This window comes from Petromyzon marinus, chromosome 47 (assembly GCF_048934315.1).
Source record: "Petromyzon marinus isolate PM22_M1 ecotype Great Lakes invasive population chromosome 47, UKy_Petmar_22M1.pri1.0, whole genome shotgun sequence".
Classification (NCBI taxonomy): Eukaryota; Metazoa; Chordata; class Hyperoartia; order Petromyzontiformes; family Petromyzontidae; genus Petromyzon; species Petromyzon marinus.
This window is the reverse complement of record NC_133713.1, coordinates 11,287,701-11,397,258: the sequence shown is the minus strand read 5'-3', so window position 1 is coordinate 11,397,258 and position 109,558 is coordinate 11,287,701. Positions and strand designations below refer to the sequence as shown.

Here is a 109,558-nt window from a genome sequence, read left to right as displayed (position 1 = left end):
GAAAGGCGTAATGGGGCAGAAATGCCGGCTATAAAGACTTCGGTGAACGGCAATGAATCCAGGGAATAATATAGGAATGGGGTTCCAACCCCCACATTGACGTGTCTTAATACATGTGTGCCTGTGAATAAGCATTGTACATTTCACCCTGCGTTCGATGTATACCACACACGTGTTTTATGCTGAATTGCTGGTTTGACTGGGAAGTTGAGTTTAGGTTGGATCTATCACAGCCAAACTTCCCCAAGGCAATACTTGGCACAGATAAAAGCATGATGAGGGTGAATGTGCGTGTGGGGAGTGGTAATGCAGTTGTTTGCTTCCTGTGAAACCTGAAGTAGGTTCCTGGTGGTGGGCAACACCAGTGGCAACCTCGTCCCGAATCTGTCTTAATGCCTCCCCTAGGTCGACTTGGAATTAAATTAACAGCTGGGGTAACTCAGTGTGGTCCCGGTATGCACTGCTTCATCTTATGTCATGTTAACTTGAATGGGTACTCGCTAACAGCACGCCAGCAGCCTTTAGAGCTACACTATTTTTATATAAACTGTATAATGTGGGGTGGTATGGCCAATGCCATAACCATGCATCTCTCTCCCCACTGCTATTGTTCACACACTGCACCAGAATACTTATTTTTAAGGTTGAGCCGACTTAGGGGATGTCATAATAGGGGTTTTTCACCTTTTTTCTGGCAACAAAACTGAAAACTTTTACAAGGAATCATGTGTGCATTAACTCCCGTGTGTGCGGGTGTCGCTCCCGCGCACCTACGTGGGGAGCGGTGGCCGTGTGGTTAGCGAGCTGCGTGACTAACGCAGCTCGCTAAACGAGTTCGATTTCTGCTCACGCCTAACACGGCTGACGATTATCTTGACTGGGCCTGGGCCCCCCCTGAGTCTGATGCGATGTGTAAACATCGCCACTGGGTGGACAAAGGCGGTCGGGCGTGGTGTTGGCCACGCAATCCGCTCGTGTACCTTGTCAACCTTCAAAGGTCCTCGCTAACAACAGCATTTGCCCCAACAGTCTGTTAAGGTGGAATCTTTGTCCCGTACACCGACATGAGTATACCGCACACGCATACAGCCGTGCGTGGCTCCTGCAAAGCGACATGCTTTGGAGAGTGTTTGCTGAACATCCACGCTCCTTAATGAGTTGACATTCTGCCCCCAGTCGCCGCCAGTGAGAAATAAATAAATTCAATGTCTGACTTGTTGGGCCAAGTCATGTGAGGCTAATGAGTTTACATTTCACATTAGTGGAGCAACCAATACCGCGCCAACAATTTTATTACCTAAAACACGAAAAGCAGAAACACATTTTTTCCTTCTAACTTTATAATCGGCTGCAATTTTTTTTCCATTCCCATATATAGTAAGTAGCATGTTACCACCGAAGGCTCGGTAAACAAGTAAACATAGATTTAAAAAAATGTTTACCATTGCAGGGTTTCATAGATATGTGAAAAACATCATGAGCACTGATCTATCTACTCCTGGATGGAAACCTCCCCACGTTGACAACCGGCTCGCGATCTTGAGATGCCATCTTCTCACGACTGAACGCATCACTCCATTTCCGTCGTGGTCTTTCTCACTTCTTTGGCTGCTATTCTCGCTCATCTGCCCTTATTCCCTCGGGCGGGCGCGCATGCAAGTGTATGCGCGCGTGCTCGTGTCTATTCAGCGTGTACACGCCGTGTGTTCTGTGCCTGTTGTGTGCGCGTCTGCGTCTTCGCATCACAGAGCCCAGGGAGGAGCGGTCGTCTTGTCCTGTGTGCATCTGTGAACGACCCCGCGACTCAATTCGCAGGCTCCGGGGATGCCCCGCACGTCTCATCTCCACTTTGCTCTGTCCCGCGCTCACCCCAGTTCAGTCCTTCACCACCCAGCGCCACCTCCTCCATACTTACCAACCCATCCCAACCGATTTTGGCTGCTGCCCATGTTTAAACTCTCTTGCTGCCCATGTTTAAACTCTCTAGCTGCCCATGTTTAAACTCTCTTGCTGCCCATGTTTAAACTCTCTTGCTGCCCATGTTTAAACTCTCTTGCTGTCCATGTTTAAACTCTCTTGCTGCCCATGTTTAAACTCTCTTGCTGCCCATGTTTAAACTCTCTTGCTGCCCATGTTTAAACTCTCTTGCTGCCCATGTTTAAACTCTCTTGCTGCCCATGTTTAAACTCTCTTGCTGCCCATGTTTAAACTCTCTTGCTGCCCATGTTTAAACTCTCTTGCTGCCCATGTTTAAACTCTCTAGCTGCCCATGTTTAAACTCTCTAGCTGCCCATGTTTAAACTCTCTTGCTGCCCATGTTTAAACTCTCTTGCTGCCCATGTTTAAACTCTCTTGCTGCCCATGTTTAAACTCTCTTGCTGCCCATGTTTAAACTCTCTAGCTGCCCAAACTCTCTTGCTGTCCATGTTTAAACTCTCTAGCTGTCCATGTTTAAACTCTCTTGCTGCCCATGTTTAAACTCTCTAGCTGTCCATGTTTAAACTCTCTTGCTGCCCATGTTTAAACTCTCTAGCTGCCCATGTTTAAACTCTCTTGCTGCCCATGTTTAAACTCTCTAGCTGTCCATGTTTAAACTCTCTAGCTGTCCATGTTTAAACTCTCTTGCTGCCCATGTTTAAACTCTCTTGCTGTCCATGTTTAAACTCTCTTGCTGCCCATGTTTAAACTCTCTTGCTGCCCATGTTTAAACTCTCTTGCTGCCCATGTTTAAACTCTCGTGCTGCCCATGTTTAAACTCTCTTGCTGCCCATGTTTAAACTCTCTTGCTGCCCATGTTTAAACTCTCTTGCTGCCCATGTTTAAACTCTCTTGCTGCCCATGTTTAAACTCTCTAGCTGCCCATGTTTAAACTCTCTTGCTGCCCATGTTTAAACTCTCTTGCTGCCCATGTTTAAACTCTCTTGCTGCCCATGTTTAAACTCTCTTGCTGCCCATGTTTAAACTCTCTTGCTGCCCATGTTTAAACTCTCTAGCTGCCCATGTTTAAACTCTCTTGCTGCCCATGTTTAAACTCTCTAGCTGCCCATGTTTAAACTCTCTAGCTGCCCATGTTTAAACTCTCTTGCTGCCCATGTTTAAACTCTCTTGCTGCCCATGTTTTAAACTCTCTTGCTGCCCATGTTTAAACTCTCTTGCTGCCCATGTTTAAACTCTCTAGCTGCCCATGTTTAAACTCTCTAGCTGCCCATGTTTAAACTCTCTTGCTGCCCATGTTTAAACTCTCTTGCTGCCCATGTTTAAACTCTCTTGCTGCCCATGTTTAAACTCTCTAGCTGCCCAAACTCTCTTGCTGTCCATGTTTAAACTCTCTAGCTGTCCATGTTTAAACTCTCTTGCTGCCCATGTTTAAACTCTCTAGCTGTCCATGTTTAAACTCTCTTGCTGCCCATGTTTAAACTCTCTAGCTGTCCATGTTTAAACTTTCTTGCTGCCCATGTTTAAACTCTCTAGCTGTCCATGTTTAAACTCTCTAGCTGTCCATGTTTAAACTCTCTTGCTGCCCATGTTTAAACTCTCTAGCTGCCCATGTTTAAACTCTCTAGCTGTCCATGTTTAAACTCTCTAGCTGTCCATGTTTAAACTCTCTTGCTGCCCATGTTTAAACTCTCTTGCTGCCCATGTTTAAACTCTCTAGCTGCCCATGTTTAAACTCTCTTGCTGCCCATGTTTAAACTCTCTTGCTGCCCATGTTTAAACTCTCTTGCTGTCCATGTTTAAACTCTCTTGCTGCATCATACCCCTTCTTTGTTTTATTGGGAGGCCCATTGAGCTCGGCAGCAACTGTTTTTTTTACAGGGCTACCCATAGATTTTTTTTCTCAAGAGATAATCGTGCCGCTTAATCACATTTGGAAATATTTCCTTGACACATGTCGCTCCCTGCCAAGCAAGTAACTGCATAGCAATATAACTGGGCGCTCTTCTCGTTCGGTTTATGTTGTTAAACCTGGTGCGAACGCAAACGAGACCAGAATGAGTCTCGTTTGTAAGTGACCTGAACCACCAAATGACAGAAGCAGTAGCACATTGCCGCTTGTTTCACTGTGAAGGATTCTGCTGCTGTGGTGAAGGTTCTATTAAATCTCCCAGCGTGGCAATTCACGTAATGGTGCAGGATTTTTTCGTTATCTCTCACCCCCCCGCCCCTGCCTCTGTCCACCCAGCAGTATAAATGTGTGGCACCACAATTAGTCGATCCGCGGGTCACGTGTGCCGGGGTAAAGTGTGGATACTCCATCTCTTCCAGGACGTCTGGTCAGATTCGAGTAGGCCAAGATAACCTCTTGTGGAAGCCATTGCAGGGCTGCACGTGTACAGCGTTCTATCATTGTGAAAACGATAGCAAAAAAGGTTTAAAATTTGTCATGTTTTATCTTTTTAAAGACTGCATTTCGTAGCCAGAATGCGGTAATTGGGCGTGGGCTGGAACGTAGGAATTAAATTTCCCGCGTTAAGTTCCAGTTAATATATTTTATTTGAGTCATTGTTTTTTCCTTAGATATTTTACTTTCATCCATTATTTGTAGTTATATATTTTGCTTAAAAAAGATTCCACAAGGAGCATGATCCCTGGGCAAGTGCCGATGGGGCATCTCGTCTACAAAAAGGTTGTCAAGTTGCGCTCCTCCTCCCGGGTTGAACCCTCCTCCCTGCGTCACTCAACTCGCCCACTCACCAAACATCCCTCGTCGCACTCACTCCTCTCCCACTCCACCGCATTTTCCACTCGAAAAGAACGTTTTCAAATTCCGCAACGTTTATTCGTGTCAACATTTGTATCTCCGAGTGAAACGTGTTTCTTTCCTTCCCTCATTTCTTCTGTTTGTGTTTGCTCCAATGACGGCTGCCTCCATTTAGCTCCATGCAGCTCATTTGACGAGTGAGAATTGTTAGCTCCCCAGTGATTGCGTCTAATATTCGCGCAAAGGTTGGTCTTTCGCTATTAAACTAAACTTTTTTATTTTACCGGGCAAGGCCCACATAATGGCCTACTCATTGCGATTGGCATTTGTTGGCTTGATGTTACGAGCTCACACCACCGTAAAAAAACAACATTGTTTAAAGTGAGTACCTCCCTCTGAAATAAGTGTGGAGCTGAGTCAGTGGCCCGGAGCCAGTGATAGAAATTCCACATCCCCACGGAGCGGGCGAGTCTCTGCATATAATATCCACCGTTCACTTTCCAGCAAGTGGTACAAATTGTACTGACCATGGATGGATGATGGGCTGAGTTGATTCCTAACCGGTGTACACACTGCTATCAACAACACAGCGGGATGTTTATTTTGTGCAAACTATTTTTGAACTTTTAAATTTACATAAACAATCACTTCTGGCTGTTTCTGGGTAACCAGCAGCGTGTACAAACGTTAGATTACGAATGTACCTCGCTCAAACTGTTCCATGGGGAATATGTACTTGCGCCAAAAATATTTAAAATAAATACTTTTAGCTAAAAGGTAAAACACGTATCATAAAATGTAGCGAACACATTCATGCTTGGATTGTTTCCAAAGAGGTGGTGTTTCTAAAAGGGATTGCTTTTAATAATAACGGCCAGCAGAAAAAGTCAATATAATTTGCACATGCATGAAATAACTGGAAGCGTATAAAACTATATTTGGCAACTTCTAGAGAAATTGCTTGCGACTTTACGTGCTATTTGATCGTTGTCCGGAGAAAATATTAACAATGAATGAATTGAACGCGACTGTTGTGTCCGCTTTGTATCCAGGTAACATGCTGACGTTGGGACAACGCCCTGCGTCAACGGTGCCTCGGCGCTTCGTGCACGGTCCATGAACCAGCTCGGCCCGTAAACTCCGTACGCGGTTAAAGCCTGACATCGACACTTGTGTCCCTTGAAACAGAAACACGGGGAGGGGGGGGTGGGGCGCGAAAGGCGGCCAAATGAGTATAAATTCATGTTAATGGATAGTAGAATTACCCTCATTGTTTTCATGTATAGATGTCATTTTTTTTCTCTCCAAAACCAAGACCACATGTTACTTTCGGAGCGTGTTATATCCGTGTCTCGGCAACGCCGTGCTTTGTTGACGGGGGGACGCCTTCGCCCGATGAGGCTTCATCGCCCCCTCTCTAGCTTAAGCTGCCGTGAAGTGGAGCCAATTCCAGTTTGCATTCCCACCGGATCATAGCCAGGATTCCCACGAAGGTGCACGTGGGTGGCTGGGTTGAAGGGGAGCACCCAAAGGCAAATCGAGGTGTTCACACAGCGAGTGTTGCACGGTACGACTGGCGGAGCCGTGAAGCGCGTGTGTCAACATCGCACGAATAAATGTTTGGGTTTGATGTCAAAGCCAGCGTAGGCTTTGATTAATGGCTGCGGAGACCTTGCTGCGTGTCTCGCGTTTCACTTGGCTTGCGAACGTTTTCGTCATTGGCACAAAAGCTGACACGGAGGCGCCCAGGGTTCGGAATGTGGCGGCGTTCAATGATCGCCGCTTCTGTCGTCCTCGCCGAGGAGGTCGCTTCCGCCGTCGTCGTCGTCGTCGTCGTCAGCACCACAGCTGCGGTTCCCAATTGTCACTGCCACCACCGGCAATCGTCATTCTTGTCGTCGTCGTCATCGTCATCATCGTCATCAGCGATCTTCCATCAACCATCACCAACAGCCACACTCAGCAATTATCACGACTATTAATCACCACCATCATTAATTGTCCTTATATAGCATGATAAAGAGCGCTATAAGCCAAGGCAGCAGTATGACCAATTGCATCAAATAGATCATGGTTGTGTCTTCAAACGGATCTTTAAAGCCATATTCCAGACTAACCACTACCCCTCTGTGTACGATTAATTTAATTACCACCAAAAAAGCCTCATGTGAAGCAAGTAAAACTAATTAACTTTGAAGGGTGGTGATGGAATGAATGGGAATGTTTTGGAACACCCCAGTATGCTTCATCTGTAGTTGATGACAAATGCATCACATGGCATCTCATGTTGAGTCCGCCTAGAGACCGATCCCTCAAACACAACTCGGGACAGGTCTGCCAATGCACAGTCCTCGGAACAATTGGAGTCTGCCGAGCAGCAGCTAAATTGACAGCTCATTGCCACGCGTTCGAATCGCACGCGCATACAAATCGTACGCGCATTTGTCTTGACACATTGGACCTATTGAAAACATTGAAAACGAAGCTTTCTAACCCTAATCCCTGCGCGCGCGGTGCGCGTCCTAAGCGAGCCCCACGACGCACGCGAGAGACCCCCTGGACACGACCCTGCCGTGACCCCCGCGGCCTCCGCACTCGTGCTTGAGCGGGGCGAGCGCTCGCAGGAGTTCGTCGGCGCGGACCGGCGCCCCGCACAGCTTGGCCGCTCCGCACTCGCCCACGCGCGCCCGAGAGGCCTTCTGCCGGAACTTCTTCCATCGACCTGCGGCGAAGGCGGCGGCAAAGGGCAGAGGGCGCACCTCGTCAGAGTCGATGATCCGGCTGCGTACGGCGCGGACAAAGTTCAACGCGCGTGCTGATCTGTGCCGTTCGCGGTCCGGGAGCCCACGCCGGATGCTTCACTTGCCGCCGTGCCACCTGGGGTGGCGTCACCGCAGTGGTTACTATTCATGTACGTGGACGACAAACGGTGAATTATGTGATAACCGTTTGAAATGTGCGAGGTCGCCCGATGATTCGCTTGTATTGGTCGCCCGTATGAACGGAGTGGTGCGACCGAAGTTTTGCTACCTTTAATGGAATGGAACCAATTTCTGCTCTGGCAAATCAACTGTAAGACCTTCCGCCACTCCACATAGCCAAAGTAAACCGTCACGTGTTCATGCGTTTAATAACACGAATTAGTATTGTTGAAGGCTCGCTCACCGGTAAGTTTGATCATTCTCAGAACCTGCAGTGGCAGTTGGATGAGACATTTTGCTTTAAACTGCGTCAAACATCATTGGGATTAAATCCAGGAAGCCAGAATAACCGTGTCACTTGACCCCACTCCTTCAATCGGTGTGATGATCTCACAGGAAGAACCAATCCGATATAAACTAAATATTAGCCATGACATGAATGTATTCAAATGTTATCATTTATCTAAGACAATTGTTAACATTTCTATGCATTATTATAACTTTTATGAATGTACTCGCCTGTAACAGAATAGCATTTGGTTTACTGAAGCTTAAACTAGCTTTTAGAAATGTTAGGATAGTTGATTATTGACTATAACACCACTGCTCCAGTGACAGCAGTGGCGACAAAAGACCACGATCACAGAAAGGATGACATCAGCTGTAGCGGTGGTACTGAGGCGGTGACACCACGTGCGCTCACCATGGGGTCCTCTGACTTCATCCCAAATACTCGTGCAGTCCGAATGCACGCAATGATCAGTTACAGGCATGCGGCTCACAATACGAGAGCATGTATGACGATAACACAGCATTATCATTGTAGGCTGTGTTTGGGGATTATGTAATACCGTTTTCAATAAATAAATACATTGAGGGAGCTCTCTGTTCCATCACCCGAAATAAAACACATTAGCTGGTGGGCCTTTTGAAAACAGATTTTCCAGCAGACAGCATAACGAAATGAGATACCGGATAAGATCAGCTCATGTAAAGGAGGGAGATGGATTGTGGCATCGCAGGGCTGCGAAGGGACGGTGACGACGTGGAGAGGCCTTCGTGCAGTTTTGTTTGTACAATGGCCGATGAAAATGATGACTACATATCGGTACTACACAGTCAACGAAGAGACGGGGATCTGGAAGGTTGGGCAGACCAGTGGGGCTCTCACTGTGCGTGGTGCGTGCGAGCAGACGCAGCGTCACTCCGGTGGCTTGTCGATAGTCGCCCTCAAACTTCTGCTTCTCCATCGGCTCCACGTTCATGTCCAGGATGATGCCTACGTGTGAACGATGCAGGGATACAGACGACGGGAAGAGAGAGAGAGATACATTATTTGTTTCGATGTCCTATTTGTCAAAGCTGTCTGACTAAAATCACCCAGCATGCACCTGATACTAGGTGCATGACAACAGTACCACTGCAGTTTTAACGAATTTTAAAATTATTCCACAATGAAGGTCCCAAGACTAATATTCATGAGGATCCTGCTTTTGGATTACTAACCAGTTCGTTGAATATATATTTTTCAAAATAATAATTAAATAAACGGCTGCTGTATGTCAATCCGTGACTGAAGGTTTTTACTGCGTCAGTCGTGGGGGGTTGTTTGACCATTCCGGTCAGTCCGGGTCGGTGAAAGTGGTGCCCAGGACCAGTTCACAGTTCATTCACCATGTGATGTTAGCCATGGATGTGAACTCGGGTCGCCGGATTCATAGCACCACCGTGCACTACCTGCTGAACCACCACTGCACCTCCGAGTATTTTTTTTACAATGTAGAAAAGTGTAAAACCCACACACACGAGTGGATGTCAGAGGGAGGCCACGACATATAAAATGAGCATTGCATCTTTTAAAAAACACAGGCCATGTGCACCAGGCTAAGGAAATGCGTTTAATTTACAAAGTCAACACTTTGTAGATGAATGGTTTAAAAGACCACTTTTAAAACAAAATATGCCAAAATTCAATCAGGCGGTCGCTGGTTTGTTATTTTTATGGAAAATGCCGCTGTTAAATTTTAATTAAATTACCTTGAGAGGAAATCAAATGGCACATGAATCGGAAACTTTGGCAGCAATTAAACTGTGTCCAAGCCCATTATATTTATGTTTAGCAGAAGTAATTTGAAAATTACTTAAGCGAGCTTGTCCTTGGAAATGTTACCAATGATCTGTGCGGTTTATGTAATGTAAACGTAATGTGAATAGGCATTTGACATGTCATTGGGACACAACGTCGCATATTTAAAATGTGAAACAAATGCACAAATGACAAATAACTAAACCAAGTTCCCCCCGTAGCCTTTTGGCACAAGTGTTGTTAGTGACAGCCTATTAAGGCCAGACATCCCTACAAATAAACAATCACAATCAGACACGTACACTTCTTCCACCCTGCACCAGACACTGTTTTATAATAACATTTATTTGGGGAAGCCTCACTGAGTTTTAGCACACGCATTTTCGGAAGAGTCCCGCATTGCAATGGTTTTGTCATTTTTTTTTATGTGGGAGGAAAATCAGTACCTGGAGCACAAATCCACACTTTCTGTACTGCCCACACCAGAGGCGAGCAGGATAGCAATCTCGCACTACTTGCCTGATCTCTGCGTGATCCACCGACCCTGCCACTTATTGAAAGTGCTGGATTAGAGCCGCGCGTTCTGCCTCGCTCGCTATTTATTGCCGCCACCGCCACCACGTGCAGTTCATCACCGAGATTCACTGCGGAGGTGCTTTCGCACGGCTCCGCCACGCGCCGATGGTATTTCACCACGGCAAGAGTGCCATTTCCCACACCGCAGCTCCTTCTCGCGTCAGCGATCATTTTCCTTCGTTTTTCATTTTTTTTGCTAAGCCGTTGCTTTCCACGTGTCGTAAAATTTATGAGCGTGATATTGCGAGCACTGCACATCTGGCAGACCATTTGTGGTTGCTCTTTCAGCACGGCTTTCACTTTTTTTCCTCGCAATTTTGGTTGCGGTTTGAGAGAATTTTGTGAAGGCTGGATGCTGTGTTACAGCAGCATCATCAACGACCGGTGGTTTCACGATGCACACAAATATTCATATTTTAATTTCTAATTTCATTCGCATACTTTAAGATAACGCAGTGTACGATGTGATCCCTAAGTCAGTCAGCCTCTTGACATGCTGGCAATTGGCCAGAATGTCAGCCTATTATATGTACTTTTCAAAGGCAGCAATAATACAGGAACATGGCGAGTTTTTTTTTGCATATGTGAGCACCACTCCTAATGTAGTCTCTGAATGTTCTCGTAAATCTATCGTCTCTGCGGGTCGTAACACCCATCAAATTCACGGAAACACAGCAACAAATCCACGCACCGTTCTGCGTCGTAAGGATCACGACGTCAACGTCTCTGTCGGCATCAGGAACGACCGCAAACTTCCTGAGCCGCGGCGGCGGCGGCGGCGGTTGCGGCGGTTGCGGCGGCTGCGGCGATCGGCTCCCCGCGTCCCCTTTACCGGCCCCGGCCTCTCGCGGCCCAACGCGGGGCGTTGCGCTCGTCACCTCGTACACCGCCCGGTCGCCCACGTCCACGCCGCAGCCCGCGCCGGACCGATGATCCCTGTCCGAGTCCCTCTCCTCCCCGCCTGGCTCTGTAACGATGGAGCGGCATTCGTGGGGGAGAGGCCTGCGTGTGTGTGTGGCTCTGGGGGGCAGTGGCGTGGTGGTTGGCACATTGGACCAAGAGCCGGGCAAGCCGAGTTTGATTATCACTCGCGGCTAATATCAGTGATGATTATCTGAATCGGTGTTGCGTGTGTATGTGGCTGTGCATAACGGTAGCATAGTGATTAGCACACTGTGTTGTGAATCCGGTCACTCAAGTTCGATTCTCGCTCCTGGCTAACATGAGTGACCAATACCTTGACTGGGGTGTGCGTGCGAGTGGCTGTTCACGAAAATAGTGCACTGCCCAGTGAACCTGGTACTGGCCACATGAATCCATCAAGCACCGTGCCGGCCTTCATAGGTGCCCACTAAGAGTACTTGTCCAAACAGCCCGAAAAGACTGCAAGGGGGATCTTTGTTTCGTTTGGCTGGCCCGCGTGGCTTGGAAGCACTGTGTTCCAGCTCACATTGTCCAGGTGTAGGTGACAAGTACAAAGTTTTAACCATGTTCCTAACATTTTTGTTGGCCTTGAAGTGGAAAGAAATCACACAGTCAGGTGACACAGCGGTGTTGAGCGCAAGGCACACAATGTGAAGGTTCTAGATTTGAAGCTTTCGTGACTGCAAGGAGCCATACACTTTGGTTCTATAATAAACAAAAATCACGACGTTTCGGCCACAACACAAGTGGCCTTCTTCAGGTGAAGGAACAGAACTGTCGGGACGACAGCACTTCAATGACCGCTGCTAAGATTCGCAGCGTCTTTTAAGCTCGGTGGGAGGAGCAGGGCGCCTTGACAAAGGAGTTTACATATCAAAAATAGCTGTGTTAAAGGTGTACTGTCCCCTGACGATATCCTTGTCAGCTTCGATGTGGTCTCCCTGTTCACCAAGGTCCCGGTACCTGATACCATTGAAATAATTGAAAATTTGGTACAACATGGACTAGACCCCGATACACCTGCGCTGGTTAGACACTGCCTCACCAATACATACTTTACTTGGAATGGCACCTTCTACAAACAAAATGAGGGTACCCCCATGGGTTCTCCCTTATCACCAGTGATAGCCAATGTTTTCATGGATAAATTTGAATCAGACGCCATCCAGACTTCCACCCTCAGACCTTCCCTGTGGAAGAAATATGTGGATGACACTTTCGTCATTTGGCCACATGGCCTCCCAGCTTTGAACCTTTTCCTACACCACAGCACTTCAATGACCGCTTAGCAGCGGTCATTGAAGTGCTGTCGTCCCGACAGTTCTGTTCCTTCACCTGAAGAAGGCTACTTGTGTTGTGGCCGAAACGGCGTGATTTTTGTTTATTTTTTACCTACGTGACTTTACCGAATAGAACTAAAGAATGTGAAGGTTGCCCGTTCAAATCCCACTTGGGGGTCAACACAGCCCTGTTGCAAGGCGTTGAATGGTCCCCCCCTGTCCTATCCCCCCCACCCCCACGCCATTCATAGCTCCGTGCCTGGGCCGCTCCAGCCCGTGGGCCTCTATGCAAGTGCACTGCCTGCGACACTCGCGATGAGCTACGCCGCGAGGTCCGTTCATCATCCCTTTATACCTTTCACCCCTCTGAGACTGATGACAACGAATGGCGACTTCGTGGTCGAGGGTTTCTAAATGGTTGTCCTATGGAACGTGGAATTGATAGCACTGCTTTAAGGCCAAGAGCAGGAGATGAGCAACACCCCATGTTCAATTGAGCAGTAAACCACTGTACTCTCACATGTTGACTGACACCACAGCAGGCAACGATTGCTGCTCTGGCCAATCGCAAAGGCTCCAGGTGACCAGGTGACTCACAGCGATGAAACCTTGGCTTGGGCATTGAGCCGGCACCAATGAGACCCTGTCCGTGGGTTTCGGTCACCACCTGTGATCAAACTGAATTCTTAAGTGAAGTGAGTTCAGGGTCTCGGCCCGGGTCACCAGTGACTGCACAAAACTGAGAATTAACAAGGAAGAAAAACGATGCATATGCATGGGTCCGTGCGATGCTCTCCATCATGCATGTGCCCTGGGAAGTATTTAATTAGCGATGACACATGTATGTTGTGAGCCGCACGACGAGATGTCGCAGGGCGTGTGACATGAGATGATGTCACGTGTAACGACTTCATCGGGAGGTGAGGCACGCCTTGACCCTTACAGCGCAAGCCACGAGGCGAATCGTTACATCACTAATTTTTGAGTCCCAAGTTTTGTGCAACACCTTTGATACATTTGACCACTTCTCTTTGGAACAAGTCCATAATAGGAAACAACCTCGTCCTAAAATGTTGTTCGTGTTGGTGTTTATTTATAAGCGCTATCATGACCTCCATTCAGACGGATGGATAGACTGGATGCACGGACGATCTCAACCTTGACTTGGAAAGCGTAAAATGAAGCCAAAAATAATTAACTGAGGCCATTTCCTATCTTGCCCCTTCTATCTATATTCAAATTGGAATAGCGACATCCCTTCTGATATTCTAATGTACTCATAGGGTTGTTAGAATTGTTTATTTGCATTCCCGGTAACCGCCGGTTGGCTGCACATTCAGAAATGCCTGGAGCAAAAAAACACATTTTCTACTTTTGCAACGGAGAAATGAAGGTGACTGCCACAGCGGTGGTCTGCACACCGGACTTGGAGTGCAGAGGTCGCCGTTTCGATTCCATCTACCGGCACAGCAGTTGAAATAATGGGGGCCACGTTTCTTCAATCAATTCACGACCAAAATTCTTAGGAAAACCGGCGATTGATTCTAAAAACGGTTAACGGTGACCGTTCAATGTGGCTGCTATCGATTTCCATGCGATAATAATATACTTCGTTGAGCTATCATTTGTGATGGCCAGGTCTGACACCTGCTGTATATTTGGAGTTTTCATGTTCTCCCCGTGGTTGCGTGGATTTTTCTTCAGGTCCTCCGGGTGTTCCCTGCCACATTTAGAAACGTGCATTTGGAGTATTTGGCTGCTAGAAATTTCCACGTGATAAGCCACCTCATTGAGCTATCATTTGTGGCCAGGTAGCTTCGGCAAATAAGCAGTATATAGCTCAGTGTGTATATGTATATTAAAAAAAAAAACGTTCACCATTCTCCCTGTGCACCCACCTTGCGGGCACACCTTGCAGCAGCGGCCACGCATCTTGCGCGGCGCCGGGCAGGGCATCTGGTCGTCGCGTGGGCAGTGCGTGCGGTGGCACTCCGGGCGCCCGTCGCGGCAGGTGCACGACACGCATTCGACGGGGCCCAGCGGGGCCACGCTGGGCTGCCACCACTCCCCGTGCGAGTACAGCCGCCCGTGGTACGAGCACGCTGCGTCGCGCGTAACAGAGCAACACGCCGAGAGCAGAAGGTTTAAAAACAAAAATTTACCCACCCGCCAATTTTCATCATCATCATCATCATCTCTCAGGATTTATACTGCGCCTCTCATGCAGCACTTCTTGAGATGCCCTGCAACAGGGGCACCCCCCGGTGGTAGTTGTCCCTGCGAGGCTCAAGATGAATGCAGCACTGGCCAGCAAGTGGGCATGAGGCTGCCAGTAGGGGGTCATGTTGCTATGTGGCTTTACAATGACGTGATCCGTGAACAATTTTATCAAATTTGTACAACGACGCCGGCACACATTGCCTACTCTCTTTTTGTTAACGTCGCGGAAATCTTTAACGTCCACTTGGAAGCAGAAAGCACGTAGTAATTTATGGTCAATACACCCGCAGTATTAACTGGGGTGGCCTCTGGGCTCGAACTGCGAACCTCTGCAACGGTGTCAATGACCACTCCCAGTTGTGCTGCCGGTGGGCCGAGCTCAACACGGGGAACGCGAACGAGAGCTTGTGCTGTTGCTGCCACGTGCGAGTGGATCACGGGCGCAGTTGTTTCACGCAACGTGCTGCACATCTAGAAAGCGGCTTGATTTTCCGGCCGTGGGTAACATTAGTCGCCGGTGGGCACTTAACCTGCCGTGCGCCTCTTCTCTGGTCACCTTGGAATAATTCGCGTATACGGTGCGGTTCCTTTTATACTTCTGTGCCGGGGAGACGTGGGCGGCCGGACGTGGTGCTGGCCACACGCCGGCCCTCATCGCTCGCCCGCGCAGCAGCACCCGCCCCGACGGTCCGCCCCGGCTATCGGAAGGACGGACCTCTGCCTCTGGCTTAGATCGGCGCAAGCGAGCGGGTCACCTTTGCCGGGTCGGCCCCTGCTCATGTTGAACGAGACGCTGGCGCGAGCGGGGAGCAGCGAGTCGCGGAGCGGGCGCGCGTGTCTCCCCGCGGCCACGGCGGCGGCGGCGGCGGCGCTGGCGGGGCGCCCTCCCAGAGACCCCCCTCCTCCCCTCCCACGCGGCCTCCGCTCCTCACCGCTGGGGCCCCCGCACGAGTGCCTCTGTGGTGAATCGCAGCGCCCCCCCCACCCACCACACACAGCCGCGCTGTGCTATGAGCGCTGCTTCGTTGGGGTTGTGTGTGTGTGTGCGTGCTGTGTTTAGAGTCGTAGTGTAGCGGTTAGCGCTACGCTGCGCTACAAACCCGGGGACCCGGGTTCGATTCCCGCTCACGGCCAACACCGGTGACGATTATCAGAACCGGTCCCGGGCATCCCCTAGGTCGACTCAGCCTAAAATTAGTACCTGGTGCGGTACGTAAACAGCACTTGCCCCAATAGGCTATACGGGGGATCTTTGTCTCTGTTTGCTTTGCTATGGTAAGACTTATCCTTGCCATAGGAATGTGGAATGTTGACCACTGTCTCAGTGGTCAACATTCAGTTTCATTTATTAGGATAAATCCTAATAAATGAAACTGAAAACTGAAGCGGATGGGCAAGGGAGTCACTGTGACACCGCAATTTTGCGATCACATTCAATTGACTCAGGATTGGAAGTGGCCGAGTGTCTCCATGTGGGCTCATGATGGCCGTATCAAATTCGCCAAAGGTGCGGCATGTGGGATGTTTGGTTGAACCCCTGAGGCTGAGAGACACGGTGTACCCCGGGGTGCTTACAATAGCTGTGCCGGATGTGCTGTGCCAGTACCGCTAATGTCCTGGTTGTGTCAGAGAAACTTAGCCAGCAACACCAGTGCCCAGCTAGCTGAGGCTAAGCTCAGGATTATGAAGCGAAGCGAATTTCGTGTCATCAAAATACATTACAACAAATAATTGTTTTAGTTTGTGTTTTAACTTGAGCCAGGCGTGGTAGTGCACACCCTGTAATCCAGCACTTCAGAGGATAGGGTCGGGGGATCACGCAGATTATGAATTTCTCAATCCTGAATTTCTCAATCCTACTGAGCTGGAAGGTGACCAGGATGGGGCAGTACATCTGTGTGGACCTGTGAGCGGTTATCCCCTCGTATGCTCAATGGATGTTCTTGAAATACTCCAGTTTTTCCTTCCGCACATAAAACCGTCCTTCGTGAAACTGACTCAACATCGCAATGCAGGATCCTCCTGAAAAAGAATGCTGACACACAATGAGGCTTTTATGCATTACAAATAATCCATTATTATTATTATTCAATTCATCTGAATAGCTTAGCTGTAGAGGGTTGAGTCAGAGTTTTTATTTCCTTCTTGCGGCAATTACTATGCTGTGGATATCACCAACGCAGGCTGCTCTAAGTGATTTACGGAAATTCCACATTGCCGTGGCAGGAGACCACCTTATCCTTACGATATAGACTGTGATGGGTAAAATTAAAAGTGGTCGTTGAGGAGTGGGCCTGGGGAGGACACGTCGTGACAAGGGATGATGGTGGGAGGTGGTGGAGAGTAACGACGGAGTGGCAGCCCAAGGATGGAAGACGCTCGCGTGGACTCCCGCCGGTGAGATGGAGCGGCGATGGAACCGGCTGACGCGCAGGCGCTAGGCGCATCGTTACAACTCAGGACCGTGAAAGAAATGGCGACAGCCTGGGGAGGCCTTCATCCAGCGTTGGATATATCATGGATGGCTGATGATGACTATAACGATGAAGTGAACGGGAGTTTTAATGTTAGTGGAATGCGTGATTGTCGTGCGTGCTTGTCGTGCGTGATTGTCGTGCGTGATTGTCGTGCGTGATTGGCGTGCGTGATTGTCGTGCGTGACTGTCGTGCGTGGCGTCCGTACGGCCTCTCTGTGCGACTGTCTCATTGGAGTTGTCTCCGCCTTAGTTTGTTCCAGGTCCCCTCTCTCGCTCTCCTGCATCTCCGTCTCACTCGTGTGTTCTGTAATACACATAATGAAGGTGACGGGGTCTTAGTTTAAATACACCACCACCACCATCATCATTATTGTCATCATCACGCTCATCATCATAAGCACCGTCACCACCACTCTCATCATCATCATTGTCACCATCACGCTCATCATCATGGTCACCGTAACCATCACTCTCATCATCATCGTCACCATCACTCTCATCATCTGCGTCACCATCACTCTCATCATCACCGTCACCATCATTCTCATCATCTTCGTCACCATCACTCTCATCATCATCGTCACCATGACTCTCATCATCATCGTCACCATCATTCTCATCATAATCGCCACCATCACTCTCATCATCATCGTCACCATCACTCTCATCATCATCATCACCATCACGCTCATCATCATCGTCACCACCACTCTCATCATCATCGCCACCATCACTCTCATCATCATCGTCACCATCATTCTCATCATCATCGCCACCATCACTCTCATCATCTTCGTCACCATCACGCTCATTATCATCGTCACCGTAATCATCACTCTCATCATCACCATCACCATCACTCTCATCATCATCGTCACCATCACTCTCATCATCGTCACCATCACTCTCATCATCGTCACCATCACTCTCATCACCGTCACCATCATTCTCATCATCATCGTCACCATCACTCTCATCATCTGCGTCACCATTACTCTCATCATCACCGTCACCATCATTCTCATCATCATCGCCACCATCACTCTCATCATCATCGTCACCATCATTCTCATCATCATCGCCACCATCACTCTCATCATCTTCGTCAGCCATCACGCTCATTATCATCGTCACCGTAATCATCACTGTCATCATCACCGTCACCATCACTCTCATCATCATCGTCACCATCACTCTCATCATCGTCACCATCACTCTCATCATCTTCGTCACCATCACGCTCATCATCATCATCACCACCGTAACCATCACTCTCATCATCATCGTCACCATCACTCTCATCATCACCGTCACCATCACTCTCATCATCATCGTCACCATCACTCTCATCATCACCGTCACCATCACTCTCATCATCATCGTCACCATCACTCTCATCATCACCGTCACCATCATTCTCATCATCACCGTCACCATCATTCTCATCATCACCGTCACCATCACTCTCATCATCATCGTCACCATCACTCTCATCATCACCGTCACCATCATTCTCATCATCATCGTCACCATCACTCTCATCATCATCGTCACCAACACTCTCATCATCATCGTCACCATCATTCTCATAGTCATCGTCACCATCACTCTCATCATCATCGTCACCATCACTCTCATCATCACCGTCACCATCATTCCCATCATCATTGTCACCATCATTCTCATCATCATCGTCACCATCACTCTCATCATCATCGTCACCATCATTCTCATCATCATCGTCACCACCACTCTCATCATCATCGTCACCATCACTTTCATCATCTTCGTCACCATCACGCTCATCATCATCGTCACCACCACTCTCATCATCATCGTCACCATCACTCTCATCATCATCGTCACCATCACTCTCATCATCTTCGTCACCATCGCGCTCATCATCATCGTCACCATGAGCATCATCAGCATTGTTTTTTTATCGTCAGCAGCACGACCACAGTAATTACAGCAAACGTCATAATAAACATCTTCGTGATCACCACCACCGCCATCAACACCACAGTCATCATCATGATAACTGTCATCACAAACGATCACATTTATTGTTATGAACAGCCCTCATCATTATCACCACCGTCTCCACCATCACCTCCATCATCATCAGCAATACCACAATCATCGTCATGTTATGGTCACTGATGTTGGCTGTGAATGGAAATCAAACTCGGGTCATTCTGTGCGTCATCCACGATACGACCGCTCCACTACACGGCCGCTGGCTTGTCAGGGTATGGGAATGAGTCTTGCTGAGGTTGTGAGAGGTCCCTGAACAGGCAACTGGCAGTGTTACATAACAACAACAACCGCCATTCGTCACTAAGTGGTGGTGACGTTACCACGGCGCTTGTGCCAGGCTATGTGCACGTTAAGGCCACGTGAAGTGTCGAACGGCCACTGGCAGGAGGTCACGGGACAGACCCAGGTGCCATGGGTTGACTGACTGAGATGAGTGGCTGATGCACCACCTGTGCCCCCTACTGTGTCAACCTGCTGTGCTTTAGCCACCCGGCGCTCCGCTCGTTGTTGTGAGCGCCGCTCCTCCGCCCTCCGTTGTTGTTGGAGGGCGACTGCCTCAAACTGCCTAGTAGCAGCAGCGTCCTTCACGAGCGTCCTCCACAATGTCACACACACACACACACGTGCACGTGCACACACCTTTGCAGACAGGACAGCAGCGCTGCGTGCCCATCACTTGCGCGGTGCAGTTGAGCGGCTGGCACGTCTTCAGGGCGCAGTACACGCTGCCCTCCTGCACACACAGGCATGGCACAATGGCATGCCGGACAACGCCATCTCATTCTGTAGAAGCACTGGGAGGTGCGTGCTTTGAAATGCGCCGAGAGGCAGAATGAGAAACACATGGATCGGAGAGCGTGCACAGGGCAGAGAGGTCGTGTTGACGGTCCAGCAAAGTCGCTTCGGTTTGGGCTGGAAAACGTCGCGGAAATTGACGATGCGACTGACGGCGGGAGAGTCACGTGCCTGAGAGGACGTCCACCGCGGACACTGAGAGTCTCATCTCGTGTGCGGTGGTGAATCCCGTCACCGAAAGCGACAGCTCTGGAGGCCTTCGTGCATTGGTAGATGGAGCGCGGCCCTCGATAATGGCGAATTATTTCAAATATACCGCAATTTGCAACGTCAAAGTGTCTCCACGCCTCGGCGGGCATTGGGCAGTTCTCATCTGCGTGGCCCGACTCCGACTGTGGGAGTTCCATGCTTCCTCTGGACGGGTGGTGCAATAATAGACAAGGGGGGGGGGGGGTGGGGGGCATGAATGGACGAGAAAGGGCATTGCTCACCGAGCAGCCGCACTGCACGCACTGGTTGGGCAGGCGGGCGGGGAAGAGCGCCACGCCTCCCGGGAAGAGCGCGCCGTGCTGGTGCGTGGCTCCCTGGTACTCGCACGTTCGTCCGCTCGCTCGCCCGTCCTCCCTGCGTGGCTCCTCCGACTCTGCACCCCGCGATTCGAGGCCGGCGGCGGGGGGGGGGGGGGGTCGTCGTGGTGGTGAGAGACAGAGAGAGAGAGAGAGGGGGGAGACAGGGACAATATTACTGTTTCATATTTTTATTTACAAATTGCCGTTCTTCAAGGATTTCATCAAAAGACATCAGCAGATACTCAGCATGAGAATACCTCGTGCAACTAAAAACGAAGAATAAGGTGAAATAATAAAATAAATGTTAAAAGCCATTTGCTTAATCAGCTAAAAATTGCACAAATGGACGTGTACAGATACTATTTTAATACGAACTCTAAAAATGTCCACAGACTCTGAGTAGATCCTGAAATCTCATGCAGGAGAGTTCCAGAGTCTGGGGGCCACACGGGCAAAAACTCGACCGGAGCCTTGACCTAGGAACGCAGATGGGGTTAGGGAGGTGTTGTTGTCTGTGTAAACGTGTGTGCGTGTGAGACTAAGATCACCCGTGTAGCCTACACAGAATGATTAGGTAAGTGCCTTTAGCGAGTACTGCTCAAAGCTACGTGGAAGCAGCACTCGTGATACGAACCAGTTTACCGGAGTTCAAATCCCAACCACGGTTAATATCAGTGCCGAGTAATCTCTGAACTGGTCCTGAGCTTCCCCTAGGTTCACTAAGCCTTAAATCAGTATTTGCCGTCTAAACATCGGCGCTTGTGTGCCAAAGCTGTTGTGGTTCGCAGCACACCACCCCCTGCACGCCAGGCTAACCCTCACAGATGCTTGCTAGCGGCACTTACACAAAGCTACCCGCGGGACATTTGTCTTTGTGCGAGACATTCACATCCAATGAGGTGGTGCTGATTGTGATGAATCGTAACTCGTTCTAAGGCGCTTGGTCTCATTATGAACTTCAATTCTCCAACAAGTTTGACCCTCCCGTGACCCCGAGAAACCCGACCAATGTTTGCGGCCTTTAATCAGTGTTTTGGGTAGCGGAGGTGACACTGATTTTCTACCAGTATTTTATGCCTGTAAAATAGGGGCATTCGCTACATGTCTTGGCTCTTTGTCAATTGGTATTTGAATCTGTTCTGAACCTCCCTTATGTTGAATCGGCCTAACATGCGTACATGAAACGGTGAAATAAACATTTGCACAGGGAAAATGAGGGCTGCCATGGCCATTCCTCCTTTGGGTGCTGTGCCAGTCTTAATAGGTGTTCACTGACGGTCTATGAGACCTTTGCCAATGTACTTGCATGTATGACACCAGCCAAAATCTTAAGTGCACCGTGCCATCTGGCATTTTGCTTTGAGACGTTTTTACGAAACTCATTTTGGTAACAAACACAATTTTTTTAGTAACTCAACTGTCCCTGCCAACTCATATATATACACACACACGCATGTGCATGTGCGCTCAAAAGATCCCCCGTATAGCCTTAACAGACTGTAGGGGCAAGTGCTGTTCGCAAGCACCTATGAAGGCCGGCACGGCACACGAGGGAGTGGGATGGCCAACACCACGCCCGGCTGCTTTTGTATCCCCAGTGGCGATGTTTGTAAACACACTGCACCAGGTACTGATTTGAGGCTTAGTCGACCTAGGTGAGGCCCAGGACTGGTTTAGATAATTATCACTAGTGTTGGCCGTGCACGGGAATTGATCTCGGGCCGCCTGGTTCGTAGCGCAGCGCGCTAACCGCTACACTAACCGCTACATCACCGCTCGTGTGCGCACACACGCACACAATGACACAGGTAAGAATAGCACAGACAAACTGTTGAGGCAAGTGCTATTCGCAGGCAACTATAAAGTTGGAATGGCACATGGGGGGAGGGGGTGGCGTCGTATGACCAGTACCATGCCCGGCCGCCTTTGTCTCCCCACTGCTGCTGTTTTCACACCGGATAAAATCCTGGACCGGATCCGATATGACTCGCCCACCGATGTTAGCTGTGGCCGTGAATAGAACCCAGGTGGCCGCGATTTGTAGTTCAGTGCACTTACTATGCCGTTGCACCCCACGAACACACGCACGCATATTTTCGAACTGGCATCAGTACACACGTCCAAACTTTGAACATTAATCATCCATGGTGATGCATTAGCCACCATGCCTCCTTGCTCTGCGCTTTGCCAAAATCTCTCTTTGCATCTGAGAACAGCGATTGTAGCAAACACAGCACGCTCTGTGTTCATTCCACGTCCCTCCTTGCGTGGGCGTTTGGAGAATGTGTGTTGAACAACGTCGCATGCTCAACAGCCACCCACCTATCGACCCACCGTGCTTTTGCTGAAATGACACAGCGTGCTTCAAAAAAATGTGAACACTTCGGAGAAATTGCAAGTATACCACAAGTAATGTGTCACCGGGCTCTGGAAACCACCTGGAGATGATTCCAGGCACGTGTTGACAATGATGGCGAACGAGTGGAGACTCGTTGAATTTTTGAAGCTATTAACATACATCCGTTCTTTTTCCATTGAAAACGAGTCCCTTTAAATCGTTAACATTTTTTTGAAGCACCCAATATTTTCGGCCATCTCCCAAATTATATATTTTTTGCGGTTCTCAAAGCTAGATCTGAGCCTCTGATACATCTATTGTCCCCATATATTTGTGTTATCATCGTAATTATTATTTTCACAAACTTTACTCTATCCGCTGTTGGAGGAAGGCCTCCCCCCCACGCCGTCGCCATCCCTCATGGGCCTGCAATACCTCAATTTCATCAATCTATTTAGTGGGTATGGGTGTGGGTGCCGGACGACCACGTGTCCTGGTCGAGCCTCCCAGAAAGAGTGGCGGCTCAGTGGGATGGGCGATGGCGCGTGCGGTTCGGAGGCACCCGTCTCACCTGGGCACGCGGGGCAGCAGTGCTGGGGAACGCTCACTGGGTGCTCGCACAGGAGCTGTGGACACCGCACGCGTGCGCACTGCACGTTCCCGCTCTGTCGCAGACACACACGCACACACGCACGCACGCGCGCACACGTAGTACGCAACGCTTTGCGGAATAATATAGTGGAGTCCAAATGTGACCACATCTCAAGGACTCGGGTCGAACAGACTGACTCATTCATCTCATCCATACTGAGCTCAACCACCACAATACAAAAGCCAAAGGTCCCTCGTATAACCTTAACAGACTGTAGGGGCAAGTGCTGTTAGCGAGCACCTATGAAGGCCGGCACGGCACACGAGGGGGTGGGTGGCCAGCACCACGCCCGGCCGCCTTTGTCTCCCTAGTGGCGATGTTTACACACAGCTACACCAGGTACTCATTTGAGGCTGAGTCGACCTAGGGGAGCCCCAGGACCGGTTCAGATAATCGTCACCGGTGTTGGCCGTGAGTCGAACTCGGGTCACCAGGTTCGTCGTGCAGCGCGCCAACCGCTCCACTACCACAATACTCTCACTCACTCACTCACTACCTCACCCACTCACCATACTATCGGTCAAACACTTATTTTTCTGCCTCTTCCCTCGCACTGCTCAACTTTGGAATTCCCTCCTCCCATCGTCTCTTTTCTCAAGCTCTTATAAAACACATTCCTGCGGAGGGAGCTGGTAGGAACGTTGGGTTGCTCGGTCAATGGCCAGGGTCAACGGCGGCACCACGTGGTGTATTCCGCAAACATGCCCGACTGTGAGGGCGGGCACAGGCCGGCGTGAGTAGGTTAAACGTTGAGTTTTATAAGGGCACCACGGGGTGACCAGCCCCTCCCCACCCAGCCCCACCCCTCCCACCTCCCACCCAGCCCCACTCTCCCCACCCAGCCCCTCCCCACCCTCCCCACCCAGCCCCACCCCACCCTCCCCTCCCCACCCAGCCCCACCCTCCCCTCCCCACCCAGCCCCTCCCTCCCCACCCAGCCCCATCCTCTCCACCCAGCCCCACCCTCCCCACCCAGCCCCACCTCTCCCATTTTTGGATGCACGACGGACGGACACAATAATCCCCTGTGGGCTGGTGTAACCAGGAGGTTTCTACCAGTAATAATCTTGCTCAATTCAACCACCACGTTACACTCTTATCTATCACAATTTTAACATTGCTGTTTGTTGATGGCCGCTTGGCGTTTTGAAACTTTGGGCCTGTGCTTGGCAGCTGTCAAAAAATTTAAGTAAAAATACAATTAGCTGTACAGAAACAGTGGGCGTGTTTGTTTTATATAGGAGGCATTCACCCATGGAATGTCTTAATGCTTGGACTGACCAGTGGCAAGTAGTCTGTCGGACTCTACGTAAATCTATGGATCTCTGCGCGAGTCTATAGAAGTACTTTGCCACCCGACTGGATACACACACGCACACTCTCTCTGAACCACCGTGACTAACTGGCCAGGTGACTCACTGGAATCCTGGGCTTCTGCCATCAGAAGGTTGCGAGTTAAAATCCTGGTTCGGGGTTTATTCATCCCACAATCCCTCGGGGTGGGTTGATAAAATGACTACCACGTTGTGGGGTAGTCAACAATGGTTGTCTTATGGAACGACTCCTCCTCACCACAGCAATGTGGAATTTCCACCGCTCGCTCATGGCTGTAAATGGGAGATGAGCACCACCTTCGCAGTGCTCATTTGAGGAGGTCATTCACTGTCATCGTCACACCCGAAGACACGAGTACACGTGTTCCCTGCTGGGCCAAACTGCTGCAAGGCTATTCAGGATTGGTGGCAGGGATGGCGGGCGGCGAATGGAGGCTCCATCCTCTTTCCCCCTCCCTTTTAAGCCCGGCATCTGGGCCCCACCGGCATCTGGGCCCCACCGCACATCTGGGCCCCAAGGCATCTGGGCCCCAACAACATCTGGGCCCCACCGGCATCTGGGCCCCACCGGCATCTGGGCCCCACCGGCATCTGGGCCCCAGTGCAGTTGCACTGCCCGTTATGGTTACCGCGTTATGGCGATGATATTGCATCGTACGATGTATGATCCACGATTAATCGAAAAGCACCTTTTTACAAAGCAACGCTGGGGTGTCATAGCCTCAAAATATTTTATTCCGAAAAGGAAAAAATGAAGTTTCGTGAACAGCGGTTGAAGAACTTTTAAATCTTTATTCATACCATAGAAGCACAGCAACGCACAAAATTGATAGAATAAAATAGCGAAATATAATTACAGAGTTATAGGAAGCTGAAAATCACGATAATCGCCATATCCTTAAATTTGATATCGTATCGCCGGATGGAATAAATCCTCAATGGCAACAAAGAAAGAAGAACAATAATCGGAATGAGAAAGAAGAAGTGTATTGGACGTATTCTACGAGGGTGATGGTTTGATGAATTACGACGTTATCGAAGGAAGAATGGAAATAATAATAAGTACGAGAGGAAGGCCGAGGATTGGGATTATTAGCTGAAGGAATGGGCCTTTGTGCAAATAAAGAGGGGGGGGGGCGGAACAGAGGAGGATGGAGAAGATGGCAGCCAAAGGACCTGCCCCTAAGCCAGAGCATCGAAGAAAAAAGATCCTTAGTCTTTGGTTCTTTCGGTAAAGTCACGTAGGTATAAAATAAAATAAATCGCGACGTTTCGGGCGCAACACAAGCGTCCGTCATCAGGTGGGAAAGCGGTGAGAAAGACTTTACCGAAAGAACCAAAGAGTATGGATTCCTGCAGTCACGAAAGCTTCAAATCAAGATGAAAAAAGATCCTATCGTGACAAACGAGGCCGCAGCAACGCCACCGCCTGCACACTCGATAGTTGAGCCGCTGTGCGGTGGCGGCGATGGTCGTTCACCTTGGAGCAGGCGCAGCGGATGCAGTGCTCGAGTCCGCGAGGTGGCAGGAACGGGTGCCACGTGTCGCCGGGGCTGTACCTCTGGTCCTGAAACACGCACTGCCTGTCGCCAGCCTCTGTGCAAAGGGGAGAGGGCAAAAACGACACATGCATAGGCTGCTGCCTGGCTCAGCAGCCTATGGCCAATCACCTGGAATGTGCTCCATCCCACCTGATCTTGGCATCTGAGTAGAGATGGGCCTGGATAGCGTTCGTCATTGGATGGGTGACCACCGTGTACAAAACAGGTGCGATAAGCTGCTACGGGGGTTACACTGCGGACTGCAGAGCGCGATGGATTATTATCCATTATTGTACTGTACGTCTATGCTCTCAGCCTTCACCAATCTGTACTGACCAGCAAGGTTGAATACTGTAACTCACGTGACCCGCACGGCATGGGGAAGCCCTCATCCAACAATGAAGTAACAGAAGAAGAATTTCACAATGGGTGAGGTGCGATGGACACACGTCGCTTACTCCTTTTGACCCTCATATTCAATTTTTTGAGATCATGATAGTGCTGTTTGTACCCAGAAAAGCCTCTTTGAGTGTCAAGACTTTGAAAAGGGACCCGATGTTTGGGTTATCCGGCCAAATTCTATTTTAAGTATAGTCTTCCTTCGTGTGGGAGGAAACCGGAGTGCACGGGTAAAACCCGACGCATACAAGGGGATAGCAGTCACAAGGTCTGCACTGATGGCTTCATCGAGCCACTTGCCACTTCCTAGCCAACTTGCAGCTCAGTTGGATTGTGAGCCTCACAAAGCTTCGTGGTCTCACCCAAGCCCTCCCTCGCCTCTGAAGCGCTGGGGTAATGAGCGAGCTCCACCACGCCCGGCTCAATGATATTCTCAGGTGATTTTTCCTTGAATCGATAACATTCATTCACAGCCGAATATATACGTGGACTTCGAATGACTTAGCCAATTAAATATCCGTATGAGAAGTGTTTTCAGCGTGCCAGCTGCTCTATAACTGGATTTTCCTTGAGGTCCAATTTGGCTGATATGTGATCCTTCCTGATGTCTGTGACTGCCACACTTCATGCCAGATTTAGCTTCGTGTTCCGTTCCAAGAGGAAATCCATTTGCAGAGTCAATCTTAGGGTTTCCGTCCCAAGTGATTAACGTACAAAACACCTGTATTTATATCATCAATTGCCTTCCCATGCCATCGCCATCCCAAGTCAGTGCATATTTGTAAACTATTAAATATGTAAACTACGAAATAAAAACATCTGAAAACACCATAGATAAGAGTGAGGAGATGGATGTTCATAATTATACTTTGAGACAGGATGATGAGCGAGTGCATCAGGGAACAGGGGCAAAGCGGAGATGTCATTTTGACATCAGAAACAAGAGTGGGCTTGGACAGGACACGTCGCTAAAAGGGATCCCGACCAACGAACGAATGAGACTGATGGCATGACAGCCAAGGAGAGAAAGTGGATGACCAAAGCGATTACATCAATTCCTGCAGCACATCTGAAAGAGTTTATCTACAGTTACATTACTAATTTTCAGGCTTTTGTTAATCCACTGCTGGATGAGGGCCTCTCAACACCGCGTGGGTTATTTGACCATACTTTTCCACCTTGGTCAGTGTGGGTTGGAGATAGGATTGGTTAAGGTATCACTTGCCACGCTTGTTACCCATGGCTGGTGATTGAACTTAGGTCACAGGGATTCGTTCATAGCTCCGTGCGCAAACCGCTGTACCATCATTAATAAACAATGTACACTTCACATCAGCCGGACTGCTGTCAGTGTGAAGTCCCTTATGTTTTACTGGAATACCAACCATGAGGTAACCTGCTTTTAATTTGGCCACGATAAATCACTGTGGTGAGCTACAGAATGTACTGGATCCTGTCACTTCTTCACCAGCCCGTACAGACTGACGTGGTCAGACCCAGCATGGGAATGCTGTCATCCAGCAGTGGACTGACCAAGGTGCTGTAATGATTTTTTTGTTATTCTGACTTTATTCCAGTGAAACCCATAAATACAAATTCAGTATAATTGTCCATGCATATTCAAATATGAGCAGTGTGGTGAAGTATGGTGAAATATCCCCCCATGAGGCACATGGCATGGTGGCGAGGACCTCATCCATAACTGTACAATTGTACATTATATTTTATTTATAATTTAATAGATTTGAGATGAGCGGTAGTGGTGGATTGGCGAGGCATTAATCCAACATTGCATGATGATGATGAAATCACCATGCACCACTGTGCCCAAATATATTGATTAACGGGTGAGGGTTTGTGTGCGCGCTTTTGCTCATAATGGCATCACTTTTTCTGGCCTACACAAGCGCAGGGTGGAAAAATAAACCCACCTCATTGATCAGCTGCCACACAAGCACTCGGTCCTTTATGTGCCAGCAGGTATATACATGTAAAAAAAAACCAACCCACAATTTCTAAATTCCAAAAAATACAGGGGGGTACTCCTTGAATTGGCTCTCAAGTCGACCTCTCCGGGTGAGTTTTGGCGAAGAAATGTGGCCGAGGTGAAAAATGAATGAATACAAAAATGAAAACTTCTCAGGAATTCTTGAAACCTTTAACGCTGACACAAAGGGCTGCAGTGTGGCTGTGCTTTGTGCAGTCTCAGCTCGCAAGACCAAGACAAACAAACCGTTGCTGTGCTTGTAACGGCGATTCACGTAGTACAGTATCACTATTTGAGCCCAAGAGGCCTTATAACTTTCAACTTTAGAGCCATCAGGCTTGTTTTGGTCTTTTTAAGTTGAGATAATCACAGATAAATTACCATTATTTACACCCGCGTGAGATAAATTACCATTATATTCAAGGGAAGACATACGTAGCACGAAATACGGTAGAGCAGAAACATGTCACGGACTTTAATTTAAAACTAAACATAGCAGTGCGATCCAAAAGTGAGATGAAGTAAATAAATTATCAAACATTTATATAATTGTAAGGACATCGTAAGATTTTAATCAATAGTGAAACAATGTCAGCGGTTTATAAACTAAATTAACATTTCAACTAGATTACAGAGATTAAATACTTTACAGATATGAAAAAGTGTAGGCATTTTTGATATTGTTGCAATTCCGGCGTTTTATTCGTAAATGTATTTGATGCTGCTCAGATTTTACAAGCTCACTGACTGCAAAGTGACTTGTGTGTGTCGTAGTTTATGCCCCCGAATTGCCCCCATACAAATCTATTCCGAGAGCCGCCTTTGCATGCCCTATAGTCCTAGGCTATAATAAAGATGAAAAAAAATTAGAATGTAAACCACATTTAAAAATGTATTAGAGTATTGCAAGACATTGCAAGAGCCCTTTATTTGTTACGGTACAGTTGATACTTTAACCAAAGTATTACTATAACTAAAAAAAACGTGTTTTTTTCCTGACTGATCAATATTTAATCGTAAAAACCCCCCAACACATTCGTCCATAACAATGTCAAAAACACATAAAACAAAAAAAACATAAAATCGGCGACGTTTTGGGCAATGGCCCTTTACTTTACAGAACACTTTTAATCGGTCATTCGATGTTATTTTTTGTTTGTTTTCGGTATAAAAAAGTACTTTACTCGACATCAATTTAATATTTCAGAACAAGACACGTCGGGTGCCGTTAGGTCTTTCATCTTGCTTTTTTATTTTATAGATTTGTCCTCTCTGCAAACCAAAGCGACAGACGAATGGGGGGGGGGGGGGTCTCACGCTTTGAGAGCGTGAACCAACAACCACCACGGTGCGCGCGAGTCGGATGCAGCAAGTTGAGAGTACTCACGTCCGGAGCTGTGAGTCTGAGCCGCCCCACAAGTCGCGATCAACAACCACACGGAGAGGCCCCCCACTCGGTTAACATTAATTCCCATCGCAGTCGCCATGGTCAAGGTGGGGGGGGGGGCTGGCACTGTGTATCTGCCTGCCTGCCTGCTGTTCCCCACTCTGCCCTTTATGAGACTGAGCTGCACGCAACTGGGAAGTTTGGAAGGAGGGTAGCAAGGGAGGGCAAGTGACATTTGGTGGTGGGGGTTGGCGTTGAGATTTGTGGATGGGAGTGGGTGAGTGGGTCTCTATGGTCCAGCTCGCCATCTTGTGGATAGACTCAATACTCTGTTCCACCTGATGATGGACGCTTGTGTTGCGCCCGAAACGTCGTGATTTATTTTATTTTACACCTACGTGACTTTACCGAAAGAACCAAAGAGTATGGATTCCTGCAGTCACGAAAGCTTCAAATCAAGATTGATAGACTCAATGCTTTGTGATGTACTGTGCATCGCACGTGTACATTTTGCAAGTGGGCACTGCACGAATGTTGCGTCGTAAGAGATCACAATGGATTTTATTCACGTATGCCCATCGCACCGAATAGTCCAGATCCTTGGAGACGAGGGTTGGGGAATCACACAAATACTCTGTATGGGAACCTTCCAAGGTTTCCGGACCTTGGCCAGGAGATGGCAGTACATGCAAGTTCATTTGTGCGTCTTATAGATACACGGGGTATGAACAGGAAAGCCGAGCCACCAATAATGCGATGGAACCCAAAATGATCTATGGACCATATACAGAGGGAAAAAAGTATTTGATCCCCTGCTGATTTTGTACGTTTGCCCACTGACAAAGAAATGATCAGTCTATTATTTTAATGGTACGTTTATTTGAACAGTGAGAGACAGAACAACAACAAAAAATCCAGAAAAAACGCACGTCAAAAATGTTATAAATTGATTTGCATTTTAATGAGGGAAATAAGTATTTGACCCCCTCTCAATCAGAAAGATTTCTGGCTCCCAGGTGTCTTTTATACAGGTAACGAGCTGAGATTAGGAGCACACTCTTAAAGGGAGTGCTCCTAATCTCAGCTTGTTACCTGTATGAAAGACACCTGTCCACAGAAGCAATCAATCAATCAGATTCCAAACTCTCCACCATGGCCAAGACCAAAGAGCTCTCCAAGGATGTCAGGGACAAGATTGTAGACCTACACAAGGCTGGAATGGGCTACAAGACCATTTCTAAGCAGCATGGTGAGAATATGACAACAGTTGGTGCGATTATTCGCAAATGGGAGAAACACAAAAGAACTGTCAATCTCCCTCGACCTGGGGCTCCATGCAAGATCTCACCTCGTGGAGTTGCAATGATCATGAGAACGGCGAGGAATCAGCCCAGAACTACACGGGAGGATCTTGTCAATGATCTCAAGGCAGCTGGGACCATAGTCACCAAGAAAACAATTGGTAACACACAACGCCGTGAAGGACTGAAATCCTGCAGCGCCCGCAAGGTCCCCCTGCTCAAAAAAGCACATATACATGCCTGTCTGAAGTTTTCCAATGAGCATCTGAATGATTCAGAGGACAACTGGGTGAAAGTGTTGTGGTCAGATGAGACCAAAATGGAGCTCTTTGGAATCAACTCAACTCGCTGTGTTTGGAGGAGGAGAAATGCTGCCTATGACCTCAAAAACACCATCCCCACCGTCAAACATGAAGGTGGAAACATTATGCTTTGGGGGTGTTTTTCTGCTCAGGGGACAGGACAACTTCACCGTATCAAAGGGACGATGGAGGGGGCCATGTACCATCAAATCTTGGGTGAGAACCTCCTTCCCTCAGCCAGGGCTTTGAAAATAGGTCGTGGATGGGTATTCCAGCATGACAATGACCCAAAACACACGGCCAAGACAACAAAGGAGTGGCTCAAGAATTAAGCACATTAAGGTCCTGGAGTGGCCTAGCCAGTTTCCAGACCTTAATCCCATAGAAAATCTGTGGAGGGAGCTGAAGGTTCGAGTTGCCAAACGTCAGCCTCGAAACCTTAATGACTTGGAGAAGATCTGCAAAGAGGAGTGGGACAAAATCCCTCCTGAGATGTGTGCAAACCTGGTGGCCAACTACAAGAAACGTCTGACCTCTCTGATTGCTAACAAGGGTTTTGCCACCAAGTACTAAGTCATGTTTTGCAGAGGGGTCAAATACTTATTTCCCTCATTAAAATGCAAATCAATTTATAACATTTTTGACATGCGTTTTTCTGGATTTTGTTGTTATTCTGTCTCTCACTGTTCAAATAAACCTAACATTAAAATTATAGACTGATCATTTCTTTGTCAGTGGGCAAACGTACAAAATCAGCAGGGGATCAAATACTTTTTTCCCTCATGTATGGAGGAGCAGGTGCAAAAAACTGCACGAACTCCCGCTCCTGAAGCCCTTCTTCTCGTCGTGGCTAGCAGACCTCATTGGCATGCACGCAGGGATCGAATAGTCATGTGAAACTCCTCGATCCTCCGGACGGAGGTAAGCGCAGCAAGATGCTGTGATTTCTGAACTCGTCTGCGGACATTTTGAGTGCCAGCCCCTCAAAAACGAGCAATGCTTTTGCGTACGGTCCTCGTTTGCTTTCCAAAAGCTTACACATTCCCGAGTCTCACTGAGGCTTTCCTGGATAAATGTGTTTTTTTACATCTACTGTATTCTTTAATACCTCGCCATTATAATTGTAACTACTGTACAGTATTAGCTTTTTTACCACTACAATCAACCCCACTAAAACAGAAGTATAAAATGCCAATCACTCTAGTCATCATCAAAATCACAACCATCATTCACATCTCCATCTCCATGACAACTATAACATCGCCACCACCAGTGATAAACTTCATCATCACTACCACCACCACTATAATCACCATCATTGTAATCTTCACCACAACCACCATCATCACTATCATCAGTCATCGCCAGAATCATCACCATTACTATAAAAAACACCATCACTTCCATCATCATCACCATCACCACCACCATTACTCCCATCATCACAACACACAATTCCACCACCACCATCACTACCCCCATCATCACCACCACCATCATGATCATCCATCATCATCACAACCACCATCACCACCTCCACAATTCCATCACCACTTCCATCATCATCAAAACCATCATCACTCCTATCACCACCACAATTCCACCACCACTATCACTTCCATCATCATCACAACCACAATTCCACCACCACCACCACTTCCATCATCATCATCACCACCACCATCACTACCCCCATCATCACCACCACCATCACATCCATCATCATCCCAACCATCACCACCACAATTCCACCACCACCATCATCACATCCATCATCACTCCCATCACCACCACCCCCACCAGCCCCCGTTACGTTGTGCGCATGCGCACTGAGCCCCCATCACAGAGCCCGATGTTTGTGAGTCACTTTGCCCGCACTTTGCATCGTTCCACACCCGAATATAAACTCCACATTTGTTATATCTCTCAATTTCAGTAATTTGTCGTTTGTATTGGCAAAGTCTCCGTTAATAATGTAACTACATTTGCGAGTTGTAAAGTCGGACTTCGTCTCGACCCACGCAGGGGTTAAATCTAGAACTAGACTAGCCAGGCCGCCCGTCTGACATGATGATACAAATGCATTATTAAACACTTGTAGCCTACTGCATCGCTGACGTTTAACTTAGACAAGAATGAAAATATTTTAATTCGCACGGCGTCTATTAAATGCATAATATATGATTACAGTAACCAATCTTGATTTGAAGCTTTCGTGACTGCAGGAATCGATACTCTTTGGTTATTTCGGTAAGGTCACGTAGGTATAAATAAACTAAAACAAATCACGACGTTTCGATCGCAACACAAGCAATCTTCATCAGGTGGGATAACCACAGCAAGAAAACTGCCGATTGCAGTAACGTCAAATGCAAATGTTTAGCTTGACACCTACGGAAGCTCGGTGGCTGTTATACCCCGCTCGCGTTTTAAAAAGATCGCAAATTGTGACATTAATATGATGATGATTGCTTGTGTTGCAGTCGAAACGTCGTGAGAATTTTTTTGCATTTTTATTATTTTATTGTTTCCCTTCTACGTGACTTTACCGAAAGAACCAATAATATGAATCCCTGCAGTCACGAAAGCTTTAAATCAAAATTAATTCCAGTTTTTTGTTATTTCCTGTCAGTAAAATAAAATAACAACTCCATGTACCTATGGCGGGACTACGTTCTGGGCAGTAGAAGACCATGCATAAAAAAACACATTGTACCGTACTGATCTATGCTTCCCGCCCTCACCATTACATTACTGAATGCACAAAAACACGTGAAATTATTCTGCACTTAATTACATCTCTGAGTGAAAGTAAAACATTGCTTTGACTTATAAGATAATTAAGTAACACAGTAGAAACGTGCTGCCACCTACTGTGCGGACGAGAGGTCACTCGAAGGGAACTTCGTGGGATCTGGATGCCGTTCTCTAACATGAAGGATTGCGCTGCTCTGAGATAGATGTGAACGGATAGTTTGTCTCAACATAATTCCGATAGCACAGTCAGGGGTCTATACTCTATAGTGTCATCCTCATAATTGAGGGTGGATGACCAAGATAGATGCTTTCCATATTTCGTGTTCTTCAGCATCTCACATACGGAGTCTTGCAAAATTGCCCACACTCTCGCACCAACTGATCTTCCACTGATCCCTTCCATTTTCAATTGCAGAATCACCTTCAAGTCCTGCTTATGGCACCTCATCAACTTTCTGAAGATAACATTTGAGAAAGCAAAGCAAACATTTTAATCCCACGCTGCGATATCCCCTGCTGCAGGACCTTGCCGATGGAGGGCGGCGCGGGCTATGGTGGCTAGGGACCCGGCGGCAGGGCTGGCGGTGCTGGTGAACGCGCTGGGCGTTGCCGTTTTCCTGCTCGTCGTGCTACAGCACCTGCTGGAGGTGCGGCACGCGGCCTCGCGGGCCAGCGGCCACGCCGCGTTGCGAACCGAGGGCGTCTACGAGGCCAGGCCGCAGAGGATCGGAGACTCGCGGGGACGCCGGCTCGTCTTCGAGAGGATCCTGGAGTCGTGAGACCGATGCATGCACAGTGGTTGTGACCTTTACAGCGGTTGTGACCTTTACAAGGCTGTTGAGGAGGTGCTACCGTCGTTTAGAAAAAAACGTCATTAGCGATAAGCTTTAAATCCCAAGCAGGACCATCTTGAAAGTCTTGGGGTAGCAGTAAGACTTGTGGACATACACAACGTATTCATTTACGTTTACTTTTTAAAGTATCGATGAGCTAAGATTTTCCTGATTGAAGGATTAAATTATTAATGAGGACTTTGTAAAAAAAAAATACAAACCGAATCACAAGATGGAGCAAAACTTCAAAATCAGGGCAAGATGAAACAGACAAAAACAATCAAGAAATATGAATACATAGTAAGACAATTATTTATCTAACTTTTGGATTTACCGAAGATTGGTTTCGAGCACTTGGGAGGACTGAACTGGTGAAGGGGGGGGGGAGCCATGGCAGCGGCGGTGGCGGCGGGCCGCGTGGTGCGGGTGGTGTCGCTGGGCCGCGTGGGGTATGCGCAGGCCCTCGCCGTGCAGACGCGTCTGGCGCGAGCGCTGCTGGACCACCTGGCGGCGCCCAGTGGCCCTGCACCGCCCGACACCCTGCTGCTGTGTGAGCACGATCCCGTGTACACTGTGGGCATCCGCCAGGTAAGTGACACCGCACGGCCAGGGTGGCTGTGTGGGAGTTTGAAGGATAATATGTTGTATGTGGCTGTGACGTGACCCAGCAGGAATGCGCTCATTGCTTTTTCCAGGTGTTCGCGGTTCGAGCCAGCTGGCCACCCCGATTAATACTCCAGGTGTATTAACCGCAAAAGTTTTTTTGTGCTGTCTTGGTCACAGCGGATGGTAATGATCCTGTGATGTTATTTGCAAAAGAATAGACCAAATAAAATGTGCCTGCATCATGGTACAAACTTTGCCATATTTGAAAAATTATCAGTAAATTCTGTAAAACCACACGATATTTCCCCCAACTACCAGACTAGATTTTTGTGATAGTCTCGTGCTATAAGAATTCCATGCATACTACTAAATGTACGTATCGTTATTATGTAAAATGACTTATTATTTATTATTGACACAAAACTCCGAAACAAATGAACGCAAAACAGGCGCCGTACCCCGCCGAGGTGGAGACCCGGCTCCGAGCTCTGGGTGCCGACTTCCACCGCACGAACCGCGGCGGTCTCATCACGTTCCACGGACCGGGCCAGCTCGTGTGCTACCCCGTGCTGCACCTGGCCAGGCACCGCAGGAGCCTGCGCTGGTACGTCTGCCAGCTGGAGCGAGTGGCAGCGGACGCATGCCGCGACCTCGGCGTGCCCGCCCACTCGCATGAGCAGCACACAGGTGTCTGGGTCGGCGAGCGCAAGATCTGCGCCATCGGTGAGCGGCATGCGCCAAGCAGACCCCGGCTCAATTTAAATTGTTATCGCATCGTTCGCCGTGAGGTGCAACACAATGTGACCTTCGTTGTGGTTGAAGATAACAGCGCTGCTGTAATTTTCATTATAATTGATCCCAAACCTGTGTTTGCTCAGGATGCATGGATGCACTGCTGTGTGAGTGTCAGAGGGGGGAATGAGACAGACAGGCTGGAAATCTTATAAAAATCGCCATTATGGATTCGTCCATCAGATTCTTACGCTTTAAGAATTTAATCTAAGAATATTTTTTCCTAATTTTGATTAAACCTACTCAGGGTGGAGTGGTGGTGCATTCATTTGATCACTGTGCCGTGAAACTCCTGCAACCCAAGTTGAATTCCCAGCCACAGTTAACATCAGTGGCGAGTGATATCTGAACTATTCCTGGGTGCCCCCTTCACTATCTAAGCTGACTAGGTTGGTGAAGTAGGTTAAGTAACCCCCATGGCTGACATGGCATGGGGAGTTCAGTTATGGATTGACACAAGAGCTGACACATTGACTAAACTGTTAACAACCTACTGAGGGGCAGTACTTCTTTCGCACAGGAGACCTGGGACTAATGCTGTTGTGACAACTGCTTAAGCTTAGTATTCTGTACCAGGTATCCACTGCGCCCGCTTTGTGACGTGGCATGGCCTCGCACTCAACTGCGACTGCGACCTGCGCTGGTTTGAGCACGTGGTGCCGTGCGGACTAGAGGGCCTGGGCGTCACGTCACTGACGCGCGAGCTGGACCGCCGCGTGGCCATCCCAGAAGCTGAGACGCCGCTCCTGCGCGCCTTCGCCCGCCACTTCCAGTGCGAGCTGGTGCCTGGCAGCCTGGATCTCCCAAGCGACGAACCACAACCCCAACACTAAAGCCGTCGTCGATGCTATAATGAACATATGTACAAGTGGCCTATGAGAAAATTACCCGGAATACTCCCGATCCTGTCAGATCTCACAAGCTAAGCTGGCTCGAGCCTAGCTAGTGGTTGGATGGGTGACCACCTGCATTAAACATATCGTTGGCTACCAAGGACAGTACCGCAATTTTCAATTTGACGGATGTACATATAAAACAAATACAAATATTAAAATGGACAGCCATTTGTCAATCTATTTCTGGATGGCCTCCCCATGCCACGTCAGTCAGCAAGGTTGTTTGACCATACTTCGCCATGCTGGTCAGTACGGGTTGGTGAAGGGGAAGCCCAAGACCAGTTCAGATAAAACTCACCACCGATGTTAGTTGTGCCTGGGTATGAACTTTGGTCAGCAGACTCATCGCGAAGTGCACTAGCTACTGCACCACTACTCCACCATATGTGAACGTACAACTAAATTGAACTTTACTTATATGTAGGTGAGAGCCTATTTTGACGAAAGTTTATTTTGCAAGGGAGACCTTCGATGAAGAGAATGTATGGTAAAAAACAAATCGAAATATGGAAAAGATCAACAAAGATGATAAAAATTATTTATCAAAAAAATACATGTAAACATGAAAACAATATATTTAAGATTTACAATCCATAAAAAAAACAAATTGCTACATCTCTTTGTTCAGATATAACACCAGCAGCTGCAATAAAATACAGATTATTACTCTTGGGGGATTTGCTATAGATTTCTTAATTTTGTGTACACATTGAGGATTCATGTTCTGCTCCATTGCCAAGTCGGAAGGTGGTATCTGTGCTGGGAAGATGTCACCCAGAAGTGGATTGAGAATAGCTGTTGACGATGGTGATGATGTGGGAGTGACAAGTGCTCAGTTTATTTCCAAACTTTTTCAACATTTTTTTACGTTACCAGGTAAGGCCCAATGAGCTTTATAGCTTGTTTTCAGAAGCGACCTGACCACAAGTGATAGCTCAACGAAGTGGCTTATCACATGAACATTTATAGTAGCCAAATACTCTAAGCACATGTTTCTAAATGTGGAGGGAAAAACCGGAGGTCTCGGAGAAAAACTGACGCGACCACCGGGAGAACATGCAGACCGCAAACATACAGGCGTAGGCGTCGAAACCACGACCTCCTTCATACCAGCCTCGGGAGTTAACTATGGTTATTAAAATGAGTTACGTGCTTTAATTTGTAGGGAAAAAAAGTTCATGAGGTGGTCTCGTGCAATTTTCAAGTGATCCATGAAAAAAAAAGTTTTGAGAACCGCTGGCTTAAGTGTTCACAATCGCTCAGTTTATTTGATAAAAAGTTTTGCTGATCAGTGTTAAGAGCTTTTAAATATCCGTTAACTTCCAGAGAATTAAGCTTAAGGCTGTAAAATGCCTGCAGATATGACACGGGGCATCATAAGTGGAACATCCAAGGCGAGCCAGCGTGCCTTTTGTACGTGTGTACACGTCGTGCATCTTCTGCGATCAGACCGACGTCGCCCGGACCACCGGCAAAGTCTCTCTTTCCTCTTTCAATGTCCCTCGTTAAGTCTCAGTTGGGTTTTGGCCGCAGGGGAGGTGGACCCAACTCAAACTGCCACCCTCCCGCACCTTCATCCGCCACCGATTGTCTGGATTGTGTCGCCAGGGTCACGGGCCGGCCAATGAAAGGAGCGGGCCGAGGGCTGGGGGGTGTGGCCGCGCGCGGTGGTGGGCTGCTGTTGGTCATGACTGAGCGCATGGACTCCATGTGCAGCTGAGTGAGGGGCGGGAGCTCCTCCAGCACTGTAAGAGACAGGTGATGTCAGATGAGGCTGAGAGTGTGATCGTCCTATCTCCCTTAGGGACCATCATACATTGATCCACTGCTCGATGAAAGCCTCTTCAAGCCATCGGCATCTCGGCATCTCAATCCTATGATAACCCACTGGACACCTGCACACGCACTTTTGGTACTATCAACAGAAATACACGCAAAAGATGATTTCTAGACAGCAAAAAGGCGCAATTGTGACCATGAGTCATGATTGCAACTTAATTTAGACAGTGGCAGGACAAAGATTTTCATCTTTTGTTACCAATCGTCAGGAGAGTATCGTCATTTTCTACTGCTGCTGCATGCATCAGAGCCTTATGTGTACGAACCCTCTCTGATCACTGTGGGAGCAGTGACAAGGAAGTTATTGTCCCCGCAGAGATTCCCACCACTGCCATGCCCCGTCCCTGCTGTTACCTGCAGAGCGCAGCGGTTTGCTGCGATCCGCGGTGGCACACACGCGGTGCAGGAAGGCGAGCAGCGCGCCTGTCGCCAGACCCCTCTCGGTGGGCGGGAGGGCATGCAGGGCAGCCATGTCCAGTGCCAGGGGGTTGCGGGGTGCAGGCCACGCGCACAGGCGTACCACCTCCGCCACCACGTCCCACACGTGCACGTCTACACACGCACGCGGCAAGCATAGTGAGCAAACCGCTGTACCAACGTTCCTCCCACACCGCTATCCACAGTTCAGGCAAACGCGCAAAGATGCGCACACAGCAACGATTGCAACAACAAATGCCATTCGTCACTAAGATGTGGTGATGTCACGACTGCGCCTGTGTTGGGCGGTGTGCACTTTGACGTTATCAAGTGAAGTTTTGACGGCTGGCTGGCAGGTCACGGAACAATCCAAGGTGTATTTGGTTATTTAATGATAGACATGCACCACCTGCGCTCCCTATTGTGCCACATTTCTGAGATGTAGCTGCCCAGTGTTCTGCAGGTCACCACGTTCGTAAGTGCAGTGCGCGAACACCACATGTCAGTGGCAAACTAACGTCACGGCTTAGATTCTCCAGTGGAAAAACTAATCTGGCGCCCTCCCAAGTCGTGCTGGACTGGCTCGGCACGGCACAGCACAGCTTGGTTGTACAGTGGAAAACAGGTATGAAGCGACTGGCATAGAGACACGAGCACACACTGACCCACCGGCATTGGGCCAGGCTGAGGTGGTGCGCAGCTTGAGTGGGTTATCTCGCACGGACGCGTCGCTCGCGTCCAGGCGCAGCAGCCGCTCGTGGCTGGAGCGAGCCCACACATAGGGGCAGCCGTAGCGCGCGTAGCCAGCCACCAGGAAGAGCGTCCGGCCCTCTCCCTGCCGGCAAACACGGTCGTTCCGAAGCCGTAAGATGTCATCCCGTGAACAAGAATGCGATTCATTTTTAGAATCGTGATCGATTTTTGGGTTAGGCCACGTGACGATCTGGCCGAATTAGGTGACCTAACCTAAAAATCAATTATGTATCTTAATATTGGCCGTGGAAAACCAGTGTCAATTCCTCAATGTTAACTAATTGTAATGACCAATGAGTTGGAAATCGTAAAATGCCTCGAGTTTCGTGGCTGGCTGCTGGCTGGGCCCCTCTCAACCCCAACAATAAATCAATTGTGGCTGCGGGCTGCTGCCACCAAGACTAGCTGGGTAACTTGCTAAATGGGATTTTTCACGTAACAAATAATGAATTTAAGTGAAAAGGCAGAAGAAATTAGGAAGAAAATAGGGACACTGAAGAGGTGGGAGTAATGCATACACAAGGCTGACACGGTTCATTTCACATTTATTTAACTTTTAAATGTGTTCCCCTACGCATGGGATGCTTTCACCAGCATATTCTCTTAACGCCAGAGAATATAACAAAAAACACCTCACAATAAATGTTTTTACATAAAAAAAACATTACTTTTAGTGCTCCGAGCACAATATTGTGAGAAGAATATGAAAATGATAGCCACCTCTTATTTTCCATTGCAGGGCCAACAGGTTCTCAACTTGTTAACTAACTTTAATATCCATGGAGGGTTTAGATAGTGTCAGCGAAGGATGTAATGCAGAACATGGGAAGTCCTGTTGATATGTAATGCAGGAGGGTGCAAGGCTTTTTTTTACTTTGTGATTTGGGCATGTACCGGTAAGCTGGGCTCTTTTTCGCATGGAGAGGCTGGAGGGAGACCCACATCCATGTGGCCGAACCCACTTATCCTGCATTCGCATACCCGCACACACATCTACGATGTACATCAGTCACAAATAGCAAAATAAAAATGTACACAATAACCAGGGCCGTATTGACCATCGATTAACCAAAGCTTTTATTTGAAAAACATGGGACTCGGAAGCCATATCTTTCACAAGCGAATAGTCATTACACTGTAGTGAATAGTCATTACACTGTAGTGTAACACTGTAGTGCAATGACTATTGTCATTCATAAAACAGGTGATTTTTACGATTCCGTGCTCAATTCAAACAAATTGCAGCTGTTTGGCACAATAGAGCAAACAAGGTAGAGTCTTGTTATACATTGTGGGTGTTGGTCAATAGTTCTTGCCCAGAATGTATTGGCAGCACAGCTGAATTTGTTAACGAGGTCATGATGAGGTCATGATGAGATTCGGAACGTGAAAACCGGTTGAGAGTTTTCCTGCTTAAATGTTGCTAGAAAATATTGGTGCAGAAGACTCATAGGTGGATGGACAAACATTTTTATAAAGTGGAACGCAACATCGTCTCTTCATTATTGTATTACCCACAATGCACCACAACGTTGCATAAATGCAAGCGTTACCAAATGTAATTCAGATAATTATTTAAAAAAATGTGACGACGAAAATGTAAGTGGAGCAGTGTTGATGGCAACTGGCAATGCTGAGGGCGACCAAACCTTTTCTGTGTGCGTAAGGAGATGAGGAGGGAGGCGGTGTCATAAGGCAAAGCTGCAGCATTGAAGCTCCCACTCAGTGACGCTGTGGCGCCAACACATGCTCCCGCACTCTGCTCGCACCGCAAATTAGCATCTAATTTTAGATGTGACGAGCAACGCCTTGCCCATGACATAATAATTGTGCTTTTTACACATTGTGCCTGTGTGATATTGTTTTCCCAAGTTTTTTTTTTAATAATATCACTTGAAGATCTGCTACTGCTATTTTGTGAAGTTAACAGTAACATATACATCTGTTGTGGCTTCTGTTTTATCTGCTGCCTCAGAATGTCTCAAATTGTCGCCCTGCTCAAATTAGAGTGGGGCATTGGTAAGCCCCATTGGTGGTCCAGAATCAGTGGTGAAAGCCTCACAATTCTGTGGTGGAGGCCAGTCTAAACAACTTCCCACAAAGTGGTACTCATTTCAGTAACCCCAGAGGGACGAAAGGCTGATTTTCTAACATGAACTTGCAAATGCATAATTGCAGATCAAGTGGCAGCAGCAATATTAGAGCCTCCACAATATGAAAATGGTTCACGGTGCAGCAGTTGACGATTTAACATCTGAGATTTTTTCTCAATTTTATCCCGATTATGCTTTTGGCAATGTGGGACATAGTATCCATTCTCTTGGAAGGGGATATTTTAGAGCTACCTCTGAAAAATCTTCAAGTGACCTCTGCGCCACACAAGAGGGTTGGGTATACAGGTAGTCCCCGACTTACGATGGAGATGCGTTACGACGACCCCATCGTAAGTCGAAAATATCGTAAGTCGAAAATGGCCTAGCCTAGCCAGGAGTCTTAAAGAATGGTGATAATTTAGCAAAACAGCAATTTACAGTACCGTACTGTATAAACTATATACTGTATGTATTTATTAATTACAATAGTGTATTACACAGTAAAATTTAAGGTAAAAACAAGGTAAATTCTTAGCCTACCTATATGAACTGCAGTTTCATAGAAAGTTTTTTCAGGAAACAATCCTATCTGCTATAAAAAACTTTTAACGTACATTGAACGTATGTATCGTATTGTGGTAACTCTAAAATGAAATCGCTAAAGCTATGTATCATACATGCATTGAACGTATCGTAACGTACTTGAAGGATGTTAGATTGGTGATGGCTACATTAACTTAGTTGTCGGAAGAGGAGGATGGCGATGATAAAGTTACAGTATCGTACCTTGTACGCTGCTGCGTTTGCCTGCCGCGCGAAATTAAAAATATTTTACAATTTCGTCATATCGCTATCGCCATCGTAAGATCGAAATATCGTAAGTCGGACCATCGTAAGTCGGGGACTACCTGTACTCTTTCCCACCCATATTGCCACCAAACTAATATTTATAATTCCTTGCGCTGGTATATAGCCGAATGAAGTGCAGAGCCAAATTTATATGCCAGTGTAGTTTTGTGCAGTCAACATCAACCCAGTTTAATCACGGGAGGCTGCCTGTATTTGCATCCAGGGATATCACCACTGTCAGGTCATTGTTCTGACCTCTGAGCCACTCAGCTTTCTCAATTTATAACATCATCAACTCGACCTTTCAACTTACGTCGCTCTGATTGAGAACTGTCAGCGCCAGCTCCTCTCTGCCCCTCAGGTAGGAAGAAAAGTAGCGGAATCCCTGGACAACACAGAGTTGAGTAAGGTCAACATGCGTGGGATCTCCACTTACCTTTCCAAAGTCAATTTGTAACTTAAGATTTAAGTTAAAGTGACTTCCAACCCTGAGTGTGCCAAGGACGGCGAGGTCATTTAGGAAGCTCTGCAGTTTTCTCTTCAGCTCCCTTTCCTTCTCCTGATGGGCGAAACGAGTGAATCCAGGCGTCACCATCAATCTCCACTCAAGCACACGCACCTACGTTGCACCACATTTATCGGACTAGACATCCGAGACAAATGTTTCCATGTGCTAACGATCACTGCTAAAAGGCACAGATCAAGTTAGCATCGAAGTAAGCACTATGACTCATACAGTGGCTTTTCCACTGTGCTGACAATTAGAGGCACTTTTAAGAGATAATGTACAGTAAAGCATGACCACTTGCCAACAACGCTTTCATTGTTTTAACCCCAGTTTGAATTGTACTATTTGACATAGAGAGAAACGTGCATTTTTCCATTTCAAATGTACAGCTCTTGTCAGAGAATGGCCTTGGACAACGAATTCAAAGATCCACTAATGACTTCACTTTAGTAGGCAACTTTGTTCACACATGGACACAGCACACCTATTATATTGCCTGCAAACGGTTTCTGCTGCACGTCCAACCAAAACTGCCGATTCCCAAAGCTGGAATAAGCCACATCATGTGTAATACATTTGCCTTGCTGATGCAATTCGCAACTCTTTAGATTACAATTTTAATTACAGAGAACTGATACCTGGATTTGAACCCAGATTTTCTGGGGTGCCGGTTAGTGTCTCTTGCACAGTATTTGCCAACTGAGCTACCTAGCCAACTAATCTACGTCTACATCATTTCAACACACGTTCACCTCACCTGTTAATAACAATTTCAAGACACCTCGTGAATTGCCCATGGCCAAGGAATTTTTGAACACTTATTAACACCACACCAGTGTGCAGAGCCACACGTGTACACGTGTTATAAGACTTCGCAGCGTTTTTAAGTGACAAGCGGTTTCAAGGGACCATGTTGAACCTTTACACAAATAGAATGCATGGGGTTTCAAGTGGCCAGGTATAACCGTAAAAGAGCATTTGTATCATTTAAATGGGCCACATAACCCCTGAGGGTGTAAAGGTGCCACATTTCCTTATGTATAAAGGGTTTAAAGAGACCAGGTATAACTTTCAATTAGGGTGCCCATATGTATATATGTTGAACTTCCATAGAGTTTCAAGCAGCTGTTCTCAATCCGCTTTGGGGGTGGGGTGAAATACTTTAAAGGGATGTACAGGCTGCGACATGGATACCGTGGTGAATAAATCAACGTGAACCAAATGTCTAAGAACCAAATGTCTAAGAGCCTGTGTATTTACTGTAGCCTAAGTAACCTTGAGAGGTGTCTTGATCGTGGGAGAACCAAGGGGGTTAAACGAATCACGTATAACTTGTATGCAAATAGGGTCCAATAGTACTTAATAAGACTATATATGACTTAACAGGAGGCAGGAATACCCTCTTCACATTGAGGGCCAATAAAGTTTAAAGGGACAGCGTGTAAGCTCTACTCACTGTGCTCATGCTGACATTCCTACACCGCTATCTCGCCGCATGTCACGCAGATCTACGACGTCCCGACACCGCTGCTTCTCTTTCGATCTGCAAAAACAAAGAGGCGACATCAATTAAAACAAGTTGGAGAGTTTAGAGATTGCTATAACAAAAAAAGACACGGACGTAACAGCACGGCCGCTGTGTATCTGTTGGCAGAGAATTTGCAAGGCGGCTTCAAATGCTTGCCCTTAGTCAATGATAACGTTTGCAAGACAACGCTGCTGTTAATTACATCAGGTTATAATTAAACGTGCCAATTAGCAGGGCGCCGGCTGCCATTCATTCCCACGCTGTTGGAACAGTGATGTAATGGTTACAACAGGGCGATCGCGCTGCTGTGTATACGGTATGTACTCACCGCGCGCGTGCTGGGCTCTGCGCATGATTAATACCTAATGTGTGGTTGCCTGAAGCAAAGCATTACGTTTACAATGGGATGTCCGCGCAGGCTGGCCCCAAGTTGACGGCTCACATAGCCGCCACTGTCACCCCTGACATCGCTAGGCGACGGCGCAGCCAATCGGGGCCGTACATTCCATAGACAGAACACGCGTTAGCCCTGCCCACAAGGGCTCGCCGACCAATGGGACGCGGCCGTCGTGCAGTCGCGTGCGCGCTCTAAGCCAATGGGGATGGCGAGGCGCGGGCGGCGCGCTTATCTGCTGTAGGGATTTGAGAGCGTGGATTCCAGCAGTGCTGAATGAATGGGAGGCTCTGGTTAAGTACCCAATTTTAATTTAACAGGGCCAGGGGATTGTTCTTATCTTTCTTTCGTACGGCTGCAGAGCGACGACTACAATTTCACATTCAGGTGGTCAAGCCAGACGACGAGCGCGTCAGGAGCAGCGGTGTATCGCCGCTGTGATTGATGTCTCCGTTTTTGCGGATGGGGCATTGCGTCGTGATATGTAAATGCACACACGATAGGCCGTTTCGTTGAGTTATTATTTGTGGCCAGGTCGCTTCTGAAAAAAACAAGCGAATAGCTCGATGGGCTTTACTTGGTAAGATAAATATATAGAGCTTTATTTGTAACAAAAACGTTATTTGTTTACATTTCCTATACTTTATACTCCTATCGTGTATTTTGCATTGTTTGTCATAACGTTCAGACCCCGTGCCCCAACTGGACATATGTGAGCTGTGGGATAAATAAAAAGCTTTGTGGTTAATCGGATTCGCCCTCCAGTGTCAATAGAGATTATCGAGTGAGCGAAGGGCCCTTCGGACGTGGGGGAGTTGATGGCGGCCATCTTACTAAGGGGGAAGAAAAAGTGAGGGTGGAGGGACGGGCATGGCGTCATCAGAACTCGACGCACGCTCGAGGCCATAGCGGCGTTTAACCCCCACTTTCCCTACGCAAGATGGCGGCGGTATTTAACCCCCTTCCCCCATTTTTCATACGTAATATGGCGGCGATATTTAATCCCTTCCATTTTCCCTACGCAATATGGCGGCGTTTAACCCCCCCTCCAAAATTCCCTAGGCAACATGGCGACAGTGGCGGCATCGTCACAGAGGCCGAGCGACTAAAGCCAAGCGGCTGTTTTTGGCGATGGCCGCTCACTTGAAGAAACGAGTCTACGAGGAGTTCAGCAAATCCGCGCAGGTTCGCGCGGCTCTCGGTCGTCGGGGAACGAAACCGATCCGCGATGTCTCAGTGGTCGTCGCGAAGACGAACCTCGTTCGCCTTCGCTACGTCCACACGCCGCGTGTGTGGGGAGCTGCTCCGCTCGAATCGTTTAGCACTCGAGGCGCGGCGCGCGTGTTGGCGCTGGAGTGGTCGTTGCATCCGATGTTCATTCTTGTCGTTCTCATCGATCTTTATTCGTTGTGTTTACACAACTTTCATTATGCGCCCAAGTCGCCGTTATGCGTTGCTTTCAATTGTCGACTGCGCAGGTGTGTGCAGTTATATTCAAGAGGGATTCCCCCCCCCCCCCATACTCTTTGGTTCTATTCGGTAAAGTCACGTAGGTAAAAAAATAAAACAACAAAAATAACGACGTTTCGGCCACAACACAAGCGGCCTTCATCAGGTGAAGGGACCAGACTGTCTCGAGGACAGCGCTGGAGTGAGCACAGCTAAGCTCAGACCGCGACCTTTAAGCTGTGTGAGAGGAATCAAGGTGCCTTGACAAAGGAATTAGCATAAAACATTTGCATTTAATTGGCATAATTTTTATGCTAATTCCTTTGTCAAGGAACCTTGATTCCTCTCACACAGCTTAAAGGTCGCGGTCTGAGCTTAGCTGTGTTCACTCCAGCGCTGTCTTCGAGACAGTCTGGTCCCTTCACCTGATGAAGGCCGCTTGTGTTGTGGCCGAAATGGCGTGATTTTTGTTTTATTTTTTACCTACGTGACTTTACCGAATAGAACCAAAGAGTATGGATCCTTGCAGTCACGAAAGCTTCAAATCTAGAAGGGATTCCCCCCCCCCACCACCCCACGGATTTACTCGGCCCCGCCATGTGAACGTGGAATTTCCTCCACTGGCTCACGCCTGTGAATGGGCTTTGAACGCTGCCCCACCCCTCCCCACGCTCCATTGATCGGGGGACGAATGTTGACTTCGAGTACAGTATGATCAATACAGTTGCCTACATATTTCCAGTGTGGTGAAGTATGGTCAAATCACTACATTGACCGCGACAAGGCGTGGGGAGGCCGCAATCCAGCAGTGGATCGAACAAAGGCTCTGTAACCAACAACTTGCCCGTGACCACCGCAATGCGCCAGACCTGGCCGATATCTGGGAATTAACGAAGCAGAATTTGAGCCAGAACGGTTGGCGGAACCTGGGTTCGACTCCCGCTCACGGTGTCAACACCGGTGACGATTATCTGAACCGGTTATACCCCCCCACCCCTAGGTTGACTCAGCCTCAAATTAGTTGGCTGGGTTGCGTGGTGGTTTTTTCGGCCACCCTGCTGGGGCCTTTAAACGCCTACTCGCAGCACAGCTGTCAACCCCTTGTCAGTGCCCAGCCTTATTACAGACCAACTCGGGGACATTATTGGTCACCCCGTGCCCCTTATAGATCTCAATGTTCACCCTATAAAGTCCCAACACAACGAAAGAAACGCAAATAAATAGACAACGTTTTTGTTGTTGCCCATAATGGAACAGCTGTGCGCCGTATGGACCTGAAAACTCAATCTCCCCGCACAAGAATACGGGGTTAAACCGCATGGCTCGACACGGCATGCCAACTGTGTGTTTGTAACTTCACTTGCGTTTGCCGTGGTATAATGTTGTAATCAATAGTTTAGTTTACTTCCTGTTGTCCAATCAATTCCAAAATTTGCACACCTACTCAGATCCGGTGACAATGCATGCCTGTATAAAAATCGGCATCGATCCATCAATTAATTCCCTCCTTTCAAGCAATTACAATTTTTCTATGGACGGCTTTTCGTTTTTTGGTGTGACCGTGCTTTTTTTTTGCCGTTGTCCCGCGCTGCCAGCAGGACGAGGGTGCCGCCTCCTCCTCCTCCGCCGCCGCCTCCTCCTCCGCCGCCGCTGCCGCCGCCGCCAAACGCCTGCGGCTCAGCAAGCCCAGCAAGTCGGCGGCGCTGCACGTGGAGCTGTCGCGGGCGCGCGGCCCCGCCGAGGCGCTCAACCTGCTGCTGCACTTCGCCCGCCGCCCCGTGGAAGCCGAGAGCGCCGAGGGCGTGCTGCGGATCCTGCTCGACCACTACTACAAGGCAATGCCGGCGCGCTCGCGCCTCGTGTCCACCCGGACGGTTGTTTACACCGTGTTCTTCTGCAGGGGAAATTGAGTTTGCGGGTCCATATGGCCGTTTCAATATCATAGAGGTTTTTTTGGGTTAGGTCACGTAAATATCTAAAAGTGTTGTTAAACCCGCCACGTCCGACACAGCCAATTAGTGAGGTTTGTTACGGAAACAGAATGTGCCAATGCGTTCTTAGTACAGCACACTCGTGTGTTGGAGAGCAAAAGCCACAACATTTACAATCTGAGTACGCCGTTTCAAAACGGGCAAAAATAAAAAGTGTCGATTTGTTTGTGTTTCTCCCTTATGATGGGACTTTGTAGGATTAATGTTGAAATTGATAAGGGCACGGGGTGAGCAATAAGATCTGGATTTGTCTGTAATAAAGTAGGCACTGATAAGGGGTTTACAGGTATGATACTCAACTAAACTAAAACTATTTTTTATTTTGTTTTACCGGATTAGGCCCACTGAGATGTGTAGCTCTTTTTCAGAAGCGACCTGGCCACAAATAATAGCCCAATTGAAGTGTGCCTGTTATCACATGGAAATGTATAGCAGCCAAATACTCTAATCCCATGTTTCTAAATGTGGAGGGAAAAACCGGAGGAACCGGAGAAAAATCCACGTGACCACGGTGAGAACACCGCAAACTCCAAATATGCAGCAGGCGTCAGGGTCAGGATCGAACCAACCACATCCTGTATACCAGGCAAGGCAGTTGAAGATCTCACCACCGCACAATGGTAGTCGCATTATTAATAAGAATCTATTTATTTATAGAGTGCCTTCAATCAAAGCGTCGACCTAGCTTGAAAAACCATGACAGAATATAAATAGAATAACACAATAATATTCTCACGACATTTCGGCCACAACACAAGCGGCCTTCATCAGGTGAAGGGGCGAGACTGTCTGGTAGGACAGCGCTGGAGTGAAAGAGCCACGTTCAGATCACGGCCTTTAAGCTGTGTGAGAGGAACAAAGCGCCCTCAAATTTATGAAGAGATGCCGCGACTCTAAGCTATCCGTGGTGCTGGAATTTGAGGGTGCTTTGTTCCTCTCACACAGCTTAAAGGCCGTGATCTGAACGTGGCTCTTTCACTCCAGCGCTGTCCTACCAGACAGTCTCGCCCCTTCACCTGATGAAGGCCGCTTGTGTTGTGGCCGAAACGTCGTGAGAATATTATTGTGTTATTTTATTTTATCAATTTATTATTTTATTCTCATTCTACGTGACTTTACCGAAAGAACCAAAGAAGATGAATCATTGCAGTCACGAAAGCTTTAAATCGAAAGAATATAAATATTTAGATGGTAGGATTAAGGAATGAGTGAGAGCGATAGACAGTACTTGGGGATCAGGAAAAGGGAGGGAGGGGAAGGAGTGGAGGGGCAAGGGGAGGGAAGAGATCGGGCAGTAGAGAAGAGGTGAGATTTAAGAGAGGAATGGAAGGAGATTAAGCAAGGGGACTGCTGATTGTACAAGAGACGTTTATAACAGCTTTATTTACCCAGGAAAGCCACACTGAGTCCTAAGACTCCCTTTCAGGAGGGCTCTATATTGGGATGCTTGGCCAATACCGGTCACATTGTATATTTTTAGCTATGGAAGGAAACTAGAGAGCCCAGAGGAAACCATATAGAATAGGGGGAGAACATACAAACTCTCCACAGAAATGTGCCGGAGTAATCAAACCCAGGCTCTTCTTGCTGTGAAGCACTACTGCTCCATGTGGATGAATTAATATCAACTTTTAAGTCCAGATTACTACTCCGTAAGTTTTCGTGGTTGTGCTGTATAGCTCTCTAATGTCTTTTCAGGTTGTACCGCACGTTGTTGCACATGATGTCTGAAATTTTGCACAAGATAAACAAATCTTTGGCGCATTCTCTACATGTGTCCGTGTGCATTCGCATGCCACTGCAGGAGTCGGAGAGCTCTGTGCGCCTGAAGATTGCATCGCTGCTCGGGCTGCTCACCAAGACCCCTGGCTTCACCCCCGATTCAGTCCTCGATGACGTCATCAACGCGCTCAACTCTGAGAGTCAGTGCTTGTATTCATTGTATCACTTGTCACCTTGGTGCGGTGCTATTATTGGTGTTATTGGTCCAGTGCTTTTAGTGGTTTTAGTTGTGGCTTAAAGGGGTGCCTTTCTCACTCCTAGCCCTTTTGCCCATCACCTGACTGCCCTTCACCCCCCCTCCTCCCACCAGAGTCACACCAGGTGAGAGCCCAGCTGTTGGACTCCCTGCAGGCACTAGGCTCCCTGCAGTCTGAGGCCAGCGCCCTGCGGGCAAGGCTTATCGATGTCGCCTGCAAGGTGTGACATCACTCCAGCATGTGACGGCGGGTAGCAAGCGAGCGAGCGAGCTGATGTGCCGGTTTTGATGTAAATGTGAAACGACGATGCTGCAGAATGTGTTGGTGAATTTTTGCTTAATGACACAGGATGAGAATTATCAGAAGAAAGGAGGTGGTGATAACACTCATAAATGGAATTCTGCAGAGCATTTAAACGTAGTAGTAAATAGCACAGGACAAGTCCGCCTTGAAATTCTATCAACCGACGGTGGATATGCATAGTGTAGTAGAACCACTGTAGGTGTTACATTCATGACAGTTGTAATTATTGAAAACACATGTGGCTTTCTGTTCAAAAACAATATTTTTTTGTGGATGTTTTTTTTTGCAGTTTCTCACCGACTCCTACCATGGTGTACGGAGCAAATGTCTACAGCTGATTGGCCTGTCTGGGGAGCCTTCCCAGCCAGTTGTGAAGGAGGGTGATGGGGCTGCACCGCGGGATGTGCAAAGGATTTTGGGAGATTCCTTCACTGACCAGGATGCCAGGGTCCGGACCAGTGCCATCAATGCCATGGTTAGTAAAGATTAATCTTTTTTTCCATCATCATTATCAGGGACATTATCAACATCGCAATCATTGTCATTTATAATAATATTTTACATCTCTTGGGCAATCTACCTCTCTGTGCTGTGTTGGTCATGGGGGTTGTTTAAGCATATGTGATGACACTGGTCAGTACAGGTTGAAGGCAGGTTGTGCCCAGGACCAGTTTAGATGTCTGTCACCACTGGTGGGAACACAAACTGTTGTGAATTCAGAGCATCACTTTGGAATCGTGCAGATTTAAGGCTATTTAGATTTGGACTACAGTCCTATAATTCATGTAATTTGTCAGTTTTCCTACTTATGTGTATGGTTGCTGTAGTTTGAATATCCTCATGCACCATCTTTTGGTCTTTGTAAAACGGTATCGTAGCTCAGGCCGAATGTTTATTTCTGATTGTTCAGTTGCAGCTGCACGACCGTGGCGTGAAGTTGGACCAGAGCGTCTATCAGCAGGTGGGAGACAGATGCCCTCGCCATAACATTCTAATTGCGTTTATGCACATTTTCTGAAAGTGTAACACTAATTCTGTTCAAGAGCCTTGCATGTGTGTGTGTATTATACTTGTGTTTGCCTAATCCACCTGTGTGTTTACTCTTGCGTAGACTTGCCAGGCTCTGTCTGACGACTATGAACAGGTCCGGTCAGCGGCTGTGAGACTCATCTGTGTTATCAGCCAGATTTACCCTGAAAGGTAAAGTCAAGGCCACGTGAAGCACATCATGATAGCACTCGAGGTTACATCTCTGTAACATTACTCCCGTGCATCTTGCATACATCATGAACGTGACGTCGTTAGAAAACGTTGTGGTGGAGTGCTTGACCGTAACTTTCAGATATTTTCTCATTGGCAAAGCTTCAAGCTCATGCGAGGCAGCCAGGGAAGCAAGGTTTTTCGAACTGATCTGCAAAAATAAAGAGCTGTTCGTTTTTTTTAGTTTCCATTTAATTGTAGGTGTGAGATACTCAGCCTTGTGTACACGTTGTTTTGGTAATATTGTACCAAACTTTGCCACTCCACAGTGTGGTGCCGGTTCCTTCCTCTAATGAGGAGATCCGTCTGGTGGACGACGCTTTTGGCAAGGTCTGCCAGGTGGTGAGCGACGGTTCTCTGCTCGTCCGAGTGCAGGCTGCCAAGATGCTGGTGAGTTTGCGTCATCGTTTATTGAACGGCGATTCTGCACGAGGTCACTCGGAGGTCAGAGCATTGAGCTGCCTTAGAATCCTGGTAGCCGCATGTGATTAAACTGGTTTCTCAAGTGCAGTGGTCTCGTGAGTTTGTTGAAGCGAGTGCAGTTTGGTTCTGCAATTTCGCTAAATTCCAGCTGGAATAAAAACACGCAGTTGCCCCCTACTGTGTGGTCCAGATGTCTCTTGAAGGGATCTTAGGGGTAGCTGTGTGATATCCATTTCCTTTGGCCATTCTCTAACATGCAGGGTTGCATTGTCCTTCGAGAAATTCAAATGGATTATTTGTCTCGTAACTTGTCACTGACAGCACAATCGGAATATAACTGGGAAAATAGATGTATTTTTATATTCTACATGCATTCGACTTCCAGGGTTGTCCAAGGATTTTAGCAATATACTTGGATTTACCTAACCTACTTGATGCCAATGGCACAGGTGACACTTTGAATTGTATAACGTATTTTTCTACCTTGTTGATATCGTCCATACAGGGAACAATGCAGAATGTGAGCGAGAAATTTCTGGAGCAGACTTTGGATAAAAAGCTCATGTCGGATCTCAGGGTAAGGCCTGGAACTACACTTCTAGTTCCCGCACACCCTGAATGAATAACGCGTGGTTTGTCACTACCGCTGTATCGCTGTCTTGAGGACGTGCGCATCCCGAACAAACATCGGAGGCAACACGTGGTGTGGCTCGCGCGCTCACCGCGCCGCCTTGGTGCACGCATCGTCTCTCTCTCTCCAGCGCAAGCGCAGCGCCCACGAGCGCTCACGGGAGCTCTTCACGTCGGGCGAGTTCTCGTCGGGGCGCAAGTGGGCGGACGATGCGCCCCGCGAGGAGCTCAGCACCGACGCCGTGAGCCTCATCAACCAGGGCGCGTGCGGGGCCCTCGTTCACGGCCTGGAGGACGAGCTGTACGGTACGCGTGCACGCACGCATACACGCACGAAGCTGGAGTTGGCACATTAAGGTCGCTCACGTCGATGTATTAACTTCAATTGGTATTGACTGATTTTTGTTGTTGTTGCGGGCGATTACTCAGGCCTGTTTAAAGATGCTGGCAGCCCCCACATCCTGCCTCTCGAAAGTTGGGGGAGCACACTACGAGCCACACCCAGTTTCACGGCCATTATTGTCGGAATATGCGTGAAAGCGTCGTGCTTTGTGTGTGTGCATATTGTGTGCACATTGTGTGCACATTGTGTGCATTTGTGGGGAGCGGTAATGTAGCAGTTCACGCGCTGTGCTACGAACCCGGCGACCTGGGTTAGATTCCTGTTCACGGCCAACACCAGTGATGATTATCTGAACCGGTCCTTGGCTTCTCCTAGGTCGACTCAGCGTTAATTTAGTTCCTGGTGTGGTGTGTAAACATCGCCACTCAGGAAATAAAGGCGGCTGAGCGTGGGTGCTGGTGCCCTCGTGTGCCATGTCGGCCTTCATAGGTGCACGCTAACAGCACTTCCCCCAACATTCTGTTAAGGCTATACGGGGGATTTTTGTCTTTGTGTGCATGGTTGTGACCACCGGTGCTCGCAGAGGTGCGCATGGCGGGCGTGGAGTCGCTGTGCTCCCTGGCGCTCACCTCGCGCTCCTTCGCTACCAAGTGCCTCGACTTCCTCGTGGACATGTTCAACGACGAGATCGAGGACGTGCGGCTGCAGTCGATCCACGCGCTGCGCCGCATCTCCACGAACATCACGCTGCGCGACGACCAGCTCGGCACCGTGCTCGCTGTGCTTGAGGTTCGCACACAATCGCCGGAGTCGGCGAGTGACAGCTGTGTCGTCAACTCCTGTCGCAGTGAGAGGGGAGGGGGGGCATGTGGAACTGTTTGTCCCGAGTGTCAGACTTCATTGGGCCGAGAGGGCTTCTCAAGGGAGGCCTCATTTTCCATTTTGCCCTGGGCCTTCAAAAACCTTTTTGCGGCCTTGCCCAAGCTTCACAGGGTTGAGTGGAGTAGTGCTTGGATGGTGTGGCCACCACACACAAACAGGTTATATCTTCAGGCTGCAGGGCTACATGATGGGCAGCAGAGGGCAGTGCAGCACAATCCAGTGTGCTGTACTTCTGTGCTCTGGCATCTACGGTCTGTATTTGCACCAACCAGCACTGGCCACCGTGGTGAATTATGGTCAAACAACCCCCGTGACCGACATGGCATGGGGTGGCCATCATCCATCAGTGAACTGACGAAGAGCTGAAAATTATTGTGATAGGTCAAGACTATGTACTCCAGATTAAGCATATATTTCTCACGCACATGTGTGCGTGTGCGTGTGCTTCGCTCCAGGATTCGTCGCGGGACATCCGGGAGGCACTGCAGGAGCTGCTGTGCTATACGAGCGTGGCCACCAAGTCCGGCGTCCACATGGCGCTCGTGGAGCTGCTCAAGAACCTGACCAAGTACCCGTCGGACCGCGACTCCATCTGGACGTGAGTGTCGCCCGGCCACAGTCACCCCACTAGTTGCCACCCCGTCGCGTTTTCCCGTCCGTAAGCATGCACGCTCATACCCTCAAAGCCGCGGACGCACTCACAGTGAATTGCGGAGGAAAAATGTAAAGGCCTTATTTTGTAATGCGTTGCGGCAAAGGGTCAGTCGGCAAAGCACTGGCCAACAAAGCTGTAGTTCTCACCTGAACTTTGGCGTTGTAGCCACAAACTGAAAACAGTGCAACGAAGCAAGGAGGAGTGCACACTTAAAATGACACTGAGCGTACCCGTCAACGCGAACGGGTTCTAATGAGCGGGACCCCGACTGGATAACCTTGGGGGAAAAACCCAAGAAATTGAGAGGGAATCCCAATAAACAGAGGCACAGAGACGTTTGCCTTGTCGCGCAGACAAGGGCAAGTCTACTTTTGGGGTAGGTGGGGGGGGGATTTACCAAATGAGTTTACGTAGCAATAACAGGCTCATGCACACCACTTGGTAAACACCCCCCCCCCCCACCTGCCCACCATAAATGAAATGATAATCATAAGCTATGATAGTTATTAGTTTTCTGCGTTTTTCTCATAGAAAGGCTGTTAATAAAGACAACTTTTGGAGCTGAACCCTGACATAAGACCTGAACCATGGGCAGTAGGTGCACTGCAATAAATAGTTCTGATTTGGTGATTTCCAATGTAAACAACAACAACAACCAACAACGTGGCAATCCATTGCAAGGCCATGACACACTCAACACTGTGAAGAACCTTGCGTTGCAAGGGTGTTCCTTGAGACTTGATACGTACGCATTGAGAGCCAGAAAGAGGAACACGTAGGTTAGAGAACATATGCCAGTTGTATGTACTTGGGCAGGGCAAGTCATTTAGGAAGGGTGATGACTGGTGGTCAAGAATAAGGATTGGGTATCAGGGAGTCCGCCATTAAGGTGGAGCAATGAATTCGGCTCGTGTGTGGGAAAGCACAAGAGGATATAAGGTCGGGTTGGGGGGAAACACGAACGAGGCAAGAGAGACGCAGGAGCCGGGACCCAGCATCACCACTGATAGGTCCCAGGGGCAGCCGGGGCAGCACCAACGGGTCCAAGGACACCTTGGGGTCTAGGTCCTGTTCACAGAGTCCCACTGCATATTGAGGGGCCGGGGTCAGGGCCCTTAACCAGCGAGCCCCTGAGCAGGTTGCCTATTCCTCAAAGCTGGCCATCGGGTGTTTGCCGTCGAAGGTTTACCCGCCGTTATTGTTACCATCGGCATTTATTATCCCACGCGTAACTATCTCCGGCATGTGGTTTTGCGCTTTGGCTTCTTGTCCCCCGCAAGGTGCCTGAAGCACATGGGCGCCCGCCACCCCACGCTCGTGCTGTCGCTGGTGCCCGAGCTGCTCAACACTCACCCATTCTTCGACACGCCCGAGCCAGACATGGACGACCCTGCGTGTATCCCGATTGTTCACGAGTATCTGGTGCAACTGTGTAGACCACATCGGTGCTGATGAGACAAATGTGGTCAAACTCTCCTCACACCTGTTGAAGGCAACCTTATGTTGCCGTGCCAACCTCGGTGGATGCTCGCTAACAGCACATGCTCCATCAAGAATGAAGGTTTTCTGTTTTCGCGATTTTTGTCTGTGTGTGTGTTATTGTTTAGCACGTGCGTATTTGAGCCAGATCTTTTTAATTATGTTTGTGAGCATGTGTTGCGAGCAGCTTGCGTTTGTTGTGGATGTCTCGTGGTTCCTTAATCGATGCATGGGCAGACATCGCCGTGCTGCTGCTTGTGTTCAACGCTGCCCAGAGCTGCCCGACCATGACTGCCCTCTTCCCTGACCACACTCTCCGCCACTACACCTACCTCAGGGACAGCCTCTCCCACCTGGTGCCCTCCCTGCCGGTGAGGTCTATCGCACACCGGCTTTGGGCGGATGCCTCCGTCCGGCAGTGGATCATCCGTGACGGCAGCTGCTGACGACGATGATGAGCGGCACTCGCCTGTACGGGCTACGTGTCCTACGCGAGCGACCCCTCGGTCATTGCACCTGCCGCGTGCGTGCGTGCGTGCAGGGCTGCGTTCGGGGCTCCATGTGCGAGGCCCCCGCGGCCGTGGAGGCCGGCGACGCCCGCTTCCTGCAGCAGAGCCTGGAGCGTGTGCAGCAGCTGCGCCGAGCAGACACGCCCGGAGCGGCGCGCCTGCTGCAGCTCACCATCCGGTGAAGCAGCGCACCGGCACGCACGGCTTCGGGGGGGGGGGGGGGGGGGGGGTGCGGTTGGGTGCCCTGCCACGATGCCCACCGATGATAGCTCCTTCTTTCCACCGCAACGACCCAGCCGTGCCGTTCGGAAGGTGCCGGGTTGTGTTTTTCCACTGCAGAGGCCGAGCCACTTCTCCAACGCCGCACGCATCGAACGGTGTGGAGACGCGCGTAGGCGATGCGGTGAAGCCGCATCGCCCACGCGGCGTGCTGACCCGCGTCACACGCAATGAACATTTGTTTATGTCCGTCCCCGGCCCTGCTTGGCCCCGAGTCGCCACAGATGTGTTTTGAGGCCGCCAGCGTCTCATGGATTGTTTCTGGCTCGGTAAGAAAATGAGCCAGTGATAAAACTCCCTATACCACCACCGATGGCCCAGAACTGGCTCGGCTCAGATGTGCGAGTGGAAAGGAGGGGGGGTATAAGGGCCAGACTGCTCAATTCGGGCATGTGCCGTTCAAACACGCACCAGGGCAGCGTTTCTCATCTCCAGCAATTGCAACCCCTGCCCCCCAAGTGTAGCTTGCCGTCATACCAACCGTCGGGCATGTGCAGTGTGCAGTGGCTTGCATGAGAAACAAATTGGTAATCGTGAAAAAGGCCGCGGGAGATTGTATGAACTGGAGTTTAGAAACGCCACACGAAGGGACACACTGATACAACTCGCATAGTACACACGTCACTATGACACTCTAAAATGCTGCTCGGAAGCTCGTACACACCGTTCGAACAAACACGTGGGCACAGTCGGGCACGTCTTGACTCTGGAGCATTCACTACGAGGGCGCGCCACGAGATGGCGCACGTGATCATCGCGAGCATATGCACGGGACAGTCTTGCGCACCACGAATGCACACCAGGAGAACTATGGCATATACCACAGAGCTAAATGACTAAATTTGGCAATTGTTGGCAGATCACAGAGCTTGGGCACACGTTGACGCTGGTTTCTGGCTGCCTTCCAGCTCTTATGAGGTCTCTTTCCCTCTCGAGCCATATGGACCAAGTTGGCCCCTTTATCTTATTTATAACCTGCCAGATCTGTTCCAACACCCAGGTGACTCTTGCAATTGAGACTATCCTTGTCTCTTCTTGACCTCTCACCTGGTCACACACGAAGTAAGCCTTGGTAGTAAGACGCAGTTACATTTTGATCTCAAAATCCTCATGGGGGTATCTCACGGTCCGCTGTATTTCCCGTCTTGGCCTGCGATGTAAAAGGCAGCCTGCGCTCAGATGTTGGACGCGCCCTCTTGCTCTTCTGCCCGTTTCCAGGGACCTGAAGCGATTGGGGGAGCTGCAGCCTGAACTCACGGGAGCGGCAGAGTTCTCTGCGCTTTACCTGCAGTGTAAACTGCTGCTCACGGAGGTGAGGATCACGCACGCAAGGACGCCCCCTGCCCGATACTATGCACGTCACAACGCATCGATGCACCGTTTGAACGCGGCACGGTTGCACAGTGGTATCGCTTGTGCCTCGCCGCAAGAAGGGCCAAGACTCGATTTCTGGCTTTGGGCCCGACTCCGTGTGGAGTTTGTACGTTCTTTCCTCCCCCCCACCCTGTTCTCCGTGGGTTTCTCCCGGGTTCGTCGATTTCCTCTCATAGCTACCTCCCCAACCCCCCCATACAACGTGCCAGGTATTGACCAAGCATTCAAAATACGGAAAAATTACCTGCAAATTACTCCATTACGATTGCACGCAGCAATATTGTCCCTGACGGTGAAAACTTGGCAGGAAAAAGAGTCTAGAGACCCGGTGAAGCTTTAGGTAAACAAGCATAATAATAATAAAAAAGTGCATCCTTACTCTTAGGACATCTGCACCGAGCCATGAGCGTAGTGATAGATGATTGACAATTTATATAACTTATACGCTTCATGTTATGTCTGGGCTCCTGGAACAAAACTGTACAAATGAGGTCGAAAAAAACTACAAACCATGCAAACTTGATGGTAGGAATGAGACAATACATTTTTTATTCTTGACTTAAAGTGTGACCTAGAATTGGTGAATGGGTGAATCGTTTCAAGCCTATCTGATATGCGGCCCGTCGGTCCCCTGAGGTAATTCCTGTTGCTCAGGCCACTGATAAGTGTCCTTTATAACCAAGTAAAAGAGCCCATCGGAGGGAGTGCAGTGGTTAGTGCTTGGTGCTAGGAACCTGGTGACCCGAGTCCGATTCCCAGCTTTGGCTAACGTCGGTGGAGAGTGATATCTAAACCAGTCCTGGGACTCCAATCCGTACGAGACCAGCGTGATGAAGTATGGTCAAAGCGTGCAAAGGCCTTAATTTACCTGTGGAAGAGCTCTAAGTGAATCAGCATTGTGCACATACCTGTGATAGTGAGTCCTATGCCACCCATCCACCCCCCCTCAACCCACCATTCCCCAGGCTCTCCAGGACAAAGTGTGGTCCATGGCCGTCCCCCTGTATCTGCCTCAGGACAGCACAGCCTCCAATGCAGCCGCCCAGGTGAGTCCCTCCCTGCCTACCTCCCTCCTCTCCCTCCCCTCCCCTCCCTCCCCCCTCCCCTCCCTCCCCCCCTCCCCTCACTTCCTCCACATTTTTTTACAGGGGCTAGAATATTACACTTGAATAATTTTAGTCATGATACATTTGATATTCATGCCATTCTTATAGCGCAAGACTGTCACAAAGGTGCTATGTTTTACATGTAGATATCGTTTGCCAATAGTCATCGATGTTGCCATGTGGTTTTACCCAATTAAGTACACTTTTTTAATTGCCTCATTTTCAAATAACGCCACGGGTTTTTTTAACATCCACCGTTAAAGATCTCGGCACTGCTTTCCCGTTTCCCGTGAGAGTTGTCCAGGTGACGACACGATACCCGATAGCACAGTTGAAATATAATCGGTGTGTGTGTGTGGTGGTTGGGCGGGGGGGGGGAGAGATTAAAGAAAAGAAGTATTGTAGCGGGTTGCGTTTGCGGTGTTGTCGTCGTTTGCGGCGTTGAGATCGTGGAGCACACCTACCGCCTGGAGTTCCTCTTCGGGGGCCTGGAGCCGCTGCAGGTGGCGATGGTGCGGCAAACGCGGCTGGAGGCGCAGGCGCTGGAGCTCGTCCTCCAGGCACGCACCAACCAGGGGTGAGGAGCCACACTCTGGAAAGTTTGCGGTGTTCCTCCTGGCAAACGGGTCTGCTTGGGTTGTCGCTCTGGAGACCGGGAGATCCGTTGATCGATGAGCGGTCCTCGGGTTGATAGTGGCGTTGGTCGCGATTGCTCACTGAACAGAGTGGGCCGCGTGAAAGCTGCGGTTTTCCGCTCCCAATGTTCAGCCATTGGCCTGTGTCCAATTATCCTGCGATGCGCCTCTGTCTCGCCGGATTTTCGACAGGATTCAGAGTTGAGCCATTTATAAAGCAGGTATTATATGCTGCTTCAGGGCTGTGTTGAGGGCAGTGTAGTGCAGACAAATCCATTGTTTTACTGTACTTTGCTACCACATCTATGCTCAATAAACACATCGACCGGCGTGGGGAAGTATGGTCGAGCATCAAACCGTTACCTCCAACTGTACTTTAGAACAACCGGCTTGCAAATCAAATTTCTGGTTGTCCAGTGCCCCATTCTCCATGCCTGTTTTCGTCATCAATCCAAACGCTTTCAAATCGCATGAGCCCCAGCACCCACCTTAACAGTGATGTAGACTTCACCATTATCGTCAGGAACGGCATCAACACTGTTGCATTATGAATAGCATCACTTTCAGTTTATCCTATTACCACACTGTTCGTTTTCGTTAAAAGTTTCATCTGCAATAGTATCATACAGGGAAAACCTTTCCATATGAATTAAGAGTATCCACCACTCTCTCAGCCAGTAGAAATGCATGCTACCCAACAATGATTTTGAGCAGAGCTATGCTTTGACAGTATTATTTGATGTCTGCAGCATCTTTATCGTTACATTGCCACCATAATCAATGCCGTTGTTAGCAATAATATCAGTGCCATTACTGTAATCGTAATTGGAACAATGTCACAATTATCACCACCATCAACTGCCACAGCTCAACGTAAGTATTTTCACGTTAAGAACCTTCACTGTCACCCGCATTACATGTTTATTGTTTAAGCACATGTTTTGGAGAAATCTAGCACAGTGGTAATCGAGTGTCCCTCTCTCTTTGTGTATTTTTTCACCGTCCGTCGCCCGTCGTGTGCGGCGAGCGCCGACTCGCAGCCGTCGATGCTCATTGCCCTGTACTCATTTCCCTCTCTCTCAGGGAGGAGCCACTCTTAAGCCGATGCGAGAAGTTCCTGCAGGAGGTGGAAGACTTCCAGAGGTAATGACTGCCGGTGCCCGTGCCGTGCGTCCCCACGTGAGCGTACGCCTTACTCGCTGGCCCGCCGGTCGGTGGCTCGCGCTCAGACGAAGCCGTTATGTGCGCGAAGCTTCCAATTAAAGGGCACCGAGGGGGGTGTGCCATGCATTTGGCAGCGCAGCGACGGTGGGTGGGCAGCGACAACAGGAGTTTTGTACACCCTGTACGAATCGAAATGCAAGACACGCCCGCTAGACCCATCCTAATAGAGCATTACAGGTAAAACCGTAGTTAAGCAGACCACTGTATCTTCATCTCTATCTGTATGTTCAGCTTCTTTCGCACCGTACGTAGCCAACCATGCCCATCGGAGGTGGCGATACAAATAATATTTGTATCCGTATCTGCACATGTAGATGGACATATTAATTAGCCCGTCGGCCACTTCCGGACCAATTTTATTCAGCAGCAAACTCTGGACCGTTTTGAACCTTCTGTGTCTCGTCAGCATCTTCAGGCTTGTGAAACAATGCTGCTGGGCAACGAGGTATATTGGCAAGAGCAAAAAAGCACCGTGCTACACGAACTCATTACGTCGTCGTTACCCCAGTAGAGTCGGCAACTGAACAGGTACGCTGTTGGGCACGAGCGCGGCTAATCCGCTGCGAATCGTCGGGCTTCGTAGGTGCCTGCACGCCGAGCTGGGCCGTCTGCAGGGCGGCTTTGTGGAGCGGTTGCTCGAGGCGATGCCGCGCCTGGCTTGCTGCAAGCCGGCCGAGATGATCTGCATCCTGCACACGCACCTGCAGCACACCACCTTCGTGCCCATGCAGCTTCCCCCGCAGGTGAGCGCGTTTGACGAGTTGGCGCGTGCGTGCGTGCGTGTGTGCGTGTGCGCGTGCGTGGTAGGTGCAACCGTTGGAAGTGGATATTTGAAAAGCATTGCTTTTGTGTAATAGGAAGAAAGAGGAAGAGAGAGAGGCCAGCAGTAATTGAGATTGGCCAACAATATCATTGTAAGGAAACCGACCGGTACTGGCAGTGCTGAGCTCCTGGTATTTGAACCGAGTTATCAAGTGTAGGGAGTTAAGGATCTCGGCTTGGTTGCCAACGATTGCCCAAAATTTCAGCTCTAAGAATTTAAAGATATAACTCTGGTTTTCCTGTCCTGCTAGAAGTTTATAGCAGATTGCATGGAAACGTGTTGGCCAGACGATGTACACAAATAAGAAGGTCTGTTGAAAATCCACTTCCACGGACCATTTCTCTAACAAACAAGGCACACTGCTCCGTGAGATTACTCCTATTGCTATTTTTTATTTACTTAATGGATGCATCACGTCGTGACACTACGCCGATAGCACGACTGGAACAAATTGTGGGGGAAAATATTCAGCAGAAAATGACCGAGAATTTATTTTAATTGACAAATTGTGCCCAAATGTTTTATAAGGTGTGGTCAACCACACTAAAAACAGAACCCTTTGCCCAAATGGAGCACATAATCGCTTGGCAGCATTGTGCGTCACGTCTAAAGCCCCTTCCCCCCGCCTTTCCCATTCACCGCGCGATTGACGCGTTTGGCTACGCACGACACGAATGAAGTTCAACATACTGCACGTGTACGTACGTACGTGCATCAGGTGCGGCAGGCGCGCGCCACCATCCTGGAGCCGACGGGCGAGTCGGACAACCCGCTGCGCTTCACGGCTGGGCTGGTGCTGGCGCTGGACGTGGACGCCAAGTTGGAGAACGTGCCGGAGCCCCACCGCACCGTGCGCGTGCAGGTCGGTGAGCAGCCGCCCGCGGCCCGTGTATCCGCACGTCGTCTCACCTGCGTCTCCCGTGCGCGTGTCCCCGTGGCTGTCCGCGTGTCTCCGTGTCCCTCGCGCTCATACAACGGCCTGTCCTTTTGCTGTCAGAAGACCTTTCTCGACCGGAGATAGAGCCTGTAAAGGAGAAGGTACTTTTCAGGCAAGTTTGGCGAGTCAATCATCATCGTAACTTTGGTCATGTTTGAGATTCGATTATTTACAATAGTCTTGCAAATTATATACAAATTACACGCTCATGTACCAATAATGTTGCTGGCATATCTGTACCAGGCACATGACGGCACACATTTGTAAGAGCGGAATTATCACCCCCTCTCAGCAGCCAGTGTACCACTGATAATGCACTCTCCAGGGGACATTATCAGTCGGTGAGGTCAGATAACATTCGGCAAAAGGCTGGACTGCAGGAACCCAGAGGTCAATCTGCAATGACCACGCAACCACCTAACCACACTGCAGCGTTGTTGATAATGGTTGTATGGATAAACGGATGATGACTGATTAGATGGTCGGTGGTGATAGGGACACATTCCAAGTAGTTTTGTTATTGAAAAACGTGAAAGTAATGATATTGTATTTGCGTACTAATGGCATTGTGCACTGAGAGGAAGACACAACCCAAAAAACAAAATAGCCGTGTGTGCCTTGGGTGTCCCATACTGTGCCACACCAGTCCAACGTAGTGGATGTGAGCAAAACACTTTAAAAATACCAGGAAACAGTCTTGTTAAAGTACTTTAGTCACATAATTGGATTTACATATTAAAACATGCCAGTGGCGCCACTAGAACACCATAGTGCCGTGCATGATAATAACTTTAAATTATTTTCTCGCGAGCGAAGCTTCAATCTCAAGTTGGACAGGCCGGGTCGCACGGTGCTAAGCTAACATATCTGCCACACGTGTAACAATGCATCGATTCATCGGTTAAAAGGAGATTGTTCAGATCGCAACGCATGCATAAAACTGCGTGTAAGAATCGACCAGTTACGGTTTACGCGTAAGCTTAAGGAGAAACTAAAACTACACGCGCAAGGTAGGAAAAATTGAGAAACAATACAACCGAGGCAGATATCGGATCGTGACGATTCATTTAATCGTCGGTGGGGTTGGAGGATAACTCCTTACGTACCCATTATGTAAAAAAGTATGCAGAGAACACCAGCGACAAGAATATGAATACTTGTATCGGATAAAAACATCAATATTGTAGACCTCATTCTGACTGCTAAGAACAGTAAGTGGACTTGGGCACGACATGTCGCTACAAGGGATGGCGGCTGGTGGTTGATGACGGCGAGATGAGATCGCCTCGTGTGCAGCAGCTCAATGAAATGATACTTCGTGAGGCCAGGAGTGATGGTGATGGCTTCGGGTGAACCCTTCAAGCGGCAGTGGACAGATCGCAGCTGACGATGTTACGAAGCAGTGGTCACACAATGATGAATGCCGATATTGATAATGAGCGAGAAGAGATGTGTTGTTTTGGTATTGCTTTTTTACTTTAAGCTGCAATGGAATAAAGTAAACTATTTTTATTTGACCAGGTAAGGCCCACTGAGCTTTCTAGCTCTTTTTCAGAAGCGACCTGGCCACAAATGATAGCTCAATGAAGTGGCTTACCACGTGGGAATTTATAGCAGCCAAATACTCTAAACGCGTGGTGGTGTTGATTCTAATTGTGGAGGGAAAAACCAGAGGACCTGGAGAAAAATCCACACGACCATGGAGAGAGAGACACGCAGACTCCAAATATGCAGGCATCGGGGTCAGGATCGAACCCACGACTTCCTGTATACCAGGTGAGGTAGTAAACATCTCGCCACCGTGGCGCCATTCAAATGTTGGATGATGGGACTGTGTGCAGGTGGTGTACCCTGACGGTCAGGCCCAGATCATCCACCCGCGGCCGGGAGACTTCCGCAATCCCCGCGAGGGACAACATCGCCTCATCACCCAGGTGTACATGTCTCACGCCGCGTGGACAGGTGAGGGGGAAGACGCGCGGCAAGACACACGCACACGCTTACAGCTGGGACGATGAGCCAATTGGGTCGTTTCGTCGACTCAAAGTGATAATCGACCATTGTTATCCGGATCGATTACTCTGGCCACTTAAAAAAAATGGCATACGATCCCTGCATCCTGACTTCCGAAGGCAGGAACACCCTCCCTTAAATCCACGCCCAGTGTGACTTGGATTATGATGCTAAATCACACTGGGCATGACGCACGCACACACACATTTTCAATCCGCCCTGAAATTGAACCTATATTTTTACTGGTAGATTAGTCGATGACTGAATAATTGTGTATCCCAGTTGTACGCGTGACCGTGACCTGGACGAACCCCTCGCCTCCCCCGTACCTTTCCACGCCTCCACGCCATCGCTCACTCGCTCGCTCGCTCGCTCATGCTCCCTCCCTCCCTCTCCGTCGCAGAGCCGTGTCACATCGAGCTGTCGCTGATGCTGGCGTTCTCCGCCGACAGCGGCCGGGTCGGCGTCGGCCCCGCGCCGTCGTGCCTCTCGCCGAGCCCCGCCGCTTGGCTGGAGAGCGCCGACCCCGGCCCGCCGCCCCCCGCCAACCCGGTGGAGGGCACCGTGCCGCTGTGCCGCCCCGTGCGCGTCTACGTCATGCCCAAGCCCACGCGACGCTAGGCCGCCGGGAGAAACCCTCGCCCAGCGGTGGGCTGGCGGATGTGATTCATCGGGCAGCCGCAAATACTTCCTTGGGGAGTGGGAGGTTCCTTCGGAATGCCCGGGTGTTGCAGGCTCGGGATACTAAATGACCCGACCAAGAGATGGCAGTACAGCAAGTGGAGCGTTGACATTGATCGAAACTACGTTATTTTGTATTTTACCAGGTAAGGCTCACGGAGCTGTGTCGCTCTTGTTTTTAGGAGCTACCCGGCCACAAACGATAGCCTGACGAAGTGGCTTTCCACGTGGAAATATATAGCAGCCAAATGCTCTAAACGCATGTTTCTAAATGGGGAGGGAACAACCGGAGGACCCGGAGAAAAATCCACGCGACCACGGAGAGAGACAGACACCGCAAACTTCAAATATACAGTGGGCGTCAGGGTCGGGATCGAACCCATGACCTGTATACCAGGTGATGTAGTTAACATCTCCTAGCCACCACGGTGAACTGCGCATCCTCTACAGACCTGTGGTGGCAGAGTGGGGGGCGCTGGAGGGGGCTGAGCCATCTAAATCGTTATGTTCACCATCAACCTTAAACAATCCACTGTTGGATTAAGGCCTCCCCAGACGTTAAACCATATGTTACGGTCCTGCAATGTAATAATTTACCGAGTCGTCAAGTCAGCAATGTTGACACGCAGGGTGCGAGCTAGAGCAGAATGCACACGGACAAAGGTGGATTTTGCCGTTGGTCATTCTGAGAATTTGTTCCAAGTTTGTTTAACATTGCCTGTGTCATGGCCCCCTCCTGAGTATGCCCCCTCCCCCCTTCCCATTTAAACGAGGTCGCGCTACGCGACTGGCCGCTCCTCTGGGTTCAGTCGGGCAGCTGAGCGAGACCGCCTTGACAGAGCAGCTGGAAGTCGGGGAGGCAGGAATAATTATCATTATAAATATTACTCTTTTGTTTTAGGCAAAGTGGGCACCTGTCCAACCGCCATCCAGGTTCAACTCTGTTCAGCTTTCAAGATGTGACGCAATCGGACACATTCCGGTTGGTTATTGGCTGCTGTGGGGCTACGTGGTGAGCAGCCGCGGGCAATGCAGCAAAATCCATTGTTGTAATGTACTTCTATGCTATCACGTCTATGCTCTCAACGTTGACCAGTCCGCATTGACCAGCGTGGTGAAGCATGGTCAAGTAACTCACGTGACCTGCACGGCATGTGGAGGCTTTCGTCCAGCAGTGGATTGGCAAAAGCGTGGTGTATGTACATTCCACATTCATTGGTGAGCGATGTGCATTTTGATTTGCACACCACTGAGAAGGCATCTGGCATTGCCTACGCGATGTACTGCCCACGCTTCTCTCTGTGTCACGTGCCTGTCAATTCTCACCATCCCAGTGGGCCACCTGGTCCCCTCGCCCGTTCAATAAAATCTCCAGCAGGAGTTTACATTAAATTTTATAATTGTATTTTGTTAATGCTCGTGTAGATTAAATACTAGGGGTCCACTCCAGGTGTTACTTTCACCTGGCCAGAGATTCCCACCATTGAACCTCCAAACCAGTCCCTTCATTAGAATTACAGCCTTGCAGATTATACGTCTGGACCCTCTTCATCATATATCCAAGTTTCAAGTTGAATTTGATTGGCTAGGTAAGAACTCGAGATATGAGGAAAGTCTCATTTGCAAGGTGCGACAAAAGTAATAACGTTGACGCAAATATAAAACCAGAGCATTAACGATCAAATACAAATCTGAGTAAATACAACCACATATTGGAAGAAAATGAAAACGTTGCACCGAGTCGATATTAAATCAAATAGATTTCCAGGAACAAATTTTGGCTCTTGCAAGTTTATTTAAATAAAAAAACTCCAGACTCTCGACCAGTGGTTCTTAACCTTTACTGCAGAATTGCACCCCTGTGGTTCTCAATCGTAAAAGCAAGTATAATGTTTATAAACACGGAGGGTTTGATGTAGCAAAGTAGTTGTACTTACGTGCCCAAGTAGCTGTACTTACGATGAGTTACCTTCTAAAAAAATTGGCCACGTCTCGCACCTGCAGGGGGTGCAGCATGCACCCCAGGTGAAGAAGAGCCACTGCTCTAGACTTACAGACACCCCATTCGGACCTTCAGACCCCTTTTCTCAGTGGGCTTCCAAGTCGCGACAATACGCATTTTAGGTTCCACTCGATCCGAGAGATTCTGCGTTGAGCGTGTGTCTCCATGGTTTATGTATGCGACTGTATCGAGTTGCTGACTTTCCTCTCAAGTTTGAGAAACTTGTATGTCGTTATGCGTTCGTTAAAATTGGTTGTGATTTTTCTTTTTTAACATGCAAGCGAAGTCATCCTGATGTTTGCGCCACCAGCGTGTAAATAAAGGCATTGAAAAAATGTTTGCCGAGTTGCATTCCTACAATGGGTTGTGCAAGGTCGCTGGAATATGTATCCGACACCAAACCGCACACGTGCTCATGACATCAGAACAATTTCCGCATCCCAACGGTATTGCGATTCATCGGTTTAATCGATTAGCGGTTTAATCGATTAGCTTGCTCAGCATAAATGCTTAGAACTTGCGCATGGTTTGTTTTGTCGTGTATCGCCAGGGCCACGTGGAAGGTATCAGAGGGCATTGCAGCAAAATCCATTGTCCTGTACGATGTGCTCTCATCATTGCTCCGTGCATTCACCAACCAGCACTGACCGGCGTGGAAAGTGTAGTTAAATAAGCACGGAGATTTGATGTGTGTGGGGAGGCCCTCATCCAGTAGTAAATTGCCAAAAGGGGGCTGAAAAGTGTAGTTAAATAAGCCCGGAGATTTGATCTGTGTGGGGAGGCCCTCATCCAGTAGTGAATTGCCAAAAGGGGGCTCTGCTCTATCTCGTACATAGGTGGCTTCATGTGATCCATTCTGCGTGGAGAGGCTGCTAGCGCAAGTCCATAATAGCGATGCATCTTTAGACTGAAGTGTCCAGATTGGATCAACATTACAATAGAGTTCATAAAGATTTTTGGGTTAGATCGCGTAAGTATAAATCTGATGGGAAGTTTTGGAGCTAGTACTGTGTAAACACCATGGTATTTTGTCAAATCTTGAAGACGAGCTGAATTGACTACCAATTGTAATATAAAATGGTCGTAGGACAACTGGATGTTGTGTATCGAAACGAGTGTTGTGAACTACATTCATAACCATAACTCTGGATGATGATGTTGCGGAAGACGATAATGGGGTAAGAAGGAGTGGATATTTCCATTGCGGCTGGGTATGCAGCTGTCCTCTAAAGATTCCCCACTGCACTGGTGTTGAGACCTTGTCTCAATTCAACAATATTTCAATACAAAAAGCATTCTTAGTGATACTTTCCAACTATGGATGAAAGAGTTGATGCGTTCACCGACTGTCCGTCCACAACATGGAGTCACAATTAACTCTATTGTAACACTTCGGCTTTCGCAACCAATATTCATAAAGGTTTTTGGGTTAGATCGCATAAGTATTAATGTGTCGTAACCCTCAACCACCCACACAGCCAGTAAGGTTTGTCACGTAAACAACGCGCCAATTAGTTACTACTTCAGCCCGCCGGTGTGTTGGAGCGTAAACCCACACAACATGTACAATTTGAGTGCACGACGTTTCGCTAGTAATTACATCCAACATCGGGCGATTTGTCAGAATAGTGAAGCATTCCACCTGCTTCAGGTCTTAAATAGAGCAAGAAGACGTCACCACTGTGAACCCATCAGGTGCAGAGATCAGAGGCGGGGTTGGTTATTGTAATTATATAATAGATTATTAGCAGTTAATTAGCATGTGTTTATAAGGAATACAGTTGTAATGTATATTAATAATGCGCTTCCAGGCCGCACGAAGCCTGTAGCTGTCAGAGCGGTTACACTAATTTGTATTTCCATTTCAATAGATTCTCGAATTAGTCTCAGCCAGTAATAATTCTTTTTACACAACACTTCAACGTTATCAAAATCAATTGAGTGTCCTTGTTGGCAAGCATGTTCTGCAACTGCCAACAGATGTGTTTGAGAGTATTTAATATTTATTTGGTGTTATTTTACTCTTATGCTAATGTTACGTCCCGTTTGTCCAATATAGCATGTGTCACACAAGCAATTAATCCGATACACGCCTTCTGTTGATAGCTTAGGCAATTCACATTTAGTACAAGATACTAGTTTTTGAATTTTGTGTAGTATGCCAAATCTTACTCTGATTTTTAGTTTTTCCAAAACTCGAGCTAATTTGTCAGTTACTCCCGCAATATATGGTATTTTAATTGTTTAATAACCTGATCGCGTTCAGCAGTATTGCTGTTCGATCTTGGTTTGGCATTTAATGCTCTGTTAATGTGAGCGTTATTGTAGCCATTTAATCGTAGCGCTTCTTAAACATTATTAATCTCTCTTCTCAGACTTTCACAATATGACACTGTTTTAGCCCGATGTATGAGCGTCTTGAAAATAAGATTTCTGTGGGGGGGTGATGATGCGAATCTGCATTCAGATAGGCATCAGTGTGCATTTCCTTTCGGTAAACGCTGTGAGTTATTTTACCATTTAGGCCGCGTCCGAGAAAAATATCCAGGAATGGGAGTGTGTTATTCACCTCCATTTCCATGGTGAACTGGATGACCCGGTTTTGCGAATTGAGATGATTTAGAAATGTATTAAGTTTATCTTCACCATGTGGTCAGACAACCAAAGTATCATCCTTATATCTAAAACAAAAATATGGGTTTAGTGTACTTGAAGCAAGCGCTGCTTTTACTTCAACGTTTCCATGTACAGATTGACAACAGCAGGAGACAAAGGAGAGTTTATTGCTGCTTCTTCCTTTTGTTCAAAGAAATCACCTCTCCATAAGAAATAAGTGTTATGTAGACAATGGTCAGCTAGTTTTGAAATATCTTTTGGTAAACCGGTCTTATTTACTAGTGTAACAAAAACTTTAAATAAATAAATTACATCAAAGCTTACCAGAATATCATTAGGGTTAAGTTTAATATCTTTAATCACATTCACAAGATGTTCTGAATTAATTGTGATTGAAGATGTCCTACCGAAATAGGGCTGTATTTTTTTTAGTTACATTATTTAGCAAATTCATTTGTGGCAGAGCCTATTGTATTTACTATGGGTCGTAATGGGATACCGATTGTATTAATATTTGGTAACCCATACAGTCGAGATGGTTTTGAGGCCCTCGGCTTAATTTGATATTGCTCAGCCTTGGGTATTAATGAATTTTCAATTATTGCAGTAGTATTAGATTCTCAAGTATTAGTTGGATCTTGTTTAATTTTAATAGAGGTACTTTCCTCCAGTAAATAATTAATATTATTATATTCCGCTCGTGACATCACTACAGTTGTGCGGCCTTTTTCAGCCACCAGAATTTGGATACCTTTACTTGATCGAAGTTCTCTTAAGGCCTTTTCCTTCGCTCAAGCTAATGTTTATTTTTGCTACTTTGCTGTTGTCAATTAGTTTGGCAACCTCGTGCCGAGTCATCTCTGCCTCACGTGGAAGGTGTCGTACCGCTGATTCCACCTTAGCAATTGTCTCATCTGCTGGAATTGTACGTGGAGCAACAACAAAGTAACGACCTATTCTTAGTTCTTTCGGTAAAGTCACGTTGAAGGGAAACAATAAAATAATAAAATATATATAAACAATAAAAATTCTCACGACGTTTCGACCATAACACAAACGGTCGTCATCAGGTGTGTCGGTTTTGCTATAAATGTATGTATTTTTAAACGGTATTAATTAGTTTTATTTTAAAATTGTTCATTATTAGTTGGGGATTGTTTGTTATGAAGTCTCGAAAATATTAATTTTGTTAAGTTTTCGTTATACGTTTAATGCATAATTATCAGCTGATTGTTGTGTTATAGTGTTGATTATATTCCAATAATGTATGGAAAAATTTATTGATAATATGTAAGTGTAAGTGCTTTAGAGAGTCATAAATGTGAGCCAATTCTCTCTTGTGACAATGAATCGCTAGTTTTGTGTAGTATTTGGGTAGCTTTAACAGACTTTGTGATGTTTTTTTTTTAACTGCGATTGATATTACCTTTGAGTCTCTGCACCTTTTGAGGAACGCCAGTGAAGACATCCATTTTACACGCTTAATGCAGAGTTTCTCCAATTTTCTGATTTTAAGAAATGTATCCTCCCATTAGAGGTTAGTCAGTTTAACACGTAAGCTTTCACGACTAATATTATTGATAATAATATTCAGAGTAAGATTTGGCACGGTACACAAAATTCAAAAACTAGTATCTTGTACTAAACATAAATTGCATAAGTTATCAACAGGTGTGTATCGGATTAATTGCTTATGTGGCAGATGTTTAATTGGAAAGACGGGATGTAACATTAGCTTAAGACTCAAATAACACCAAATAAATATTAAATACTTTCAAACAAGAATATCGGCAGTTTCAGGACATGCTTGCCAACAAGGACACTCAAATGATTTTGATATAACGTTGAAGTGTTGTGTAAAACGAATTATTACTGGCTGAGACTAATTCGAGATCCGTTGAAATTGAGAAAATACAAATTATTGTAACCGCTCTGACAACTACAGGCTTAGTGTGGCCTGAAAGCGTATTATTAAGTAATACACATTACAACTGTATTCCTTATCAAGGAAACACATGCTAATTAACTGATTAATAATCTATCATATAATTACAATAAACCCCCCTCCTCCCCCTCTGATCTCTGCACCTGATGGGTTCACAGTGGTGACGTCATCTTGCTCTATTTAAGACTTGAAGCAGGTGGATTGCTTCACTATTCTGGCAAATCGCCCGATGATGCTGGTTGTTATGACCAGCGAAATGGCGCAGTACTCAAATTGTAAATGTTGAGGATTTACTCTCCAACACACCGGTGGGCTGAAGTAGTAACTAATTGGCGCGTTGTTTACGTGACAAACCTTACTGGCCGTGTCGGGTAGAAGAAGCGTTACGACACATTCATACTTACGCAAACGAACCCAAAAACCTTTATTGTGAATCATATTTGTCGCGAAAGCCTACGTGTTACAATAGAGTTAATTGTGACTCCATGTTGCGAACGGACAGACTGAATGCATTAACGCTTTCAGCCAAAGTTGGAAGGTTTCACAAAGAATGCATTCTTGGATTGAAATGTTCTGTTGAATTGAGTCAAGTTCTCAACACCAGTGCAGTGGGGAATCTTTAGCGGACAGCTGCATACCCAGCCGCAATGGAAATATCCACTCCTTCTTACCCCATTATCGTCTTTCGTAACATCATCATCATCCAGAGTTATGGTTATGAATGTAGTTCACAACACTCGTTTCGATACACAACATCCAGTTGTCCTACGACCATTTTATATGACAATTGGTAGTCAATTCAGTTCATCGTCAAGATTTGATGAAATAAATACCATTGTGAAGCTAGTCCTGTGTAAACAAAACTTCCCACCACCATAGTAATGTGAAATATCACCACCTTTTGAGGGTTGATTATTATAGTAATATATGCCAATGGTTCCCCAGGTTCTTGTCACAAATATTTGTGTAAAATCAACAGAAAAAATAAATTAAATAATATAGTACGACGTTTCAATTGCAACAAAAGCAACCGTCATCAGGTAGAACTACATTTGAGAGAGAGAGACAAAACACAGACACGGAGACACACAGACAGACACACAGAGAGACAACAGAGATACACACATGTTGTGTGTCTATCTGTGTGTCTGTGTTGTCTCTCTCTGCTTGGGTGTCTGTCTGTGTGTCTCCGTGATCTGTGTTTTGTCTCTCTCTCATATTTAGTTCTAACTGATGACGGTTGCTTGTGTCGCAATCGAAACGTCGTTTTCTATAATTTAATTTATTTTCTTTCTACGTGACTTTACCGAAAGAACCAAAGAGTAATTCCTGCAGTCACGAAAGCTTCAAATCAAGTTAGAAATAATGAAGTCAATTTCAGCCCTGAATCCGCTGCTGGATGAAGCCCTCCCCCACGTTGTGTCGGTCGTGGGTGTTGTCTAATCATACTTCACCATGTTTGTCATTGAGGGTTCGTAAAGGGGTTAGGGTGGTGGAGGCGGTGGTGAAGACCCGGTCTGAGATATCGCTCGCGCCTGACGTTATCCGTGGCTGGGCATCAAACTCGGGCCACCGCTTTACCCCGCAGACCTCACGCGGGGTGCAGGAGTTCCACGCCCTTTAGAGATAGCGACAGCTTCATGAGAGAGGCCTTCATCCAGCAGTGGATTGATCACGGTTGATCATGATTGTGAACTCTCAACGTCTGAAACGTTAATCTCATGTCTATGCATGTCTTGTGAAACAATGTTTTGGTAATTACGTAGACGATAAAAAAAAATGTTGTTCCACCACCGTGCCGTCGCCTCCACTACTGCCCAAAGCTTTCCCTGGAAATAATGTATAGACTCTGCCATATCGCCCAATCTCGTGCTGCACCACAACGCTCGCAACAGTGTGTTGACCCAAGTAATAAGAACTTCAAAAATCTAACTAATCCCCACTGACCGCAAGGACCTAATATTAGACACGAATGCGTGTGTACATATTAAGACACTAAAATTCTGTTTACAGGAATATGATTTGGCACAATATTGAGTCAGGCTCGCAAACGATATAACTGAGTGACGAATGCACAGAGATTGTTGGTATACGTAATGAACTTAGTAGAACCATGGTTGACTTTGGGGGGGGGGGGGCGGCCCGGGGGGTCCTTATCATTTTCACAAGCACTTTCCACGCCATGAAATGCATAATGGTTTTCTAGGAATTGTTGGGTGTCCACTGGTAGTACGAATGTTCGTCAAGCCCAGGGTTTGCTAAAGATTGTCCGGAATGGCGTGGGCTTGTTGCGGCCTTACGCTCCACAGGCATCGAAAGAGGAGTAAGTAAGTAAGCCCAGGGTTATTGATACTTTGTATAAGGAGCTACGTGTGCCACCCACAACTGGATTGGGACAAGGGGGTGCAAATTTGGAATGCGCAAACACGAGCTGATTTAACATTTTCCACTTGTTATTAAATAGCCAAACGGTGTTGGGATTATTGTAAACTGTGGCAACCCGTGTGGAATGCGATGGAGCCCTTGGACCAGATTTGCAACTGAGCTGTACACGTGAAGGGGGCAGCAGTGGAATGAGAAAGAGCTGTACGTGCACGTGACCCATCCACAATGATGGTGAGGACATGTTAGTCTTATGATGGTTCTGCAAACGTTGTTTATAGTCAACAAGTGCCCACCGCCACATGTGTAGTGACATCGCGGATGGCATAGGGTAATGCCTGCTCCAGCGAGGCACAGCGTGCGCTGTATTACCATCGCTGACACCCCGTACATGTGGGTGTAGTACCAGCCCTAGAGGGGGCTCGGTGAGCGCTGGGTCATAGCGCTCAGTGGCACCACGCGTGACGTGCAGTGCCGACCCCTACAGGATGGGGTGTGAGAGTGTCAGCCATGGAATGATGTTACCCCAGGCCATGGCACTGGTTGACCCTGGAAGGCACGTGACGGGTAAGGTCTACACAGGGGCCCCAAGTGGGGGCTGGGGGTGGTCATGTGCCGGGGCGAGATGCTGCTGAAGGGTTCGAGGGAGGATATCAGCTGGGTCCCCCCGAAGGACCGGGGTTCAACGTTGCTGTTGTCATCTGAAGAATCTACGTTCTACGTCCAAGAAAAAGTCACCAACACGTGGACCTGGACCCAAGCTCGGGTCTGGTCTGTTATAGCTACTCCCAGCAGTGTGATTAGTGTAGTTAGCCTGGTGGTCCACCACTATAGTGTGTAGTTAGCCTGGTGGTCCACCACTATAGTGTGTAGTTAGCCTGGTGGTCCACCACTATAGTGTGTAGTGTAGCCTGGTGGTCCACCACCATAGTGTGTAGTGTAGCCTGGTGGTCCACCACCATAGTGTGTAGTTAGCCTGGTCGTCCACCACCATAGTGTGTAGTTAGCCTGGTGGTCCACCACCATAGTGTGTAGTGTAGCCTGGTGGTCCACCACCATAGTGTGTAGTTAGCCTGGTGGTCCACCACTATAGTGTGTAGTTAGCCTGGTGGTACACCACTATAGTGTATAGTTAGCCTGGTGGTCCACCACTATAGTGTGTAGTTAGCATGGTGGTCCACCACTATAGTGTGTAGTTAGCCTGGTGGTCCACCACTATAGTGTGAAGTTAGCCTGGTGGTCCACCACCATAGTGTGTAGTTAGCCTGGTGGTCCACCACCATAGTGTGTAGTTAGCCTGGTGGTCCACCACCATAGTGTGTAGTTAGCCTGGTGGTCCACCACTATAGTGTGTAGTTAGCCTGGTGGTCCACCACCATAGTGTGTAGTTAGCCTGGTGGTCCACCACCATTGGGTGTAGTGTAGCCTGGTGGTCCACCACCATAGTGTGTAGTGTAGCCTGGTGGTCCACCCCCATAGTGTGTAGTGTAGCCTGGTGGTCCACCCCCATAGTGTGTAGTGTAGTCTGGTGGTCCACCCCCATAGTGTGTAGTTAGCCTGGTGGTCCACCACCATAGTGTGTAGTTAGCCTGGTGGTCCACCACCGTAGTGTGTAGTTAGCCTGGTGGTCCACCACTATAGTGTGTAGTGTAGCCTGGCGGTCCACCACCATAGTGTGTAGTGTAGCCTGGTAGTCCACCACCATAGTGTGTAGTTAGCCTGGTGGTCCACCACCATAGTGTGTAGTTAGCCTGGTGGTCCACCACCATAGTGTGTAGATAGCCTGGTGGTCCACCACCATAGTGTGTAGTTAGCCTGGTGGTCCACTACTATAGTGTGTAGTTAGCCTGGTGGTCCACCCCCATAGGGTGTAGTTAGCCTGGTGGTCCACCACTATAGTGTGTAGCTAGCCTGGTGGTCCACCACTATAGTGTGTAGCTAGCCTGGTGGTCCATCACCATAGTGTGTAGTTAGCCTGGTGGTCCACCACCATAGTGTGTAGTTAGCCTGGTGGTCCATCCCCATAGTGTGTAGTTAGCCTGGTGGTCCACCACTATAGTGTGTAGTGTAGCCTGGTAGTCCACCACCATAGTGTGTAGTTAGCCTGGTGGTCCACCACCATAGTGTGTAGTTAGCCTGGTGGTCCACCACCATAGTGTGTAGTTAGCCTGGTGGTCCATCACCATTGGGTGTAGTGTAGCCTGGTGGTCCACCACCATAGTGTGTAGTTAGCCTGGTGGTCCACCACCATAGTTTGTAGTGTAGTCTGGTGGTCCACCACCATAGTGTGTAGTGTAGCCTGGTAGTCCACCACCATAGTGTGTAGTTAGCCTGGTGGTCCACCACCATAGTGTGTAGTTAGCCTGGTGGTCCACCACCATAGTGTGTAGATAGCCTGGTGGTCCACCACCATAGTGTGTAGTTAGCCTGGTGGTCCACCACTATAGTGTGTAGTTAGCCTGGTGGTCCACTATTATAGTGTGTAGTTAGCCTGGTGGTCCACCCCCATAGGGTGTAGTTAGCCTGGTGGTCCACCACTATAGTGTGTAGCTAGCCTGGTGGTCCATCACCATAGTGTGTAGTTAGCCTGGTGGTCCACCACCATAGTGTGTAGTTAGCCTGGTGGTCCACCACTATAGTGTGTAGTTAGTCTGGTGGTCCACCACCATAGTGTGTAGTTAGCCTGGTGGTCCACCACCATAGTTTGTAGTGTAGTCTGGTGGTCCACCACTATAGTGTGTAGTTAGCCTGGTGGTCCACCACTATAGTGTGTAGTGTAGCCTGGTGGTCCACCACCATAGTGTGTAGTGTAGTCTGGTGGTCCACCACCATTGGGTGTAGTGTAGCCTGGTGGTCCACCACCATAGTGTGTGGTGTATCCTGGTGGTCCACCACCATAGGTTGTTATCCGGTAAAGGGGCATTTACCCCCTTGTGTTGGTATCAATAAATGTGTTGCCTCCAAAGAGTACGTCTGCGACTCAGTTGAATCCACTTCACATGTGTAATTGTATCACTTGTGATTGAATGAACTTGTATCACGGTGCAAAAGGTATCACAGCGCATATCCCCCTCTTGGGCGGCTGGTTCGGCGAGAGGCATTGCCCTGAGTGTTATTGTTGATGTCCTTCCCCCGCACCTCCGATTGGCCACGGTTGGCTACGTTCCAATGCGAAAGAAGTCCCACACACATTGAGGGCAGTGGTCCGCAGTATGGGACGATGACCTATGCAAGCGATTTGTAGGTAATTTTTCATATTTGTCCCAATATTAATTGAGATTGACGTATATGTTCTTCGTGGTGGGATATGGGCAGGGGGGAAACCGGAAGAACTCGGAGGGAACCCACGCAGCATAGGTGGAGGGGACAGGGGGAGGAGACTTATTTGGGTGTTTCGGTAAAGTCACGTAGATATAGGTTCAAAGAAAATAACAAAAAAACTACGACGTTTCGATCGCAACACAAGCGATCGTCATCAAGGAAATTAGATCTCTAAAAAAATATACAAGCGAGTGATAGCCACATATCGGACCTTGACCCTACTTCCTTTACTGCTCAAAGTAATAGTGAAGTGTCCAAAAAGTCTGAAACACCATGGCGAGGACTGAAACCACCAGCGGGATTGACAAAACACCGTAAATTATAATAATACGAATAACAGCAATGACTTATATGCTCGTAGTATTGTATAATAATCATAGGAACAATGCGGTAATTGCCCTTTGCTATCCAAACGCCAATTTAGGCGTTTTCAGGAGGGGTCTTCTTGTGGCTGCTACGTTTTTTGGCCAATTCCGTTCGTGAAAGCATTTCGCAAGAAAAAAAAGTGGGGAAAACTCCACCAAAAATCATCCACGTTGTGTAAGAAGAAAGAAAAATCTAATGAATAATCATTGTAAGCGACTGGTCGTGGTGGTGGTGGTGGTGAAACGCGGTTCCCCTCGATGTCGTCTTTCAGTGACACGCTCAGAGGTTCTCGGGCGGCGAGATTTTGTAATGAGATCCGGAGGAGGTCAAGCAGTGGAAGTGGCGGGGGTTAAACAAACCAAACCAAGCTCGTTTCAACACTGCCACAACCCACATCCTGGTAGGCGTGAGCGGGTCACAATTATAAAAGAACGGTTTAATGCATTTTACTTTCGGTATGTATAGCGGTCACCGAACACGAGAAGGTAAGAGCTCATTTGTAGTAGCACGACGCAGGCTTTTGTTCCAGGCACTGCACGAAACGTTGTCTGTTTTTTTATTTTTCTTCTTCTTAGGGAAGTGTTATCGATGAATGTGGTGAGTTAATTTTGTGTTCGTGTGGGAGTGTGTTTGCGTTTAATGGGACTTTGAGTTTTACCGGGTGATTATGTTGGGAAGGAAGTGTGTATTGTTGTGCGCTGTGTGTGTGTGAATTCAGGAACTTAGGAAGTTGAGGGTTAATTTTCTTTGATGTGAAAGAAAATGCACCCAACTGATATTTCTGTAGGTCACATTGAATGCAGCAGCAGCACAGCTTTTGTAACGCTAGTGAATAAAAAAAAATCATTGCCAAAACTTAAAATAAAAAAAACAAAATACAGCAGTGCGTATGGACGATATCACTCGCCGCCGACGATGTCACTCGCCGCCGACGATGTCACTCGCCCCCGATGTTAGCCGAGCCGGGCTATGAGCGGTGATTGCTCCGTGGTGCTGCTGTTGCTTGTCACATTTGCCCATCCAAAGTTGAATTCCTGAACACATTGTGTTGCCGCCGATTGGAAGCACCTATTGTCTATTTTATATTCCTAATCACAAGATGCGGCGTATCTATGGGGTTTGTTTTACAGAGGTGATATTATTCCACGTGCTCATAAGTTACCGCCCTTTCTCAGCATTTAACCCAGACAGTAAAAATGCATTATGTAAAAAAACGACCATAATGTAGGTCAACCCACATGTTTAAACCGCTCTTCTGTAATAACGACGACGAACTAAGATGACTGTCCCCGTGAACTTCACTCGTGGATTCCACACCCATGCCGTAGGGCACGGTGCACCAGACTGACAGTCGTCCCGTCCGGATTGTGCTCACCCATCACCGGATTGTGCTCACCCATCACCGGATTGTGCTCACCCATCACCGGATTGTGCTCACCCATCACCGGATTGTGCTCACCCATCACCGGATTGTGCTCACCCATCACCGAATTGTGCTCACCCATCACCGGATTGTGCTCACCTATCACCGGATTGTGCTCACCCATCACCGGATTGTGCTCACCCATCACCGGATTGTGCTCACCCATCACCGGATTGTGTTCACCCATCACCGGATTGTGCTCACCCATCACCGGATTGTGCTCACCCATCACCGGATTGTGTTCACCCATCACCGGATTGTGCTCACCCATCACCGGATTGTGCTCACCCATCACCGCACTGTTCGACTCTGCCCTCCCACTCGCCGCCTCCCTGACCAGCTGTGCGAGCCATGGAGTGTGTAGTCGGTGCATCTGCGCCGGGCGTTCAGGAAGCCAGAGGAGGAACCTCCGGGGTATTGGATTACCGACGTGGATGACTAACAAGTGGAGATTCAGGTTTTGTGTTTCAATGGATTCCTGCTGTGTGTGTGTGTTTACGTGACAGAGGAACGCGATGACCCTGCGCTGGATGTCGCTGCTTCTGCTGCAGCTGCTGCTGAACCTTGCGGCAATGGGAACGCACGCTGATGGTAGGCGCGTGCGATGCGTGTGGATCGAGAACGCGTGAACCGTTTGTGAATCTGGGCGGCAGGGTGGCGATGCCTGTGCCTCGCAGCAAGAGGAGGCGTCCCGGGTCGGGTTGCCAACTCCGGCCACGTTCTCTGTGGAGTTTGTATGTTCTTCCCCATATTCTGCGTAAGTTTAATCCGGATTCAACAGTTTCCTCCCTTAGGTATTTAGTATTATTATAATATAAATACATACACGAAAAATAAGAATAGGTTTTAGCCCTTCTGGTAATAAAAGAGGCGTTAAGATGTTTAAACACCTACATAGAAACTTTTCAAGGCATAAAGTTTGTATTAACCACGCGTAGCTGTGGTGAACATGCAAACAAATACATGTCTGCAGCATGCGCTACGCCCATTTCAAACCTTCATAAATACGTTGCCTTTAGAAGCTAACCCCCTTTTCCTGATGACGACCGCTTGTGTTGCGATCGAAACGTCGTAGTTTTTTGTTATTTTCTTTGAACCTATCTACGTGACTTTACCGAAAGACCCAAATAATATTAATTCCTGCAGTCACGAAAGCTTTAAGTCAAGATCCTTTTGACGGTCACGGAACATGGAAACCCTAACATCACTTGCCAGGAGATTCCACTGCTGCAGTCTGGAGCCCAACAGCTCTGCCACCTTACTCTTGGGTAGTTCCAAATCCCTGACAAGGTCTTTCAGTTCACCTTGGGCTATGAGATGTGGTTCAGAGGAGGAGGAGGATGGGAGAAAATCTGGGTCATGTGACCTTGATGGTTCAGGACAAGAAGTTTCATCCTCTTCCTCGTCTGACTCAAGTGAGAATGATTCTGGTGCATCAGGAACCGGCAGTCCTTCTCCGCAGGGTACTGGGCGTACAGCTGATGGAATGTTTGGATAATGCACAGTCCACTTTGTCTTCTTTGACACACCTTTCCCAACTGGAGGCGCCATGTAGAAGTAACTTGCTGATGTGATCTGTTGGCTTTCTCCAAATCCTTGGCACTGCAAATGGTATATATTTCCTTTTCCTATTCAACCACTGGCGAAGATTGTTGGACAAGTGTTGCAGCATATGTGTGGGGCCCACATCTTGTCCTGATCTCAAATTTTGCAGCCAAAACAAAGGTGATAGGCTTTCTTAACCATAGTGGTTATACTGCGCTTGTGTGATGCAAAATTCACTTCACCACAAACATAGCAGAAGTCATCTATACTCTTTGTTTTTTTCGGTAAAGTCACGTAGGTAAAATAAAATAAAACAACTAAATTAAATCACGACGTTTCGGAGGCAACACAAGCTTCCGTCTTCAGGTGGAACAGTCACAGCAGAATATCTGTGTCAAGTGGACAGCTCTGAGACAACCGGGATTATATACAGGTATTCTGCTGTGACTATTCCACCTGAAGACGGAAGCTTGTGTTGCCTCCGAAACGTCGTGATTTAATTTTGTTGTTTATTTTATTTTACCTACGTGACCTTACCGAAAAAAACAAAGAGTATGAATCCTTGCAGTCACGAAAGCTTCAAATCCAGAAGTCATCTACTTTGTTCACACAAGTACGAGGCATCTCTGCCCACGTCGGCTAAACAGAAATGTGTCCCTTTGCAAAACCAAACACAGACAAATAAAAGAACACGACACTGTATGGTTTCCAGAGCTGATATGGGGCAATTTGTTCAGCAGAGAGATGTAAGCCTAGTTGTGATTGCATCACCCATGACTTCTAGGAATAACACGATTCAATTCATATCATGTATGATGGAATACAAGGTTCAGATTGCATTATTCTTAGTTTTGCTCAAAAAGCAAGTACTGTCCAAACCCAGTCATAGATTTAGTTATAGATCCAGTCAAAGGTGTATTTTAGTAATTTCTGGTTTAGATTGAGATCCCTTCCCTTTATAACGCACTTATCCTCCGCCATTCCCAATTCAAGGGTCGTATATATTGACCCAGTAGCATATCTTATAAACTAGAGCCAATCAGCAATTTTAAGCATCATTTTCATTTTCAGTGATCCAGACTTAGTAAAGTTGGACTGCATTTATTTCTGAAGCATTTTGGCTGTAGACACGTGTCATGTATGCGTGTTTGTTTGCATGTTCATCGGAAGTATGTGGTTAATGCAAACTTGATTCCTTTCAAAAGGTTTCTATTTGGCGTTTGAACATCTTGACACCTGTTTAATGGCATAAAAGGGTAAACCCTATTCTTATTTTTCACACTTTGATAATGGCAAAAAAATGTTTTTACATGGTAATCATACTACATATGTATGTAGTTGAACTTCTTTCGCACCGTACGTAGCCAACCGTGCTAATCGGAGGTGCGGGGGAAGATCAACAAACTAAACACAAAAAGCAGATGTAACTGGTGTTGTGATTCATGATTACAGTTTACTTTGGGTTAGATCGTGTTAGGTATGACGTCAGTTACTTCACGACAACCCCTCTGCCACCAGACAGCACCAATCAAATCAGGATGTCACGTGGGTCAATATGCCAATCGATGTTTTTTTCCAGCAAAACCGAAATGTTGAAAACCAAGAAAAACTTTTGACATTTTTATAGTGAAGGGTTATAGTTCGGCTTTACCGGCAAAATACGTAATTATTAAAAGTTGCACGTGAGACAATGAGAAGACAGATTTATCCTCTTGTATGAGATCCTCGTGTGCCCCGTGTCTTTGTTTATCATTCATTCACGCGTTCATACTTGGGCCAGGCTGATGCGTCGGCGAATATTGATTATTGACCCAAACGATACACATCATCCCATCATGTGCGGTACAAAAGACGTCCAACATACATGCTCCAAGAATCTTCCCATAGTTATTATGTAAATCGCATGCCAATGGTATTGTGATGTTGGCACGTAGGCTTTCACGACCAATATTATTCATAATAAAGGTTGTTGGGTTATATCGCGTGAGTATAAATGTGTCGTATAACCCATCACCACCCGACACGGCCAACCAGTGACAAACCTTACTGGTTGGCTGTGTCGGTTGGTGGCGGCATTGTGAACATTACGTCAATAATAAATACAATAACCGATACGGTGCAGGGAGACGGAGGATGGAGAGAGAACGAGACAAACGAAACGGGGCAACGAATTGAGTGAGGATGAGTAGCAGACGAACATGCAGCACAAACGAGAGGGGGTGTACAAAACAGAGTGCAGGATGAGACAAAACGGCTGGGCACACGATGGTGCCGGCGTGACATTACACGAGCAGCAGGCTCACGACCAGGGCTGTGGTTCACCTTTGGGCCCAGGTGAATTTGAAGTTCATTTTTGTCTTAAATCGGGTGAGCTGAGAACTCTCGCGAGACGTCAAATGACCGGTGGTCGCACAATAACAAAAGTACCATCATGCAACGATTAGAATTTGGAGCAAAAAAAAAAACCCACTCTATTCCAGGAGACTTTGAAAACTGTGCACAAACATAAACTATGCAAAATTCAATCACATTTTCAGTAACAAAAGTTGGATTGGACAAATTAATTTTAGAAAACCACACCCATTCATAGTAAAGTTAAGTTACGGAAACAATGGAATCGATTTTGGGTGATTATTGAACTTGTGATATCTACACAGCAGGCAGGAATACACAGGACAGTAAGTCCACTATGGGAAAGGAGACAGGGAGATGTAAGATCGGCAGAATGAGAGAGACATTAGTAGAAGACGCATTACAGTTAAATATACATTGTTATTTTGGTCAATAATGGGGTTTTCTTGTAAGAAAATGCACGACGATTCATTTTGATTTGTATTATTATGGACCGTCGTGACTTACATGACCATAAGAATAAAAATGCAATAAGTACTCGCTGAACAACATTGTTCTCACAGTCTACATTTCTTCACGCGGGATCTTTTAAAATTGTGGGTGCGTGTGTGTCTGTGTGCGTGTGTGTCAGTGATGGGGAGCGGTGGTGTAGTGGTTAGCGCTACGCTGCGCTACGAACCCGGCGGCCCAGGTTCGATTCCTGCTCACGGCCAACACCGGTGACGGATTATCTGAACCGGTCCCGGGCTTCTCCTAAGTCGACTCAGCCTCAAATGAGTACCTGGCGCGATGTGTAAACATCGCCACTGGGGAGACAAAGGGGGCCGAGTGTGGTGCTGGCCACCCACCCCCTCGTGTGCCACAGTACCGGCCTTCAATAGGTGCTCGCTAACAGCACTTGTCCCTACAGTCTGTTAGAGGCTTTACGGGTGGGTGGGGGGCGGGGGGGTCTTTGCGTATTTTTGTTGTGTCGGTGTGCACATTTAAAAATAAAAGTGAGATTGTAATTGTATTTCATTGTGTGTCCGTCGTTCCAGTTCCTCTGTCGCGAGAGCCCAAAACGCGAGCCCAAACAATGCCGATCTTCTACAAGTTCACGGTCACGGAGAATGAGAATGTTGGGCAAAGCGAATTGATCTGCACGTGTTTTTCATTCCTGGGATTTCAGGATGGAATCAACAGAATTGATTCTAATGTAAGTGGCGGCGGTGGTGGTGGTCGTGGTATTGGTGGCGGTGGCGGTGGTGGTCGCGGCGGTGATGATAACACTGTGTAACTATTTTTTTTGTTCCTGGGCAGTAAGTGTTTTTTCTAATTGCTTATGTCTCAAAAGTACAGAAAATGGCGATTATTCCCCACAAACTTTGCTTTTGTGACCAGGAAAGTGATATTTAGAATTTGTATCTATTTTCAATGAGAAAACGGGCGAATTTGTCAGAAAACAACAACATATGAATCAAAATTAACATGTATTTATACTAAAGTAATACAAAAAATACGACAAAAGATTTAGACACCAACGCACATTACCACAGGCGGGACTGGCCACAGCGGACCGAGTTCTCTGTGGGGAGGAACAACGTCAAGTGGGAGCCACTGGTGGACCCCCAGAAGGTGCTGATGCCACCACTGCACATAAAATTGGGCCTTCTGAAACAATTTGTCAGAGCTGTAGATAAGGAGTCGGCAGCCTTCAAGTACCTTCAAGACTTCTTCTCTAAGCTGTCTGAGGCAAAGGTCAAAGCCGGTGTCTTCGTCGGACCACAGATAAACAAGATCCTGAAGTGCAATGAATTCCCAAAGAAGCTCACTAGTAAGGGGAAAGCGGCTTGGAACAGGTTTGTCGCAGTGGTTCGTGGCTTCCTGGGCAATCACAAGGTCGAAAACTGTGGAGCTGGTTGAGACTCTGATGAAGAACTACGGCACAATGGTCTGTAGGATGTCCCTCAAAGTCCATATCCTTGATGCTCATCTTGATAAATTCAAGTAGAACATGGGAGCGTACTCGGAGGAGCAAGGCGAGTGCTTCCACCAGGATAAACTGGACAGTATAACTATAACTAGAACATGATGGGAGACTACATTTGGGGGCTGATTCGTGAAAGTGATTTACAGCATCATTGCAAATCTCGAAAAACTACTCACTTCTAAATCTTTTGTAGTCATTTTTGTATTACTTTAGTATAAATACATGATAATTTTGATTCATGTGTTGTTTTTTCTGACTTTATGTGAGCGAAAAGACAAATTCACCTGTTTTCTCATTGAAAATAGGTCAATTTCAAAATATCACTCTCATGGTCACATGACAGGCACGCTATATACAAGCTGTGTAATTAAAACGGGACTTTTGTGATCATTAATGCATGCACTTGTTGTGTTAAACGCTAACAATGACCGTGGCCATGTTGTGTTTTATTTTGTTGCAGACTAATCTACCTTTCCGCCATGACTATGACCCTAGCAGAAACCTGACCCTCAAAGTGCTCTGCACGGATGCGGTGGAATGTTTCAGCGACGATTATGAAGACGACTATGAGGCTCCCAGTGTGCTGTGGAATGAAACGCTTGAAATCAGGGTCAAAGGTTCATATGATCCATTTCCGAAAGACTCGCTGAATGCTCTTTTTTAACGGGTCTTGACACGTTTTTGCAGGGGGGGGGGGGTGTGATATTGGCGCTGTGACTGTGATCTCCATTGGAAACCTCATTTGCCAGTAACAAAATATGATAATTGGTTTTTTACCCTTTTATCTGGCAACAAAACAGTTTTGTTACTGGCAAATGAGGTTTCCAATGGTGTAAATGCTTACCCTGAGCTCTCATACTCTGATGGTGCATTGTCTTTGAGTTGTGTGCCTTTTGGCGTCTTCTGGTCCAACACCATGTGAGACGAGGCTCTAAAGAAAGCTGTCTCGGGTGTGGACCAATCAACTTCAAGGGCAGTGCCACATACATTATCAGAGTTGTTGTTTTTTGTTTGCTTTCCGACCGCAGGTATTGTGGTCAATGTAAACATGACTCCTTGTAAAAAAGGTGTCAGTTTTGTTGACTGTGATCTCATTTGAGTAATTTGCAGGTAATCTTTTAGCATTGAGATATTTCGCTAATGCTGGTTACTACTTACTACTATTTGATTTTCCGAGGTAAGGCCCATTGAGCTATGTAGCTCTCTTTTCAGAAGCCACCTGGCCACAAATTATAGCTCAATAAAGTGGCTTATCATTTGGACATTTAAAGCAGCAAAAAAAATCTAAAGGCATGCAGTAAAACCTTGGATTGCGAGCATAATTCGTTCCGGAAACGTGTTTGTAATCCAAAGCACTCGTATATCAAAGCACTCGTATATCAGTTGTGATCACGTGACGCTCGGCAGACAAAGCGTATACGTACTACTCGTATTGCAAGACATCGCTCGTTTATCAAGTTAATTTTTTATTGCTCGTCTTGCAAAACACTCGCAGACAAAGTTACTCGCAATCCAGGGTTTTACTGTATTTCCAAATGTGGAGGGAACATCCACTTGACCACGGGGAGAGAGACACGCAAACTCCAAATGTGCAGCAGGCGTCATGGTCGGGATCAAACCACCGACCTCCTGCATAGCAGGCGAGGAAGATGACATCTGACCACCGTGGCGCCCCTTCTAGTATTAGTTTCCATTATTTCACCCGATATTTAACCACGAGATGAAATGTAGATTGAGTGGGAGGCATGAAACAACATCGCCTGTTTTGCAAGGGCGATTTGGGTTACATCAAGCTGTTTTGAATCAACATAATAATTTAAACATTCTCAATATAACACATCTAGACAATGTACAATGATGTTGTATACATTTGAAAAAGGCTAAATAAAGGAGGTTGCACTTTAAAATGATAAGTATGTAAGAAATGCACGTAAAATAATTTCTGGATGGAGCAGTAGATTACCTCACTGTCCGAGGAATCCTGTCGCCTGAGTTCGATTCCCGACCACGTCTAACATTAATGACAAGGGGTGTCTCAACCATCCTAGGCCCCCTACCAACCTGCCCCGATCGGTGTGAAGCCACGGTGGTTAGGAGATGTTAACTCCCTCGCCTGCTTAGCAGGAGGTCGTGGGTTCGATCTCCAACATGATGCCTGCTCATAGTATAGGTTTTTGGGTTAGATCGCGTTATTTATAAATGTGTCGTAACCATCCACCAGCCGACACGGCCAATCAGCAAAAAAAATCGATTATATAATTACAATACCCCCCCCTCCGCCTCAAATCACTGCACCTGATATGAGTTAAATGATGACGTCACCCTGCTGCTCTATTTAAGACCTGGAGCAAGCGAGGGCTTTACCATTCTGGCGAATTGCCCGATGATGCTGGATGTAATTACCAGCGAAACGTCGTACTCAAACTGTAAATGTTGTGGATTCACTCTTCAACACACCGGTGGGCTAAAGTAGTGAACTATTTGTCTTTTCTCAACGTGACACTTTTTTTGATGATTGGCCGTGTCGGGTGGTGGAGGGTTACGACACATTTATAAATAACGCGATCTAACCCACAAACCTTTATTATAATATTGGTCGCGAAAGCCTACGTGTTAAAATGATGCCTGCTGCTGTATATTTGGAGTTTGCGTGTCTCTCTCCCCGTGGTCACGTGGATTTTTCTGCAGGTCCTCTGGTTTTTCCCTCCACATTTAGAATCAACATCACCACACGTTTAGAGTGTTTGGCTGCTAGACATTTCCACGTGATGATAAACCACTTCGTTAAGCCTTCATTTGCAATAGCCAGGTCGCTTCTGGAAAACGAGCCACGTCGCTCAGTGGGCCTTACCTGGTAAAATAAAAAAAAATAGTTTATAGTTTTAGTAAAATAAAAAATAGTTTATAGTTTTAGTAAAATAAAAAATAGTTTATAGTTTTAGTAAATAAAAAAATTGTTTATAGTTTTAGCAAAATAAAAAAAAATTGTTTATAGTTTTAGTAAAATAAAAAATAGTTTATTGTTTTAGTAAAATAAAAAATAGTTTATAGTTTGAGTAAAATAAAAAATAGTTTATATATTCTTAGTTTTTTCGGTAAAGTCACGTTGAAGAGAAACAACGTGACTTTACCGAAAAAACTAAGAATATGAATTACTGCAGTCACGAAAGCTTTAAATCAAAATTTAAATAGTTTATAGTTTTAGTAAAATAAAAAAAATAGTTTATAATTTGAGTAAAATAAAAAATAGTTATTGTTTTGGTAAAATAAAAAATAGTTTATAGTTTTAGTAAAATAAAAAATAGTTTATAGTTTTAGTAAAATAAAAAATAGTTTATATTTTTAGTAAAATATGGTCAAACAGTCCATTGTGACCAACACAGCACATGGGAGGCCTGCATCCATCAGTGGCTTGACAAAATGGCTGCAAGTGGTAAAATGTTTTTAGATACACGGGTACAAGCATGACCGAGGTCTTAAAACACCGTGACGTCTACAACGCATTGTCCCCCCCCCCCCCAATATAGGGGAAGAGAACACAAATGTTGTTGGCTTCGACTGCAAGTACACCAGGAAGAATGTCAACTGCTCGTGGTCGCGTGGTCACCTGGCTCCGGCCGACACCGTCTACAAGATGTTCTATCAGTGAGCAAACCATCGCTTCGACGCGCAAACGCCACGAGGCTCGCGCACCCAACATTGCGGGTCGCCAGGGGTTAGGGGAACACAGGTGCTCCTGTTGGCGCTGTGAGGCGCACGGCTTGACGGTGCTTTGGAGAGTTTGTTTGTTTGTCGCTTTTGCTGTCGTCTCGCTGGCCTGCAGCTACAAAGACATCGAGGTGCAAGAGTGCCCGACCTACATTGTCAAGTCCGGCCTGAGAGTCGGCTGCTACTTCACTCCCGACGAAAAGGCGCGCTCGGTGGAGCACCACTTTTACGTGAACGGCACGAGCAGCAGCAGCAGCAGCAGCAGCGTCGCCATCAGACCATTCTACCTCAAGGCGTTCCCCGCCTCGCTGTGTACGTGCGGTACTGACCACGGAGATGCAGGTTCCTGCTTTGTGACCATTTCTTCATTTGAGGCGTTAGCCACCACTCACGAAACAAAAAGGCCACTGGATGGCTAAGTGAGGGTAGGTGTATGTGTGTGTGAACCATGCCTGTCAACCCCTTGTCAGTGCCCTACCTTATTACAGACCGAATTCAGACCTTATTGGTCACCCCGTGGCCTTATAAATCTCAACGTTCATCCTACAAAGTCCCATCACAAGCGAGAAACACAAACGAACAGACAAAACACACATTCTTTTTTCCCGCATTGAAACGGTTGTACGCCGTATGGACCTGAAAAACTCAGTTTCCCTGTACAAGAATAGGGGCTAAACCGTGTGGGTTGACAGCTGTGGTCAACGCTTAACTCAAGATGTCCTTTAAAAACACGAAAATTCACCGCGGCAGCTATAGTTTTTTGTTATTGTAGATCTACGATGTGACCGCTTACTACGTAAAACCACTGCTCACCATCTTGCCTCCACCCCCCCCCCCCCCCGTTCTGCACCACTCCCTATTTATAACCCCTCCAAACATCTTCCCCGCACTCCCTTATTATACCCCCCGCATAACCACCCAACCAACCCTCTACAGAGACCCCCACGCCTTCCCAATCACACACCCGTTCCAGCCAAACAATGGCAGTCGCCCATTTAAATGCCACACAGCCGCAACCTCTCCCTCCGTGGGCCACTGTGAGCATGGAACTGGCGCGGCGGCGTTCCGCCGCGCCAGTTCCATGCTCACAGTGGCCCACGCGAGGTCCGAGGCACCGGCGGTGTGCGGGGCGAGCTGCCATCCTCGTGCTCCCCTCTCCCGGGCACCGGCCCCACCAATGTTTGAGCCACCACCAGCTGCAGCCCGGCCGGACCGTTTCCAGGAAACGTTGGCTGAGGCACCTTCACGTTCAGCCAGCGTCACCCCCCCTCCATATGGAGGCGGGGCGGGGGGGGGGGTTCCGGGGCAACCCCCCCCTCCCACCCGCCTGCCCCCCACGTTCCACCCTTTGCGATGGCACCGAGGGCTGAATGATCACCCAACGTTCCCCCACTGCCTCCTGTCTACAATTCATCGCATCGCTTCTTCCGATATTTCCGTTCTTTCCATCTGGTGAGCGTCAATAGAATTTGGCTCAAGAAGGCTGGTGGAGTATGACCCCCCCCCACCGCCCTCCCCTTTGTCTTCGGTTATTCTTGTTGCTCACCGTGCGTCTCATTTATTCACCGTGATGCCGAACGCAGGAGAAGGACCGGCGCGAGAGTGTGCCACCAGTGCTCACTGCTGTCAGTGGCCAATGCGTTTTGGCATTGCGAAACAAAGACCCCGTATTGAACTTTCCGTTTGGGGAAAGTGCTGTAAAGCGAGAACTGATGACGGCCGACGTTGCATCTGGCTGCCCGGCGTTGATGATTACTCACAGCACCAAATACTTGTTTAAGGCTGAGTGGCCCTAGGGGAGGCTCAGCACCGACTCGTATATTTGTCACCAATGTTGGCTGTGAGTTGCTGGATTGGAGGCTTGGCCCATCGCGCTCGGTGGTGGTAAACAACCAACGATGTACAATTCTATTCACAGCAAAGACACACCGTCTGTGCGTGCGTAATTAATCGTCCGAATTTCTCTTTTCAGGTTTCACGGAAACCCCCACTAACCTCCACGCCTCCAGCGACGATGACACGAGCATCAACATCACCTGGACGAGCGACTGCCGCAAAAAATGCTTATCGTTGGTTTCCATCACGGAGAACGTCAGCGGCAAGAGAGAGGTACAGGCGGCGGGAGGGAACAACAGCTCGGCCACGAGGCACGGCAACGTCGGGCAGAGCGTCGGCTGACTGGTTACCCAGGAAGACACAACGCCCCAGGAACAAGCGGTCGTTTTGTATTTTACTTTAAAACTCAGAGTCCACACGAACTGTTGTGATTAGAACACAATACCCATTCTACTTTCGCAATCCTGGCTTCTGGCGACGGTGACGATGGACAGTTTTTAACACGTAGGCTTTCGCGAACAATATCATCCATAATAGTCAGATTTGGCACGGTACATAAAATACAGAAATTAATATCTGGTACAAAAGATGTATTGCCGATGCTATCAACAGAAGGTGTGTACAGGATTAATTGCACGTGTGGTAAATGTTATGTTGGGCAAACAGGACGAATGATCAGCAGGAGACTAAAATAACATGAGATAAATATTCAATTCTCCCAAATGCAACTGTCAGCAGTAGCAGAACACGCGTGCGCCAACAAGGACACTCAATTGATTTTGATAATGTTGAAGTTTTGTGCAAAACTAGCTACTGCTGGCCAAGACTAATTAGAGAATCTATCGAAATTGAAGTAAATCAAAACTACTTTGATCGTTCGGATAGCTACCGCCTTAGTGCTGCGTGGAAGCGAATCATCAAATAATACATTAGTTAAATGCATGCCTACAAAGGGCAGCGTACTTCAATAGGGATTACCGTTGGTAGGGCTATTTTAATAATAGACAGAAAGGACAAGTTCACAGGGCTCGCATAATGCACATGGATAATGTATGTAGCCTCAGTAATCCCCCCCCCCCCCCCCACATTATGCAAGAGCGCAGAAGCGTGGTCACCACATCTACGCCTCTGTATAAGGAACGAAACAGTGAGACTTCTCCACAAATCTGGCTGTCGCCTGATGAAGCTAGTTGTAATTACTGGCCAAGCGTCGTACTCAGATTGTAAATGTTGTGGCTTGGCTCTCCAACACACCGGTGTGCTGTACTAGTGACGAATTGGCAACGTTCTGTTTACGTGTGAACCCTTACTAGTTGGCTGTGTTGGGTGGTGGCGGGTTTAACGGCACAACATTTATATATTTACGCGCTATAACCCAAAAAAATCTCTATTATGAGTGCCGATGGCGACTACTCCGTCATTCACGGTCAACGACAACCTGGACCAATCTAAAAATTCTGAATTAAAAATCCTTCCCCGCCGAGCTTTTGGATCCCCCGTCCGTGGAACGAGGCAACAGTCCCCTGCAGTCCCTGCGCGCGAGCTGATGGCGTCTTTCCGTCTCCTCGGCGGATGTCCTCCTTCGGCTGCCGTTCTGTTATTGAGTGTCAACCATCGGCCATCACTTTCCCTTTCATTTAACTTTTACACAGAGGGGGCGGGTGCGTACATTTTACTGTTTTAAGTGATTAGGTTCAGTTGTTGGGTTCTTGCAAGTACAATTTGAGGTTCGGTACATTTCGTGTAAAGGAAAACCCCGATTGTGGCAGCATGTGTCGACATCGATGATTTCCATCAACAGCAGACGACCGCCACCCTTCACAATTGATGCGGTGCCACAAAAATCCACCTGGCCCCTCCGCGTGAATTGACGTCGTCACTCCATCTCCACGGCGTCAGGCGCTCCGTCTGAAGCCGTGGGGATGGAGTGACTGAAGCCGTGGGGATGGAGTGACTGAAGCCGTCGGGATGGAGTGACTGAAGCCGTGGGGATGGAGTTACTGACGACGCGGAGATGGAGTGACTGAAGCCGCGGAGATGGAGTGACTGACCACGTGGAGATGGAGTTACTGACGACGCGGAGATGGAGTGACTGAAGCCGTGGAGATGGAGTGACTGAAGACGTGGAGATGGAGTGACTGAAGCCGTGGAGATGGAGTGACTGACCACGTGGAGATGGAGTGACTGACGACGCGGAGATGGAGTGACTGAAGACGTGGAGATGGAGTGACTGACGACGCGGAGATGGAGTGATTGACGACGCGGAGATGGAGTGACTGAAGACGTGGGGATGTAGTTACTGACCACGTGGAGATGGAGTGTTTGACGACGTGGAGATGGAGTTACTGACCACGTGGAGATGGAGTGATTGACGACGTGGAGATGGAGTGACTGACGATGCGGAGATGGAGTGACTGACGACGTGGAGATGGAGTGATTGACGACGTGAAGATGGAGTGACTGAAGACGTGGAGATGGAGTGACTGAAGCCGTGGGGATGGAGTGACTGACGACGTGGAGATGGAGTGACTGACGACGTGGAGATGGAGTGATTGACGACGTGGAGATGGAGTGACTGACGACGTAGACATGGAGTTACTGACGACGTGGAGATGGAGTGACTGAAGCCGTGGAGATGGAGTGACTGACGACGTGGAGATGGAGTGACTGATGACGCGGAGATGGAGTGACTGACCACGTGGAGATGGAGTGATTGACGACGCGGAGATGGAGTGACTGAAGCCGTGGGGATGGAGTGACTGACGACGTGGAGATGGAGTGACTGAAGCCGTGGAGATGGAGTGACTGAAGACGTGGAGATGGAGTGACTGATGACGCAGAGATGGAGTGACTGAAGCCGCGGAGATGGAGTGACTGATGACGCGGAGATGGAGTGACTGAAGCCGCGGAGATGGAGTGACTGACCACGTGAAGATGGAGTGACTGACGACGTGGAGATGGAGTTACTGACGACGTGGCGATGGAGTGACTGAAGCCGTGGAGATGGAGTGACTGACGACGCGGAGATGGAGTGACTGAAGCCGTGGGGATGGAGTGACTGACGACGTGGAGATGGAGTGACTGACCACGTGGAGATGGAGTGACTGACCACGTGGAGATGGAGTGACTGACCACGTGGAGATGGAGTGACTGACGACGTGGAGATGGAGTGACTGACGACGTGGAGATGGAGTGACTGACGACGTGGAGATGGAGTGATTGACGACATGGAGATGGAGTGACTGACCACGTGGAGATGGAGTGACTGACGACGCGGAGATGGAGTTACTGACGACGCGGAGATGGAGTGACTGAAGCCGTGGAGATGGAGTGACTGAAGACGTGGAGATGGAGTGACTGAAGCCGTGGAGATGGAGTGACTGACCACGTGGAGATGGAGTGACTGACGACGCGGAGATGGAGTGACTGAAGACGTGGAGATGGAGTGACTGACGACGCGGAGATGGAGTGATTGACGACGCGGAGATGGAGTGACTGAAGACGTGGGGATGTAGTTACTGACCACGTGGAGATGGAGTGTTTGACGACGTGGAGATGGAGTTACTGACCACGTGGAGATGGAGTGATTGACGACGTGGAGATGGAGTGACTGACGATGCGGAGATGGAGTGACTGACGACGTGGAGATGGAGTGATTGACGACGTGAAGATGGAGTGACTGAAGACGTGGAGATGGAGTGACTGAAGCCGTGGGGATGGAGTGACTGACGACGTGGAGATGGAGTGACTGACGACGTGGAGATGGAGTGATTGACGACGTGGAGATGGAGTGACTGACGACGTAGAGATGGAGTTACTGACGACGTGGAGATGGAGTGACTGAAGCCGTGGAGATGGAGTGACTGACGACGTGGAGATGGAGTGACTGATGACGCGGAGATGGAGTGACTGACCACGTGGAGATGGAGTGATTGACGACGCGGAGATGGAGTGACTGAAGCCGTGGGGATGGAGTGACTGACGACGTGGAGATGGAGTGACTGAAGCCGTGGAGATGGAGTGACTGAAGACGTGGAGATGGAGTGACTGATGACGCAGAGATGGAGTGACTGAAGCCGCGGAGATGGAGTGACTGATGACGCGGAGATGGAGTGACTGAAGCCGCGGAGATGGAGTGACTGACCACGTGAAGATGGAGTGACTGACGACGTGGAGATGGAGTTACTGACGACGTGGCGATGGAGTGACTGAAGCCGTGGAGATGGAGTGACTGACGACGCGGAGATGGAGTGACTGAAGCCGTGGGGATGGAGTGACTGACGACGTGGAGATGGAGTGACTGACCACGTGGAGATGGAGTGACTGACCACGTGGAGATGGAGTGACTGACCACGTGGAGATGGAGTGACTGACGACGTGGAGATGGAGTGACTGACGACGTGGAGATGGAGTGACTGACGACGTGGAGATGGAGTGATTGACGACATGGAGATGGAGTGACTGACCACGTGGAGATGGAGTGACTGACGACGCGGAGATGGAGTGACTGAAGACGTGGGGATGGAGTTACTGACCACGTGGAGATGGAGTGACTGACGATGCGGAGATGGAGTGACTGACGACGTGGAGATGGAGTGATTGACGACGTGAAGATGGAGTGACTGAAGACGTGGAGATGGAGTGACTGAAGCCGTGGGGATGGAGTTACTGACGACGTGGAGATGGAGTGACTGACGACGTGGAGATGGAGTGACTGACGACGTGGAGATGGAGTGACTGAAGCCGTGGGGATGGAGTGACTGACGACGTGGAGATGGAGTGACTGACCACGTGGAGATGGAGTGACTGACCACGTGGAGATGGAGTGACTGACGACGTGGAGATGGAGTGACTGACGACGTGGAGATGGAGTGACTGACCACGTGGAGATGGAGTGACTGACCACGTGGAGATGGAGTGATTGACGACGTGGAGATGGAGTGACTGACCACGTGGAGATAGAGTGACTGACCACGTGGAGATAGAGTGACTGACCACGTGGAGATGGAGTCACTGACCACGTGGAGATGGAGTGACTGACGGCGTGGAGATGGAGTGACTGACCACGTGGAGATGGAGTGACTGACCACGTGGAGATGGAGTGACTGACGACGTGGAGATGGAGTGACTGACCACGTGGAGATGGAGTGACTGACCACGTGGAGATGGAGTGACTGACCACGTGGAGATGGAGTGACTGACCACGTGGAGATGGAGTGACTGACCACGCGGCGTCAGTCACTCCGTCTCCACTGCGTCAGTCCTACCGAGGGATATTCGTTCCTTTTCCAGCCTCGTCCTTTGGCCCTCATAGCGATGCGTCGTGCCCAAGCGCGTTCGCTTTTGTGGCCAGGTCGCTTCTGAACATTGTGCTGTATAGCTCAGTGGGCCTTAACTCTTAAATAAAAAGAGTAGTAGTCGTAGAATGTTCATATTTTCTGGGTCGCTGGAAGATCAGAGCAGGTGGCACGTGACTAGTACTCGTCACAGCTGTAACGAGAGGTCACCACTGCTTGTGCGCAGTGCCGGACTAAGCTAGTGCGGGGCCTGGAGCATATGTTATTATAAAGGGGCCCTAAATGAAAACACATACATTTTTAACTTGCATAGTAAAGTAATTGTATTTTATTATTTGCTATACAGACAGATACAACGACAAATCGCTAACCTTAAACAGCCAGTCGTTCATAAAAGTTGAAGGCGGTATAGTACTATAGTAATAGAGCAAGTGCAGAATCACCGAACCGGAATTGATCGCTTGAAAGCATTTGGCGCGGGGCCCTTGAAAGTGCGGGGGCCCTTAGCTACAAATGTAGCCACTTTTGCTACGAGGATAATCCGGCACCGCATGTGCTGTGCCTGGTGCAGAAACATGATTTAGACGCGTCTGAAAATGCAAGCGCTGCCGAACAAAACCGCACAAGTCGAATGCGACAACCGCGCGTGCCGCGTTGTTGTTTTTGCGTTGCGTGAGCAGATACTGGAGGTGAGGCACGGCGCTGATGCGCTCGTCGATCTGCTGTACAGCGTGAAGCGGAATCTCTCCATCAAGGTGCGGACGCAGTTCGTCGACGAAGATGGTTGCCAGTGGAGCGCGTGGAGTGAATCGCTCACCCTGGGTAAGCGCAGTGAGTGAAACGAACGCACGCGGACGGGAAGGCAAAAGAGCAGACTAAGGCACCTCCCCGGCCCCACTGCATATTACGAAAGAGATTTTCGCCGGTTGTAGCTGCACTGCGAGTTGTTCAGCACGATGTCTGACGTTTCGGCTCCATGGCCCGGGAGCTTATTCAGCACGTGGAGCTGAACGTCGGACATCGTGACGAGCAACACGTGGCAGAACACAGAGGACACATCGCAGAGCTGCGCCGCATGTTGTCTTCGTATTTGCTGTTCCCAAACACAAAGACACACTGGAGATAAGACAAAGATCTCCCGTGTAGCCTTCACAGACTGTTGGAGCAAGTGCTGTTAGCGAGTAGCACCTATGAAGGCCGGCACGGCACACGAGGGGGTGGGTGGCCAGCACCACGCCCGACCGCCTTTGTCTCCTCAGTGGCGATGTTTACTACACACCGCACCAGATACTCATTTGAGGCCGAGTCGACCTAGGGGAGGCCCAGGAGCGGTTCAGATAACCGTCACTGGTGTTGGCCGTGAGCAGGAATCGAACCCGAGCCGGGTTCACACTCAGACTCAATCAATGAACTGCGTTCTGTGTATTCTTTGGGTCTTTCGGTAAAGTCACGTAGCTAGGTTCAAAGAAAATAACAAAATAATAGCAAACAAAAAAAGTTTTTTGTGATTAAAAACGACTATTTTTTCATAATTTTTTGTCATTTTCTTTGAACCTATCTACGTGACTTTACCGAAAGACCCAAAGGATATGAATTCCTGCAGTCATGAAAGCTTTAAGTGGAGATTTTTATCAGAGATTTGTTCATGAAGCAATTCAGATCTACAAACACAGACACAATTTCAACCGAGAGGATGGTTTCAAATTAAGCAACCATTGGAAAGATGTTCTAAATCGAACTAAACATTAAACTAATTTCAATTGTACAGTATATTTTTCAAGTAGTGGTACCCCAAACTTTCGCAGCTCTAATAAATTCCCCCTTTTCACACCATCAATAGGTAAACTCCCCCCTCCCCCCTTCCCCCCCGCGCCAAACTGCGAGTCCACCGGCACGTACACCACCTCTTTCCTAAAATCCGCCAATCAAATGCTAATTTTTATGCTAATTTCTTTGTCAGAACACCTTGTTTGCTCGCACACAGGTCCGATGTCTGAGCGTGGTTGTGTTTCGCTAAATTCTCCTGTTTGATGAGTACTAGGTGCCTCGGTGAATGTATATGCTCTAACTTTAACATAGCTATTTCTGTGACCAGTTACAAGCTAATCACTCAGCTATTTCAATGCTAAATTCGATGCTAATTCCTTTGTCAAGGGGTACCTCTGCGGATGTGTATACTTTAACTTAGCTATTTCAATGAGCCATTTCAATGCTAAATTATATGCTAATTCCTTTGTCAAGGCGCGTGGTCTTTTTCTTCTCACACAGCTTAAAGGTCGTGATCTAAGCGTGGCTTCTTCCACTCCAGCGCTGTCCTCCAGACAGTCTCGTCCCTTCACCTGATGAAGGCCGCTTGTGTTGTGGCCAAAACGTCGTGATTTTTTGTTATTTTATTTTCATCTACGTGACTTTACCCAATAGAACCAAAGAGTATGGAGATTTTGCGTTCTGTATGTTTAGTTGTCCGTCTCCGCACTTCCGATTAGCGCGGGTTGCCTTCGCACGGTGCGTGAAGAAGTTCAACACACCCAGACATCCATTCAACGGCAAATAATCCCAATGCGTAAGGTGTGAACATGCACAGTCTATATTTAAAGACACCCCGTGTACGCAGTGCTGTATGCAGCGTATACAATGGCAGGAGTGAAAATAGTATACAAACAGGTCATGATAGTGATGCATATGCAATATAGCTATGCCAGTAATGTATACCAAAGTTCACTAACCCAACTATATGTATGCCATGCAAGTGCGCTGTTTATAACCCTACATATTATCCAACAGAAGAAGATGAAAGGTGCAGCTCTTTAACGTTTTACTCACGTCACTGCTGACAGAAGAGTCGTCCTATTAGACGGAGCTCTTGAGAGTTCCTAAATATGTAAACCTGGCCTTCTCTTTCACACATCCCCGCCTCTCACAGTTTCACACACACACACAGCACATTTGTCAGTGGCATTATCCGCTTCCAGGAATCAGATTCCAGACCGCCGGTTCCCTGGCAAAGCGCTGTTGGCGAGCGATGACGCATGAGGGCTTCAGGTGGCCACTGAGCCTCCTCCTCTATCTCCCCAGCAGGTGTTGGTGCTGCGTGAGACCCGGGGGCGGCCTATGAGATAAGCTCACAGACGGACACGCGCATCACGAATTGTTATCAGTGCGTGGGAATTTACCTTTGGGTCACCGAGCGATAAAGCGCCGCGTCACTGGCTCAGAATGTACACAGAGACAAAGATCCCCCGTGTGGCCTCAACAGACTGTAGGGGCAAGTGCCAGAACGGTGCACGAGGGGGTGGGTGGCCAGCACCAAGCCCGACCGCCTTTGTCTTCCTAGTGGCGATATTTACGCATCGGGCCAGGTTACTCATTTGAGGCTGAGTCGACCTAGGGGAGGCCCAGGGCCGATTTATATAATCGTCACCGGTGTTGGCCGTGAGCAGTAATCGAACTCGGGCCGCAGGGTTTGTAGCGCAGCGCAGCGCTAACCGCTGCGCCACAAATCGAGCGGTGATCGATATTCTCTCTGACTTACCGACTGACTCAGTTATTCAGTCACCTGCTGATGGGTGCAAAACGCACGCACGCACGCTCTCAGCGTGGTTTCATAACAAATTGCAGTCGCTGCGGCCGTTCGATAATAACGATGATGACGACGCTCATCACGAGAGAACGAACGTTGGCTGAGAGAACGCAGCTGCGAGGCGGTGCGTGCCCCCCCCCCCCCCCAACGTGAGTGATTCATCCAACAGTGGATAGGGGATGGCTGAATTTGACGACGACGACGACGACGAGAGTGACGAATGAGCAGTGAATGCTTTGAACAAATGGTTCGTAAATGACAGAGATGATGTTCACGGAGGCACGAAGATTAACACAAATCGTCATCCCTTTGTGAATCAACTGACGAATGAAGGCATCCTTGTAAGCTGTCAGTAATTGTGGCCACACTTCACCATGCCGACCAGTGCAGGTTGGTTTGGGGCTGGTAACACCGGCTCTGCCATCGCTCACCATTGATCTCGTCCGTGGCCGCACGGCACACGCCGCGCCGCCGATTAAACGTGAAAAGGGATTTCAACGAAATTCCCATTTGGCCGTTTAAATAAAAACACGGCTCATTTGCAAAACGGTGTTTTTTCGTCGAAATTTGCAAAACCACACGGTCACATGATGGGCAACATCTAGATGTAGGCTGGCAGAGCTTGGGCAATAGTTGGTGCCTGCTTCAGGCTGCCGCTGCCGCCACCATTCCGTCTTGTCTCTGCCGTCTCCGCCACGGCTCACGGATCTACGGAAACCGTGGGAGCTGCGTATCCCTCACTTGTTGTGTTTGTCGCTGTCACTCGTGTGCACAAACGTTTGCGATATTTACATTAAGAGGGTTTCAAGTTTCAATCCCCGCCCGCCGCCTGCCCCCGCCGTGTTGTCTAACTGCATGCCTATGCAGGTCACCATACGTCGGTGGTGATTAACTGTGATAAGACAACAGGTAGGTAACGCGATTTATTGCACCCAAAAAACGTCAGGATGTACATGCATAATGTATGTTAATTCCCATGTGAATAACCCAACCGATAATGTATATCTATTGTGATGTCTATGCATACATTAACCCCCCTCCCCCACCCCATCTGGCCTTCGCACCTGATTGGCTCACAGGTGATGACATCACATTTACCCAACCCCCGTCTATTTAAGAACGAAACAGGAAGGAGAATTTCTCCACTACTCTGGCTGTCGCCTGATGATGCTGGTTGTAATTACTGGCGAAACGTCGTACTCGAATTGTAAATATTGTGGGGTTACTCTCCAACACACCGGTGTGCTGTACTAGTAACGAATTGGCACGTTTTGTTCACGTGAACAAACCTTACCAATTGTCTGTGTCGGGTGGTGGTGGGTTTAACGACACACATTCATATTTACACGATCTAACCCAAACGCCTCTATTATGGGTGGTTACCGTTCAACAAAAAATTGTCGGGAGTCTCCACCGCCAGCAACAAAGGTGACTTCACCCACGACGTGGGGTTCAACCTGGTGGAGCCCGATAGCAATCAGGTGACCAAGCAGGGCCAACCAGGAAATTCATGGAGCCTCTGCCGTCAATATCAATGCAATGGTTGCATTTTAGTTTGTTTCTGTGCGAGCACGTGCCCGTTCATGTGGCTTTAATTTTAGATACGGCTGCTGCAGGCCAATGGATGTTTTGTGATTGCTTCCGGTGTTATGGTGCATAGTTTCACGTTCCGAGTTGTAAGTCTAATTTTGTTTGACCTCGTGAGAACTCAAGAGACACGCGTGGTCACAATACAAACCAAAGTATAACATATTCTTGGTTCTTTCGGTAAAGTCACGTAGAAAGGAAACAATAATATAATAAAATATGAAACAATAAAATTCTCACGACGTTTCGACTGCAACACAAGCAATCATTATCAGGTGTGAAAACCACAGCAATTTTCAAATTTTCTTGCTGTGATTTTCACACCTGATGATGATTGCTTGTGTTGCAGTCGAAACGTCGTGAGAATTTTATTGTTTTATATTTTTATTATTTTATTGTTTCCCTTCTACGTGACTTTACCGAAAGAACCAAGAGTACGAATCCCTGCAGTCACGAAAGCTTTAAATCAAAAATCAAAGTATAACAATGAAGCAAACAGAAATCAGAGAGCGGGTTAAACGGTTCAAGACCTGTATTACCCCGGAGTGTTAACCTAACAAGGCGCCGTCAACTGAACTTTTGCACTTGTCCATCATGGAATATGATTGCAGAACCACGTGACCCGATGCCAGCGACTGGCAAGGAAGCAGATACATGGATTATGTGGCTGGCTCTGTTTATGGGATTAATGCTGCTTTTGCTCGGAGTGGTGATACTGATCCTTGTTGTTGGGAGAAGGTGAGGATTTAAGAAGCAACACAATTAATTTTTGGCAGGCATGTGTACCGAGGCATCGATTCCTTGATACATGCACTAATAATGTAATTCATCTAAACGCCATAGAGGAGGTGGGGGTTGAATCACAGTGATTAAAACCACTGCTGGACTAGGGCCTCTCTCTATCCCTTTTGGTCATGGGAGATAGCCATGGTCAGGAATCAAACTCGGGTCCCTGAGTTCAGAGTGTAGTGTGGTATGTTGCTTGACCACCACACCACCATCCACCCCCTACCTCTAATTGTTATCAGCAGTTAAACAAAAACAGAATAGCTACCAAACACGCACGTGTGGAGCGATGCCCATCTTGAATTTACAACGTGCATCTTTCCTTTTGCGTGTCAAAGAATCTAAGCAATGTGACAGCCAGCAGTGTGAAGCGTTGCTTGGAGAATATGTGCTCACCAAATACATTTGCTTGATTTTTAAACATTGGGACATCGTCCTTGTGAAACTTGCTCCCACATCTGTTCAGCAATTTTAAGCCTTGTGTTGTGCATTGAAAAGGCCAATGTTTTTTTTCTGTATTCTCCATCCTTTCTTCAGGTGTAAGTCTGTGTTGTGGCCAAAAGTATCAGATCCGTCCGTAATATTCGAAGAACTTTACACAAAGCACCAAGGGAACTTTGAGGTAATGTAAATTCAATTCACATTGACACATCTATACTTTGTCATTGCCTTTGTAAGCTTCAAGTTTTGGTGAGGTGGCTAGGTGGTTGAGAGGTCAGAGAACTGAGCTGACGCCACTGAGAATCTGGGTTTGAATCCAGGCAGCCTCCTGTGATTAAGCCTGTTTCTCAGGTGTAGAGAGTTATTGGTCGCGGCCTGCACGCCAATAACCGCACAAACAACATTTATCACATTAAATTTGAGTCTGCACTTAATTGGATAAATTCCAGCGTCAGTATTAAAATTATTGATTTAGCATGCGCCCCGGTGCAAACTGGAGTCGCCACAGTGGAGAGATGTTAACTACCTCGCCTGGTGTACAGGAAGGAGGTCTTGGTTCGTTCCCGACCCTGACGCCTGCTGCTCTATATTTAGAGTTTGCGTCTCTCTCATCATCATCACGGTGGCTATGAGATGTTAACTACCTCGCCTGGTGTACAGGAGGTCGTCGTTCGTTCCCGACCCTGACGCCTGCTGCTCTATATTTAGCGTTTGCGTGTTCTTGGATTTTTCTCCGGGTCCTCCGGTTTACCCCTCCACATTTCGGATCAACATCACCACGCGTTTAGAGTATTTGGCTGCAATACATTTCCACACGATAAGCCCCTTCGTCGAGATATAATTTGTGATGGCCAGGTCGCTTATGAAGAAGAGCTACCTAGCTCAATGAGTCTTACCTGGTGAAATAAAAACAGGAGAAAAATGTGTCGACAAAAAAAGGATATTAAACGGGGCCCCACTGTTCAATTTCCTCGAAACTCTGGGCAGCTTGCAGGCGGTGCAGTTGCACCACCTGCGCGTTTGACACGAGCGTCGCTGTTGCCACTCATGTGCCGCTTGCACGCTGTTGGGATTGTGCCGTTCAGAGATGGGCTGGAGCCCCCGTGGTGTCGAGCAAGGAGGTGGACTTGACCCAGGACATAAAGTTCAGCCCGGTGGAGCCCGAGAGTGAGGTGACCAAGCTGGGACAACCAGGCCAATAATGGGGCCTCTGCCTTCACACCAATGCAATGGCTGCATTTAAGTCCTCCTGCTCCGTGTGTGTGTGTGCGCGCGTTGTACACGCACGTACACAGTGGGCATGTGTTTCCTTGCAAGTGGTATTAATATCGATTTAAAGCTTTCGTGACTGCAATGATTCATCTTCTTTGGTTCTTTCGGTAAAGTCACGTAGAATGAGAATAAAATCCATCCCAGAAGAACTGCCTCATCAAGACTCTATACCATAGAGCCCAATGCATTTCCGACCAGGAACACATTACCAGTGAACTCAAGCACGTACACCAGGCTCTCAGGGCTAATGGCTACTCCGACTACACAATCCGCAAAGCCATCACTCCAGTCATGAAGAAGGATCCTCTTGTGGAGCCACTCAAAACCATCACCTTACCCTACATTGCAGGGGTCACTAAAAAGATCTCCAAAATCCTGAATAAACACAAGATCCAGGTCCGATTCAACACAGTACACAAAATCCGTGATTTAGTTCCATCTGTAAAAGATGCTCTTCCAGACATACAGTACCCGGGCGTTTACAAACTAAAGTGCCTCTGTGGTAGTAGCTACATTGGAGAAACCAAAAGACATATCTCGGACCGCATCCGCGAACATAAAGCAGACTTGAAACACGGTAAGACGAACTCCTCTGCCGTGGCAGATCACTGTTACAATTCAGTGGGCTCACATGACATTGACTTCTCCAAGACGGAGGTTCTTTGCAAACCAACTGGCTACCATGAGAGATTCGTTCATGAGGCCATTCACATATACAAGCACAGAGACAATTTAAACCGAGAAGATGGATTCAGGCTTAGTAACCACTGGAAAGATGTGTTAAATCATTTCTGTTCTTAATTAATTGTAATTTTACGATGACCTTCAGACCGCAGCTCTTTCGCCAGCATTGCCTCTTAATACCTCTCACACCACGGTTAATGGTATGGTTTACAACATGGAGTATACTAGGGCTTCGCAGCTGTCTCTCTCCCCCTCCTCTGTTCCGACCATGGACGAACTCGTCTGTCTGAACGGGGCCCGTAGCTATCCGTGGTACGGAAATTTGAGGGTAAGAATCCACCCATTTTTTCGCCATATAGCATTGTGATATATAACGACTTATGGTTGGTAGCTTAGCTGATTGGAGAATATAGAGTTTATTGATAACATGAAGGTAATTTATATTTTAGTTTTTATTGGTTCACTATATAGTACTGTGAATAGCTCAGATGTGTAGTCATTTCTGTGACCAGTCACTAGCAAATCACCCAGTTATTTCAATGCTAAATTCGCCTAGTTATTTCAATGCTAAATTCTCCTGTTTGATTTGTACTAAGTGCCTCGGTAAATGTGTATGCTCTGACTTCAACGTAACTATTTCTGTAGCAGTTACAAGCGAATCACTCAGCCATTTCAATGCTAAATTCTATGCTAATCCCATTATCAAGGGGTGCCTCTGCGGATGTGTATGCCTTAATTTAGCTATTTCAATGCTAAATTCTATGCTAATTCCTTTTAACAATGGGTGCCTCTGCGGATGTGTATGCTTTAACTTTTAACATAGCTATTTCTGTGACCAGTCACAAGCTAATCATTCAGCCATTTCAATGCTAAAATTTATGCTAATTCCTTCGTCAAGGCTCTTTGTTCCTCTCACACAGCTTAAAAGCCGTGATCTGAACGTGGCTCTCTCACTCCAGCGCTGTCCTACCAGACAGTCTCGCTCCCTTCACCTGATGAAGGCCGCTTGTGTTGTGGCCGAAACGTCGTGAGAATATTATTGTGTTATTTTATTTTATCAATTTATTATTTTATTCTCATTCTACGTGACTTTACCGAAAGAACCAAAGAAGGTATTAATATCGTCGCGGCTACTGGAGCCAATAGGCTGTTTGTGATTGTGACTACTCACACGGAATGACGTACACATTCAGGTTCCGAGTTTACGTTTATTTTGTGTGACCAGTCGAGAAAGCCAAGAGATGGAGGGCCGTCGTCTTCATTTGCAAATAAGTGACCTGGGCTGCCAAAATGGCAAAAGCTAAAACCCGGAATATAACAATGAAGGAAATAAAATTCGCTTTGAAGTCATCCATCAATATCGATTCTTAGCATCGCCAATACATCCGTAGAATTGTGCGTGTAAGAACAGAGGATTGTGATTGGTGGACGTTGTATGCCAGGGGGTTCACTTGTCCGCGCCATCCACGCGTGGTGCGCTACCATTCATTACGTCACAAAGCTAATCGATTCTTAAGCGTAATCGTGACCTTGAATCGTTGCAGTTCATCGCATCGACAGGGGGAGGATTTTTCTCCACTCATAGTTGCTATGTAGGTCTGTGTGCTGGACTTCTTTTGCACCGTACGTAGCCAACCGTGCTTATCGGAGGTGCGCGGGTGAAAGACAACAAACTAAACACAAAACGCAGTTCTAAAGAAAGTCGTTTTCAATCGAGATGATTTCAAAATGCATCGTTCCAATGGCTTCCTAATATCGGAAGGAAGAGCGTTCCAGACGGCCGTAGAAGCGCATCTGAAAGCGCCACGCGATGATGATGCTGACCGTCTTTGTTGAATGGCTGAGCCAAAAGCCGCTTGCCGAGAGGATGAGCGGAGTTGGCGTGGTGATGGTTTATGCTTCTTGACGAGATCAGCAAGGTATTGTGGTACACGTTGTAATGAGTGCCACCTTACAACCACGTATTCGTTCGGCTTTGTCACACACACACACTATTCCTGCAGTCCCCCTTGGAATGCATTAACCCAAGGATTTATACAAAGTCGCACATCTTTAAATATCGCCCTTTGTATTATACATTTTATGTTTTAATGCGAGTTTGTCTATTGACATGTTATCATTGGTACATGTATTTATTCTTAACAAATGTAAGCAATGCGTATTGAAATTATATTAACATTTGCATATTATATATGTTTATACTAAATGCAAGTATATACACACTGTATGTAAGTCTATATAACACAACGCAATTCCTCATATCATTGCCTGACGATATGCATAATTATAACGCTTGAATGTCTATAATGAAGGTATGCAGGTTATTAAATAAATATTTTTTAAACAGTTTGACCTCGGTTGATAAGACGGCAAAGATCCCTCGTATAGCCTCTAACAAACTTGTGGTGCAAGCACTGTTAGCCAAGTGCTGTTAGCCAAGTGCTGTTAGCCTTGTTAGACAAGTGCTGTTAGCATTGTTAGCCAAGTGCTGTTAGCATTGTTAGCCAAGTGCTGTTAGCCAAGCGCTGTTAGACAAGCGCTGTTAGACAAGCGCTGTTAGACAAGCGCTGTTAGACAAGCGCTGTTAGACAAGCGCTGTTAGACAAGCGCTGTTAGACAAGCGCTGTTAGACAAGCGCTGTTAGACAAGCGCTGTTAGACAAGCGCTGTTAGACAAGCGCTGTTAGACAAGTGCTGTTAGCCAAGTGCTGTTAGCCAAGTGCTGTTAGCACTGTTAGCCAAGTGCTGTTAGCACTGTTAGCCAAGTGCTGTTAGCACTGTTAGCCAAGTGCTGTTAGCACTGTTAGCCAAGTGCTGTTAGCATTCTACGTGACTTTACCGAAAGAACCAAAGAAGATGCTGTTAGCACTGTTAGCCAAGTGCTGTTAGCCAGGTGCTGTTAGCCAAGTGCTGAAGTGCTGTTAGCCAAGTGCTGTTAGCCAAGTGCTGTTAGCACTGTTAGCCAAGTGCTGTTAGCCAAGTGCTGTTAGCCAAGTGCTGTTAGCCAAGTGCTGTTAGCGAAGCGCTGTTAGCGAAGCGCTGTTAGCACTGTTAGCCAAGTGCTGTTAGCGAAGTGCTGTTAGCACTGTTAGCCAAGTGCTATTAGCCAAGTGCTGTTAGCACTATTAGCCAAGTGCTGTTAGCGAAGGCGTGCGGCGACACTCCCATGACGCCAGGGGCTTCGGGAGCGAGAGTTGGTGCAGCTTGTACAATTCCTTCCACCGTTGAAGGGAACATAACCACTGGATGATACATTATATACCTTTTCTTAAATGCACGCTTGCGTAATTATCCCCACGTCATCGTCACTTACCATTTGCCGATAGAGCCGTTGCACCCGTGTGTATTTATTTACGGGAACACACACGTGCGTTCA

General features: G+C 47.8%; 5 protein-coding genes across 13 annotated transcripts; 3 read left to right on the top strand and 2 right to left on the bottom strand.

Annotated features, from left to right (window-relative positions):
* Positions 1-4,758: 4,758 nt before the first annotated feature.
* Positions 4,759-31,259, bottom strand: LOC116952494 (chordin-like protein 1). Its single transcript, XM_076074395.1, has 11 exons — positions 30,229-31,259; positions 26,395-26,510; positions 23,500-23,593; positions 20,513-20,664; positions 19,866-19,959; positions 17,393-17,490; positions 15,465-15,666; positions 14,388-14,591; positions 10,977-11,252; positions 8,795-8,902; positions 4,759-7,424 (listed from the first exon to the last, which is right to left on the bottom strand). The coding sequence occupies exons 1-11, from the start codon at positions 30,461-30,463 to the stop codon at positions 7,225-7,227; spliced, it is 1,779 nt and encodes a 592-aa protein (XP_075930510.1). The 5' UTR covers positions 30,464-31,259; the 3' UTR covers positions 4,759-7,224.
* A 2,371-nt stretch (positions 31,260-33,630) lies between these two features.
* LIPT2 (lipoyl(octanoyl) transferase 2) lies at positions 33,631-38,386 on the top strand. 2 transcript variants are annotated; one of them, XM_032972032.2, is made up of 4 exons: positions 33,631-33,689; positions 35,111-36,009; positions 36,477-36,750; positions 37,396-38,386. In XM_032972032.2, exons 2-4 carry the CDS (start codon positions 35,812-35,814, stop codon positions 37,650-37,652), a joined length of 729 nt encoding a protein of 242 aa, XP_032827923.2. In that variant the 5' UTR covers positions 33,631-33,689; positions 35,111-35,811; the 3' UTR covers positions 37,653-38,386. The 2 variants fall into 2 exon arrangements, with proteins under 2 accessions (XP_032827923.2, XP_075930511.1); XM_076074396.1 differs by having other exon boundaries at positions 33,675-34,081.
* Positions 38,387-38,956: 570 nt separating this feature from the next.
* LOC116952565 (uncharacterized) lies at positions 38,957-46,213 on the bottom strand. Of its 4 annotated transcripts, XM_032972028.2 has the most exons (9): positions 46,031-46,211; positions 45,631-45,717; positions 44,154-44,225; positions 43,980-44,051; positions 42,374-42,483; positions 41,619-41,691; positions 40,641-40,806; positions 39,909-40,106; positions 38,957-39,460 (listed from the first exon to the last, which is right to left on the bottom strand). In XM_032972028.2, the coding sequence occupies exons 2-9, from the start codon at positions 45,637-45,639 to the stop codon at positions 39,228-39,230; spliced, it is 933 nt and encodes a 310-aa protein (XP_032827919.1). In that variant the 5' UTR covers positions 45,640-45,717; positions 46,031-46,211; the 3' UTR covers positions 38,957-39,227. The 4 variants fall into 4 exon arrangements, with proteins under 4 accessions (XP_032827919.1, XP_032827918.1, XP_032827920.1 ...); XM_032972027.2 differs by having other exon boundaries at positions 43,980-44,225; positions 46,031-46,213; XM_032972029.2 differs by lacking the exon at positions 43,980-44,051 and having other exon boundaries at positions 44,103-44,225; positions 46,031-46,213.
* Positions 46,214-46,362: 149 nt separating this feature from the next.
* Positions 46,363-67,139, top strand: INTS4 (integrator complex subunit 4). 3 transcript variants are annotated; one of them, XM_032972023.2, is made up of 24 exons: positions 46,363-46,483; positions 47,159-47,281; positions 49,141-49,380; positions 51,341-51,458; positions 51,629-51,735; positions 52,108-52,293; positions 52,729-52,779; positions 52,930-53,018; positions 53,348-53,468; positions 54,007-54,078; positions 54,263-54,437; positions 55,058-55,263; positions 55,812-55,954; positions 57,292-57,407; positions 57,728-57,861; positions 58,032-58,177; positions 59,497-59,590; positions 60,618-60,698; positions 61,205-61,335; positions 62,477-62,536; positions 63,201-63,360; positions 64,159-64,302; positions 66,219-66,339; positions 66,794-67,139. In XM_032972023.2, exons 2-24 carry the CDS (start codon positions 47,228-47,230, stop codon positions 67,009-67,011), a joined length of 2,967 nt encoding a protein of 988 aa, XP_032827914.1. In that variant the 5' UTR covers positions 46,363-46,483; positions 47,159-47,227; the 3' UTR covers positions 67,012-67,139. The 3 variants fall into 3 exon arrangements, with proteins under 3 accessions (XP_032827914.1, XP_032827917.1, XP_032827913.1); XM_032972026.2 differs by having other exon boundaries at positions 46,371-46,676; positions 49,144-49,380; XM_032972022.2 differs by having other exon boundaries at positions 46,371-46,676.
* A 12,790-nt stretch (positions 67,140-79,929) lies between these two features.
* LOC116952591 (interleukin-13 receptor subunit alpha-2-like) lies at positions 79,930-105,581 on the top strand. 3 transcript variants are annotated; one of them, XM_032972077.2, is made up of 11 exons: positions 79,935-80,188; positions 81,633-81,717; positions 86,061-86,218; positions 87,453-87,609; positions 90,520-90,637; positions 90,816-91,012; positions 92,673-92,809; positions 98,514-98,655; positions 103,612-103,738; positions 104,324-104,408; positions 105,313-105,581. In XM_032972077.2, the coding sequence occupies exons 2-11, from the start codon at positions 81,642-81,644 to the stop codon at positions 105,427-105,429; spliced, it is 1,314 nt and encodes a 437-aa protein (XP_032827968.1). In that variant the 5' UTR covers positions 79,935-80,188; positions 81,633-81,641; the 3' UTR covers positions 105,430-105,581. The 3 variants fall into 3 exon arrangements, with proteins under 3 accessions (XP_075930509.1, XP_075930508.1, XP_032827968.1); XM_076074393.1 differs by lacking the exon at positions 103,612-103,738 and having other exon boundaries at positions 79,931-80,188; XM_076074394.1 differs by lacking the exons at positions 103,612-103,738; positions 104,324-104,408; positions 105,313-105,581 and adding an exon at positions 100,909-103,282 and having other exon boundaries at positions 79,930-80,188.
* The last annotated feature ends 3,977 nt before the right edge of the window (positions 105,582-109,558 follow it).

Bases quoted from the DNA above. Each gene is read 5' to 3' on its own strand.
- LOC116952494 (XM_076074395.1), bottom strand. From the start codon at position 30,463: ATGTCACTTGCCCTCCCTTGCTACCCTCCTTCCAAACTTCCCAGTTGC. The intron at 17,491-19,865 runs GTGTGTGCACGT...TGTGTATTACAG, and splicing joins CTGCTGTCCTGTCTGCAAAG to AACACACGAGTGAGACGGAG. The intron at 11,253-14,387 runs GTGGGTGCACAG...CCATCGTTACAG, and splicing joins CTGCAAGGTGTGCCCGCAAG to AGCCAGGCGGGGAGGAGAGG.
- INTS4 (XM_032972023.2), top strand. From the start codon at position 47,228: ATGGCCGCTCACTTGAAGAAACGAGTCTACGAGGAGTTCAGCAAATCC. The intron at 52,294-52,728 runs GTTAGTAAAGAT...CTGATTGTTCAG, and splicing joins CCAGTGCCATCAATGCCATG to TTGCAGCTGCACGACCGTGG. The intron at 60,699-61,204 runs GTGAGTCCCTCC...TGCGGCGTTGAG, and splicing joins CCTCCAATGCAGCCGCCCAG to ATCGTGGAGCACACCTACCG.
- LOC116952565 (XM_032972027.2), bottom strand. The intron at 42,484-43,979 runs GTAAGTTGAAAG...CGGTGCGAGCAG, and splicing joins CAGTTCTCAATCAGAGCGAC to AGTGCGGGAGCATGTGTTGG. The intron at 40,107-40,640 runs GTGGGTCAGTGT...GTGCGTGTGTAG, and splicing joins CTCAGCCTGGCCCAATGCCG to ACGTGCACGTGTGGGACGTG.
- LIPT2 (XM_032972032.2), top strand. From the start codon at position 35,812: ATGGCAGCGGCGGTGGCGGCGGGCCGCGTGGTGCGGGTGGTGTCGCTG. The intron at 36,010-36,476 runs GTAAGTGACACC...AACGCAAAACAG, and splicing joins ACACTGTGGGCATCCGCCAG to GCGCCGTACCCCGCCGAGGT. The intron at 36,751-37,395 runs GTGAGCGGCATG...ATTCTGTACCAG, and splicing joins GCGCAAGATCTGCGCCATCG to GTATCCACTGCGCCCGCTTT.
- LOC116952591 (XM_032972077.2), top strand. From the start codon at position 81,642: ATGACCCTGCGCTGGATGTCGCTGCTTCTGCTGCAGCTGCTGCTGAAC. The intron at 86,219-87,452 runs GTAAGTGGCGGC...ATTTTGTTGCAG, and splicing joins TCAACAGAATTGATTCTAAT to ACTAATCTACCTTTCCGCCA. The intron at 90,638-90,815 runs GTGAGCAAACCA...GCTGGCCTGCAG, and splicing joins GTCTACAAGATGTTCTATCA to CTACAAAGACATCGAGGTGC.